Source organism: Podarcis erhardii (genome assembly GCF_964252035.2).
Source record: "Podarcis erhardii genome assembly, chromosome: 5".
Classification (NCBI taxonomy): domain Eukaryota; kingdom Metazoa; phylum Chordata; class Lepidosauria; order Squamata; family Lacertidae; genus Podarcis; species Podarcis erhardii.
This window is the reverse complement of record NC_138509.1, coordinates 21197767-21341945: the sequence shown is the minus strand read 5'-3', so window position 1 is coordinate 21341945 and position 144179 is coordinate 21197767. Positions and strand designations below refer to the sequence as shown.

The 144179-nt window shown below is 41.9% G+C and overlaps 2 long non-coding RNA genes across 4 annotated transcripts; one reads left to right on the top strand and one right to left on the bottom strand.

The window, feature by feature from the left end:
* The first annotated feature begins 87106 nt into the window (after positions 1–87106).
* Positions 87107–133876, top strand: LOC309341644. 3 transcript variants are annotated; one of them, XR_014156489.1, is made up of 7 exons: positions 87107–87299; positions 88253–88353; positions 96413–96441; positions 130363–130741; positions 131219–131306; positions 132994–133203; positions 133683–133876. It is a non-coding gene; the product is annotated as an uncharacterized lncRNA (long non-coding RNA). The 3 variants fall into 3 exon arrangements; XR_014156490.1 differs by having other exon boundaries at positions 132960–133203; XR_014156488.1 differs by lacking the exon at positions 132994–133203.
* On the bottom strand, positions 132931–142636 carry LOC309341662. The gene is made up of 2 exons (XR_014156511.1): positions 141801–142636; positions 132931–133079 (listed from the first exon to the last, which is right to left on the bottom strand). It is a non-coding gene; the product is annotated as an uncharacterized lncRNA (long non-coding RNA).
* Between the last annotated feature and the right edge of the window lie 1543 nt (positions 142637–144179).

The window sequence follows — 144179 nt, the reverse complement described above, 5'->3', positions numbered from 1 at the left end:
TGCTGCATAAAGGCTTCATGAATTAAATTATAATGGGGGGGGGAGGGAAAAATCTAAGGACTGAGAAACAGAATGAAATGAATGCTTAGCTGCATTGATTGCCAATGTTCCTAACACCTTTGGATCACTATGTTTTCCTTTATAGCTTGATACTATGTGGGGAGCAGAGAAAATGTGCCAAGTGAGAGTTCAGTTTAGACTTATGTCATATAGATGTCATCAGGCAGTGCTTTTTTTCTGGCGAGACACAGGGGTACGTAGACCCCTAAACATTTTGTGAATCTAAGTTTGGCCTCATTGAGGTGCAGTATTTCAATATGAGGAGGAAAATGAAGTACCCCTATACATTTTTTTTTAGAAAAAAAGCACTGCATCGGGGCATATATATTTTTCCACACTGAGGCACATCTGACTCAAAACACATTTGAGCAGAGACTCCACCCCACCCGGAATATAATATTTATTTATTTATTTGTTTATTTATTTATTTATTTATACGCTGGGTGGCTTCCAATATTAAAAACATGATAAAACATCAAACATTAAAAACTTCCCTAAATAGGGTTGCCTTCAGATGCCTTCTAAAAGTTTATTTCTTTGACATCTGATGGGAGGGCATTCAACAAGGAGGGCGCCACTACCGAGAAGGCCCTCTGCCCTAATTGCCCCTGCCTGTCAGCAGTTGCCACCACATTTGCCATTTTTTGCATCAAAAGTCAAATAACCAGAGAGTTTGTATGCTAAAGTTCTAGCAGAAAAATCAGGCATGGGAGGAGCGCCAGTCAGTCAAGACTGACCTAGTGCAATCCTTATGCCTACATGACATAGATGTGTAATGCATAAATGGCATGGATTTTCCCCAAAACTTGTTAAGCAGCTAGTCAAGTAATGAAGGGTTGGAATCTCATTCTGTGGATACAGACTGAGAAATGGAGGCCTTGCAGATGTGATTGGACTACAGCTCTTATCATTCCTGATCACTGGCTATGTTTCTGGGGGTTGATGGGAGTTGAAGTCCAACAACCAGGGAGCTACAGATCTGCTACCCTGCCACAGAGTGATAGAGGAATATGTAAGGAAGAAGGAAGACGATACTATGAGGCAGTTGTCTGGGAGCCAAGATTGTTCCAGTTCCTTTCCACTCTGTGACCATCCTGGGCTTCCTTCTCTATAGGTGTGTCCAATAATTTCTCATATGTTACGCTCCATATGCAACTGGTAGTCAAAATCTGATCAGATACATCACATGAACTTCAAACGAGCCAACAGGAAATGCCTTCATTATTGAATATAAGGGTGAGGAAAAAGATAGCGGGTGAGTGGGTGTCAAGTTGCATTATTTTTACATTTTACAATTCACCCATTTTCTGGCAATATAATCATTTATGCTAATGAACGTCAACTATCAAGTGTGCTAAAGAAGCATAATTTTAAAGTCCAAAATTCATTTGTGCTTTGCTTTGTCATATTTTTAATAACCAGATCCATCAAGTTCTTTGCAGAATTAATTATGAAACAGAACTTAAGCCTGATTAACAAACACCAATTTTAATAATGAAAGGCTTGTTTGTAATTGTTAAACTGCAAACTATTAAAATGAAAACATGCCGAGCAGGAAGTGTAATCTCTTTTAATTTTCCATCTCATTCATTTGTTGTGTTAATATTAAAGCAATGCTTCTGTACTGCAGCACTGAGGATTACTTTAAAAATATATATATGAAGAACCCGAAGGTTGTTGTTTTTTCCATGTTGACTGAACTTTTAAGGGCAACAAAATTCATACTAGTGAGTTCAGTAGTTTACTTACATGGTGTCACTTCTCTCTTTTCTTATTTGCTCAGAGTTTTCCTATTTTTTAAAAAAATCCTACACTTGGAAAAGCATTTCCGTAACCTTGCATAGGGGTCAAACAGAGCCCAATTAAAGTCTCAGTGTGAACAGAGTGACTGCAGCCAAAAACAGAAGCTGCCCATTAAATCCCCACTTCTATCGCCATAAGGTTGAGGACAGTTCCCCCATATCCTGGTAAAGTATGTTTTTCCTTACCCCCACCAGTGAGAACCAGGAAGGTTCAAACCAATGTTACTTTCATTGTGTGGTTCACAGTCACGTATTATTGCTGTTGTTAATGCAATACTCCACTGAGTAGAGGTGATTCTCACCAGGGCTGCAATGTAAGGAGAGGGGAGGTTAAACCCTTCCCTTCCCAGCTGTGATCCTGACAAAAAACACCCCTGTGCTGCAATTGACCTTAGAGGGGAAAAGCTTCTAATACAGTGCTTTCCAATTAGCTAAGCACAGCAGACCCTGTTTTTCAAAAGCTAAGCCATGGACACCCTATTTTTGAAAATGTTGATATCTCTATGGTAGCTTTGGTCTTCTGAATGGTGCCACAGACCCCATGGGTGGGTTCTGCAGACCACTACCATGGGACTACTGATCTAATAGATCTTTGTTTGGATAACAATGCATCCCACCACACTGTAGTGCTGATGAGACCTGTCCCCCATGAGCTTTCTTTTGCCCTTCCTTTCCAATCACTGTTGGATATGTATAAGATATTTTGAAAGGTTATTAAATGTACTTTGATTGAATACCACACCCAGTGAATGGAGCTCAGTGGGTTCCAAAATGGTTGCCTGCTCTGGGCAGGAAGCACTGAGGAAAGGGATCGGAGACAAAGGACTGGGCCTGGAGAAAGGCGGGGAAGGCAACAGGACAGCTGTGGGAGGGCTGTTGTGTTACAGATGTCGTCTCAGGACCCTGCCAATTGGTGGTGCCTATGACAGCGGGGGACATAAAGGTTGAGAGAAGGGAAAATAGCGGGAGAGGAGAGACAGGGAGGAAGGAGGAGTGGAAGCCAAGAGAAAGGGCTCACACTTTCACATGTAGAAAACCTGGAGAAGCACTGATGACAACCCAGCTGAGCTTACATCATGATGAAAAGCAGCAGCGTCAAACAGGGCCAGATTTAGGTTTGATGAGGCCCTAAGCTTTGTCCTTGAGGCCCTTTATATGTCCAGCTGTCCTTTGTCAACAACAAATTGTCACTGTTTTTTGTGTTGAATATATGCTATATGGAAATTTATGGCCCTAATAGGTATCTAACCAGTGATATTTTAGGGAGGAGGCTAGCAGGCAGGGCCCATTACTTCAACTTTGAATCATTAGGTCAACTTTGAAGATGATCAGTACTGAACTCATGATAATTGTATTTGCAGTGGAATGAATATTTTCAAATGTATTTTCTCTCAAAAGGCACATTTCAAATCTTCCCTTGAAAAATGCATTTTATTACATTTCTTCAGCTGAAAACCACTCCCCAACATTTGGGGGGTAATGTGACATTTGATGGGTAACTATGTTCTAATCCACAGCTTAGTTCAGGAGATGCCGATCAGGGTCAGTTCATATTGCAATTCACGAATACTGAACTCAGGCATACCTATCTATATATGAGAGCACTTTTTTCATGGAAATGCTCACCTGTGTTAGTGTTAGATAGTCATAGCAGTTGCTGATAACAATGGTGGTCATGTCAACAATGCCAACATTACAATATAGCTAGCACTAGTGTTACAACTATCACATTTTTTAAAAAAGATAGAAACTAAATATTTGCTGTAGTGGGTGATATGTCCTTTATTGAGACTTATCTCCAGTACTTTCACAGTATAAAATGGATGCTCTAATAGCTTTTATCTTTCTCCAATATTTATGAAGTGCAATTGCTTTTATTTTAATTTATCACAAATGCAAAACCTAGTCATTATTCTGAGCGCTATTTTGTGCGTTTCAAAAATAGATTGGGGAGCATCAGGGTGCCATTTGTATTTGTTAAAATGAAAAATATCTCCTGGTTATTCCTTTTGATGAATCCAGCCTTTGGAGAAATTAGCATGAAAGGAGACCAGACAATGAGAAACACAGACATGAGCAATGAATTATGCAACAAACAACACAAAGCACAACATTACTATTTATTAGGAGTCAGGATCTGGCTCTTTTGCATACAGAAGTTTGGATTCTGGAAAGTAAGAATCATCAGCACAGGAATTGCTTTTTAAAGTGTCTCAAAACCCACACCATAAAGGTGGGACTCTAATTTGAGTTTGGATCCAATAGAGTTTCATGTGGAAGAGACAGTTCCCTGGCTACAAAACAAGTCACATGTCACTTCCCCCCATAAAATGCGGTAAATATAAAAATGTTTCCAACTGTATTAGAAGCAATGAACCATCATTTTCCATGCTGGGTCCTAAATTCAGAGACTTGTGCTTGTCTTCATGCAAATTGCTTTGATGCAAATTATCTGTATTAGAATCATAGAATCATAGAGTTGGAAAGGACCACAATGGTCATCTAGTCCAACCCCCTGTGGTGCAGGAATCTTTTGCTCAACATGGGGCTCGAACCCACAACCCTGAGATGCCTCATGCTCTACCAACTGAGTTATTATCCAAAGTTAATTGGTATTAGTGTTCTTCCTGTGCAAGCATTTCTCAACCCATAAAGAAGTTGTTGTGGGGTTGTTTGTTGTTGCTATTGTTCTTCAGAATCACCTTGACAAACATTTGATATGGGTTGGCATCCCTAGGAGGCTTTTGATTCTACTTCCTGCAACACAGAGAGGGGGGAGGGGGAGGGGGCAGGAGGTGTGGGTTGGAACTGCAAAGCCCCAGAACTCTGAAACTCTAATAATAGTCTCCAAATACCGTATTTTTTGCTCTATAAGACTCACCTTTTCCCTCCTAAAAAGTAAGGGGAAATGTGTGTGCGTCTTATGGAGTGAATGCAGGCTGTGCAGCTATCCCAGAAGCCAGAACAGCAAGAGGGAATGCTGCTTTTACTGCACAGCGATCCCTCTTGCTGTTCTGGCTTCTGAGATTCAGATTTTTTTTTTCTTGTTTTCCTCCTCCAAAAACTAGGTGCGTCTTATGGTCTGGTGCGTCTTATAGAGCGAAAAATACGGTACTTTATTCTCTAAGACGGTCTAGCAGCTTTTGAGAGAAAGGGACTGCTGCCCTGCTCACTGTGGCAGTTCACTGCTAGCACTGCTAATATCCAAAGAGTAAAAAGGTAAAGGGACCCCTGACCATTAGGTCCAATCGCGGACAACTCTGGGGTTGCAGCGCTCATCTTGCTTTATTGGCCGAGGGAGCCGGCGTACAGCTTCCGGATCATGTGGCCAGCATGACTAAGCCACTTCTGGCGAACCAGAGCAGTGCATGGAAATGCTGTTTACCTTCCCGCCTGAGCGGTACCTATTTATCTACTTGCACTTTGACATGCTTTTGAACTGCTAGGTTGGCAAGAGCAGGGACCGAGCAACGGGAGCTCATCCCATCACTGGCATTTGAACCGCTGACCTTCTGACCGGCAAGCCCTAGGCTCTGTGTTTTAACCCACAGCGCCACCCACGTCCCATCCAAAGAGTAGCATGGCAATAATTAACCAACTTAACAGAGGTCAGAAGACAGAAGGGACCTATAGGGTTCATATTGATCCTATAAAGTTGTTGGATCTTCAGGCTGAACTGATCTTTGACTGCCCCTCCTTGCTTGATTTTCCAAGCACCCAGACTCTTAGTCTTGTCTGACATTACTCAAAGAATCTGTTGAATTGCTCTTCACATCTAAAGCAGGTTTAGTGTTCAAAGGCTGTAAGCACCACCACACTGAACTACCACCACCCTTAAAGGAAAGATTCCAGAATATGCATTCATTCCACCATTATGACCTCGTACCATCTCAGAGCATGTGACCTTAGTGTCATGTGACATCAATGTTGTTATCAAACTTGGACATCTGTGACAGGGCACAGGTTTGACTAATCATACACTGGCACCCTGAAAACAGAGAGATAAGTCATCCCTGATTTTAAAATATAAAATATTGTTTTCTTCCCACAGCATGTCTTCCCATCCCACAAACACAGTCGCTCAAGTGTTGACTGAAGACAAATGGTATTGAAAGAAACGAGTCATTTCTTAATTATTTCATGTATGATAGAGGTGTATAGATTCAATTTATGGGCTTCCGGAGCTGATGTCGCAAATGTTTGTAATGTGGGGTACAGTATGTGTGCTAAGCTTCCTCACAGGAGTAAACTCCAAAGCATGCCTTTCTGACAGCAGGCAGCAGATAAACTGATAAGAACCTCTGTTGTCTTGGCAACCCAACACTGTCTAAAACTCAGGGGGCAGCCCTACGACAAGCTCTGGGATAAGCAGCTTAGGATTCAGTGAGACTTTGGCTCAGCCGGCATTAGGCCTCCAACCCTGGCTCAGCCAAAGCTACACCAGCATAACATGCTCATCCTGCCTCAGTCGGCTGAGACATTGCTGGCGGAGCCTTGTCTGGTGCAAGTCCCCCAATAGGGGCATGGTGGGGCAGGATCACAAATCCCACTCAGAATAGTCACATGACCTGACAAGCCCCACAATTGAATTGGGTTTGGATCTGGTATAACATAATGCCAGCTTAATTTACACCAGCTTGTTTTACGCCAGCTTCTTGTGCATAGCATTGCTCTCTAAGTCAGGTCTGGGTAATGACGATGAAACATTCCCTTGCAAAATGGTGGTGCCCTTGCGTCACCACAGAATTCAACCCATACATTTTTATCTCACAAAATGGTTCGTCTTCAAAAGAATCTGATTTCTTTTTTTTTTTTTGTTTTTTTTTTTATTTTCTTTTTTTTTTTTATTATTATTTTTTATTGACACACAAAAAGAATGAAAAGCACAAACAAAACATAGACAAAGAAAACCTACACCCAACACCAACACACACAAAAAAAACAAAGTACACAAAACCACTGTTCTTACAATACTTCTATAACATAGCTATTTCTTTCAGGACTTCCTTCAGCTTGGCCGCAAATCATTCGAAGCAATAAAAAGGAGGTTACACGTTCCATCATTTATATTGTCATTGTTTCTAATTTTGTTTTCTATTTACTTTAAACAATAACCCATATTCTTTCACAGTGCATCTTTGAAACCCTTTAGCGTTATTTGACCTTCACTAATACATTCCAGATAATCTACATACTTTCCCCAATCTTTGATAAACACTTGGTCTTTCCTATATCTAATTTTCCCCGTTAATTTATCAAGCTCTGCATATTCCGATAGTTTGAATCTCCACTCTTCCACTGTTGGAATTTCTTGCTGTTTCCACCTCTGGGCTATTAACACCCTTGCCGCAGTTACCGCATAGTATACCAATTTGTTATCTTCTTTCTTAATCTCTTGTTGTAATATTCCTAATAGAAAGATTTCGGGTTTCTTTAAAAACGTGTATTTTAGTATCTTTTTTAATTCCGTATAGACTTTCTCCCAGAACTGCTTGACCCTTCCACACTCCCACCACATGTGGTAAAAGGAGCCCTCAACATCTTTACACCTCCAACATTTGTTGTTTACCTTATACATTTTTGCAAGTTTCATGGGTGTCAAGTGCCATCTGTAGAACATTTTCATAACATTCTCCCTTATCGTAATGCACGCCGTGAAATTCAACCCGTCCTTCCAAAATCTTTCCCAATCCTCAAATTGTATATTATGTCCTATATCCTTTGCCCAGCGGATCATCACAGATTTGACCTCCTCATCTCCTAAATTCCAATTTAACAACATCTTATACATCTTTGATATAGTTTTCGTTTTGCTATTTATTATCTCCGTCTGAAAGTTAGAGTCTTTATCCGCATAACCTCTTTCTCTAATATCTTTATTGAACATCTGATTCACTTGTTGATGGTGAAGCCAATCATAAACATGTTCTTTTATTTGTTCATAAGATTTGGTTCTCCATTTCCCATCTACCTTCGTTACTAGCTGATTGTATGTCGCCCAGTTTTTCCTCATGTTAGTAGTTTTTATACTTGTTATTTCAAGAGGTGATAGCCAGTGTGGTGTTTTCGGCTCTAACACGTTTTTATATCTTTCCCACACTTCAATTAGCGGCCCTCTGAAGATATGATTACCAAACCCCTTGTGTGCTTTCATCTTATCCTTCCATAAGTAGGCGTGCCAACCGAAAAAGTTGTCGAAGCCCTCGAGGTCGAGTAGCTCCGTATTCTCCAACTTAACCCAGTCTTTTAGCCAACTTAGGCATGATGCCTCGTAATATAATCTCAGATCCGGCAGGGCAAAGCCCCCCCTTTCCTTTACATCTGTCAATAGTTTAAATTGTATTCTGGGTCTTTTGCCCTGCCATATATATCTCGAGACTGTCCTCTGCCACTCCTTAAAGATCTTATTCCCCTTTATTATAGGGATGGTCTGAAATAAAAACATTAGTCTTGGGAGTACATTCATCTTAATTATATTAATTCTTCCCCACAATGACAGATTCAACCGTCCCCATTTTTCTAAATCTCTCTTTATTTCCCTCCATATCGGCTCGTAGTTATTTTTGTATAAGTCTATATTTTTGGGTGTTAGCCAGATACCGAGGTATTTAACTTTTTTGGCGATCTCTATCTGTGATTGCTGTTGAATTAATTCTATTGTTCTTGAATCTATATTTTTACCTATCATCTTTGTTTTCGTTTTATTTAGTTTAAACCCTGCAACCTCTCCGAATGCTTCTATTTCTTTCAATATCTCTCTCATTGAAGTTACTGGATCTTCTGTCAATACTACTAGATCATCTGCGAATGCTTTTGTTTTGTAGGTATTCTGACCTAAGATCACTCCCTTTATGTTCTCGTTTTGCCTTATTGAATTAAGGAGCACTTCTAACACTGTTATAAATAACAGCGGGGAGAGCGGACATCCCTGTCTCGTTCCTTTCTGTATTTTTATCTCTTCTGTTAGCATATTATTCACGATCAGTTTGGCCCTCTGTTCTGTGTATATTGCCCTTACCCCATTGAAGAAGTCGTAGCCTACATCCATATGTTCTAGATTTTTTAACATAAACTTCCAAATCACATTATCAAACGCCTTTTCGGCATCAATGAACATCATTATAACTTGTTTATCAATCCTGACAGACAAGAATTCTAGCATGTCGACAATAATTCTTGTATTATCCCTCATCAACCGGCCTGGCAGGAATCCTGCCTGGTCCTTATGTATAATATCTACTAACACCTTTTTTAGCCTTCTTGCCAGAATCCCTGCAAAGATCTTATAGTCCGTGTTTAATAATGAGATTGGTCTATAATTTTTAACTTGGGTTAAGTCCGCATTCTGTTTTGGAATGAACGTGATGTACGCCTCTTTCCAAGTTTCTGGGACTTCTCCTTCCTTTAAAATGTTGTTCATGGTTTTTTTCAGAGGTCCCGCCAAAATAGTTTTCATTTCCTTGTAGTATCCAGCAGTGAATCCATCAGGGCCTGGTGCTTTGCCCCTCTTTAAATCTCTAATTGCCTCCTCTATTTCCTCATATTCAATTGGAGTGTTCAGTTTTTGTTTTCCCTCTTTTGGGATTTTTTGTCCCCCTTTATCCTTTATAAATCTCTCTATCTTTCTTGGACCAACTCTCTCTTGGTCTTTATACAAATTTCTGTAGTAGTTAAGGAATTCGCTCCTAATTCCTTTGGGGTCAGTTCTCTCTTCTCCCTCTCTTGTTATTTTGTTAATTGTACCTTGCTCTTTCCTTCTTTTTGTTTGCCAGGCAAGCCATTTGCCTGGTTTGTTCGCGAATTCAAAATACTTTTGCTTAAGTCTTTTAATATTCCACTCTATCTCTCTATTTATTATTATAGCAAACTGGGTTTGTAAAATTTTTATTTTTTCCTTTGTTTTTAAACAATTAGGGTTCTGGGATAGTTTCTGTTCGTTTTCCATTATCTGTCTTAGGATCTCCTCTTTGCTTTTCTCTCTGTTCTTATTCTTGATTGCATTCTGTTGGATGAAGAACCCTCTCATTACCGCCTTTCCTGCATCCCAAACTACATTATCCTTTGTTCCCTTACCACAATTATCTTTGAAATAATCTGACAGTTTTTCTTTTGCCATTTCCACTACCTTCTGATCTTCCAGGAGGTAGTCTTTTAATCTCCATCTAAAGGTTCTTGCCTCTAAATTTTCTAATTCTAATTCTATTGGGTTGTGGTCTGATATTATTTTTGGTCTTATTTCTATTAGTTTAACTCTTGGGCATAATTCATTTGAGATCCAGATCTGGTCTATTCTTGAAAGTGATTGGTTAGGTTCGGAGTAAAATGTAAATTGTTTTTCAAGAGGGTGCCTAAGCCGCCATATATCCACCAAGTTGCAATTCTCTACTATGGAGAAGAAGGATTTTGGTAGCTTTCCTTCTTTATTTGCTCCTTCTCTAAGCCTGTCTATCCCCAACGAAACAACAGCGTTCATATCTCCCATCAAGATTATTTTTTGATCTGCATGTTCCATTAGTATTTCTTCTAGTCTTTTAAAAAAACTCAGTTTTGCTGCCGTTCGGGGCATAAATCCCCACAATCATCAGCTTTTCCCCTTGCCAGTTGATGTTAACCCCTATCATCCTCCCCTCCTCATCCTTGAACACTGTCTTGGCTTCTATTTTATTTCTAATATACAATACTACCCCTCTTTTCTTCACCTTATCCAAGGCTTCAAATTCATTTCCCAACCGTTTATTAATTAATATCTTTCTGTGTTTTCTAGCGACGTGCGTCTCCTGCAGACAGATAATGTCTAGATTTTTCTTTTTTAAGCATTGTTCGATTTTATTTCTCTTATTTTTGTTGTTCATTCCATTAATGTTCCAGCTCCAAATTTTTAACCCCATAGTGCTTGATTTTTCTTTTAGTTATTTTGTGGTCTTTCCGTCTATTGTATGTTCTCTGTATCTTCTGTTTCCTCTTCCTCCTCTTCTCCTGACCCACTCCCGCCCTCCTCCTCCCCCTCTACCGCTCTTGATTCTCCTGGTGAGGATCCCTCTACTCTTCCTGCTCCATATACCTCCACTTTAAGCTCTTTATATTTTCTAAGGAATTTCCCGGTTTCCTCTTGGTTTGTCAGTTTATGTCTTTTACCCCTGTAAGCAAAGGAAATCCCTTCAGGAAATTCCCACCTGAACTCAATCTTATTTTTCTTTAGTGTCTGCGTCAAAGATTTGTAAGAATCTCTCCTTTTGAGTAATCTGATTGGGATGTCTTTGAAAATAATTATATAATTACCATCTATGTTCAGTCTCTTTTCTCTATTCCTCTGGAGTATCCTGTCTCTCATTTGTTTATCTTTGAAGGTAACCAAACAGTCACCTATAAGTTTCTTTGCTTTTATTGCATTAGTCCGCATTCTAAATGCGTTCAGGATACTGTTATCCATTTCCTCTACTGTTAGGCCCATCCAATCCGCCAGCTCTCTCGTCAATCTTTCTCTAATATTTTCATTTTGTATCTCTGCTATCGCTCTGAACCTCAGATTCACCTGCCTCTGTCTTAGTTCATTCATCGCTATAATATCTTTCATTTCTTCCTGTGCCTTATTTAACTCCAACACTTCTGATTTAATCTTTTCTTTGTCTCTTTTCATATCCCTTAGTTCTATCTTTGTCTTTTTAAGTCCTTCCTCTGTGAGCTGTGTCCTTCTAAATATTTCTTTTATTTGGCCCTTTAGTTCGTTCACTGTTTCCTCCATTTTTTTGTCTATTTTCCCAATCCTATTATCCACCAATTCAAGCTTGTGTTCTACATTCGCTTGGCTTTGTTTTATCTCCGCAAACATCTTCAGAATATCTGACTTAAAATCAATCTCCTGTTTGGAGCCTCTCCTATCTCCAGGGGTCCCCCCATTCGTTCCCTTCTTGCCTGTATACGACATCACGTTTGATTTTTTTTTTTTTGTTGTTGTTGTTTTTTCACTCCTTCTCCCCAATAGTTCCTTTTACCCCTTCTTTGTATTCACTTATATTCACTTACTCCTTGTCAATGTTTACAGTCTTTAAATTCACTTATTCCTTATCAGTATTTACATTTCCTACCTCTGTTTACTTCCCTTGAGTGCTCTAACCAATAATGTTCTAAACAATCGTTTCTCCCAACCCTTTAACAATTTCCAGTTGTAGGACGGAGTTCAAAGAATTTGGTAGAGTAGGAGGGTTAAACAGGAAAGAGGGATTACACACAAAAACAAGCTAAGAGGGGAGGAGGGAGGGGCAGGAGCGGATATCGGTCTGTTTCACACCCACTCCATTTTGTCCTCGGCGTTCATCCAATCAACTCTCTCACACTCCCGCTGGATCTTTGGAATGTTCTCAAAGTTCTTCACAAATTCAGAGTTTTTAGTCCCCCGTCTCCACGTATATGAAGGAGGAGACGGTCTCTCATATACAGTTCTCAGTGTGATATTAGTGGAGATCACAAAACCTTTTCTCGCTGCCTCTGCACTCCTTATTCAGTCTCTAAATGGCGGCGGAGGGGGGGGGGTTTCTCTTCCGGGTTTTCTAACTCGTCGAAATTCTGACTCGTCCCTTCCTTACTCCACACTCCGTGCTCAAATTGTAAATGACGGCGGGAGTCTCCCCTCCAGATTTTAAAAAAAAACAACAGCAAAGCGTCCCTTCTTTACACCTCCTGTTCACCAAAGAGGTTCCAGTTGTCACTCAGCCCTGGACCCTGTCCGAGCCCCTCCACCTCTCAAGGCTCACTTTATTCTATGTTTCTCCGGGAGGGATATTCTTGAAAGGGAACCGCGTTACCGCCCGGGCAAACTACTCACTTTCTCCTGCACTGGTTTCTCACCGCGTCTTATTTGATTCCGACTATCCGCTGAACTCCGTTGACTTCTCTCTGCTGCTCCGAGGCATTATTTTCTACTCTTTGCTACTAAGTTGCAAGCGTCGGAGTCCTTTTTTTGAAAGCGAGCCGCTCTTCCTGCAAGCACAGGGCTTCGCTATCTGAAGGTGAGAAATGGCTCCCCTCGACCCTCTAGACCTCTCCGCCGCGCTCTTCGCCTCTTACGAGGTTACCTGGCGGCCGGTTCGGTCTTTTTTTCGGTCAAGCCGGGACTAGACTCCTTGAATATCCTTCACAGGAGTTTTGGGGGGTCTCCGCGCCCTGGAGTTGCCCCTATCCTTCAGAATAGCTCGGGTTCTCACCGTGCGGTGAAAACCCTGCTTGCGCTGGGATCGCGGCTCACCGGAAGTCTCATCCAAAAGAATCTGATTTCATCCACAAATCCACTCCAGTGGCAAAATGTCTTCCCCGTTAAGGCAAAATTTATTGATTTTGTTAATAATACTTGTGGAAACTGTTGCTACTTTTAATAGTCTTGTTCTTTAAGCTTTGCTGGGCCAGCATACACCCCATACTTTTCACAAGCATGTTTCAAACACTTGACTTAGCCCCCAACAAATCCTGGCAACTGTAGTTTGCTAATGGTGCTGGGAATTGTAGCTGTGTGAGAGGTAAATTAGAGTTCTCGGGATTCTTTGAGGAAAGTAATGTCCTTGAAATGTCCTTGAAATGTATGTTTTGTAGGCAGCCAGGTCACTTCTTCCGGTTTCTTTCTTTTAAGGAGAAGCAGTTTGGGATGAAAGTGCTGGACAGCAGAACAACTGCAGGGGAACTGTTACCTTTTCCCACTCCTGCTGTTTGTTCCCAAGCTGTTCCCCTGCCCCTTCCCATGTAGGAAAAGATACAGGATTATTATGCTCTAGCAACACAACAACACCTTGAACTGCTGGCCTAAACATCTCAACATAAGGCTGCGGAACATTTTGAAGATTTCAAAATGTTACTTTCTCATTATAGCTTGAACTGCTCTGAAACCCTTCAGCTCTAAATAGCATCTAAAACTCTAAAGTGAAGCTGGCAATAAATTACTGCATTGATATCCTATCCTTCTTCAGGGCAACACACATGGGTCTCTGTCCCCAATGCACATATATTGGATCCAGCAGACTCTTCTTAGTTTCTTATTAAATTTGTATCCCACCCTTCCTCTCTGAAAGGAGCCCAGGCTAGCTATCACCAAAGTGATAAAACAACAGATAAAACAATACGTGTATGTGTGTGTGTGTGTTTAAAAACACACACACATTTAAACCAATTAAAAACATATATGGAAACATTAGGATCACTTCCTCCAAAAACCATATTTCTTGTACACAATACTCCCCCCTCCACATTAGTGTGTTCCAGATTTGTGCTTCAGCCTTGGAAATGTTCTTTGAAATGCAGTCAACTTGCCATCATTTCCTTTCTTTCACGCTCACCTATTCTATACGGTGATTAAAGCTTCCAGGCTCAAGTAGATTTCTTGGGAGAAGCTTCGCTAAAGTCAATGGGGCCGCTCCAGTGTAAGTGGTTGAAAGACTGTTGTTTTAATGAGGTTCGATACAGCTGCAACCTGCTGAAAGCAGGCAATAATAAAGAGGGGATATTTCAGAGATATGCAAACATCTCCCCATCAAAAGGTCAAATATACCAGAAATGAAGGGAGTTTTTTAGGCAGGCAGGAGGTTTGGTCTGACATCATGCAATGATTTATTTATGTGTTCGCTCTATGCTTTCACTGTTTTGCAGTTATTTTCGGTGATTAGTATTTATGGAAAAACACACAGTGGAGTCTTACTTTTTGAGGTATGGACTACAGAGAACAACAACAAAAAACCTCTTCTACTCCTCAAATATTCTCCTCTTAAAAGAAAATCTCCTACAGTCCTATGGGAGTTTATATACACATACCATGTAGCATTTTGTATGAGGAGAAAGACACATTTTGTACAATGAACACCCACACTCAGCCCTCAGCTACAGCTTCCTGCTAGGTTTGAGAGAGAGCACTTTCACTCCTATGAAAATGGAGTGTCACCTAGTTGTACAATCTCCAGAAGTACATCAGGGGTAGTAGCCCATATGGTGTTCTCCATATGTTGCTAGCTGACAGGAGCAGTCAGGAGCAGGTCAGCAAGAAAACACCTGTTGTCAGTGAAGTTAGCTCTATTCAAACAAACCAAAACAGCCTAGGCCTAGTGATCACAGCAACTCTTCCCAGTAGGTCTTACAACAATGAGGCAGTTCCCACCACTCTCTAAGGCTCCTTTCCCAGTTCCTTCCCCAGCAACCTGAGGCTCCTTCGTCTTGTCCAGGCACCTCTCCAGGGAGGAGAGCTGATCACAGCAGGATGGGGAGACTCCCTAGCTTCTTCTGCAGCCTGCCTCATCTCTGTCTCTTGCCCCCCCCCCTTGCCTCTAGCCTCCGATTCTGGATTGCTCTCTGCCACAACCTCTTCCTGCTCACTAAACCCTGTTCCCTCTCCAGCTTCCAACACCTCCTCCCAGTCTGCTTCCTCTTCTCCCTCTGAACACTCACTGCCGCCCCACCACCAATCCACTCTCTGTAAGATTTCATCCCCTTGGGTGTTCGCCAGCTGCTGCCTCCCACCTCTCCTCTGCATTCAGCCGTCCATGATGCTTGACTCCAACTCCCATCATCCCATGCTGACTGGAGCTGATTATCAACTCGGGCCAAGCAACATATGGAGCACATCTCATTAGCTACACCTGCATCTTGATGTGGTGCTATTTTCCCTGTGGTGAAGTGGCAGGTCTTTCCTCCCACCACTCTGATGATCTCAAGTTGAACCATTGATAGTCCATTACTTAGGCATCCAGGGCCTCATCCAACAGTACAGCTGTTCCGGTGCACATATATCTCTGTATGTAAATAATCACAGTCATAGAACTGCAGAGCTGGAAGGGACCACAAGGGTCATCTAGTCCAAGTTCCTGCAATGCAGGAATCTCAGCTAAATCATCCATGACAGATGGCCATCCAACCCCTGCTTTAAAACTTCCAAGGATGGAGAGTCCATCACCTTCCAAGGGAGACTGTTCCACTGTCGAACAGCTCTTGCCGTCACAAAGCACTTCCAGGTGAATCTGTGACAGACAGATTTTTAAATTGTAAGTTTTTTAAGCATCCTCCCACAAGGTAACTGTAGGGTAGGAAAATACGGTGGCAATAGATATAGATAGATAGATAGATAGATAGATAGATAGATAGATAGATGATATAGATACCCAGCTAGAATAGTGGTCCCCTGTAAAACCACATTAAAAAATCACTGGAATACCTAAATGCTTCTGACATGAATGCAAATGAACTCTGAATTATGCATGGTGATGCGTCGCAATTGTGGATTTACCCAAAATGCATTGGTGCATCCTTCTATTTGTGCATGACCTTTTGGTGGTCAGGGTGGTCATATATATTCTGTCAGGGATAAAAGAAATAGGTATTGCATGCATACTAATCCAGGGAAATCAGGAAACAGGCACCACTGCCAAGGGGAATGCACCAAACCTATGCAGACAGTACCTTAATGATGAATGAAGTCCCAAGGATTGAAAAGGGAACAGGGGACCAAATGAGAGTCATACCAGGTAATAAGGTGACTTTCACCCAGCATGTAGAATAGAAACAGAATTTTCTATACCAAGTACCAAAATGAACCTGCAAGAATGTTTAAGACCATCGATGTGCAGAAGACATCCAGCCACACTCTTTTAGAAGTTACCAGAAAATCCACAGTTTCATTTTAAAAAAAAAATTCTTTGCTTGACTGCAGCTCTTAAATCTAGTTGTAACAAAGCAGTCCTTCTGAGATCTGGAGCAAATGTCTGAGTGCTACATATTATCACACCCACAACACTCTTTTTCCACTTTAACAGTCATGGCTTCCCCCAAAGATTCCCGTGAACCTTACCTGTACAGGGCTGCCTTCATATATCTTCTAAAGGTTGCATAGCTAGTCATCTCCTTGGATTGAGGATCACACAACTCCATCCTCACCAACATTTCTCCAATGAAAATAGGGATGTCCTACCATACCTTCCGACATTTCTCTGATGAAAATAAGGACGTCCTAAGGAAAAGTGAGACATTTCAGGATCAAATCACAAACCGGGATGCTTTCTGTAAATCTGGGACTGTCCCTGGAAAATAGGGACACTTGGAGGGTCTATAGTTTGTAAAGGGTGCTAAGACTTGTTAGAGCATGAATAAACTACAGCTCTCACAATTCTTTGAGGGAAGCCATGACTGTTAAAGGGGTACAAGCGTGCTTTCTATGTATACTGTGGATTTCCTTCCTAACCCCTTTTCCATTCAAACCTGTCTTTAAACATTCGTTAACAACCAGTGTTCTACAACTCTGAAGTCTTAAGGGTAAAGTAAAGAGCAATATCTTTATATAAAGGAAAAGAACAATTGCAGCTAGGTGTTCACTGGAGATGAGCCAAACCTTAATTAGCTGTAACAGATTGAAAGAACCGTGACAAATTTGAAACAGTGGCTTACTTCTGCTAACTCAAATTACTTCTTGACCTGAGGACGTTAACTTAAGCTGAGCTCTCCTAGGTGTCATAATGACAATTTAATATATATTTGTGCCATCAGACAAAGACTGATTAGAAGGGAGAACTGCTCTGATAGCACCCTTAGAGGACCAGGTGGAATAGCTTAATGTGGCTTATTAAAAAAAGGGAAGACTACTGATATTATCCTTAAATAGGGGGAACAAAGAACACCCAGCAGGAAGCTAGACCCAGGTTCCAAGAACAGGAAAAAAGAAAGAAAGAGGAAACTCAGCAAGAGCAATGTGTTAGTAATTGAAAATTTCCCTCTCTGGAAAAGAACGTCACACTGAGATCTAAATGACATAACCTCGAGGATACATTGAACTCTCAATTAGCATACTTTCTCTGACCCCCATTCACTTTTTTTAAAAAAGGTAAAATAAAATATATTCACTGCAATTCAAAAGTGTCAGGGACATGGACAATCAATGCAGCCAAGCCCTTATTTCAGCCTAGGTCTCAAGCCTTAGGTTCACCTTAGGTTTAATTTGTTTCATTAAGCATTTATGCACCATTCATAAAAGTGTTAAGTACTTTACAATCTGTATTTCATTCTTCCCAACTAAAAATTTGCATGATAGGTGGTGATGGTGGTGGTTAGGATCCGGATAATCAGTATCTTATCCAACCCCACCCACTGGGTTGACGGGTTAACTGATATTTGAACCCAGGACTCCTGGGTTTGATATCTTGTGCCTCAGACAGGGCAGGGAAGTGCAGGAAACTTCCTTTCCATCAATTTTCTTAACTTAGGATCCAAGACACATTCCCAGTATTCCCAAAACAGTCAATGAAGAGGGACAAAAATGATAGTAATGGAATGATCATGCCCATGCATATCAGTGGGACTCCAAATACAAATAACTTTATTGTACAGTGGTACCTCGGGTTAAGAACTTAATTCGTTCTGGAGGTCCATTCTTAACCTGAAACTGTTCTTAACGTGAGGTACCACTTTAGCTAATGGGGCCTCCTGCTGCCGTCGTGCCGCCTCCACACAATTTCTGTTTTCATCCTGAGGCAAAGTTCTTAACCAGAGGAACTATTTCTGGGTTAGCAGAGTCTGTAACCTGAAGTGTCTGTAACCTGAAGCGTCTGTAACCTGAGTTACCACTAGTCATTGGCTATGATGAATCAAAAATAAATACAAGCAAAAGGGGTGTCACACCACAAATAATGGTCTCTATTAAGATCTCTGTGTCTCCCTTTCAGTACACTGCTATATTGTCCAGGGACTTCTTTCTGATCTTTTTGGCTAACAAAGCAAAAAGGGTGAGTTTATGAGTCACTGAAGCATTTACATCGCTCAGAAGCTATAGGACCTTCTGCCGGGGGAGACATATTTCCTGTAAGGTGAGAAATCGCCTCCTGGGTCCAATGTATAGTATAAACAATGCAAGATGTCTTCCATATCAGTGGGAACTGGGGTGAACTTTGGTCTTTCTAATTTCAGCAGCACTCTTTGCAAGGCCAGAATTCCCCTCCCCGACCTCTTGCCTTCTGTTCTGCTCAATTCACTAGGTCATAATTGCTCCGCCCAGTAGTGCCCCCTAGCGTTGGTGCCCAGTGCGGCAGAACCGTTCGTGCTGCCCTAAATCCACCTGTTTTCCTGAACCTTCCCTAGATTTCTGATCAAAACATGCATGCTTCTCAAGGGTTGCATAAGGTAGGGTTAAGGCAATTTCAGATCATTAAGCACATCTATTATAAAGGAACTGCTATGAAACTGCTAGGAGTTAGAGTCCAACAACAAGTGGAGGGCCACAGAGTCTATAGCCATGCTTTTATCATTTAGGGATCAGAACATGGCCCCCAAAGAAGCTTAAGTGAGGGACATGATGCTGGCAATCATTTCTTGTGCAACAGCTTATGCATCGTCACTTGTTTCTTTTCTTTTTGGTAAGGTAAATGCAGTCAGTATATTATCTTTTTGGTAAGGTATATGCAGTCAGAATGCTTTTGAATTATGGTGCTGGAGGAGACTCTTGAGAGTCCCATGGACTGCAAGAAGATCAAACCTCTCCATTCTTAAGGAAATCAGCTCTGAGTGCTCACTGGAAGGACAGATCCTGAAGCTGAGACTCCAATACTTTGGCCACCTCATGAGAAGAGAAGACTCCCTGGAAAAGACCCTGTTGTTGGGAAAGATGGAGGGCACAAGGAGAAGGGGACGACAGAGGACAAGATGGTTGGATAGTGTTCTCGAAGTTACCAGCATGAGTTTGGCCAAACTGCGGGAGGCAGTGGAAGACAGGAGTGCCTGGCGTGCTCTGGTCCATGGGGTCACGAAGAGTCGGACACGACTAAACGACTAAACAACAACAACAACATGCAGTCAGAATCTGGATCTTCACTAAGTCTAATACTAACAACAACAACAATTTATTTGCACCCCGCCCATCTGGCTTGGTTGCCCCAGCCCCTCTGAGTGGCTTCCAGCATAGGTGAAAAACATAGTAAAGCATTAACCTTATAAAACCTCCCTATACAGGGCTGCCTTCAGATGTTTCCTAAATGTTATATAATTACTCATATGCTTGATATCTGCTGGGAGGGTGTTCTACAGGGTGGGCACCACTACCGAGAAGACTCTCTGCCTGGTTCCCTGTAGCTTCACTTCTCACAGTGTGGGAACTACCAGAAGGCCCTCAGTCCTGGATCTCCATGTCTGAGCTGAATGATGGGGGTGGAGATGCTCCTTCAAGTATTTAGGGCTGATGCCATTTAGGTCTTTAAAGGTCAGCACCACAGACAGCTGTGAGTCCAAAATGACCCCAAGCTGTACACCTGGTCCTTCACACGGATCATTATTTTTTTGTATGTATAAATTAAAAATGCAGACCATATTTGTTAATGGGGTAGGTATTTTATTTCTCAGTGTGAAATCTTGGCTGTTGTCTTATACAATGGGAAATCACTATTATTATTTTTAAGGGGGAGGAGAATTCTAGAAATAAATTTCAGGGCAAGTTTTGTGAGCCCATCTGGATTTTTTAAATCTTTTACAAGACTTAGCTCTGTATCAAATTGTCTTATAAAGTATACACTCCTGAATGGAGCGGTGCAATTGAAATGGCAACTACTGTTGGTAATTTGTACAAGTTGAGGGCCCAATGGCCCAGTGAAAAGTCCATCTATGGCACCTTACTTGTGTAGATTTCTTCTTATGATATGTTCTACCTTAGTACATATATACCTTGTTTCAATAGATACTGAGACTTTTCTCACAAGGGCAATAAATACATTGTTAGAATAACCATGTACTTTTATATTCTGTTGCCTTTCAGCAGGGTGGCACCTGAGGTGAAATGCCCCACCGACACAGACCCTCCAAATCTCTCTATTCTCTAGGAACATTCCCAGATTTACGGAAGCCATCCCAGTTTCTGATTTGATGGCTGGAATGTCCTGCTTTTCCTTAGGACGTACCTATTTTGATTGGAGAAATGTTGGAGGGTTTGAAATTATGCAACCCTCGAACCAAGGAGATAAATAACTATACAACCTTTAGAAGACATCTGAAGGCAGCCCTGTATAGAGATGGGTTTTTTTTAACATTTGATGTTTTATTATGTTTTTATATTCAGTGGTACCTTGGGTAACAGACGCTTCAGGTTACAGATGCTTCAGGTTACAGACTCTGCTAACCCAGAAATAGTACTTTGGGTTAAGAACTTTGCTTCAGGATGAGAACAGAAATCATGCGGCAATGGGAGGCCCCGTTAGCTAAAGTGGTACCTCAGGTTAAAAACAGTTTCAGATTAAGAGCGGACCTCCGGAATGAATTAAGTTCTTAACCCGAGGTACCACTGTATATTGGAAGTTGCTCAGAATTGCTGGGACAACCCAGTCAGATGGGTTGTATGTATGCATGTATGTATGTATGTGTACAGTAAGTAAGTAAGTAAGTAAGTAAGTAAGTAAGTAATAAAAAGTAAATAGGATGGTATTTCAGTGGTATGCTGACACCCCTGCAATGGGGTGTGAACTGCATAAGGAGTCTCCTGTGCTGGATGAGGGGAGAGATGCTTTGTGGGTCCCCCCCCTCCTGCCTAGTAGTGGGACTGTGCATCATCTCCTCCCTTCAGGAGAAGCTGATACCCCTGAAGCTGATACCCCAGGCGGAGAGGAGATTCCTGACCTGCCGGCCCAGAGGCAAAGCTATGTGGCAGAATGCCTCCCCTCTCACTGACTTGGCAAGATGGGAGGCATTCAACAGAGCTTTCCCCCCAGTCCCTCTCAGTCCCTTGAGACCAAGAGGAAAACTGGGCAGTGGAAGGGGTTTACACTCCTTTGGGGTGCCCCCTGAGGCAGCCCCCTCACCCAGCCTCATGAGTGAGCCAGATGGGCCTTTCAGCGGCTTTCTTGAGTTTTCTTTCAGCCTCAGACTGCATATATACCCCGCCACCATTTCTTTGATAGCTTTCCTGCATCCATTCTATTTTTGAAACATGTGGGGTGCCGGCATATGTTGGCACGCAGCAACTACTTCAGCTAAGAGTGGGCTAATTACAGAAAATGCATCTATCATCCTTGGGCTGGTACAAAAATAGCAAGAAAACAAAGGAAACTGTCTATTTCGCTGCCCTTTCTCGGTTCATAAAGAGACGGCAGTTAACCACGGAAGTCTTTTGCTTCATGCAGCTACAATTGTGGCTGTTTCAAAATCACATTAAGAATGCAGTTCAGTACATTTCATTGTAAAGACAAATGTTCCGGAGATTTCTGAAGCAGGTGAGTGTGAGAGAGGGGAGACAAGATTATTGTAGTTGTGGGCTCAGCAGAATGGGCTGGATCTAGACTTAATTGTGCTTAGAGCAAACCCATGGAAATCAGTAAGATATTACGGTAATTAGTCATAACTAACTTAAGTTCAATTTATTTCCATGGGTCCCCTATAAAATAAGCCTGGCTCCAACCCTAAGGTTTGAAGGTCTACTTTTGGATATATTCAATATTAAACTGAAAAGACAGCAGTGGTTTCTACATGCATTTGCAGTAGTTATTTTCCTTTTTATAATTCATAATATAGATAGTAAGGCTATGGATGTAGAAAGTGCCTTTTCCCCCCAAGAAAATTGGTGCCAGAACTCACCATGAAATTGTTACAGTAAGTCGCTGGGTGACTTGGGGCAGCCCTGAGCAGATGTTGTTTGGACAACAGCCATGTTCACCACCTGCAGAGATGCTAAAAACTACAGCAAGCTGTCTCCCTAGCTGGTTTGGGAGTTATCCCTAGTTGTGGTGCAGGTCAAATAAATGTGTCCCCGCTTCCCTTGTTCTCTTAGGTTCAGGCACATGACTAGGGCAGTTCGGAAGGGCCCTCATGCAAACTCATGCAGATGCAATGGTAGAGGTCTGGCTGGAAAGATTAAAGTCTGCTGCCGCTACCTGGGAGATGGATTCAAGAAAAAGAAATACGAATTGGCCTCATCCCGAAGCTTGCGGCTAGCAGCAGCTAGGAGCACTTAGGAGGTAGGTGGAGTCATAGACCTTTTTCTTTTTCTTTTTTAAAGTAGACTTGCACATGCTGGCCAGCTTCTGTTTTGAACTGAAAGGTTCATTTGGAGCTTCTCAGAAGTTGTTGTTGTTTAGTCGTTTAGTCGTGTCCGACTCTTCATTACCCTATGGACCAGAGCACGCCAGGCACTCTAGTCTTCCACTGCCTCCTGCCGTTAGGTCAAACTTATGCTGGTAGTTTCGAGAACACTACCCAACCATCTCGTCCTCTGTCGTCCCCTTCTCCTTGTGCCTTCCATCTTTCCCAACATCAGGGTCTTTTCCAGGGCGTCTTCTCTTCTCATGAGGTGGCCAAAGTATTGGAGCCTCAGCTTCAGGATCTGTCCTTCCAGTGAGCACTCAGGGCTGATTTCCTTAAGAATGGATAGGTTTGATCTTCTTGCAGTCCATGGGACTCTCAAGAGTCTCCTCCAGCACCATAATTCAAAAGCATCAATTCTTCGGCGATCAGCCTTCTTTATGGTCCAGCTCTCACTTCCATACATCACTACTGGGAAAACAATAGCTTCTCAGAAGTACATAAAGCCAAGAAGCAGCTGGGAAGACAGCCGGCCTGCAATGGGGCCTACCTGAGAGGTGTCAAAACTGCACTCCGGAGTGCTCTGGATGAAAAAAAAAAGCACTAAATGTAAGTTAAACCAACAATCACTGTTAAAATAAAGGGTTTTGAGTCTTTGGCATTGCCTAAGCCTATTTAACTGAGCAAAATCGACCCAGGATGACTCAGCATTCTGAGCAAAAGTGACTCAGTATGTGAAGGCAATGAGTCAGTCAGTAAGAAATACAGGTGCTCTTCAGTCATAATCACATATAATCTGATACACGATAGGCAGAGGGTTGCTTTGTTTGCTTGATCACATTGGCTGCCCTTTTTGGAACCTTTTCTAGCTCTAGTATTACTACTAATAATATTTATATTTATCAAATTTCTATACCAACCTTCATCCGAAGATCACAGTATAACCAGGCAGGGGGCCTTCTCGGTAGTGGCGCCCACCCTGTGGAACGCCCTCCCGTCAGAAGTCAAAGACATAAACAACTATCTGACATTTAGAAGACATCTGAAGGCAGCCTTGTTTAGGGAAGTTTTGAATGATTGATGTTTTATCCTGATTCTAATATTCAAATAAATAAATAAATAAATAAACACAGAAAAGTGTATACCATGTTAACAACCCCCTATTATTATTATTATCTGCCCCCCTATTATTTTTATTTTTATTATTATTATTATTATTATTATTAATTAATTAAATTTCCTTTTCTGAGGTGAGGCAGACAGAACTGTGTACTGTATTCCAAATGTGGATATACCATAGGCTGTTATAACAGCATTATGATATTAACATTTTATTTTACTTTCCAACCCTTTCCTAATGTTCCCTAGTGTGGATTTTACCTTTTTCCACAGCTGCCGTGTCCCCTAATCGCTATTGGTTCAGCAAGTCACATGGCATTTTTTATATACTCAAAATGGATTAGCAAAGTATATAAATCCATTCTGAAAATGGAAGCCCAGGTTGTAGCTCTACAGCCTCACATTGTCCTGGTTTTATCACCCCAATGCCTATATTTAAATTTTAAGTTGTGCCTTTTATAAATTGCCAGTGTTAGTTGCAAATTGTCGGTATTGGATGGACACTAACTGTCAGGGAACTGCCATCAGAGCCAGAGGTGGAGGGAAGGCTCCAGAGCGATGCCGGAGAGGGTCCTAGCAGGGAGAGAGGCAGCCCATCTGCTGGAGAAGGAAATCAACGTAACACCAGGAGAGAAGGGGGGCAGATGGGGGAATTGGAGAAAAGGCTCCAGGACTCTTCACCGGAGACTAGTGGGGAGAGCACGGGTATTCTGCTGCCCACACCCTCCCTGCGCAGAAGACTTCCGCACAGGGAGAGTAGGAGGAGACTTGGCGTCAAAGAACTTCTTTGCTGGAAGAAGTTTAAGAAACGCCCACTGACGGATTCTGCCAGCGACTGAGTCAGCCACGCGTGCAAGGCTGTCCAGAGAGAAAGGGTTCAACCAGGCAACCTAGCCAGGAGTGGCAGCAACTTACGCACGAGCAACCCCCTTAGAACCATTACACTAACCAAGTTTAGAATATCTCTACACAAATTCTGATCACCAAGGCCCGGTTCTCAATCTAATTTATACATCACGACTAGGTGTTTGTTAAGCCAAAACAGCAGGACTAGAGTCTGCTTAAGTAAATATGCTACGTAAAAATAAAATAAAAAGCTCTATTGCGTTAACATCAGCCTATAAACTATCTTGCTTTATTTGAATTCTTGGTTGCACATTTTAGAACATGGTCCAACCTCCGTTGACCTCTGTGAGATGATGTTTTGTTACACTGCCTTTTATAACTCAGTGTTGGATGTAATGAGGCTTCACAGCAAAGTCAGCAATATTGAGATCGCTACAGCATTCACCAGAACGCTGCTTCGTAGTGGCTTTGTGAGTGTTTGGTCAATGCACTACTTAAAATTCTGCGGAAGTCCACAGTTGTCCTAGGGAGAGTATGGGTTTCTGTAGGCATTCCACATTTGGTAGAAGATCTTTTTTTTTTTTTAAGGAATGGGAGAGTCAGTGAGGAAATAGATGAAATGGAAAATTAAACTTCAGCGAGGCTTCTCAGTGTGAAGCTAATGGTAGGCCAAATGCATGCTCTACAGAAGACAAAAATGCTGGAAAATTTGAATTCTTCGAACAGGACAACCTCTGTAGGGGAAATTAGTGGCCTTAGGGAATACTTTACAGGGGCACATTGGTGAAGGGATAGAAAGTTTATCTCTACTGCCAGCTTCCCAGTGAATAGACAAAGAAGGCGTTTTGTAAGACTCTACTCTTCCTGAGAGAGACACGGTTTTTAATTAAAAGCAAATTCCTAAAAGCATTGAGCTTCAAGTGCATTCAATTTCTGCCTCTTTCACAGGAAAATCAAACAGTTTCAGATGTAGCACTCTCCTCCTCCCAGATGAATCTTTTTAAGATATACTTTTCCAATCATGGCAAAGTGAATTGAAATGAAGTATCTTCCCCACTGCCCCATGAGTTCCTTTTGAAATGAAATATCCTAACTGAGTGTATATTATCTTTTGCCAATCTGCAGGAAGTCAAGAATTCTGCCTCAGCCGCAAACCTAATCTGAATTGAAAGGGATTTACTCCCTAGTAAATAACTCCTTGGGATTGAAGCATTGAAGCATTCAAAATGTGCAAAGAGACAGGGTGGTAGTCAATTAAGATTTACTCAGAGTAGATGCATTCAAATTAACAACCATGAATACGTTAGGTCTATTACCCTCAATAGGTCTACTGTGAGTAAAACTTAGTTGAGTAATACTCATGGACTTTTAAAAGCACTTATTTTCAATCCCCCTCTCTTGCTAGTACCATACCAATTCTTTCTCTCCCACATTTTATGTTACCTTTATTCCGTCAATAAATGAGAAAAGAAATTGCATTTATCAAAGGGGAGAGGAAATTTCAGTGAAATTCTCATGGCCAGAGTGCATAATTGTTGCTATAGTGGGGGACTTATAATTCTGACAGTTTCAGTTTCTCTCTACTTCTCAAATCTTAAACTGTGTTCTCCATATTTCCACAGCCATTTGATTTAAAAATTAAAAATCCTCATGAAAATTCATCAGCATATTAGTGAGAATTTTTCCAAACAAACACATTTTTGAATACAGTTTGGAGTAACACAAATATTTTTGCAAGCAATTTTCCCTAGCATAATAAACAACAACAACAAAAATAATCCTGAAGCCAGTCCTCTCTTGCTCCAGACACTCTCTGAATATACAGATATTTACTAAATATTAACACAGTATTGTATTTTGGCATCCTGTAAAAGAGGCATGATCTCATTTGATCTATTACGATTAAAATGGAATGGTATGGGGCTTGGGGGTGCATATTTTATGTTAACAAAGAATCCAAACTCTGTATCGGATATCTGGTTATATGTAAAAATGAATACAAAATGGCCAAAATAATCTGGTCCTGATTTCTAACAGTTTGTATAAATGTAACCTTATACTTAAGAAAAAAGGTGTTATTGGTATCGCAGTGAATGATGCAGAAGGAAAACTTTAAGAAATGTGTTGTTTGCTGGACCTCAGTGTTATGTACTGAGTTGAATAGGATCCAAAATGCAGCAGTCTGATTGGTCCTAGAACAATAGGATTCAGAATGCAGCAGTCTGATTGGTCCTAGAACAATGCAGCAGTATGACTGGTCCGCAGGAGCCACCCAATCCAGCTCCAGATGGAAGTGAATCCACAACCTGATTGGCCTTCAGGAGAATCCAGGAATTAGCCAAACACGTGGAGCCCATTGTGTAAATAATGTATATAAAGCAGATATTTTGGGGGAACTTTCATTCCTCCTCACCACTATGAGCTGAATAAAGAGCATGAAATCCACTCTCAACTCTGAGTATATTTCACTCAGTATCAAGCCAATCTCATCTTTCCATTAAGGGGATGTTTAAAGTTTGTGACTTTTCATCAGTAAGTAGGGGCTAATGGTTGCATTGCCCTGGGAGCAAAAGAAAGGACGATTGATTTATAAATTTTGTTCCTGTTTCCCAACATGCCCCACAGAGAAAATGGACCTCATTCCCTCCTACTTTCCCCTTCACCTCCCTCCTCTTTTCCACTGTGCACACCAGCAGGCCAGTTAATGATGAGCCTTTTGATTCATCAATTATCCAAGGACATTGATCCACTAGTCATTTTCAGAAGGTGAGCTGATGCCCCTTGAAGCTGCAATTCCAAAACCAATTGCTTTATAGCAGTATTATTTTCAGACCTAGGAAGCACATTTAGCACCAACTTACAACACTGGCCCCAGAAGATATCTGAAGGCAGCCCTGTTCAGGGAAGTTTTTAATATGTGACATTTTAGTGTATTTTTCATCTTTGTTGGACGCCACCCAGAGTGGCTGGGGAAACCCAGCCAGATGGGCGGGCTACAAATAATAAATTATTATTATTATTATTATTATTATTATTATTATTATTATTATTAAAAAGTAAAATAAAATCCTATGGCACCATATCAAAGTCCATTTCAATTGGATTTAATGCTGAGGTTTTGGGGAAGAAAGTTGTGGTGGGGAAACTAACAGCAAATGCATATAAACAAATATGCTTGATGCCAGCTTAAAGGTTGATTTGCCAGCTTTGAGGAGCCTTATGTTCAAGGGTCCTGGGCAACCCTCCATCTTATGGCAGTTCCTTTACCCTTCCCTAGTCAATGTGACTGTAGGTGGGAAGAGGGCATGGGGTTGCATCTAATGTTAGTCATAATCAGAGTAGACCTATTGCCATTAATAGACAAGACCAACTGAGGTCCATTGATTTCAGTGAGTCTACTCAGAGTACAACCTAGTTGAAGACAACCCTTAGTGTTATCAGAATATTTTTAGGATGGGCAGCGCTTGGACTGCCTTGTAAGTCAAACCTCGGTTTCCAAACGTCTCGGCTGCTGAATGTTTTGGAAGCTGAATGCCGAAAACCTGGAAGTGAATGTTCCCTTTTTGAACGCGCCTCGGAAGTCGAATGGCTTCTGAAGCGGGTTTCTCAATTTTCCCCATTGAACTTGCTGACAGCCCTTTGGTCCTTGGTTTTTGAACATTTCGGAAGTTGAAAAGACTTCCAGAACGGATTACGTTCGAAAACCGAGGTTCCACTGTAATGGGATCAGCAGGAATACAGATTCTAAAGCAGACTGTAACAGACTCATGGTCTGATCCAGCACATGATCTGCCTGGATCAAACCAGGTGAGTCTGAGTTTTGTGGTGTTTTGCTAAATTCCTGTTTGTGACATGCCAGCGACAGCTTCCATTAAAAAAATGACAGCTTGTTTTAAGAAAAGGAACCATTCTAGTTAAATAAAAATAAAAAGAGCAATACGGCAGGTGATGCTGGTGCTCCAAAAGCATAGCAGGATTCCAAGGGTGGCAAGTCAACTAAGTTTTGGTCAGAGGAGAACCAATAAAATGAATGAATGTAACTAAAGTTAGGTCTGTTAATTTCACTGGGTCTACTGTATCATCCCACAAATTTGCTCATTCAAGATTTCCCTTTGTCCAGAATAGATTTTCCATGCTAATAATTTATACGATTACTTTAAGTGATGGGGGGGGGACAGATTGTGCAGTAACATGAACACCAAAATGTTAAATATTATAATTTTTACTATTAAGAGACTCCTCTTGGTCTTCACTTTGCTCTGCTTTTTTAGTTTTAGTTGTGTTGTGTATCCAGCTTTACACTCTAAAAGACATGACACAAAGGGAAAAGGGATTTGGAGAAAGAAGAAAAGGAGCACTAATTCTTAGTTACAAAATTATTCTAAGTATACACACACACACACACACACTGCTGTATCATAAAAAATTATCATAACAATATAATAACATAAACATAAAAAGTATTCTTTCTGGCAAACAATGGCGGACTTAGGGGTCCACAACCAGTGGGCTTTGCGGTGATGCAACCATGATTTACAATGAATCACAAGAAGTGGAGGGGTGCTGAATTTTGGTATCGTGCAGGGCACCACTGAAATTTGAGATCCCAGGGTCCACCACTATAGCAGCTACTCCCTCTCTGGCTAAGGTTTGTCTTTCCTTTGCCATGCCATTCTTCCTTAGAAGTTTGGGTAGCAGAGCCCAAATTCCCCTTGGTCCCTTGACCAATGGGAGAGTCCAGAGTATACTGTCCTGCAGTTGGGCCTGCATACTTGAAACACTGAGCTGTTGTCTCAGATTCCATGGATTTGATATATGCTTTAAAACACACACACACAGTTGCAAGAAAGGAGATGGGACTACAGGCTAACTATCGGCTAGAGGATGCAGATCTTTTGGGTAAGTGCAGAAGAAAAGGAACGTGCAATAAGAAGCAGAGAAGGGAACGGGCTTCAGCAGAGAGCCCAGAGCAAGAAACAGGCAAGGAGAAAGAGACACAAACACCACTGAGAAGAATAAGCAGCCGACCAAACAGCCAGAGGGGAGAAGAAGAAATTGATAAAAGGCGGAGGACCACAGCTGAGAATCAAAGTGACGGATGTGAGGAGGTTGAAAGAGGATGCAGAAAATCAGGAAATGGTAACTTAAGAGAAAAATAAGGACTCCCTTCCAGGGGCTTAGATTCAAGCCCAGCATCTCTCTCTCCCCCACCTTTTTTTTTTTTTTTTTTTTTTTTTTTGCATGAAGTTTGTTGCCAGAATTGGGAAAGGGTCAGGGCAGAGAGGATGAGCAATGGCAATGCTGTGGTTTTGAGCTGCTGGAAACTATCACACTTTGAAAAATATTTTACAGATCTTTGATTCCTTATAGCTTTAGGGAAGCAGTGAAATGATCTACTTGGGGGGGGGGGAGGGAATCCTGCTGCTCATTTCAGAGCAACGTAAGATGCTCAGTGGAGTTACAGCAATACCCTCTATGGCTTTGCTTCCCAGTTTATGCTTCCCCACTTCCCACTTGCTTGGGAAGTTTAATTTAGACAGCAGGAAGTACTTGGGGACGACAACTGGGAAGTGCTGGGCACCCCACAGTGCCTTCCTCCTTGTTGTGTTCTAGCACAATATATATATTGCTCAATGAGGGCATGGACCAATGTTGAATGCAGAACTCAATATTAGGGCTCAGCCAAGTTAAACCATCCAGTTTTGCAGCCATGTTTGTCAACCATGAACCAATTGTTTTGGCCCAGCTTCAGCAGGAGATGTGATGTTTGGCCCTAACACTGAACTGCTGCCCCCTCCTTATGCCCTTCATGTGTTTTGTGATTGTTTGCAGACTTATTTATTTTTGCCATTTTGACTTTTCTAGCTCTGTGTTCTGTAGTGCACTGCTGGAAAGAACAAAATGGATGCGATCATTACAGCTACAAACAGCCACAGCAGAAAGGAACTTTAAGCTAAATTGGGATGAAGAAGGATTTCCATCCCACAACTCCCACACACACAAAACTAAAAATAAAAATAATAAAGCCCTGAATTTTCTGTTGAATGATACTTTATTTCAGTTAGGGATGAGTGAATCTGACCTTTTTGGTTCCTCTCCATTTCTCAGTGTTTTAGTCTCCAGTTCTACACATTTCCAAATTAGCCTGTGATTTTTCTTTAAGTCCTCATGAATATTCATCAGAATATTCAGAATATCCATTGGTGCCAGTTTCTCCTAACGCACACATTTATGTATGCTATTTTGCCTCACACAAATTCTCCAAAGCCATTTCCCCTGATATAATGCCTTTTAAAATGTTATTCCCAAAATGCATGTGTGCTTCTAAGCACACTTTACCCTGGTGTGCACATTTTTGTACTTATTACTAGGCTGGAAAACTGCATTTCAAAATTCAGAGAAATGTATCTTTCAAACGATGTCAATATTTCAGTTTGTCCATTGTTTCAGAAGATGCAAATGAGGTAGGAACGTCTTTGAATGTGATCTGAATGAGATTTGTCCTGCATCCCTAGTTTCATCACTCCTCAATGTGTGGGTCAGGCAACCTGGCAGGAGGTGGAGAGGATGCTCTTTGCAACAGTGACACTGGCTGAAATCAAAGTGATATGAGTCTTTTTAAAAATTATACAGCTGCCAGCAGAGGGGCTTAACTGTCATGAAAAGGTTTATATTTCCCTCTTATCATCGTCCATGACTTTGATTAGAGAGCTTTGTTTTACAATCTGGCTGGTTATGTGAACTTATCAAAAGGGGACATGACTAATGCTTATGAAAAGAAAACTCCTTGGATATTTTTGCCCAACTATGAACTTCCAAGTTTACTTCAAATTGATCTTTAGGTGAAATTCAGTAGCAACCATAGGAGAGATAAACAGTAGTGAGAGACTACATGGTTGTACAAAACAGGAATGGGAGTAAATCATTGTGGTCCCCTCCAGACTTGTGGTTGTTTTCATGGGTGTTTTCTGAGACAGGTCACTGACGCAATAACAGTGGTGGATGTATACTGGACTGAAGTGAAGGCCCAAGACAGGTGTTGATCATCATGTGAGCTGCGTACAGGTGGGCTGAAGTGAGCTGCTGCCATTCCTGTGGAGCCTCCTTTTATTGAGACAAGTATGCAAGCTAGGCAGATACATTTTTGGGCTGTGACCTTTACACATCTTCCGTCCCGAGATCGTGGGGTGGTACAAGCTATTTTGGCACCTGTTTCCACAGCGCCATTCTACCCTAGCACAGTGTATGACGAAGGAGGCAAAAGGTCTCAGGGACAAAGGTTACAGACAGGACACCGCTGACTGCTGAGACCGCAAAAGGTCAGACATAGGGAACGATGTTCCAGACAGCTTGTGGCTTGTCTGGGGGGGGGGGAGTGGTCTCCTGCACCCCAGGGTCACGCATGCAGGCAGACTGTGGCTGCCTGCTGGTGGAGAGTGTGCTCCTTCCGGACCTCACTGTCCACTCCGCGATATCCCTACACTGGACCATCCATCCATTGTTCCATAGTATGAGTGATTCAGTGACGCTTCCCCAAGGTTATTGTATTATTGCCATCTGGAGGAGCACCCTTGCACTATAATGCAATGAAAGCCAGACAAAAACAGAACAGTGGAACATTTGTGGTACAGTGGTACCTCGGGTTACAGATGCTTCAGGTTACAGACGTTTCAGACTCAGAAATAGTACCTTTGAACTGAAATAGAACTTTGCTTCAGGATAAGAACAGAAATCGTGTGGCGGCAGTGGGAGGCCCCATTAGCTAAAGTGGTACCTCAGGTTAAGAACAGTTTCAGGTTAAGAACGGACCTCCGGAACAAATTAAGTTCTTAACCTGAGGTACCACTGTATAAATATTGCAGGATTTCAGCAGGAAGCTACAGGGCATGTACTAATTGGAAATGAAGCAGTATGACCATCACAAATCTTTTGACAATAGTATTCTGAGTGGGATCCCATATGGTTCCATGGGAAGGAAATGCTATTTTGTGATAATTTCAGCTTTCATTTGTGGGAGAGATGCAGCAGTTTTCACCCTGATATATGTGCACAAATCATAATGAATGAACACACACACACACACACACACACACACAATAGATGCCTGGAAGGAACCTGTAACAGAGGGGGGAAATTGTTGCAGATGTTTAGCTATAAGTGTGCTATAATAATATAGAGGTAGCCTTTCTCCAACTTCACGCAACAAGTGCCACACAGCAACTTGTGGCACATTTCCATCAGTATCCAAAGATGCAGCAAAGTAGTTCAATGGAGCGTGGATGCAGGCTCCTCTATCCATCCACATTGACTTCAGGTAGGTATGCTTTCTTCCGTATTTAGATACCTTTTGCTTTCCTTGGGCCATTGTGTTTAAGCTGAAGCCTCTCATTCATCAATAACTCTGACCCTTTTGAGACAGCAGCTCTCATTGCTCTTGCCTCTCTTCATATCCTTCAAATCCCTTCTCAAAGCCCACTGGCTTTTCAATGATGTCGGAGGCTTAACCCTTTAGTCTTTATCCTATACTGAAACTAAGCCTTAGTTTGAGTAATGAATGAACTGGGTACATCTCCTTTCCCCATTGCAGTTTCCCATAGCTTCCTCTCAATGCTAAATGTTACATTGCCAGCTCTTAGCATTGCAATCGTAGACAAGTTTGCTCCAAAAGTAAGACCCATTAAATTCAGCAGGGCTTACTCCGTGGAGAGTGGATATATGATTGCAGTTGTGGCGTCAGTCTTCATGACAGCTGTTTTGTGATGCACCCCACCGTAAACACACACATACACCCACATTGATGGTATTATATAAATTATTACTATTACTATTACAACTTTGAACGCATGCAGATTGCATGTTACAATAGTTCTGTCTGAATGCGCAATTTGTTGTTTACTTTTTCCTCAACCCTACAGTTTCTTTTCCTCTGTTTAGTTTCTTTTGGGGGGGGGCGTTTTGTTTATGGTGTTGGACTATTGTTTAATGTGATAGTTCATTCCTTGTTCAAATATTGTCTTTCTGTACTGGAAATGATTTTAGGAATGAACAAAACGTTGCAGTCTGAAGTGCTCCTGCCCAGCCACCTCACCCGCCTCCTTCATTTTCCTTCCAAGTAGCAAGAGATCAGGTAAAGCCCTTCTCCTGTCACCAGCAGAACATTGGGGCTATTGATATTCATCACATTTGTATCCCCGCTTTCCTCCAGAAAGCTCAGTGCAATACCCAAGGTGCTCAATAAACTACAACTGATATAGACAAGTAAAGAAATATCCTAGTTATTGTATTTTTAGGAAGGGAAATGAGCTTCATCCACCAGTTCTGCCTGTGTTTGCTGTCTTCTAATTGCTGTCTTCTAATCTAGCTGATGTTGGAAGTTACCTGTCCGTATTGGCAAAGAAGTGTCAGACCAAATTGTCTTCATGACCCACAAATTGAAGAAGACGAGGGGAAATGCCCTTTCTTCAGCACTTGCTGATTTATGACCTGCCACATTTTGTAGGCAAATGCTAGCTGTGCAAGAGAATGCCTTCTTGAAAATGAGAGAGGATGATCAGCAGGGACAAACTTCTAGCGAGGTGAAGTCTTCGCAGTGTCTTCGAGGAAGTCAAGGACCCTCCATCTGTCCTTTGCTTGAGGCTTTCTGTTGACATTTCCCGTATGCGCTGCTTTCCAACATATTAGCATCACCAAGTCAACATTTTCCATGTCTGCTTGAATCGCGGTGGCAAAGAATATTTCACTTCAAAGGCATTTCACAGTCCAAACAAAGTATTCTGCCTTGCAATGATAACAAATTGTAATATGTTGCTACAGAACTGCCTACTTGTTGACAAAATTCACTGCTACCTGAAGAAAATGAAACGTGAAGAGGGAAATCCTACAATGCCTGTTGAGAAGCTCCATTGGTTTCAGTGAGGCTTACTCCCAGGTCAGAGAGCATAGGATTGTACCCCAATACACTAATTCAGCAGCAAAATGTATTCATCTAGTTTCTCATTCAAAGCCTTGGCTGGCTGACTTTGTTCCTGGTGCTTATCTAGTTCTCCATTCGATCTGTCCTGCTTTTTCATAGATTGTCTGCATTAGCTCAGTAGGCTTAAAAATGTATCCTCTTGTATAAGACGTTTCCACCTCCCCCATCCCTGTTGCTGTTGCTGATCTTCCATAACTTCAGAAAATTGCTGCTATATTCATGACTCATAGTAGACACCACAAAAGTTAGTTTTTTGCTTCCTTTGTGGGGGAGGAAGGGAAAGGAGAATGTTAGCCGCTTTGATACTCCTTTGGGTAGTGATAAAGCAGGATATCAAATCCAAACTCCTCCTCCTCCTCCTCCTCCTCCTCCTCCTCCTCCTCCTCTTCTTCTTCTTCTTCTTCTTCTTCTTCTTCTTCTTCTTCTTCTTCCTCCTCCTCCTCCTCCTCCTCCTCCTCCTCCTCCTCCAATGAAATGTCATTTGATTTCCCAGGACAAGGGTAGGGGTGAAGTGGGTCAAGGTCAGGGGTGGATCCAAGGTTTAGACAAAAGACCTACATGTTCAGAAGAAGATGAGTAATCAAATGATGTTGATGTGAAATTATACTACAGATTTAAGCTGTCATTGCCACACCCAATGGAACTCTATTCTGCTGGTGGAATGAGACAATCCTCCCCGCAAAATAGCAATACAGTGGTACCTAGGATTAAGAACTTAATTAGTTCCGGAGTCCGTTCTTAAACTGAAACTGTTCTTAACCTGAAGCACCACTTTAGCTAATGGGGCTTCCTGCTGCCGCTGTGCCGCCGCTGCACGATTTCTGTTCTTATCCTGAAGCAAAGTTCTTAACCCGAGGTAATATTTCTGGGTTAGCGGAGTCTGTAACCTGAAGCGTATGTAACCCGAGGTACCACTGTAATGATCATCATCATCTCATCATAATACAGCTCCTAGAATTCTGGGGCGAAAGGGAATCCATGACAGTTAAACTGGCATAAAACTGATAATATGCTTGCTGACTAGATAAGCCCCACCATGTTTTTCTGTGGACTCGGGTCCTTTTGCAGACCATTCCCTGTCTTGCTTTTGTTTTTAATCATGTGTGTGTGGAGATCTTGAACGCGAAAAGAAGAGAGCCTGAGTCAAAACAGGCTTGCATACAACCACAGTTCATATACTGCTCTTCCTAGAGTGACTTTTCTGTTCTGTTCATTGCCATTTAATCAAAATTGATCATTAAGCATATGATAAGCAATACATTTTAATTACATCCACATACCAGTTCACAGAAAACGGAATTTCATGCTTCCCTAGGTGCACATAAAAGTATGATTTTCCAATCCATTAAGGAAGCAAAGGAAGGAAAGGTGAACTGCACAGGGACTCAGTTTAACACTCTGCCACATAAGCCAATGCACAGAGAGCGGGCGAAATATCCCGAAAGTCACCACGCAGTTGATGGAGTGCAGCAGCTGGTAAAAGATTATAAGGCAATTTTCATGAGATTTACTGTAAGCTAGTAAACTACAAAATGGCAGAGGGCTGAAAATGAAATTAAACTAGGTTGTACATCAATGGTGATTTTGTTTTCGGCAGCCATGAACTTTAGAATGAATTAAGCAGAGAGCAAGTGGAGATGGCGAAAGCTCTTAGGGATAGCTGTTAGGAGTAGCCCCTGGGGAGGTATGAAGAGAAGGTGGCAGAAGCAGGAGGAGGTGATTTGGGGGGGAATATGTGGCATGGTTCATTTATAAGAGCTAATGAAATAAAAAAGAGAGGAGCTATTCACTGTGTGGGGGTGGAATGGTGTGCTTGATTTATCTGTGAAAAGTTCTCCAGGGTTCTTGAAGGGACACTTCCTATGGCTAACAGTCCTTTCTCTCTTCAAATCTATTGTTATTTATGAGAATTACAAATGTCTAGGGTTGCCATATTTCAAAAAGTAAACCAGGACACCCAATTTGTTGAGCTTTTCTTAGAAAAACTTTTTTTTTACAAAAAAAAAACACCCCACAATTTTTCAATTTCAGAAATTCCCCCCAGACATCAATTCCACCTTTGAAATCCTGGTAATGTCTGAGAAAATCCAGATATATGGAAGCCCTACAAATGTCCCATTAAGCACATTGGTGCTCATCATTGTGTCAAGATGGAAGAACTAATAACGAGGCCTATGGTAACATCTCAGTCTTTGTCCATTTCTTAGCCTTGTGGTGGAGTAGACTTTGCTTGAAGAAAATTCCAGATATAATCACTTACACCACCAATTCAAATAATCTCAGGCAGCAAGGATATAAAGACCTCAGTAAGATCTTGAAAAGCTGTTGCCAGAAATAATAGGATGATTATTAGCTGTGCACATAATCATTATATAGGAAAGTTCTTTAATTTCAGAACATTTCACAATCATACTGTATCTTTAGAAGGAAGGTCCTTCTAAAGGCAAATTTCCAAATGTTGCCTATCCATTCATTAATAGTGAGTGTGGCTTGGGAACTTTGTCTCTTTGCAAGCAAAATCCTTGCCACATCTGCCATACATAGGAAAATAATTTGACATCTTCTGTTACTAGCTAGGCTTCTAAGTTTTACAATTCTTCCCCACATTCAAAGAAAGGGCCTCTTCAAAGCAAAAGGCTTGAAAAATTACTTCCCTCAATGATACTGCTGCCTCAAACAAACCAGTCTATTCCAATAGCCAATCATTCTTTGAGCTGGCAGTCCTATGATTTCTGACTTTTCCCTTTGCAACCGATAAAATTAGCAGGTCAAAAAGGAGAAATATTTTGAGGGCAGGTTGCTCTGATGGAAGGGACCCTTGCTTTTGGTCTCGTATATCTTCTTGTTGTGCAGGTACTAGTAAAAGAAAAACCCCACCAAATCTCCATCTCTTGGAATGGTGCCCTCTGGCTGCTACCTGTCCTCCTTACCTCAAAGCCCTCACTGTGCCTTCTTCCTTTCACTTCAATGCCTCTGTGACCTCAGCAGCCAGTGCACTGATCTCCATATTTCATCTCAAGAGCTCTTTCCCCTTTTCCGTGGCTGTGCTTGTTGCAAGGCATGCAAAATGGTCTTGAGTTGATGGCACGAGGGCTGTTCATGTCACAATGGCATTGCCCCAGAGAAGCAAAACTACTCATTTCCTGCATGCAGTTCCTGAACAGGAATGGCCATTGAGTGGGGGCCTCTCCCAGCTGAAAGACTATGGGTTCCTCAAATGCCGTCTACCTCTCAAACTTTTAGATGGTGCTTCTCTGGTCTATGAGGGGATGGATGGATTCAACTGCAGAGTCTGTGCATCTTTTGACCCCAAACAATTGGGACACCTTTGACATCCTTCAGTCGACAACTGAATCCCAGCTGCTGTAGAAACTATTAGCACTAAATCTATACAAGCATGTGGGATTGAGCATTGGGCATAATGTTATAAGAGGCAGTATAACTAGCAGAGACAAAAGGCTCTTTGAAAACGTTTAGCGCGGCTGTCAAATATATGAGAAATAAAATATGCTTCTTCCCCAGCAGTTTTCAGTGAGTTGGGATGCCTTTGAACTGCACGGTTTCCTTTTGGAATAGAAGCTATTTAAAATTGAGAAATGCATGGGTGGGGAAAAAAAGAGAGTGTGTGTTCTTGTGTGATAGGATAAAGAACTTTCTAAAGAATGATGCTCATTGCTAGTTGAAGTCACTTAGTTTCAGAAGTGACTTCCCAGTGGCGTAGCAATGTAAATATTGTATCATGGGGAATCCATGCTCCTCCAGTAATGTAACTTTATGCCCCACGACAGTATCCTCAGGAGGCAGCTCTGATTCTTGTGCTGTAATCCATAAAGCTTCAATGTTTAATGTACACTATCAAAACTTCTTCTATGTTTCAGTCAGATGTGAAGCAGCCTATGTGAATTCCTTGAAGACCAGAAGCTGGGAAGTAAGTTGGTCTGAACTGAATCTTTACAATTTAGGCTTGGGTTTGAGGAGCTTCAAACATTCTGTTAAATAAAACAAGTATGCTAGAAGAGGCACTAATCTTTATTTCACTTCTGTCTAATCTCTTTCTTTAATTAGAAACTCAGACAGACTTCCAATGGTCTCCCATCTAGGCACCAATCAGGAATATGACTACTTAGGGATATGTTCCCAAACCACTCAGCAGGGTCAGAACTTATCAAATAAAATGTGTATTGTTACAGTTTTCCCTATGTTACAATGTGGTCCGATATGGACGTAGGGTTGGAGCAGGGAAGATTTAGAATCAAATTCTGGGTTAGCTATGTAGTCAGCTGCAGCCACTCTATGAATTATTCCCATGGTTGTCTGAGATAGTTTGGATGTCGGAACACTAAGGGCAGGGCCAATTGCACCTGGAGGAGGATGAACCAAGTCATTGGCTCACTCATGTCATTCTTGTATGCAAATGGTCCTAAAGTGGAATGGGAAGAAGCAGTGGGAAAGTGGTTCCCATGTTGGCGCCAGATTAGTGCATAGTAGCCTTCCGTGAGACACCTCTGAAAAGGTATACTCTTATTTTGTTTACAATCAGTAATTTGTGATGGCCAACATCACAGGATTATTGCAAGGAGGACTAAAATGAGGATTATAAATTACCAGGCACATTTCAGATCAGCTAAATAAAACTTTGCAACAACAGAAGCCCAGCATCTCTTTGCAGTGTTCCTCTGTAACAAAAATGCTGGCTTTTAGTATGCGGTAAGGGACGCGGGTGGCGCTGTGGGTTAAACTACAGAGCCTAGGACTTGCTGATCAGAAGGTCGGTAGTTCAAATCCCCGTGATGGGGTGAGCTCCCATTGCTCGGTCCCTGCTCCTGCCAACCTAGCAGTTCGAAAGCACGTCAAAGTGCAAGTAGATAAATAGGTATGGCTCTGGTGGGAAGGTAAACGGTGTTTCCGTGCGCTGCTCTGGTTCACCAGAAGCAGCTTAGTCATGCTGGCCACATGACCCGGAAGCTGTACACCCGGTCCCTTAGCTACTAAAGCGAGATGAGCGCCGTAACCCCAGAGTTGTCTGTGACTGGACCTTTACCAGACAGATCCTATGGCCGTTTAGACAAAGATTCTGTATTTCTACAGCAGCATTATGCTAGTTGGAATCCTAGATGTGGCCCCTATACAAACCACTGATGCATCCCTGTTTGTTTGTTTGTTTGTTTGTTTGTTTGTTTGTTTCCCACCTTTCCCCCTGATGTGCTCAGAACCCATGTGCTCCTCACTTTTCACATCTCTTAAATGGAAACCTAGAACTGAACTTATGTATTATTTTTCATCGTCCACTCAAATAAGGCATGCCATGCAGCATACAATAAATAACATAAACAATGAATAACAACAGAGCAAGGATGGCACAGACTGTAGGTAAGCATCCATTTGACTGTAAGGTAAAAATAAGGACAATAACAGCCCCATCGTAGCTGAAGGTACTTGTTCATCTTCTTTACATGAAATCTACTTTTATTTTCCATCTCTTTGGCTCTGTTGTTTTAGTTTACTGCCCTATGATAAGAAGATGAGGAGAGCCATCCACAAATATTTACTGTTTATTAATTTGAAATGCATTCTGTGGACCATGTTTTATGGGAAGCTCATAAAGAGCTCACAGTTAATCATAAATTATATGCCCACTACGTGGTGGACCAGTACAGTGAGAAGAAAATAAATTGGAAGAGAAATTGTGATCATATTACCTTTGAAGTGAGAGACTTTTACTGGAATAATTTGAGAGGGTGGCAGAATTTGTATAAGTTATAGTCACAGTGATGTGATCAGACACCAGGCATCTCACATGGACGTTTTAAGCCTATTCCATGAAATACCTCTTTAGCCTTTGCATGTATAGAGTAATAGGGTGTTTGGCTTGCTGAACCAACTATCTATCTGTATGCAGAGTTAACCAACCCTGGAAAACAGGCAACATCAAAGCTACTGAAGGTGTACCTTTGACTGAGCTTGGTTAATCAGTTGGGCACATGGTTCACGTCATGTTGCACTAATGGGGAAAGACTGAAGGAAGTGGTCAAGACAAGGCAAGACAAATTACAGAATGGTGTTTCTGTCAATAGAGGAACATCTTGACGTCAATACACGGGGCCAGCCTATCCACTGGATAAATGAGGCAATTGTTGGAAGAGCAAGCTGCGGGTGGAAAGAGGATTACCTGGATTATCGTCTAATGGCAGGATGATGGTGGAAAATCAAGGCGTGCAGAATCTACGGCTACCCATAGAATGGTTGAACGAGAGTAATTGCTCCTAAAAGTTGGCTTCTCTAGACATATCTAATTTAGGATGACATGCAGCCAATAGTATATGGTCAGTGCACCCTCCTTAACATTGGTGCAGTGTGATGTAGTAATTAAAGTGTCTGACAAGGACCTGGTGACCAGGGTTCAAATCCACATTTGGTCAAGAAACTCATTGGGTGGCCTTGGGCCAGTCACAGTCTCTCAGCTTATCGTACCTCACAGGGTTGTTGTAGGGTTCAGATAGGAAGGCGAGAACCACGTGTGCTACCTTGAGTGTCAGGTTGGGTGTCTCTCCCACACAAGACACAACCTCAGACAGGTAATTATTCTAGATTTATTGGTCAATTACAGAGAGCTCCAGTCAAAGCTAAGTTAACTCATTCCTCACTTGATGATCCAGTTGCCGAAACTGGGCTCTTCCTCTTCCGGCCCCAATAGGAAAGCCCCCACCTTCTCTTTCTCCCAGGCATACGCTTTTCTGCTAGCCGTGTTAATCCATGAGTCCTCGGAGATTCTACCCCCCACCCCCTAATTCGCTCCTCTCCTTCCGTTGTGTCATTATCAGAGCTTGCATTTCTGCACCCTGTGACTCCCTCCCATTCTCTCTGTGTACAGGGGTCAAATTACTGCTGTAGGAGTTCTCTCCCTTTTTCATCTGTCTCTGCCCCTTCACCGCTTGTCAGGAAGGGAATGTCTCTGACATTGAGCAACTTAGAGAAATGTGGGATATAAAAACAATAAATAAAATAAAGGAAAATAGCCCTACATAGGGTAATTGATATTATAGGACATATGGGGCAGCTGTCCTGTGTTGAATTCAACCTCCCTCTCCATAAGAGGCACAGAATAATACCAGTTGTATTTGTGAAGTCATTCCACACATGACTGGGAAGGCCGCAGGGTCCCAGATTTGCAAGAATAGAACCCACACACACCAATTTTGAGTATGCAGACACTGTACTGTGTTCAAGCACTTGAAGGGTTAAAATAGAGATGGGCGCAAGTGTGCACACATGGACCCCACCTCACAACATCCCCAGGCAGCATACAGGCTTCTCTCTAGATTTCTGTGTGATTAGCATGAGGTGTGAAGGGTTTTTAAAAATGTTTTCAATTGAATGCACTTAGAAACGGTCCCCCAGATTGGACACTGTAATAAATCAGGGTTCACTCTCAAGGGAAGGTTTCCATGTGCACCCAATCAAATGTTTTTTATTTTTAAAAAACTTGCTTCAGACGCCTTTGTGTTAAATGTGCAAGGATCTAAAGAGGGGAAGTTGTGACAGGAGACTAAAGCATCAAGTCTGAGGGCAAAGACAGGAACATAACACAAATACCCTTACATGTGAAGGGCATGAAATTCCTGAATATCTGAACTGCACTGCATTCTTCCTTTGTTTTTAAGACAACTTCCGTCTGCTCCAAAAATTTGTGGATAATTAATGTATTGGATAGATGTGCTGAATTATCTATTCTGCCCAGCTCTGCTTAAAGGGAACAGCTTTTACCCATTTTAACTACTTTGACTCTGAAAGACAGATTAACCTTTAATTTCATTGTTATTGTACAGCCCTTTGGGATGCTTCCCAACGAAACTGCACTGTGAGGCACACCGTTGTGATTTTTAAGACCACCAAAGGGGGCTGAAAAGGCCCAATTCCCATTAATTTTAATCACGCAGCAAAATCCCCTTTGGCTTTTTTCTTTAATAATCTCAGTCTGGAAGTTCAACATTTACTTCAGGACACAAGTCCAAAAGGAAAAGAAAAGAAAATCTGTTAATATCCTGAAACACAAGGCACACATACACATACACATACACATACACAAACACAAACGCATACACACACATATATATTGTTTGACATGAAAATATTCCCTAGGTTGTACAGGACCTCTGGAGAGTGCTGAGTGTGTTATGGGGATTGGCAAAAAGACTGGAGAGGCTTTTCTTTCCATTTAGGAGAGAAAAACAGCATCTTTCTGGTTAAAGCACAGTATGTTCCTACAGATAAGAGAGACTGCTGTTAAAAGAGATTTCAGTGGTCCCATGGTATTACCCGTTAGAAAGAGAGTTTGCTTTAATCATAGTTCATCATCCTTTAACTTGGCTATAACTTTATGGGAGGGAAAGCAAATCTTCCAAGGATTCAGCTGGACCCTCTTACATCCCTAGAAATTGGGGGTTCTGATGCAATGTAGTGAATAGGTCAGTCAGGGTTGGCTTGCGGGGAACTTGGCCTTCCCTACTTCACTCTAAATCTCACTGCTGCACCTTGGCGCACAAACCTTTCTTATTTGGGTCAAATCCACACCATGCAATTAAAGTGCCTTTAAATCACATGCTTTCCCCTCAAGGAATCCTGGGTGCCGTAGTTTAGGAAGGGAGCTGATAATTGTAGCTCTGAGGGAGGATAAACTACAGTTTCCAGGATTCTTTGGGGAAAACCTTGACTTCTAAAGTGGTATAAATGTGCTTTTGATGTATTGTGGGGATGTATGGTGTGGTTGCTGTGAGGATAACACACCACTCTGATTACCTTAGATAAAGAGTAGGATACAAACATAGAAAGCTTAGTTAAAAGCGGTCCTTCAGTTTCCAGGACACTCAGTTCAGTTTCCAAGGCAGTCAGTTACAATGGATGTCCGACAATAGATGTCACAAAGGAAACTATAAAATGGGCTAGCACACAGCAATGGTCTGTAGTGGATGTGCCGTGTCTAAGTCCTGCTTACACTTCAGTAAGAATAGCTTCTTCAGTTATCCAATCAACCAGCTTACTTTAAAGATGCTTTACATCTAATTTGCTAATTACAGGTACAGCTTTTTTTGGAGAGTGGGGAACAACTTCCGGCCCAAGTTGTTGAGCTACAGAGGTATGCACAAAAGAGGTTCTGGAACTCAGTTCCAGTGAGCTTTTGCTGAAGGAAAAAAAAAACCCCTGCATGAATACAACATAAGTGCATCCTTCAATTACACTGTTGTGCCCCATGTATGAGAGTTTCCTTCCCAATGCAAATAGCAGCCAGGGGGGAGGCACACACCCCAACTGCTGCAGAGGAAAAGTGTAAAACTCTTTCACCCATCCATTGAAAACCTGATCCTAATCGCCTCCACTTCCCACAACTGCTTATTGCTCAAAACTGTCTTATGCTGCATTAATTATTGTACAACAGTCTGACCCACACGGTCTTTTGAATCAGAGTTTAACATTCTTTTTAACCTTAAGAATGTTCAATAGAATTTTTAACCTCATAATGGATCTGGTTCATCTTATGAAATAATACCAACTTCCAAGACATTCAACATTGTTTGCTATCTACACAGACAATTATGGAGGGAACGGTTAGAAGGCAGGAAACATATCAACGTTTCGTGTCTCTCTCTGTGTGTGTTTATATGTCTGCCAAATAGGATCAAGATACTTCCACCCAAAGGGGTGGCAACTATCTTACCTCTCCTCTCCATCTTTGGCTCACAGCAATTGCCCCGGAAAATCCTTTCCTCCAGAAAGGAGAGGAGGAGTTTACATCATAGCCAACTGGAGTTGAAAGTCCTTCCAACTCTAGCAAGTGTTTTGTGATGCAAAGCCAGAGGCGGCATTACACTTGTCCCTCTGCCTATTTCTTTCTTTATTAAAATAAATAAAAGGAAAGGAAAATAGCAGCAAGCAAACTCTGAAAAGTTTGACTATTTCTGAACTTCTCTCATTCTAACTTTTGAATACAATCATCAGACACATGAGGAGGTGACTGCATTTTCCCTTAACAGGACTGGAGAAAATAGAGCAGCAGATTATCTTGCCGCTGTAGAGACCCTTGTCATCAGTACCACAGAAAGCCTGTCAGCAGGAGGATGCAAAATGCTAAATAATAAGCACATAACGCAGATGGATTTTTATTTCTGAAAATCTAAAATGTAGATTAAAAGAATATCCCCCAATCACTTGTTTTGTTTCTTTTGTTTTGTTTTTAAAAAGCAGTTAACTTAAGATTTACATCCAAAGATTTCTATTGAAGGGAAATTCCTTGTAGGGCCCTGAAGTTTCACACAATACAGTCATCAGTGTGCATCTGAAATGACTAATTGAGCCCTGGAGAACAGTCCCTGCACACTCTCCCAGAATGCAAAGTTCATTAGTCAAGGACATGCACTTTCCGAAAAGCAAATCAATTGTCAACACTGAAATGTCTGAAGCTGGAGAGTGGGTAGCTCTGAGAAGACAAACAGGCAGCGGCATACAGATGGAAAAATATAGATTAGGGATAAATCCTGCCCCAAAGCATTCCTATCTAGCCACCAAATATCCCTTTATCTCAAGGACTACCCCCCCCAGCCATCTGCCCCTCACACCATTAGGCCTTTCAGCTACTTTCTTCCCAAGCCGCAGTCATGGGCAAAGTGTGAAGAGCAAAAGAAGTCACTCAACTGGTTGCTCCGGCATACAAACCATGAGGGCAGTAAGTTGTGCTTTGCCAAAACATCTATTGCATGGAGAGAAACAGGGTCTTAAAAGAGACCTCTGCCTGTTTCTTGGATTGTGTTTGAGCATGTTTGCTATTGCTTGCTCCCCCCCCCCATTCAAAATGCCTCTGGTTAACATTTAGTTACTGCCCGGGAGCCTGGGGTGGTATCCAAAAAAAGTGTTTCCACCAGAGGAAGGATGCTGAAATTTGGACATCAAATCCTGCTTGAAAGGTGGAGAAGCACGTTTGCCAGAAATTTCATATACTTTAATACCAGGGGTCCCAAACACTTTTCTCCACAGGCCGCTTGAAAATTGTTCAGGGTTTTGATTTTTCTACCTCCTTTAGCAATTGTAATGCCTTGTGCTAGATGCTACATGGCATAGGTTTTCAAGCTTTTTGGGTCCACAGCTCCCTTGACCAACTACATTTTTTCTGTGGCACCCCTGTGGGACTCAGGAGCCCAGCTATGTCACCCCTTGCCTGCAGAGATGGCAGTACGTCACCACGTTTTGAACACCTTGCCTTGAGTGTTCCCTCAGCCTCCTCTCTTTCTCCTCTCCTTAGGAGTCCTCTGGGCAGCTGTAGCTGCCAGCCCTGGTATCTGAGCTGCCAGCCCCAAAGAGAGGTGCCTCCTCACACTGCCCCACAGGGGCCTGGGGAGCACCCCTGGCCAGCCCCAGAGGCACCATTCACCTGAGGAGCTTGCAGTCAGGGCTGCTGAAACAAACAATTCTGCAAGCCTTTGGGAGGCAGAGACATAAGAGGGCATCAGAGGAGGGAGGGAAGGAAAGAGGGACAGAGGCCAGTATTGCCCGTGACACCCCTGACCATCATTCAAGGCACCCCAGGGTGCCACGGCACACTGGTTGAAAACCACAGCTGTATGGTTTTCAATGGTCTTCTTGTTGCTTCCTTTATTGCTTATATGTTGCATTTCATTGTATTACAATTAAGAGTTCCATCAAATACAATACAGGGACTATTCAAAAACAAGTTTGTCCACCTACAGTCTTACCAGTTGATTCGCCACATTAGCCAAATTCTTATATATTTGGATCACAATTTTGTCCTGCTTTTCAAACAAATATTGTCTCCCAGGATTTTTTCCTTTTAAATATATATATATATATATATATATATATATATATATATATATAAAAAGAAGAGCCATAGCTCCCACCCTCAAGCTTACAACCAAGCAACATCATGCAGATGTAGATGTGTGGCTTCAGTTTAAATATATTTCCTGGAGACAAATGGTGCCAATGACAAAAACCAAATCAACATCATTCCAATCTCAGAATATAGGTCTTCACATGATGGATTTTTTAAATTATTTAATGCGGTATGCTAGACCTTCCTTTTTTCCTCTTCAAACATCACCTACTTCAAATATATGAGCAGTTCCCTGTTTTATAGAATTTAACCATACTACACACACAGGAACACACACACACGCACACAGAGAGAGCTCTTCTTTTGAAGTCGAATCTTTTAAAGCAGGGCTTCTGCTCTCACCTTAGCATATACATAATCATTTCACTGCCTTTCCTGAGCTATTTGCAGTTCTACTGTACCGTTATTAAGATAAGGAAGCCAGAACTGCACAGCTCCCTAGGACTGAGCACATGAATAATTGTATTAAAAGTGGAACAGGAACAAAATTCAGATAAAAAGTATGAATCAATCATGCCCAAATATTCAAATGAGGATCCACCCAAATGCTGGAATTCCTCTGTGCTTGGGAAAGGGGTGCTTCTGTATACGTAGCAGTTGGTGGAAAAAATAGCCTCTGCCCTCAAATTCGAGGGGTGGGGAAGTGGACTTTGTGAAGTCCACAAAGTCTAACAATTTCAGTTAAACCTGGATTTGCATTTTTTTTAATGCATCTTATTTCTTTATTACATTTTTATCCCAGTTTCCCTGGCCTAGGAACACCTGGTGAGCTTTGTGGATGAAACAAGATTGTCTGTAGGCTGACAGAGAACAATATCCTTGAGGATCAAGATCTGGCAACTCATACATGCTTTAGTGAATTCTTTAGCTCAATTATTGCGAATTGCTCTATGCAGAGCTATCCCTGATTTTTTTTTTTCCGAAGCTCCAACCAGTACAAAATGCAGCTTGCAAGGATTCTAATGGGGGTTAAATACACCTGTGCTTATAAACCTCCACCAGCTCCCAGCTGACTTCCAGGCACAATTCAGAGCGCTGGTTTTGATCTTCCGTGCTCCAAATGGCTTGACTCCTGGGTGCCTCAGGAACAGTACTTATTTCTGTGTGATCTCTCCACTTCCTAAAATATTTGCAAAAACTGTGCTGTAAAAACTCAGGCTGGGCACTGGATGTGTCTGAGGTCTGAATTAAATCAGGCTGATATGATGAAATCTGGACTGCAGTCAAGTTGGCTTGAGACAGGCCCGGGTTGCTTTTGGTTGGGTGACCAAGAGTGGTCCAGGGGGCATGACAGGAAAAAGGAGAAACCACAAAAAAGGAAGGACTTGCCCGTACCTTCCAAGTTCCTCAGGGGAAAAGGGACGTCCTGGTTCTTTGTGCAAGATTTTGGTGGCCATTTTGGGTGCCACACACATGTGCTGCGCTCTCATCCAGAAAACATGCTTTTTCTGGGACAAGGGTGAGGCACAGGCCATGTGACTCACCTGGGAGTGCGTCCCAGAAGACACACATCCCAGTTTGGGGCTTGAAAAAGTAGGGTGGTATGCCACTTCAGTTTCAGAGCAAGTGATGCAATATGTAGGTCAAATGCCACCATGAGTTAGTCACACCGATCCACTTTCTGTAAATTGTTTTGAAATCTATGGCTGAGAAAGCACAATGTGAAGGCATGCTCTTTACTCTTGGCTATGTCCCCCCCCCTCCTCAGGGAGGGATGGCTAAGGTGCAGAGATGGGGAAAGTTACCACAACCTAGTTAGAAAGAAAAGATGGGCAGTCGTCATGTGGTTATATGGACTATGGAGGAGGAGAACTGTGATGGTAGTGGTGACTCTCACTAGAGCTTCTGTCAAGGACTGCAGAAAGATGTCAATATGTACGTTCTCCAGCCTGCTTTCCTCCTTCCCCTTTATGGTAATGCCAGCACATTAGTGAGTCTGCACAGTGTCCCACAGAAAGGCAGCAAAGCAGGAAAGGGAAATAGAGAAATGCATTTATTAATTTTTTTTAAAAAAAGGTCCATTTGAATTGCTTCAATAAGCTGCTTGCTTCAGCCAAAGGTGCCTGTTGGTTGCATTTATATGGTGGGGGGGAAAGGGTGGGAACCGTTTTAAAAACACAATGCAAAATCCTGAAATGCTGCAAGGCTTGTATAATAACTCAGATTGGTGGTTCTTGTAATTAATTTTCTCATTAGTCTTTTATTTGAAATTCAGTGTTGTCCCAAATAAATTAAATCCCAATGAAGGAGAAGAAAAAGCATCTATAATTCCATAAGGGTTTGCTCAGAAGACTAGGGCAATAACCTTGGGCTTCAGGTTTCCCCAGATATCAGCCTTTTAAAAAAAACAAAAACCACACAAGGATAGACCAAAAAGACCAGCTGAATGCCCCAATAGAAAAAGAAGAAGTAAAAGAAGTGATAAAGGAATTGAAAAGAGGAAAAGCCCCAGGTCCTGACGGGTTCACATCTAGTTATTATAAAGAAATGAAAGAGGTGCTGACGACCCCACTGACCGCCGTTATGAACAATATCTTAAAAGAAAGAGACATTCCAGAAACGTGGAAAGAAGCATATATAACATTAATCCCAAAACAAGACTCTGATTTAACACAAGTTAAAAACTACAGGCCTATCTCACTTCTGAATACAGACTATAAGATCTTTGCAGGAATCCTAGCGAAGAGATTGAAAAAGATATTAATAAAGATTATTCACAAAGACCAAGCAGGTTTCCTACCAGGCAGACAACTGAGAGATAATATAAGAAATATAATTAATGTTATAGAATATCTGTCTGATAGGTGTGATAAACCAGCGACTCTGATGTTCATGGATGCAGAAAAGGCCTTTGACAACATAATTTGGGAATTTATGTTGAAAAACTTAGAACATATGGAGGTTGGTCAAGAATTTTTCAATGGCATAAAGGCAATCTATACAGAACAAAGAGCAAAGTTAATAGTGAATAATGTCATTACTGAAGATATAAAAATATCTAAAGGAACAAGACAAGGTTGTCCACTATCGCCATTGTTATTTATAACGGTTCTGGAAGTCTTTTTAAATGCAATTAGACAAAACAAGCAAATAAAGGGGGTAACAGTAGGTCAAAATGAGTATAAAGTTAAAGCTTTTGCCGATGATTTGGTACTGACTATGGAAGAATCAATAGAAAGCATCGAGGAGGTACTGGATGAGATGGACAAATTTGGTATGGTGGCAGGATTCAGACTGAACAAAAGAAAGACAAAAATGATTGTAAAAAATATGGATCAAAGTACGATTGAATTAATGCAACAACGAACAGAGATAGAGGTGGTGAAAAAGGTTAAGTACTTGGGAATTTGGGTAACAGCCAAGAATATTGATTTATACCAAAATAATTATATCCCGGTTTGGAAGGGAATAAAGAAGGACCTGGAGGTGTGGGCCAGAATGAAACTATCATTTTGGGGAAGAATTTCTACTATAAAAATGACGGTGCTACCAAAGATGTTATTTTTATTTCAGACCATACCCATACTAAAGGGTATAGGAATTTTCAAAGAATGGCAAAAGGTGATTTCAAGGTATATCTGGCAGGGGAAGAAGCCCAGAATAAAATTTAAATTATTGACGGATGTAAAAGAAAGAGGAGGCTTCGCCCTGCCAGATATGAGACTGTATTATGAAGCAGCCTGTCTATGTTGGTTAAAAGAATGGATAAAGCTAGAAAATAATGAATTATTAGATCTTGAAGGATTTGATAACAGATTTGGGTGGCACGCGTACCTCTGGTGTGACAAAAAGAGGGTTCATAAAGGATTTGGAAACCACATCTTCAGGGGTTCATTAATAGAGGTTTGGGAGAGATACAAAAATATATTGGAACCAAAAGTTCCACACTGGCTGTCCCCGTTAGAGGTAATAAGTGTGAAGAAGACTAATATGAGAAATAAATGGGCCACCTATGGGGAATTGATAATTAATGAGGGAGGAAAATGGAAAGTAAGGCCATATGAACAAGTTAAAGATTTAGTTTATGATTGGTTGCATCATTATCAAGTAAATGAAATATTTAAAAAAGATTTGAAGGAAAAGGGTTATGCGGAAAAAGAATCAAGTTTCCAAAAGGACATTATAAATAATGAGTATAAAACTCTGTCAAAAATGTATAAGATATTGCTGGAATGGAATACGAAAGATGAAGAGGTTAAATCGGTAATGATACAATGGGCAAAGGATTTTGGGTACAATATTCAATTTGAAGATTGGGAAAAACTGTGGAAAGAGCATTTAAAATTCACGGCATGTACCACACTGAAGGAGAATGTGATGAAAATGTTTTATAGATGGTATATGACACCTGTAAAATTAGCAAAGATGTATAAGGTTGATAACAAATGTTGGAAGTGTAAAGATAAGGAAGGGACATTCTTCCATCAGTGGTGGGAATGTAAGAAAATAAAAAGTTTTTGGGAAATGATATATAATGAGTTGAAAAAAATGTTAAGATATACTTTTGTGAAAAAACCCGAAGCTTTTCTCCTAGGTATGGTAGGAAAGGACATCAGAAGAAAGGACTGTAAGCTTTTCCAGTATGCGGTAACGGCAGCCAGAATCCTGTTGGCCCAGAAATGGAAACAAGAGGAAATACCGACGATAGAAGAATGGAGACTAAAAATGATAGACTATGCAGAACTGGATAAATTAACTGGGAAAATTAGATATACTAAAGATCAAAAGTTCATCGAAGACTGGGGGAAATTTGTGGATTATCTGAAAAATATATGTGGTGTGAATACAACGCTAGTGGGATTTAAAGAGGCACTGTAAAAAAAGAAAATAAGTATTGTTTATTTGAAATAATGGGACTAAGGAGAAAAAATGGCAATACGATAAAAGGGAATGTGTATCAATGGTATTACTACGGATGATTGTCAGAGACGCTGAAGGAAGTCAAAAAATAACTTTGATTTGTTGTATGCGGGTCTAAATGAAAAATTGGATGGAAATTTATAAAATGTATAAAATAAAAATTATTATTAAAAAAAGGATAGAATGTCATATATATATATAGTGGGCTGCAGCAGAAAAACAGGAGGGGGGATGGGTTAAACATCTCCTGCCTCACCCCTGAAAACTGACCCTTCCTGAAGTTGCTGTTCCATAACAGAATCGGGGGGAAATTCCCCACACACATTTGCATGTAGCATGTATCTGTAGTTGGTCCCTGAAATAAGGTTGTCCTTTTTTATTTAACTGAATGTGCTAAGAATTCTTCCCATGAGTGAGGTTCTTGACTGTGGAGATGATTCTGTGGTCTCCTAAATACTCATGGAATCTCCATCAGAATTTACCACCTCAACACGGGAAGGTCTGAAGTGAAATCAGCCTGTGCAGGGATATTTGGGCCAAGACTTTTGTATGCATCCTAATCCCTGTCTTTTTTGCCTTGAATGCCTAGCAAGGGCTCAAGTCTACTAACATTTATGTCAAATGGGCACTCTTATGAATACTAGATCTGGGAAGGAGAAGAAGTGAAAGCGTTGGAGACAATGAGTCAAATCATATAATGTTCAATGTTTAAAATAATACGCACATTATTTGCCTTATGTTTCAGATAAGCACAAGCTAATAATGACATGCAAACCCAAAGTACAGGGGAAAGGGGGCAGAATCTGGAGATGGGTGGAAGAAAGACCAAGAATTGCAGGGACTTTGGAAGACCTTCACTTAGAGTCAAACTGGCGGCAAAGTGCCAGAGATCCATATAAGATGCAAAGACAATAAAACCCTACAGCTTCCCAGTGCTGGCTGAGTTCATTTAGTTTTCAGAGAGAGAAATTCTATAATATTATACAGGATCATGCAAAACCAATCTATATGTTCTCTTACTGGGGAGCATCACTGTGTATAGCAAGCAGTGGTGGCACATATTTCACAGCTTGTGGTGAAACACAAAGTGGTACCCTGCCGCTCTTACCACCACGATACCTGTTGCTGCCACCACTACACACCCTGCCAGGCGGTGCCAATTTCAAGCAAGATCATGTATGTTTTGGGTGAGATCTCACCCCAAATGGATGCAATTTTGCCCAAAATCTCTGGTGGAAGTGCTATCTGTGGGGCTTCTGCCACCTGAGGTAGCGACCTCACCCCACATATTATTATTATTATTAGTAGTAGTAGTAGTAGTATACCACCCTTCACCCATAAATTTCAGGGCAGTTCACAACTTCATGGCTGGGCGGGCTCCGATCATGAAAGAGACAGCTCCAAACAGCAGAAAAATAAATATTAAATGTAAGTGAGAACAAAATAGGTCAGTTGCATTGGATGAATAGATCATTTGGCTTATTCTCTGCATATCGTGCAGAACAAAACTAGCCGTCAAATGGCAGGAAAGCCAAAGGTGTGTCAGTCTTTCTCTCTGAAAGTGATCAAGGCTACAAAATCGGAAATCACTTTCTACAGGGCTGTGCCTTGGACTCGTGACAATTAAAATTTCACACCAAGAAAAGCTGGATTCTGTGACCTTTATCAATTATGCACATAGAGCAAATTTACATAACATTTGGCACAGGGCTGCCATTTTCCTGGCTTTGTTCATCGTGGAGAAGGGTGAGGAGTTCTGCACCAAAGCTACACAACTTTTATTATTGGAAGCCTTATTCATCCACCACCCTGGATTTGAGATTTCGACAGACATTGCTCATACACACTCCTTGTACTGTTTGAATGATCTGTAAGATAGTTGGGAAGCTGAATTCTACACAACGCATTTAATGCTCCCCCCACAAACTCGCAGCCTTGTGGAATGCAATGAGCAAAGTTAAATCTCTGCTTACATGGGAGCAGGGGTGTATTTCCACATATATACACACACTGTTATTTTGCCTTCTCCTATAACGTGTGGCTTGGCGGGCTTCTTTGAATCATCTGGAGCTCTTGCTCCTCAGGCTTCTTTGCAGATGGTATCTGTTCTCTGCTTGTCGCATAACCTGACCTCGATTGCACTGTTGATCTGTGGGTAGCAGGTGGATGGATCATCCCGCTTCACAGCTAGGAGATAGGTTACAGGGCTTTTTCATCTCTTCCAGTATCACAGGAATTAGTTATCTGAAGCTTGTTGGGGAAGGTGTGTGATATCTAATAAAAATGCAATAAAACTAAAGCAGTGAATATTTTAAAATGTTACACTGAGTTTCCACCTTTTTTAATTTAAAAAAGTCAGTTGCTATACATGGAAAATACATCCTGCACTGGGCGTAGCGTGATGACAGCCTTGCATTTTTATGTATATAGGAAGATACAGGATTTGAGAAAGGACAGTATGGCTATTATCCTGTAACTTTTAGCACTCACAGAAGCGTAGAGTTGGAAGGGACCTTGAGGATCATCAACAGGGTGATGCAGCTGTCCCATATGGGGATCAAATCTGCAACCCTGGCATTATCAGCACCATGCTCTAGCCAACTGGGAATAAGTGCTGTTGAAGCTATTATTTTTATTATTTGAATTTATATATTACCCTATACCTACAGGTCTCATGGTGGTTCACAGGATAAAAGCAAAATGTGACTTAGGGCACCATCTGAACTCACATCCTCCACCAGCCAAACTGCAGAGCAGCAGAACCACATCCACAATCCTGCTTCTCACAAGAGCTGTGGAGGAAGAGGGAGACAGTGATACAGTCTGGCACAGCAATCAGGTCTGGATTGGGCTGGATGCAATCACACAAGAGCAATTTTCCCCACTCAGGATCTAGAGGAACCCACCCCCCTCCCTGCCCTCAGAACACCTCATTTCTAGGCTTTCTGCTGGATCCTACAGGCAGGGAACCCACCAGTGTGCCTCCTGCCCACTCTTTCATGGCTGATAGGAATCCCTCTTAGTCAAGAGAGCCAAGGAGAGAAACACCCCTCCTCTTAATCCAGCCAGATGTAGGGAGGGGGTTATATTGCTCCACTACTTCTGAGTAGACATGCATAGGATTGAACTATAAAGTCTACTGTTTAGTACACAGCTGTGACCAGGGAATGCTGTGACCAAAAAGTCAGAACTGCTCAGACATATCTAAAGCACAGAAAAGATGAATTCTTTTTGAAACTTCTGATGCTGATCTCTTGCTCCTGAGTACCTCAGATTGTCTCCTTCTCTCTAACCCCCCCCTCCCAAATCTCCTCTGGTTCATCAATAAAGAACATATAACAGTGCCACAAATTTGCTCCAATTTCCCTGTTCTAATATGGCTAACTGCAAATTAGCTATCAAGGAGGGCACCTAAAAGATAGGTTCTGAAGAATTAGATTAGCTTTCTGCTGTTTCAGAATATCCTCTTCAGAAATGTTGAGGTGCCCTATTGTCACCTCAACAAAAGGCCATATTAATCAGTATCTATGAATAGGAAACATTTTATGCTGAAATTATAGTTACAAAATATGCCGACAATGAAGAAGTAATATAAGCCACTGAATGAAATAAAAGTCTGAGTCTTGCAACTGGTTGGCAAGATACAGTATTATGTGTGGAGTGACCCTGGTGCATATGTGTGGGTGACCCTGGTGCATACTGTTTCCTTTTGATGAAACCAACACACCTTTCAAAACTAGCACTGCCTGGGAGCTCACCTCTTCAACTTGTCTACTTGCAAATAAATTGATACTACAGAAACATTACAAGTCAGCAATACTGCAGTTACCAAATAACAATAAAAATCTGATCGAGAGAAAGGCTGAACTGAAGTTTCCTACCCCACAGAGTAGTGAGGAGCACACAACACTTTCCTAATCCTGATTGGAGGAAACAGTCATGTTGGAATCATTCTCAAAAACATCAAAGTGAGCATGTGTCTAGCAGTGCTGCTAACCAACATATGCACACTTGCCCATGCCAATCGCACAGATAGCTGTCATAAATTGGCAGCACACAAGCACCAACATGACTTGTTTGAATGTATTTACAGCTCACTGATCCACCGCAAACCCACAGAGGTTTGTTTCTGGCATCCCAACCCAACCACTTATTCAGTATGAGAAATGGGTTTTGGTGACCTTTACAAAAGTTTCCCATCTCGTTAAATGTGTGTCTCCTGCATGCTATTTTTATGTGTGATGTATGCTCTTCCTGATGCGAACTGCTGCTTCATAGCATCTCCCCTTGAACAAACTTGTTTTAAATGTCTCTAAACCTACTAGTAAAACAAATTAGGCTAGAGACTTTAATGCACCTTGGCATGTGTGCATTAACCACACGGAAGACACGGCATATTCCACCACCCCCCTTCCCGTGTTTTTTAAGGGACAAGCAGGAGACAGGACTCCTGGAACTTCTGTAGGAGGAAACTGATATGTTCAATACTGGATGAGGCTCTGTAGGTCAAGAGACTAAGGGCTGTTAACAAGAAGGCTGGTTGAACTAGAACTCTGCATATGCCTCAAGACTGTGTGTCTGTTTGGGATGCTGCTCTGAACAGAGCATGGCATTTGTGCCAGTAATCAAAGGATGCTCAAGCCATGGATAAGTTAAGCCAGGGGTAGGCAACCTAGGGCCTGGGGGCCAGATGCGGCCCATTCACCTTCTCAATCCGGCCCGTGGACGGTCTGGGAATCAGTGTGTTTTTACATAAGTAGAATGTGTCCTTTTATTTTAAATGCATCTCTGGATTATTTGTGGGGCCTGCCTGGTGTTTTTACATGAGTAGAATGTGTGCTTTTATTTAAAATGCATCTGTGGATTATTTGTGGGGCATAGGAATTTGTTCATTTTTTTTTTTTTTTCAAAATATAGTCCGGCCCACCACATGGACTGGGGGATGGTGGACCAACCCATGGCTGAAAAAGGTTGCTGACCCCTGAGTTAAGCTGAAGCCTATATCAGTTGTTTAGAGGAAGCCCATGAGAGGGCCTCCCCAGAATGGCTGCTATAGTGAGAAATTCTCCGCAGTAACCAACATGCTTTATTAACCATGTATGCACATGCCTAATTAATCCCCCAGAATCAATGCCATATCTAATGCAGGTAGCACTTCTAATTTGACCATTAATTATCCCTTGTGGGTATTGGATTTCCTCCAGCTGGCATATTATGCCTTATTAAATTAAGCACCCTTGTTTGCATTTCCTCTGAAGTACATGCTCAATTCCTGCAAGGGACACAGCAAATCATCTTATAACATGCTCTGATTGGCTAAGAGGCCCAGGTGTGACTCCCTTGCCACCCTGTGGCAGGAGAATCATATTCTGAGGTGTCCTTTCTTGTGCAATTTTCTCCTATCCAGTCCAGTCCTTAGCAAGATTACCTTCAACTTCAGAGCTCATGCGCATCAGGAAGTGCTTTCCCTAAACCTGGAAATCTCTCAGTCCCCAGTTCAGTTCAGTCTTCCTCACTCACACTGTCCCATGGTTTAAGTTTCTCATAACACTCCTGGAGGGGTGTTTCATTCTACTGTTCTTCAAGACATGCTGAGCTCACAGATTGCTACGGGAGCTGGGCTTCTTAAGGAATTGCAGTCCCAGTCCCAGTGCCTCCCCTCCCTGGCCTAATACTATGGCCTTTTAAAACCTCGCTGGTAGGCCAGTCAGGGCAACAGCCAATGCCCAGCCTGCCAGCAACGCATTGCCTTCCAATCAGGGCCTCCGATGCAGTGGCATAGAAAAGGGGGGCAGAGGGGTTGTTGCCTCAAGGATAAAATTGAGGGGGGCACGCAAAATTCAAATTCAAAAATTCAAAAGAAAAATAAACTACTTTGAGGGTTTTTTAAAAAGCAATCAAACGGTGTAAAAATTTCATGAAATAGATAATAATAATCAAATGTCCCCTCCTCAGCTCCCCTCTCCCTTCCAGGAAGACCCTTCCCCCACCCACCACCATTGCAACCTCCTCTCGACCCTGACAGGAACCACTTCCTCTCTTTCCCTCTACACCACATTTGTTGTTTTTCTTTGGGAATAGTCAGGACCCAGACTGGAATCAGGTGTTGCTGAGTTAAGTCTGAACCTCACCAGCTCAAGAGTGGAAGCATCTTAGAATGACATGGTTGCAGTTCTGCCAGAGGTGCCATGAAGAAAGATATTTTAGGCATTTCCCTGCCCCTTCCCTCCATGTTTCAGATTCCACTTTGCTATTCATCAAGGGCATCTATCTCTTTGGCCAGCTGATATTAGTTGTTCTACACCAAACAACTATAACCACTAGGTGGTCTTTATATATTATGTGGGCATATCAAAGACACAAAGCTGTTTGCAGAAATATTTGTGGAGGTGTGAGTGACCATGCTATAGCTATTCCACAATATGTATAAAAAGAAATCAGAAGCAATTTTAAAATGCACTGCTAGTGCTGGTAGAAGAATGCTTTTTGCAATTCAGTATGAAATATATCCAAAGGAGGCTCTGGAACCTTGCTGTGAGTTTGGGCTTGACTTCTGCCACAATAATCTGAAATGGTCCCCTGTTTTATGAAACCACAACAATAACATTTCAGCCTCTAATATATCATTGTGTGCCTCATCTCTGAAGCAACTTATAGATACGGCTGCTATGCTTTTGATTTCTGGCTGAACAGAACACCAGCTTCTCTCTCAAAGGGTCCTTTTCCATTCCATCATCTCTCAACGTTCTCTTGGTGCTACGGAATTTCTCATAACAGCACTCATCATTGAGCAAATACCTAATGCTGACATAATGGTGTCAGAGTGGCGAGGCAATGGTACATCGCTTGGTTGTATCCTGAAGGTATTTTCAGCAGTGCCTCAGGCTTACCATATGCAGTGCCAGAATGTCAAAATAGATACAAAAGGGTTTCACTGGGGCAGGGAGGGGGCTGTTATGCTGCACAACATAACATAAAAGCAGTTTTGGCGTTAATATCTGCCACAATTGCATTTTACACCTATTCTCACAATTAATGCTACAAGCATCCTATAATTTTGACAAGTGATTGTTAGCACAACTGAAGGATCATCATCAAGTGTCAGGCCAATATGACAAAAATCAAAGAGGCACAGAAGGTCAGGAGTAGAGAAATGAACTACTACTACTACTACTACTACTATTATTATTATTATTATTATTATTATTATTATTATTATTATTTATAGGCCACCCATCTGGCTGGGTTTCCCCAGCCACTGCTGCAGGAGCATCTGAAGTTGATAAGTGGCTTTGGAAAGAAAATTTTGGACACATACACCCCTTCTATAATTCAGGTGGTGGTGGTGGCTGTTAATACTATTTAATATTATTAATATTATTTCTGAATTTGCTTATTCACATGTTATATAACAACAACTACATACTGTTTCCACTCTTCAAAATAATAATTGCAATAACAATTGTAATTGTAATAGTCAGTGCTATTTTTCTAGGGGGGAAAGTGCTGGAACTTCTTCCCTTGTTCTCTTAGAATGACAATGGCACCTACTTGAGAGGTGCCGGAACTGAGTTCAGGTGAGTTCTGGTTGGGGAAAAACACCCTGATAATAATAATAATAATAGCAATAATAACTTGAAACATTATGCTGTCGAATCATCACAGCGTAGCTAGCACAGTGGGCAAGAAAACAACAAAAATAGCTTAAACTGGAGTCTGCCACACATCTTGCTCTGCTCTCCCTCCAGCAGATCACCCCTTGCTTAAATATAGGGTTGTTCAAGTGCTGTCATCACTAAGTGAAGTGGCCATAACACTAAGAGGGAACAGGAAAGGCAGGCTAAACGAGAATAGGAAGATAATTAAGCCTAAAGGGATCCTTGCTTTGTTATGTCTTCAAACTTCAGCCTCCCCTTGGAAAATATAATATTGTACATCAGCAAAGAGAAAGAGAGGGCGGGGGAGGGAGGGAGGGAAAGAGAGGCCGAGGGGAAAAACAAACCCCATCACCGTTGCTGTTGGTGTTTTATTTGCAGAATCTCCCAGCTTGCATGCATTCTATTGACTTGGTTAAAATTTTATAAAACCTCTGTGCTGAAAATTTCCCTAGCAGCCCTACTTTCAACACATATTAAAGTTGGTTGGCCTGCTTCTTAAAAAACTGCCACTAAAATTTCACGCCACAACCAATTCCCTGCATAAGGGCTGTTTGCAGGCACAGCAACCCAGGAATGACAAGATAAGTGTCATTTGCAATTCAAGCTTACAGAGGGCTGACAGAATTCCCCAACTGTTCATTATGTCACTGTGAGGACAAGCAAGCAGAATCAGGAGGACCATGAGGGACATCTCGATCCCCAAAGGGGAATCTATATACAGATTCAAGCTAGCACCCAGTGTTCTGTCCCATTCCAGTGAAATCCCAAGAACTGGAGCCTAGGACAAGGATATACAAATCAAAAGGCCTTAGCTTTGTGGTGCAGCATCTGCTTTACAGTATATGCAGAAGGTCTCAGGTTCAAGGTGTGGCATCACCCCTTTCTGAAACCCTAGAAAACCACTTCTGGGATTCAGCTAGATTGGTAAAGAAAAAGTGTTGTATATGCGTTGTATCTGCATTATAACACTGTGACACCAGATGGCGCTGTGGAGTTTCATTTTTGCCAACGCAATTTCTCATACAGTGGAACCTTGGTTCTCAAAATAAATTTGTTCTGGAAGTCCATTTGACTCCCAAAGCCGTTCGAAAACCAAGGCGCAGTTTCCAATTGGCCGCATCCGAAAAACGTTCGAAAACCAGAACACTTACTTCTGGGTTTTCAGTGTTCAGGAGTCCCTTTTTTCGTCAGCTAAGCCGTTTGAGAACCAAGGTTTCACTGTATAATGTTTACAATGTGCTTTCCAAAAACACTTCTTTGATGTGTCTAGATCCCGCCCTGGTCAGCGAAGATGATACTAGCTAGACAATCCAATAATCCAACTCTGTAGAAAGCAGCTTCCTACGTTTCTAAAGAGGTGGACTTTCGACTCTCCAATTTCAGTGGCGCCTTGTGCAACACTTAAATTTGGCACCCCAAATTTGATCCCACTGCATCCTCCCTCCCCCCCCAAAGGACACTAACATCACTTTCACTTTTCTCCTCTATCATGTCGGGTCTCTTCCTTGAGATTTCATGTCCTCATACAGCTATTTACAATGCAACTACAGAAGAAGGCTGGCTTTCCAAAAGGTACATCAGCCTTATGGAAAGTATGTGAATGCTTCAGGCTTTAATGTTTGCAGCTTTGATACGATCTTTGATCGTGAGCAACTTTCACAGAGAATCTATGTGAAGATTAAATATTAGTGCTGAGTCGTGCTTTCTGTGACCAGATATTAAGAAACATAGAAATTCCAGGTAACTCACACCTTGCCTTCTATTTGTGTGTGCGTGCGCATATGCTCAAGCACACGCAACCCTCTCAAGTCCACTCATACACATAATCTATTTGATCTCCCTTCCTTTATCCCTGCTGAGATTTTTTCCCCTGCCTTTAAAATAACATATCACCAAGCTATGAGGACTCTTGCATTTCCCCCCTCATGCTTCTAAATTCATTCTGTGTAGCTGCTGGGCAAACTTTCTGTGGTTAATTACTGATTGTTCTCTTTGTTGTATTATTGATATGCTCAACCCTGCAATGCTGTAATTCCATTATTTCTAAATTAGACCTTTGTGGGTCATTGGTGAATGAGCTTAACTGAACATTTCAGACCAAAGATCAGAAATTAAATTATGGAACTCACTTTCTAATTCGAGCCATAAAATCTCAGAAGGGAGGGGAGATGTTGTTTTTAACCTCACTAGGTAGCCTGCATCAAGTAATTTGTTGGGGGAGAACGATTCAAAATTAACTGTTCTTAACATACTGTAGTCATCTTGAAATTGTCCTGGGGCTCTTCAATTATTATGTATCTCCCCTGGATGTGGCAGCAACTGCTTCCCCCTCATATTTCCCATAATTATGTTAACCTCAGTGAACATTGATTCAGACAATGCTTTCGTATGTTTGGCACTTGAAGCTAACAATTAGCTTCCCACCGGATTTTTAAATATCCATTGCTAGTTAAGGCAGACACATTCAGGCTTCGGTCCTATGGTGCTGGGGTGATGGAGCAGCCCAGAGGCCACAGGGTGTTTCAGATCAAACTTCACAAGTGCCCCCTCCCACTCCCAAAACCTCCTCAAGCCATTGCCTTACCAACATCAGAGCAGAAAGGGAGCAAGCTGGGTTGGATTGGAAAAGCAGTATGAATCTGAAAGATGCATTGCCTTCCAATTATCTTGACATACACTAGTATCATCCTGGAGCTGAAATTATATCTATCTATCTCAAAAGCCCAGGGGGGAAAGCAAAATATCCACTCCACCCTCTTTTTTTCTTTGCTGGTGTGTGCCAAGGAGAACCTAGGAAAAGGTAGTTCATCTGCATCTAGTCTTCCCTCTTCCTTTCAATATTATAAACAGTGTAAAATCACTTACAATCACAGAAATAAGGTGGATCCTAAAAATAGTAACTGCCATAGAGAACGCCCTGTGCTAGGTCACCATGCCCCAGGCTTCTGGGGATGGAGGAGTCAGCTAGAAGCCTCCCTCAGCCAATCTTGGCACCCGAGAAGGTTGGCAGGGAATGAGGTGATCATTTGGGTATTAAGGGCCTGAGTTATTTAGGGTTTTAAAAGCCAATGTGAGCATCTTGAAATGGGCCCGGAAACTGACAACTAGAGTAGCCTTTTTAAAATAGGAGTTATACGAGATCTAAATGGACACCCAGCCCGTAAGCAATCTGGCTGATGAACTTTGGACCAATTGAAGTTTCTGAGTCTTTTTCAAAAATAAAATGCTGATAACATTCAAGAGAACCTGGTTAAACTGGAGTTCCGACAATTCCTTAAAGAAACTCATCTATGACTGCTCTCTCTGTTCAATATCCCCCCCCCCCACCGCCCAATTTCCTTAAAGCAGGGTGAATACAAACAATCATTTACCAAGCTGTAAATTATCTCAGTATGTGTTTGGCTATCACTTGGTAAGCTAGCCATTGATATTATTCCACCAGCTAGTCAGAAAGATTCAATTTTACTACAGTTCTGCCCTGTACATTTGGGGAAGCAAACAAAAGGACTGTAAAATTCTGTAAAAATCAGCTGGAAGTGAGCTCTCTCACCCTGGGGTAACCAAGGGTACTGTCAGCCAATGACTGAGATCCCCAAACATCAGGTGCATGTTGTGGGGAAATGGTAGTCTATCAAACAGTCACCTCAGTGACCAACTTCCTAAGTGTCTATAGACCTGCCCTGGGAATTTACCACTTGCTGGGTCCTCTAAAGGGCAGATACCATTGCCAAGGCCAGGAGATTTGTTTTCTAATGTACCTTTCAGACCTAATTCTGAGATGGAGGACTGTGAGCTGGAACAAGTTCTGAACGGGTTATATTTATTCATAGCTGCCCATCCCAACTCAGCTCTTCATCATCGTATGTCAACTGCAATGTATTAGTGAGAAACAAATTTCCTCATTCTGCAAAGCACATTGTTCCCATCACATGGGTTTTCTTACCTTTTTCTTTTAAGTGTTTAAATAAATTTTAATACAGTCTATGCAAAAATAAATATACACAGCATCGAGTTTATGGCTTCTCTTATCTGAAAATTTCCATTGTGCCCAAGTTTGGCATTATAAGGGCACACAAAGCACTATTTCTACACATGGGCTCAATTCATGTGAGGAAATGGAATCGCTATGCTGGCATTAGGGATGGGGAAGAAATTCGGGTCAATTTGCATTTAAAGGCAAACCCGAAATCTTCACTTTCTGAACCAATAGGTGAATTGAAGCAGGTGAATTCGCACATCTCTGAATTTTGCAATGCAGTTCTCCAGCCAAGTAATGCATACAAAAAGGCATATACTGGGGGGGGGGTATGTATTCATGAAAATAACATAGGGAAATGCATTATATTTGGGGAAATTGCTTTGCAAAATTGTGTTTATTAGGCAAAATTGCATATAAACATGTGCATAGTAGGACAAGCTTCCTCTAAAATGCTGGTGAATCTTCATGAGGACTTTAAAAATATTTTTAATTATCATGACTACTATTATTATTATTGCAAACTGATGTGGAAATGCGGAGAACTGGACAAGAATGGGAAAATGAGGAACTGGAAGAGATTCCGCTATCGCTAGCTTGCATACTTGAGAACATAAGAAGAGCCTACTGGTTCAGGCCAATGGCCCAACTAGTCCAGCATCCTGTTCTCACAGAGGCCACCCAGATGCCTGGGGAAAACCCAGAAGCAGGATTCGTACAATAGATCATCCTCCCTTCCTGCAGTTTCTAGCAACTGGTATTCAGAAGCATCATGCCTCCAGCCATGCAAGCAGAGCATAGCAATCATGGCTGGTAGCCACAGATAGTCTTACCTTCCACAAATTTGCCCAGTCCTCTTTTAAAGCCATCTATATTGGTGGTCGCGACGCGGGTGGCGCTGTGGGTTAAACCACAGAGCCTAGGACTTGCCGATCAGAAGGTCGGCGGTTTGAATCCCCGCAGCAGGGTGAACTCCCGCTGCTCGGTCCCAGCTCCTGCCAACCTAGCAGTTCGAAAGCACGTCAAAGTGCAAGTAGATAAATAGGTACCACTCCAGCAGGGCGGTAAACAGCATTTCCGTGCGCTGCTCTGGTTTGCCAGAAGCAGCTTAGTCATGCTGGCCACATGACCCGGAAGCTGTACACCGGTTCCCTCGGCCAGTAAAGCGAGATGAGCGCCGCAACCCCAGAGTCATCCGTGACTGGACCTAACAGTCAAGGGTCCCTTTACCTTTACCTATATTGGTGGTCATCACAGCCCTCCTGTGGGAATGATTTCTGTAGTTGAACTACGTACTGCAGGAAGAAATTATTTTGTTTGCCCTAAATCTGCCAACAAGCACAATCATGCAGTATCTGGGCCTTGGAATGAAGTTCTGACTCCAGAGGAAATTATTCGCAGAACTCCCACTGTTTTAAACAGGTTGAATTTCACTTCCTTCCTTCGAGGAAGGCCTCGGGTCATTCAAAGCATCGAAAGCTATGCGGGGGGGGGGGGGACAAATTACCAGCCGCCACAAAAAGGCCTTCCACGTCTGCTATCACACAGTTGCGATAGGCTCAAACAAGATTCTCATTCTCTCCCATGCGACAATTGCTTTCATTGAAATAGAGTTGGGCCGGGCTACCAAAACAAAGCCATTGGGCCGGGTTCTAAAACAAAAATAAAAATCCAGCTTTGTATCATCTTACAAAAATAGCAAGGATTAAAATCTTGCTCCAGCTCTGGAGGATTTGGGAAATGGTTGGGTTTGTGGTTTGGTTTTTTTTGTTCCATGCCGCTTGGCTTTTGTTACCTCCAGATTGGATTATGGAAATTCTTTGTTTGCGGCTTTGCCAGCAGTGTGTTTACAGATATCGCAAGAGCTCCAAAAATGCAGCAGCAAGGAATTAATTCTCCCACCTGTGCAAATGGGTCCCTTTAACCTCGTCACTAATCGCTGCATTGTCCCCCTGCTGTAAGTCTGCACAGATTGGAACACTCATTTGGATGTCTGGCATGGAAGGCCAAGGTAGCAGTGCTTAGAAGATTTGTGTTCAGGCTTATAATCTTTATAATTGTATGAGAACAGGGTTTTTCATATACATCCCAATGTGTTCTTTGTGATCCTCTCTCTCAAGAGCTTTTTAGGTAATTTAGCCTTTTATAGACATTATGTGTTGGGGCAAATTTTGGCATGTTTATTGGAAAATTCCTCACTTGGTAGTAAAGAGATAATTTACACAGAATAAATAGATCTTTATTTCTGAGTCTCCTAACTCAAGCGAACTCCCTCAATTTCAATCTTGATTTACACAAACCGACACAAGTAGTTGTGGAGGCACAGTTAATACAGAGGGAAGAAATAGTTATTTTACCAAAAGTGCTGCAGATATTGTCGTTAATCCTCAAAACAGCCCTATAAAATGGGCTTGTGCTGTTACACATGCATTGCAGATGGGAGTGAAACCGAAAGAGATATAGACCGGCTCAGCCAAGAGCTTAGCGAAAAACCCCAAACAAATTGCAATGAAAGCAGACCTTACACTAAATGCTTGGGTTGATGTGCTCTATTAAATACAAGAAGGCTTGCAAAGTTGCCTCCCGGGAAATTCCCCCATCCTTTTTTAAGTTTCCCCTTTTGCTTTTTGACTGGCTTCTCTATAAAACTCAACACCTCTTGATATCCTTAAGATAGAATAATGACTCAAAACTCATCTGAAACAAGATTGAGATTGATACAAAATACTGTGGCAGGGTTTTAATGTACCACTAAGAAGATCACTCCATCAAGCATTTCAGTTTGCCAGATGGAACAATCTCCTTTCCCCTCATCCTGTGCTTTCTTTTGGGGTTCCTCCAACCTCCTTCCAAGCCAATTTGGGGTGGGGGCTCACAGGAGGATGGGGGGAAGCTCTGCTAGACTAGCAGAAGACCTTGTATTGGCTTCCACTACAGAACTTGTATTGGCTTCCATTAGCTGAATCTGGCCTTTTGAATGCACCAACCATTCAAGATTCATTGAACATTATGGGACAGTGGGGTAGGAGCTGTTGGGAGAAGGAAGCATGGGTGAAAAATGCTCCCTTTTCTCTTCCAAAGACTGTTCCACAAACAGGAGGACTCCTGCCATTCATGTAAGTACCACATTTAATAATGGCTATAAATGTGTGAAACAAACTATTCTAATATCGCAATTAACTACAAAAAAAAATATATAGCAAAGGTTTTTTAGATTAGATAATTTATTACAGTCGGAGACCAGCTTATAAAACACACTTGGGGGTACAGTCACAGAAGTAAAACAGGCAATTAAAACAATGTACAACAATAAATTTAAAAACAATGTACAACAATAAACTATCCCAGGGAGTTGACTCAGAGTCACCCATGGAACCGAGTTTGGGGATTTTCATGACGGACTATTTTGAGTTGGGAGATGGTCTGCACCTACAGATGTGTACAGAGAATCTGGTGGCCATCCAGGTCATCGCCTGATCTTTGCCTAACAGGAAAAGTCAATTTTTTAGGAAAGGTTTGATTATTCCTGCTGTGGCATAAAACACCAATTACCTTTACATTTAAAAATTGTTGCAAATACAGATATCTATTCCTGCAGAAGAATAAAACAAGTCTTGGTTGACCACAAACTTGACATGAGCCAACAGTGTGACGCGGCAGCTAAAAAAGCCAATGCAATTCTGGGCTGCATCAATAGGAGTATTACATCTAGATCAAGGGAAGTAATAGTGCCACTGTATTCTGCTCTGGTCAGACCTCACCTGGAGTACTGTGTCCAGTTCTGGGCACCACAGTTCAAGAAGGACACTGACAAACTGGAACGTGTCCAGAGGAGGGCAACCAAAATGGTCAAAGGCCTGGAAACGATGCCTTATGAGGAACGGCTAAGGGAGCTGGGCATGTTTAGCCTGGAGAAGAGGAGGTTAAGGGGTGATATGATAGCCATGTTCAAATATATAAAAGGATGTCACATAGAAGAGGGAGAAAGGTTGTTTTTTGCTGCTCCAGATAAGCGGACACGGAGCAATGGTTCCAAACTACAAGAAAAAAGATTCCACCTAAACATTAGGAAGAAATACCTGACAGTAAGAGCTGTTCGACAGTGGAATTTGCTGCCAAGGAGTGTGGTGGAGTCTCCTTCTTTGGAGGTCTTTAAGCAGAGGCTTGACGACCATATGTCAGGAGTGCTCTGATGGTGTTTCCTGCTTGGCAGGGGGTTGGACTTGATGGCCCTTGTGGTCTCTTCCAACTCTATGATTCTATGAAAGTCACCATAACCCAGCCCAAGTTAAGCTGGTTGGAATCCTATTGATTTGAGTGGGAGAGTTAAACAAGTTCTACACAATCCTTCTCAAAAGTAAGTCCTGTTTGGTGGTGAGAGAGATTGAGGGTGGCTGAGGTGTGGCTGGTTGTCTTTCATTGGCTGTAGTGAGAATTGTTTTTGTGTGTGAGTGGAGTGTGAGTGTGTATTTTTGAATCAGGTGTGAATAGTAAGAGAACCCGTTCAAGTAACGCTGACACAACACCCACCCACCCACACACTAAGTTGAAGCATAACCACCCCACCCCGCTCGCCATTCCCCCTCCCTCTCTCCCCCCTTTTTTCCTTCTTCTTCCTAATTGTTTAAACCAATTCATGAACCAGGAACTTATACATTGACCACTAATAATGAAACATATGTTGTAGATATTTTTCCACATTTATTATGCTAGTTTTGTGATATACAAACAACATGAGAAAACTTGGCATACTTATTTGTATAACATTATTCTTGTTTATAAAACCCAATAAAACCACCACCACCACCACCAACAACAACAGACTGTGATTAATATTGAAATACAACTGGAATAAATAAGACTTTGGAAGTGGCGGGGGTGGGGAGAGAATTGCTGAACCTGTAATCCAGCAAACGGGAGGTCATCCAAATTATAAAATTGGATATTTGATTAATTGCTATTTGATTTGGTATTATGATTTGATATGCATATAATGAGGTTTGTTTTGGATTTTTGTAATTGAAAACTAATAAAAATTATTATATATAAAAAGTAAGTCCTGCTGATGTCAATGATATTTACTCCGAAGTAAGTGTGCATAGGTTTTCAACTCAAACTTGTCTCATTGGGAATCTCGGAACTCTTCCATTTACCAGGCTTGTGCCCATATTTGTTTTAGATGATTATTTAGATGTACTGAATTTCCCTCCCAAACTAAATCTGTATTTATCTGCTTTATAAATTGCTTAAATTTTGACCAAAGGATTCAATACAGTTCCTATCATTCATATTTCTTTCTAGTGCCACATTTGTCTTCTTCAACATCAGGACCATTACTTCTCCCTGAACATTTTATCCTCACAAGTCCATTCACCTTTTATCTGGTGTACGGTGCTGCAGGCAGTCAGCCGAGCCGCAACAGTTTTCTGGCGTAGGGCTCCCCTGCCCCCTGCGTCACAGTCGGCTGCGTCATCTGTGCTGGGAACAGCCCCAGCCAATCTGCTGTCAAGGAGGGTGTGGCCACAGGCCATTTAATTTTGGTGCAGCCAGCCGGTTCACTCTTCTTTGGGTAAGCCTTTGGTTGGTTGGAGGAGAGGTTGTTGCCTCGCCTGCCCCTCCTCAGTAAGGGTGTCCTGTTAAAGGAATCCGGGTTGTGAATACTGTCCGAAGCCTGGGCATGGGCTATGGCCATGTCACAGACCCTACGGGGACCCCATGGGGTGCCATCTGATGCCGCTATCGGTGGTTTACACTTCCATGGACTCCCTGAAGATGGGCAGGAGTCAAAATATAGCCTGGCTTCACCCCAATGCCTAAGCCAAATCATTCACTCCTGTAACCAACAAAGTTGTGGCTTATTTGAACCCATAAACAAAATATTCTGTGTCAGTGTGAATTATTGTTCTCCTGGGAACTTTGGGGCTCAGGTGCCTTTGCATGCAACAACTCTGTGAAGTAAATAAAACTGTGTGTTGGTGACTGGCCCAGCATCAGCCAGGGAGCTTAATGGCTGAGTGAGGGTTTGAGCCTCCTAGATTCTAGTTCGCCACACTGGTTTCAGGTTAGGACTGGATCATAGTGATCTTTATCATTTTCAGATTGGCAGGAAGTAATAATCACCCTCAAGTTTCTGCCCATTCAAGCCAGAGAATGAATGCTTAGTTTATTCAGGGCCTTTTAAAAGTGATGCATATTGAGAGCTAAGTGCAAAGTAAGAAAAAACAAATTATTTTAGCAGGGGGAAACTCTATTAATTAAGAGGCTAGCCTTTGGTGCAGTGTAATATCCAGTAAAAGGCTGCCAGGATCATATAACTTTATGTATGCATAGCTAGGGATAAGGAGGAATAAGTACTTGCAGCTCCAAAGATCTCTTAAAAGCAAATGAGAAGACCCATGTAGCAATTAGCAAGGAAGGTAAATTGCTCCAAACAGGGCTGATTGAACTTCTGCAAATATCCAAAATTGTGTTGTTGTTTTTAGAGGCAGGCCTTTAAAAGTACTTGGCATATCAGAGAAATACCCCCCCCCCATTCCAATAAAACACACACTCGTTCTCCCTAGGCTTTATTAGAATTATTAATTTTGCCCAGAGCTCACAAAAATTTAACTGCCTCAGTGAGCGAGTAATCCATTCCTCATAAGCATTATTGATCCTGCAAAAAAATAAAAAATGTATTAACGATCTTTTCTTCGCACAATATGTGCGGAGCAGAATATGTGTGTAGAAGCCCTATCCCAGAATTCCAGTAGTGCAGAAATAACCAAAACCAATTAGCAGGCATCTGAAAATGGCCCTATGGTTCAGACTGGGCTGATTCATGTATTAGCCTTTTGAGGCAACAAGTGTAGAGAAGCCTCCCTGTGCCTGCAGTGGTCACCAGTTTCAACAACCACTACAGGTGCTGATAGTTAAAGGGCCTCCATCCTTCTGCTGCCCTGAGTAGATGATTGATAAGGAGTGCCAACTTGGCCCCACAATCATGGGCACTCGGGGCCATGGGTGCCATGCAGCATGTATGGCCCTGGCACTGGGTGCCCAGCCCCTTCATGGGGAATTTTGTGGGGGCTCAGGCACCCAGGGCCCCAGAGAGTTGGCACCTATGTGACTTACTTTTTCTTACTGCATGGGTCATTCCCTCCATTGTTGTCATCGCCCATCCGTACCCCATCCTCCCATTAATCCTGTCCCATAACAGTTGCATCCCAATGTCCTGTTTCTAAATGAACTGCACAAGGAAACAAACAGGTCTTGCAGCATAAACCTTTGGTGGTAAGGCAACCCCACACTGTATCATGTTACTGCCACTCCAATGGCAACTTTCAGTTCAGAACCAGAAATTCAGGAATGTGTCTCATTCCATACTTTTCCTATGGCCAAATTGCATATGGTCTTAGTCTCGTAGTTCTGCCCTTCAGTGCAATATGGGATCTTTAACCCTTTGCTCCTACTATAGGCTTGGTTCAGGTTTTTTTGCAACAACACACATATATTTCCATATGAAAATGTTATGCACAGATGTGCCTTTTTCCCAGTGATGCATGACTGACTGTCATACACTAGGTACTTCCTATTCATTGTTATTGTGATTAAATGTTGGAGTTGGAAAAGCAGGATGCAGGTGGTCCTCATAACTCCTTCATATCCTACATAGCAATGTTATGCTTTATAGAACTGGTACTTGCATTTACTTGCTTCTCTTTTCTCTCTTTCCTCCCCATTCCTTTCTTCTCTTGTGTCATGCCTATTTGATTGTGAGCTTGCAGGCAGGGTCTACCTTGTTTCTTTATATCCATACAGAATTCAAAATGTTTTAGGTGCTTTGTAAATTGATAGTGATGTATTTCCATACAAGTTCCCCTATTTTTTTTCCTTATTTTTTTTAAAAAAAGCACACTGCCCCCCCCTTTTCTTCTTCCATTCCTTCTCCCTCGGCCCCCACATTTTTTAACCTGACGACACAGCTGATTGAATTTTGTTCACCCAGACAACTCTGCTTTTGCAAGAGAGATGAATGAACTCTTATTTCCAGTTTTCAGCCAGAAAACTATGCCCAAGCAGCCACCCCTTCATACACACACACACAAGCATATATAATATATATATTAGAAAGAATGCTGCAGCAACCAATTTCAGGACTGGTCAAGCTGGGCATGGTCAGGTTGACTGAAATGCTGATCTTGGGCTTTGTTGCCATGGGCCACTTAAATGAGCTGCTCTTTGGGTGTCCGTTTGGGGTGTAAAGGTGCACCGGCAAAGTCAGCATTGGTATTTATAGTCTTTATTACATGTATACAAGAAACAGCTACAGTTCAGAATTATGCGTCCAAACCCGTTGAGTCAGATTCTGGGAGTGGCTTCCTACGATTCCTGTGCCAACAAAGCAGGCGTGGGAATCGCGCAAGACGTCTTTGATCCTTACGTTTCATTTCTCTCCTTGCTGTGCTGATTTGAAAGCCCCCTCCCTTCCTGAGTCTGAGGCTCTTCAGCATCCCTGAGCCCCTGCTCTCCCTGGCTACTCTCCGCCCTCTCTTCCTCTTCCTCTGTCTCTGGGCAGCTGAAGGGCTCTTCAGCATCCTTGAGCCCCTGTTCCGCCTCTTCTGTCCATTGTTTCTCCAAATCCTCCCTGACAGGGGGGCTCTGGGCTCTTGGACTTGAAAGTCCAGTCCTACCTGCACCACAGTAACCAAAGCCCATTCCCTATTATGCTCATGTGGGCCAGCTCATCACCCAGCTGACATACATACTGCGTAGTCAGCGTCAGCTAACCAAAAATTGCATTATCAAAATGTAGGGTTGCATCCAACAGTGTATGGGTGGCATTCTGTTCATGCAATGGGACTGCCTCTTCCTCTCTCCATGTGCCCCCCAAATCTGCTCCAGAGGGTCCCCCAACCCTCTGGCATAGAGTTTTAGGATGTGTTGGAGTTGGAGAGGAAGGGGAAGTTCCATTGTGCAAGCAGAACTGTGGCATGAGCAGATCGGCAGTGTTGGCTAGAACCCATAGTCTTTCTTCCTTCACCCACAAAGTTTGACTAAATCTCGAGAAGTTATTGTGTTTTTTAAAAGCTATTTTAAAAGCACTTCTCTGGGGACACGTCATCCTACATGAGAAGTGAAAAACAATCATTTGCCTTCAGCTATATGGTTCCATGGTAGAAAAAAATAATAATATTATGTTCCCTATAGTTTTAAAAATAAACATAAAATATACATAATCACACACTGAGAGTGGCTTCTGTTGCTGCTAAGTACACTACACAGGAATTGCATTAGAGAATTCCACTCAGAATACGACTGAGCACATTGCACGAAGCTATTATCTCCTGTTTGTGCTTCCTTTACTTTTTTCTTGGGGGTGGAATGTTTATGGACCTTAGAAAGAGCATTTAATTGGTTCTGATGGCACAAAACACTCCATTTGATAAATGACAATTAAATTATGGCAGATGAACAGGGGAGACATGAGGAAGGGCAGGCAGCATGGACGGTTTTTGCTTTTTAATTCATGGGTTTCATGAAGGAATTTATTGCACGTCATGGAGCTGGATGGCTGGAAAGGATCTCAATATCTCTCCAGAGATATATGACCTACAGAATCTGCACGTTTTCAAACAACCTTCCCCAGCCTAGTGCTCTCCAAATATTGTAGACTATGACTCCCATCCTCCTTGACCAACGGCCATGCTGGCTGGTGCTGATGGGAGTTCATGGAATAGTAGAGTTGGGACAGATCCTGAGGGTCTCGAGTCCTACTCCCTGTGATGTAGGAATCTCAACTAAAGCACCTCTAACAGATGGTCATCCAACCTCTGCTTAAAAACCTCCAAGGAAGGAGAGTCCACCACCTCCCGAGGGAGACCTTTCCACTGTTAAACAGCTCCTACTGTCCTCCCCTACAGTTTTTACACACATACTCTCAATCTGCCTTCCATGTTCCAAATCATGGATCTCCTCACAATCATTCACATCCTTTATATATATTGCTGCTACTACTTCCTTCCTGTTCGGTCCATTTCTTTAGAATAGGTTATACCCCTCAATTTCTACATTCACATACCTTCCAACATTTCTCCGATGAAAATAGGGATGTCCCATTCCATAACGATAAATTTACTATGTATACCCTCCCCATCTGACTGGGTTGCCCCAGCCATTCTAGGCAGCTTCCCACATATGTAAGAACACAATAAAATACTAGTCATTAAAATAACTTCCCTATACCGGATTTCCTTCAGATGGCTCAGGGTTTGGATAACTCCAGACCCTCCAACATTTCTCCAGTGAAATGAGGGACATCCTAAGGAAAAGTGGGACATTCCGGGATCAAATCAAAAACTGGGACAGCTTCTCTAAATTAGAGACGTCCCTGGAAAATAGGGACACTTGGAAGGTCTGCATTTGAGTCATGAATCTCATCCCACCAGATTTCAGTAATGCCTGTTAGGCCACATTTGCCAACGTGTTGTAGTCCAAAACAGCTGGAAGGGGCCAGGAGGTGCTATTGAGGTAACATTCTATAGTTTAACCTATAAACCACCAGTAGGCTGTTTACGTATGCCACAACCAGGCAGCTAGACCAATACCTGAGATACCTGATGCAAGAAACAGTTGAGGGGGGTGGAATTCTGGACCTTTAAATTAGTGCTGAACTTAAAGTGTGGGGGGGGGAATGTTCATGAATATTCTTGTTAGCATCAAAAGACACTTGACATTTCCTTTGGTGCCTCCTTCTATTGTCTAACTTTTCCAGAGTTTGGACATTCTTCCTAACACCTAACCTGTTTCGCTCCCATCCAGCAATTTAAACTTATTAACATCATCACATTCCTACTTCCTCTGACACGTCAGCTGGTTTGACATTTTCATCACCATCACTTGTATTCAGCATCATCAACATCCCTCAAATATGTAACATGCAAAAGCAGCACAATTCAGAGAGGCAATTGGATGTAGTCTTGCAGGGCAATCATTCTGATTGGTTTGTAATTTTTAATCCCTTCTGAATTGATACAGGCTCAAAGTCATTTAGGTTCTAGGAGGAAAAGGTAATCGAAGTTCTGATCATCATGCAGAAGGCTCAGCTTTTTCTTTTTATTTCAAAAACAAAAACAAAAACAAAAAAGGTTTTTTAAAAAACAAAAACCTTTTCCCTGAAGTCAGTTCAGGACAGAAAAGATGATTCACTTCAGCAAGCAAATAATCCTGACGTAATCGATGATAGAGAAGATTCTGTACTAAACGTTAGATAAGTGCCCACTCCTGCCTCATGCCATAATTTGCTCAGTTTTTCTGAGCTTCCTCAGACAATTCTCAGGAAAAGCTTCCGTTGCCAACATAGACTTGCAATCGTTTCCTGCCCCAGCTCAAATTTATTATCCTGAAGCAAAGCTATCCCTGCCATTAGATGACAAGAAAGAAGTAAAGGGCTTGGGACCCTCTGGGTTTTGTTGGCCTACTAATAGCCTTGGGCAGAATTACCAATGGTTAAGGTGATAGGAGTTAGAGGCTCACAACATCTGGAGGGTAACAGGTTCCCCATCTCTTCAAGCAAGCAAAAACCATTACAGTTGAGCTACTGCTGAGACCCAGCTTAGGTCAACATTCCAACCCAAATAGCTTAACTGAAATTTGCAAACATTTCTCTCTTTAGGAAAGCTTTTCCACCTTGAGATATCTGCTGTAGAACTCCTAAGCATCTGCCGTGGAATCCCTTCATGCTGGGGCATGTTTTAAGGTGCACAAGTCAGTGTGTGCAGGGCACAGCCAAGACTCTTGGGGGTCTCACTCAATGTCACCCTGCATCAGCTAATAAGATGCTTTAGAACACCCTCAAAACTACCCTGAAAATATGTGGGGAAATCTCAGTAGTGTGGACAAGCTGTCCCTCTAGAAAGGTTATCTACCATTGGTGAGCTAATCAGTGAGAGATCCGTAAATAGCTTATTTATTTTACAAGCAGGGCCTAGAACATGGGTAGGCAAACTAAGGCCCAGGGGCCGGATCCGGCCCAATCGCCTTCTAAATCTGGCCCGCAGACGGTCTGGGAATCAGCGTGTTTTTACATGAGTAGAATGTGCCCTTTTATTTAAAATGCATCTCTGAGTTATTTGTGGGGCCTGCCTGGTGTTTTTACATGAGTAGAATGTGTGCTTTTATTTAAAACACATCTCTGGGTTATTTGTGGGGCTTGGGAATTCGTTCATATATTTTTTTCAAAACAGTGGACCCCTGCTGGAAAACTTTGCTGACCCCTGGCCTAGAACTAAACATTGAAAACAAAACAACAACAATCTTTATTACGGTCCAGAGACCAACAAAACATTACAAATCAATACAGAGTTCATACAGCCTACCTTCAGGTTAATCAAGCACTTTGTTTGGAAACTAAACATTGAAATGTGGAATGTTCTTGTTCAGCATATTCCATTCCATTCTCCCACCAGCTCTCCATTTCTACACACAATCAGCACAATCCACGGTTCCTGACCACTCAGTCCTTATTGCCTTATTGGGTTGCTTTTTTTTCTCCCTCTCTCCCACCCCCCTCCCTCTCTCACGCACAAAAAACATTCTTGCATTTCTGGAAAACTTTGTATTTCCTTGAGTTTCCTGATACCTCTCTCCTGTATGAGAATGGTACTCTTCCAACTCTATGATTCTATTCTATGTTTTGACTATATAAGCAGCAGCACTCAACACTGAACATCAGATCCAAAGGGAGCACTTCATCTTTATAAAGCCTATACCCCATTTGAGAGAGCGGGACATCCAGCAACAAAAACATTCAGCTGCAGAATGTGATAAATTATCCCAACCCAGTTGATCAGCTGGTTAGAATTATGTACCTAGAGGAGAAACTTGGAGTCCAGTGAAAGTCATGGACTGCCGAAGGAGATGAAATGTTTAAATTTGACTTTGACTCCATGTAAACTCTCCCCCCCCCTTCCTTTTATTTTTTTTAAAAAGAGTCTCTTGATATTTCTTTCTCCACCATACCTTTTAAAATACTCAATCAGGAAACGTGAGACAAATACATAGGTAAAACTGAGATTCAAGAGGATATATCAAATTTAAAAAGTTAAATTCTTTTCTCCCTTCTGCCCCTGCAGCTCACTTTTAAATAATGAGCCTCATTTGCTTCATCTGATAAGCAGGGAGTACTCTTAGATAATGAAAAATATGGAAAGTACTCAGGAGGCGGAAGAAACATAATGTGACAATGTAGTGCTCTCAACAACTTTATAGAAAAGCGATTATACACCTTCCGACTTGGCATTTCAAAAACCCATTCCTGGACACAGTTCCCCAAAGGTGAGAATTACATTTGGCAGGTTGACTTGGAGAAACATGGGAGCTTAAACTTTATCTCCCTGTGTTTGTTGCATTGTTTGACGACGTTGCAAAGCAGCCTGACTCAGCAGTTTCTCCTACTTATCGAGCCAGTGCCAAAGCAGAGGAGTGCAGTTATCAAATGAATTCCCACATCAAAATTCACCGGCACACCATGTTTTGTTCCCTTCCTCATCCAGCCCCAAATAAGTTCAGCTTCCAGCCTGCATTGTGAATGTCTGACTCACTGGACACTTTTTACAGCAGAGGGACAGCTCAGATAGGTTTGCCAGCTTCTGAAAATAAACAGTGTGTTAGTGGGCAAGAGCTGGAGAAAGAGCCTAGGATCCAGTATTGGGGGGACAGCAGGGAGAAATGGAACCCAGCATTTTGGGATGGGTTGGATGGAGAGATGCATTTGGGCCCTGTGCCTAAGGTTTCACACCCTAGGGAAAGGGCATGCTATTACAGCCTTATATCCAAGAGGTATTTTTCTATGTGCATTCAAATTCCATATATCTACACCACTTGGGTTTTATTAAAACCTAATAATCTTTCCAGAAGCCTGCTTCCCTGCTTTAAGCTCAGCCTCCCTACATACTCAGTGGCAGAGACCTTTGTCCATGGGTGGGCAAACTAAGGCCCGGGGGCTGGATCTGGCCCAATCACCTTTTAAATCTGGCCCTCGGACGGTCCAGGAATCAGCATGTTTTTACATGAGTAGAATGTGTCCCTTTATTTAAAATGCATCTCTGGGTTATTTGTGGGGCATAGGAATTTGTTCATTTTCCCCTTCCCCAAAAAATATAGTCCAGGCCCCCCCCCAAGGTCTGAGGGACAGTGGACCGGCCCCCTGCTGAAAAAGTTTGCTGACCCCTGCCTTTGTCTAATGTTAGGTAAGGAGATAAGGATGGAGACAGGGGGCATATATCAGGGTAGTATGGCCAGCTGAGAGGTTTAGGGGAGCCTTCATTACAGAGGTGTTTATAAAATGTTTAAATTCCAAAACATAAGTCACATTTCAATGATTGGATAAAACCAAATGATCATGATCATTTGGGGGTTTTCCTTGGTAGGGTAGGGGGAACACCTGCTGCCCAATGACAGTTATGCTAAAACTGGATCTCTCCGTTCATCTATATATGTGCAGCTCTGACTTCTAAAGCAGGGTGTGGTCAACTTTTTGGAGGTTGAGGAACACATGATCTCAAGATGGTGGATGGGGTGTGGCACTACTCTTCTCTACTATCTATCTATTCATTTTCTCTTCCAATCATTCTCTTTCTCTGAGATCCTTTCTTTTTTTTCTCTCACTCTCTTTCACATACATCTTCAAACCCTATATCTGCACTTTCCTGTAACCCCATTCACACAGTTCCCCTCGTTCATATCTCTGCTGAAACAGCTTTCACTGCAAGACTGCTAACCACTGTCCTGAGCCACAGTCTTGGCCTTGTCCAAGGTCCTGAACTTTCCTTCCAGAATCCCTGGCCTGCTGCTCTCCATTTTGCTTGAACCATAACCTTCTCTTAATGGTGGACATTACTACAACTTAAATTGAATTGTATTTAACAGGATCCATTAACATTACTTTCAAATAGGACATATGGCCACCATCTACTAAATATATCTAAGCCAATGTTCAGAGGGGCCTCCAGGTGATATCAGGATGTCGTGCCCAGCCCCCTAAATCCTCTGGAGAAGGTAGCATCTATGATCTAAGCTGTGTGGGGATTACATAGTTTATACTTGTTAACAAGCCACTGTCAGGAACTGCAGTTGGGTCCTGGCTTGTTTGAACAAACCAGCTTGGATGTAGTGAGGAAGTTTGGTTAGTTTCAAAGCAGAAGCTTCAGAGTGCCTCTTCATAGTTGAGATTTGCTACTTCTAGGGCACAGTGCTAAACTGTTACTTAGCGTTACATATGAAAAAGGCCACTCAATAAGCTAGACACGGCTAGCAGTTATGGGGAGAGGAAGCAGGATTGCCAGCTCCTGCCCCTCTAACAGCAGCTTGAACTGCAAATATCAGCAAGTGAGATTTCCATGGCAGTATTATCACTTGCTACCAATCAAACTGCTGTTGAAAGCACAGAATTGAAGGATCATTATAAAGGTTTTCAACACCCAAGGACGACAGTGCCCTGGCATTCAAAATTAACAGTTGCTACAGTGTGTGAGATGGTAGGCTGTGCCTGACTTCATGGCTTTGCCTCCATGGGCATAAACACATCTAGTGGAGGCTGGTCCATTAGGCAAATAGGGCACACACCCCATCAACCTCAGTCTGCTCTCAGCCTCTCAGCTGCCTGTCATCTTACTTGCAACCAGTCCAAGTGGAGGTACCACTTCTCAGCTCCCTTCTCCATAGTCTCAATGTTGTCCTTGAGGAGCACAGCAAAGAGATTAGTGACAGAACCAGAATTAGTTGGCTCTGCTTTTCATTGGCAATGGTTTCCCTTACTGTTGGTCTCCTTGCCTGGTGCCCTACCAGTCCCAATGGACACCAACTATCACTGGATGCAGTAATATGCCCATAATTTTTTGGATAAACAATCTAGCCTCAACAAACACTTAGAACAGGGGTGGAGAATCTGTGTGTCCCCCCCCCCGAGGTTGTAGGACTCTCATTCCCATCAGTACCTAGTCCAGCAACAGTGGGGGGAATATGGGTTCCCCAACTTTGTCTTGGAAATTTACAACAAAATCCTGTACAGTTCTACTCAGAAGTAAGGAATGTTGTTTTCAATAAGGCTTCCTCCCAGGTAAATGCTCAGTCCAAAAGACTGAGCGGGGACTATGCTATCTAGGGGCATGCCCTCAAAATTAGGGAGTGCCCCTAAGCAAATAGGGATCATTGAAACACAAGTCATTTGTGTTGCATTATCCAATTCTAAAAGTGAATCAGCCGCAGGACTTTGGGTTGAAAGAAGGGTTAAAACTGAGCAGACAACAAGAAACCATTTTACATAAAAATAGGACATCTTTTATTCAACTATACAGAGACCTAACCTTACTCCCGTCTGAGGGGGAAAGAAACAGGTAATGGATTAGTCATCCCATGATGGGAAAAAGGAAATCAAACTGATTCTATGCAGAACAACAATGATATGCATCATGGCAAAATATTTTGTTAAAATTGGATTAAGGCTCCAAACCAGTTTCAAATCAGAATTTCACTCTTTAATGTTATTTCTCTTGAAAGTTCCTGGGGCTTCTTACACTGTTTCCTGTGTCTGTGACTTCCCTTTTTCCCTCACCTGTTTCACCTGAGTCACCAGAAAGCTCAGCTAATCCAGCCTTTCCAGTCATTAGTAGCCTGGCAACCAACTTTTTCCCTTATAGAAGAGTTATGTGCTTGTCCTACCTGTTCTTTACAGAATTTCAAACAGAGCAAGCCAGAGTGAAAGATGCTGTGTTCAATGAGAAAACAAATGACCTAGAACCAAAATAGGGTTAGCTTCCTTGGCTGTCATATTGGTTCATGGATTTTAACAAAAGAATGAGAAAACTCAAAGGCATGTGCAATGCAGGGTGGGACAGGCACAATTAAAGAGGCCAAAGAAATGGTAGAAAAGAAGGAAGAAGAGATGCAAGTGGAGTGTAGCCTGGGGTAAAGTCTAGAGGATCAGACAGAGAGGATGGAGGACTGTATTCATCCTGCAGGCCAAAAGATGCCACCTTTGATATAAAGAGAAACCAAACAGCATAGAAGATATCGGGCTTGGCCAAATCTCTGCTGCACTGAGCCTCTTTAGGAGAGATAGTTGCTATATATGAGAGAACTGGTCTTTTAACTCACGTTGCTCTGGTATCTTCCTACCAGGCAATTTCTATACATTCAGCAACCAAGAGCTATATAATTGGTTCTTTGTGCAGGACACCCTTATGAGGACACAGCTGTTGATTGGAGTAAAAGCTTAAGCTCCAGGTTAAAGGTTTAATTCCAGAGACTGCTTGCAAATTGTGCCACATCATCACTGCTCCACCAAATGGGCAGTTGTGTGCCCTGTATCACAACAGCACACCAAAACAATATTTAGAAGGAGCTGCTCATATAATGGAGCCAAATGGAAGGAAAGTACCAGTGGTGTAGGAGCTTCAGGGACAATACCCTTCGCCTGTTTGATGCTGAATGCAAGAACTTCTTTAACTACAAACATGAACTCTGATTTTGATTAAGCCAGATAGTGGCTATGGGTGGAAAGGGCCACAAGGGTCTCCTGGTTCAACTCCTTGACATACAGAAACCTTTTGCCCAACGTGGGACTTGAACTCATTACTCTGAGATTAAGAGTCTCGTGCTCTACTGACTGAGCTATTTCAAAGTGGACTGAAGTAGCACAGAACTGATGTGCATACTGCAGCAGTTCCTCTTAATTGCATTTTTGAGCAACCTCATCCAAAGTGATGTCCTTTGAAAATAGAGGAAATACATACTTAGTGCTGCAGTCTTGTGTACACTAACCTGGGAGTATGTTCCACCAAGCCCAATGGTGCATGCTTCCGAGTAGACACACGTACAAGATTACTCTGTAAATCTATCAACTAGGAATCAACAGAGACTCTTGCAACCGAAGAGTGTGGGAGTGCTTGAAGATTGTGTTTCTTTGGAGCCCTACAGTTTACTAACATCACAAATAATTATTCTCATCTGGTCACAGACAATTTCTGATAATAGGCTCTCAGCAGGAGCCGTTTTCTGAATCCCTAATTGCTCCATGGAACAGAAGAGACCAGATTTACTACAATTACATTAAAAAAACACACACAGGGCAAACATTTTGCGGTACCATCTACCTTTCAAAAAGAAGATCAAACGGGAAAAGAACTGCCAATAATGAATTTGATTTGCAATTTAACCATCACATTAACTCTTTTAATTAACACTTGTAAACCATACTGCATTCAGATTAGAGTTATAGTCAGAACACTCCACCACCACCAATATTTGCTGCTCAATTGGCCCACTGAATACAAGAGAAATGGTCACCACCTATTGTTCTACACATTCTCAGGTCTTTCAAAGCAATGTTTTTGTCCTTGTAATGAATAATGTCTGCTAGTTTTTTAAATGCTGCAATGCTGCTTGTCTTGATTTTTAAGCAAGAAATTGCACTGATTGGCTTTTAAAGTTCTACTTCATGTTTTGATGTTTTAATTGCATTTTGTTTGTGTTGACCACCCAGAGGACTTTGTTGATTGAATGGTCAACAAATGTAAATAGGCAAAATAGAAATGCACACATTGATTTCATTAAATCCATGTCCCCAAATTCTACCCTCCATGGAAGGGTTCTTTGTCAGTCATCATTTTCACCTTGGAAGACAGAACCTTCCCTGATAAAGAAAAAAGGGGATTTCTTGTCAAAGGTAGTTTTTGTAAATATTGATGTGACTTTATTTAAAGTCATTGTCTGAATTTTAATTGAACCGAATTTGATTCAGTTTACATCTGTATACCAACTCTGAGTGCTCAAGACATGGAAAGTGGTATATAAAATGTTTAAATACATAAACCCATAGAGAGTATGCATGCCTGCAATTGAATGGTGGAGGGCAAAATGAAGACGGAAGGAAGGTTGCTTTGTCAGTTCAGGCAACAAGAGGATGTGGTCTTCGATATTAGACTTGCAGAATATCTTCTGGTAGCATATGGTGCTAAGGTACCGTATTTTTCCGTGTATAACATGCCCCTGTGTATAAGACGTCCCCTATTTTGGGGAACCCTTTTCGGGGTGGCCCAGAGTTGTCAAGCTTTTTTAGGGGGGATTATCAAAAATCGCTCAGCCACCAGACCTACAATGCCACTCGCACACATCGCAAATGCCTCCTATCCACTCCTATCCACTGTCCCCTCACCAGCAGAAGCCACCAAGTGCCCGCCCAACTACCACAGCGACAGCCAATCAAGCCCAGCCCTTGCCGCATCCAACAATAACATGCCCAATAGCCACAGACACTCTCCGGCTTCCAGAAGCAACATATAACATGCCCCCCCCCAATGCACTACCCGTGTATAAGACAAGCCCCAAATTTCAACATGATATTTTAATAACAAAACCTTGTCTTATACACAGAAAAATACGGTACATGTCTTTCTTGGCACTATTCTTCTCCTTTTTAAAGTCTTTTAAAAATACTTTTTCTTAAGCCTTTTCTAAGTCTTTAGTGGCAATATGTTTATGCGGCTTGAGGGAAATCCCAAGTTCAAGTCTTGCCTCAAAGATGCATTCACTGTATCTTTGAAATCCTCTCTTTCTCTTTCACTGACTAGCTCTGCCTCAGTTTTCCATCTGTCATGCTCCAATGATAGTACTGATCCAGGGTCAGCCCAAGATATTTTGCTGCCTGAGGCAAGGAAGAAAATGGAAAACTGAGTAGACTAGCAGATGAATCTTCCTTCAGCAAGAGCAACAGGACAACATCCTCCACCGTACTTGAGGGCACCAGGCTTGCTTAGGAGATGTACAGTAGGCCACATGTGGCATTGTACTATCTGCCAATACCTTGCAATGACACCACTTCCCTCAGAATTTGCCACCTGAGGTGGTCACCTCACTCTGTCTAATGGGAGGTTTGGCCCTCTGCTCAACTACCTTATAAATTTGTTGTATGGATTGCTGAGATAATGTATGTGCAGAGGCTTACCTAGGGTTGGTGAAACTGGCCTCCGCTGTGGGCACAAGTCCAGTTTGTGTGTGCGCATGCATGCACATGCGCAAAAATCACCAGTCAGACTATGGAGTGTATGGTGTATTTATGTGTGTTGTGATATGCCAGCATTGTCACAGTGAGATCGAATGTGGGAGAAGCTCCCTGCCCTTCTAGCATCATGACACAAAAGCAAAAGATTCCTGTATTGCAAGGGGACTAGATGGCTGTCGTGGTTTTTTGATCCTTCGATGTCGGCTCTTCCTATCATTGTGAAGCAGAATTCACCAAGCATTGGATTGTTCACCCACTTTAAAAAAAAAGAAAGAAAAGATGGCTGTCGTGGTCCCTTCCATCTACACTTCTGTGAATGGTCACAATGACAGCCTAAAGGCTTTCACTGTTTGTGTCTCAGTAGAAAAGACGGGCAAGAGGGCTCCCTTGAGAAGTGAGACAAAAACTCAAAGGGGGTGTGGCATTTTGTTAAAATCCATCTTTAGAAGTAGAAAAACCCAAAGCCTATTACTTTTTCATAAACATCTGGGATTTTTAACAGAAATCCACAAGTGTCTGGGAAGGTAATAATGCTCTTGTGCATTTCATAAAATTGCTGTAATTACAAACGAATCCGCCCACACATGTAGTTTTGGAGTTTAGAAATGTTTCTGTCATGTGCCTCGTTGAGAGGCTTCTTTCTTTTAAACTTATGAAAGGCATTTTCCTTTGTAGGGTCTGCAGATGGGGTTCGTGGCTCACAGGGCTTCACTCATTGCTACAAAACGTGTTCTCCATCACATGTGCTTTGTCATTCTTTTCTGAAAGGTTTGATCCAGTAAACCAGATCTGTGCAGCTAGGCTGTGTGACAGAATAGATTTAAGATAGCCACTGTCTAGAAGCATTTTTAAAAAAATAATTCTGTCCAAGTGCCTGGGTATGAAATCTTTATTTTGGGGGGAAACACATGAAAAGAGCCATTCTGAGTAGAAGCCTTAATCATAAAAAGCCAACTATAAAGGAAAGAATTGTAATGCAAATGTAATCAAATTCTAACAAGTGTGCCTGAAGATACCTGTTGAAAGAGAGGGGAGGCAGGAATGATTAAAGAACATAATCTCAGAATCAAACTGTGCATAAAATCGCAGTGAGTCGCATTAAATAAATACACGTAAGAGAAATAAGCCCATTAAAGGCATTACTATGTGTAACAGTATCACACACTTAGCAATGCTTGCCAAAGTTTGATTCACAGAAAATTGGGGAACTAGGGGCTGGGAAATCAAAATGCTGAGCCAGGTATTGTTTTACAGTTTGTAAATTTACTTGTTTACAGTGTGCCATTACAAATTTGCAAAAAGGGATAAGGCCACATCCATAAAATGTTATTATGGTATCAAAAGGTAGATATAACAGACACCAAAGCAATTTTGTAATCCTAATAAATTATTCCTCTTGCTCTGCCAGCTGTCATTCAATACTACAGTATAATGAAATAGCATTTGCATTGCTCTGTTTTGAGTTCCTCTTTCATAAAGTATCCTGCTTTTTCATATCTTGGAGAGGATGAGAAAGAAAAACCAAGGGCTGGCAATATTCAGACAGGCAATATTCATCACTTGTTGACTATAGCATCAAATGATGTATTGTTTGGGTGAATGAACCACCACAGATCAAGCTACACATATCAATGTGAATTATATTTCATTACTAAAAGCAAAATGTAAAAGGCTGTAAATTTCAGCTAAGACAATAAAGGCAATCTGAAATCTCTGCTCAAAATCATGTCACGATAGCTAAAAGGCTCTGCGGCATAAAAGAAGCAGTTTTCCATTTGAATGGTAGGAGTTAAGGCTAATGAATGTTCACTGTGAATTTTCCACAGTGTCAGTGCCACCACAGAAAAGGACCTGCTCCATGGGCCTAAACAATCTAAATTCATTGTGTGAAAGAATATGTAGCAAGGCCTCATTCATAGGTTTCAAATAGCAGGGAGGAATATAGAATCACAGAATTATAGAGATGCGTGATGTGAAAATAAGAAGGCTGGGCCTCTGGTTAAGATGGCAACTGGTCAGATAGCTGGCTCCGGGGCTCCGCAGATCATATGGTTTTAATTTAGTTTTAATTGGTTTAAACTTGTTTTAAAATCAATTATTTTATCAACTATTTTTAATTTGTGGAGTTGGTAGGGTTCCAGAGGGTCATCAAGTCCAACTCCTCGCAATGCAAGAATCCTGCCCACAGCCGTTCTTGGGTGGACTTGGACCACCAACCTTCTAGTTAACAGCCAAACACATCGACCCATTGTGCCACCTGAGGATACAGGAGAAGATGCTCCTGAGTTCAAGATCACATGAACAGTGAGTAGAGATGGTTATGCCTGGCAAAATCAGTTATCAGGAGTAGAAAACAGATAATAAGTATTTAGGGATGCCCTTGATATCATTTGTGAAATGTACATTGTGGCACCGACAAAATCGTGTGGCTCATCACAGTCAATACGATCAAAAAACGATGTGGGCAAATGAAGTCAAGTAGAATGATGGCAAAGAAGAGAGAAAACAAAAAATGTGCTAAGGAGTTCAGGAAACTCCAAAGCAAGCAGGGCATTTCAGCATTTATTAAACAAGCTAAGCAGTTTCATTTCAGCTCTATATTTTACCATCGAATGCTCAGCTACCGTCTTTGGCTCATTCTTGCCTATTTATACACAGATCAGGCTTGCAATACGCCAGGCCTAATCACTGTATATATGCTGTTCGACATTTTGCCTGCCCCAATAAAATGTGCCCAATTTTTCAATGCATAATAGCCTAGGGGGGTTGTGAAAAAAAGCTCTGAAGTTATTTTCCAGGTTATGATGTTCTTTGATGTTACGGTAACACTTCTGAATAAGTAAATATTTGCACGAGAACCAAGTTACAGTGAAAACCTCACTCTCCAAAAGATAAATCCAGAGTTGGTTTCAAGGCAGCCAGTATCGCTGCCATCATTTATCCATCAAAATTAAATCGACGTGTGGGTGAAAAACCAAGCTTTACGGGAAAGATTTTACCTCCTCCAGATACATTTTATGGATATGCTAAATGTTCAATGTAGCTCGTATACCCAGGACGTAGCCTCACGGAATGATCTTAATTCCACATGGCAGATGGCTCTGCTCTACAGTTTCATAGGCCCCTTTGGAGACTTCTAACAAACCATCAAATACCTTTCTAGACCTCTGCCTGATAGAAGCCACATCCATATTACTCAAAGTGGATGATGCGACAGAAGCAATGGAAGCACTGGCTTTCTGCAGCCACCCAGAACAAGAAGAGGGCTCCTACAGAAGCAGCCAGAGGAGCCACCTTCCCAGAGGTGGGTTGCTGTTGCTTACTGGGAGGTACCAAGGAGGTTGGTGAGCTGCAAATGAACCAGCAGGAGTGCTAAATAAGCTCTGCCAATGCATTCCCAGTGCACTGAACTCCCTGCCACCAACCTCTCCACTTCCAGGTAAGCAACAGTGACCCACCTGCTGGGAAGCTAATGGAGCAGGTCATTACCCAGCCAGCCTCTTCTAGAAGTGATAGTACTGCTGCCCAGTCAGTTCTTACCATTGTTCTCAGTTACTCTCTTGGCAAATGCCAAGAGAAATGGAACCAGAATGGGACCACAAAGGAAGATATGCACCTGCGCCCTTGGGGAATCCTGTAGTAAAAACAGTGTTGGGGAAAAACCCCTATGTTATGACCTTCCCCTGAATCAGGCTCCTCCAACTCCCTCATCTCCTCCCACCTTCTCTTCTGACCACCCACTACATTCCATCTCCATGGGACTCATGTGGAGCCTCTGTGCTCTGTGACATCACTTCAGATCAGCCAATCAGTGCCAGATTCTTCAACAAGTGCAGAGTGTGATACAGATTGCCTTTCAGCTTATATCACAGGGACCCAACACCTTCCCCCGAGAGTAGCTCTTCAGCCCCCTTATTGTGAAACCAGTTGAGAAGCTCCACTTTCCTTAACTATCAGGATTTTGTAACCGGCAATTCACAGGTGTCCTGTGCTTTGGGGGCTGCCACCGGGAGAGGAGTAGGATTTGGTACAACCCACTTGTTTATGTCTCTCCTAAAGGTAAAGGTAAAGGGACCCCTGACCATTAGGTCCAATCGTGACCGACTCTGGGGTTGCAGTGCTCATCTCGCTTTATTGGCCGAGGGAGCCGGCGTACAGCTTCCGGGTCATGTGGCCAGCATGACGAAGCTGCTTCTGACAAACCAGAGCAGCGCACGGAAATGCCGTTTACCTTCCCGCCGGAGCGCTACCTATTTATCTACTTGCACTTTGAAGTGCTTTTGAACTTCTAGGTTGGCAGGAGCAGGTACTGAGCAACAGGAGCTCACCCCGTTGCGGGGATTCAAACCGCCAACCTTCTGATCAGCAAGTCCAAGGCTCTGTGGTTTAACTCACAGCGCCACCCGTGTCCCTTGCTATGTCTCTCCTAAGGCCACATCTATTTCCAGCCACATCCTTTGTTCCGGGATTAATGATTTTTTTTTCTTTAAAAAATATTTTTATACAGTCGTACCTTGGATCCCGAACTCCTTGGTACTCAGACATTTTGGCTCCCGAATGCTGCATACCCGGAAGTGATTGTTCCAGTTTGTGAACGTTTTTTGGAAGCTGCACATCTGACGGGGCTTTTGCGGCTTCTGATTGGCTGCAGGAGCTTCCTGCAGCCAATCAGAAGCTGCGCTTTGGTTTCCCAATGTTTTGGAAGTCCAACGGACTTCCGGAGGTGATTCCGTTCGACTTCCAAAGTACAGCTGTATACTGCTATTCATTTAAAAAGTCAAAATGGTTTATGATAGCACATAAAACTATACAATTCAAACCATATAAGAAGTTAAAAAGAGAGATCAGTGAACTGTTGTGAAAATACGTATTCTTAATTGCCTGCATAGGCCTGAAGGAAGAGAGAAGTTTTCAACAAGCATTTAAAAGCTGAAACAGAGAGCAGCTGCTGAATCTCTATTGGCAGATATTGGACAAATGAAACTAAAGTCTCTGCTTCCTGTTGTTATCAGATGAGTCTCACCAAGTTGGGGAATGACCAGTGCTACTCCTGCAGATGTTATCAGTGATTGAGCTGGGATAAAAGGCTTCAGGTTGCTAGGGTACCTTGGACGTAAGTTGCTCAGGGCTTTGTAAATTAACTCTGTAAGATGTAATTCGCTAGCACCTGAATGGTGACAGGTTCCTTGTCCCTCATTTAGAAAGCATCTAAGTTTCCCATTGCTTCAGCCTCAAAGGACCTGGACAGTTGTAGTTCTCCAATGAAGTTAAGGTTCTCACATGGACCATTTTTAGAGACCCCCTGTCCTACCCACCTGCCCCATACACCGAAGAATCCCAGGGTTGGTTATGGGAAGCATTACTCAAACCCAGTTTAAAATTTGTGCTGTAGGTGTTTCAAAGGGGATTAATAAAAAATAAAAAAACTTGCCAGCAAACAGCTCGCAAAAGATTTACAATGGAAATTGAAGCACCTGAATCCTTGACCCCTGGATTATTTATATTACTATGTTCTCTATGATCAAGACCTGCTGATTATTGCTATCTATATCAAAATGACATCATAAAACCTTTTCTGATTCAAATGAGATTTGGGTGGATTTAAATCAAAGCTCCTCACTTCAAACCCTTCTCAAGTGCAAAAAGGAGTTATTGATTCCCATAAACCAGGGCATCACTTCTACATCCCTTAAATTCTGGTGGCATAGGGAGACTGTGCGCTGGCTGCTTCTCCAGTCTGAGTCACTGCCAGGAAATCTTTGAAATAACACTGTTTTCGCAAAGGGGGAAATCTATTTCAAAATAATAGCAAGACAAAATATTAGTGATCCACTCCTTGGAGTTTTGGAGATTAGAAAACCTCTTGCCCTTTAAATTCCAGCTTTCAAAGAACACTATGGAGAATTGCTTGAGCTCTTAGCTCCTCTATCTGTTTGGCTTTGCTCTAGTGGCGAGAGCATCGAGTGCACGGCTGAGTGCCAAGCTGAATGCCTTTAAATAGAAGAAGCCAGACAGACATTTTGGGCTGGCTCCAAGATTTTGAAGGCCCACAAGCAAGACCCAACAGCAAGTGGGCAGGACATGTCAAGCAGAGGACTGCTTTTATGACTGTCCACTGTCTCCTCCTCCCGCCCTCCCTCATACATTAACCCAATTTTCTTCAGCCCCTGCACCCTTCCCTAGGGATGGGCAGAGCCTCAAAGTACAGCTTGGAGACAGGAGCTATTTCTGATACTGGGTTACTGATTAAATGTTGAACAAAATGGTTCCTTTGGTGGTAGCAGCTAGAAGCTGAACGTTACTAGGATGTTTGCTTTAACTTCTTTTAGGTTACTCCTCTTCTAAGATGTTGAGTAGTTTCCCCTGGGGAAGAACAGAAAATGTACTCGGAATGTGTCAGTAAATCTGACAACTTTGTAAACAAATCCTCTTGCAGAAATTGGTTTGGCCGTTTGTTTGTTTTTCTTCCACGTGGTACAGCCCTCCTTCTGTGTGCACCAAAACACAATAGACACAAGCCCATCTCAAGTCAGCACACACAAAAATGCCAGGCTGCCTTAATAGCATTGCTTCCACAAACCCTTTCAGTTCACATATGTATGCTAAATAGGACTGGGGGAATTTAATGATAGAAAATGCTGCCCAGAACAGCACAGGAACATATGGAACTGCCTTCTGATAGGCTAATTCATTGGCCCGCCCACCCAAGAATTGTCTATAATTAGCATTTGGTCTCCATTTTTTGTGTGCAGGAATCTCTTAACTGGAGGGGTCAGGGGGGTGAGCCTGGGATCTTATGCATGCAAATAATGTGCTCTGCTCCTGAGCTATGGTCCCCTTTCCTTCTTGAACATGGGGAATGTTCTTCTGATATTCAGGAAGAGGAAAGGACAGACCCTATAACCTGAGTTATAGGGTGACATAGAGGGTGAAGCTTCTAGCAAAGGGTTTAGGCTTGAATGTGGGATGGATGAACTGGAAACAACAGCTGATTGGGATGTGGGGATTGCAGTCCATATAAAGGCATTGATGCCCCATCCAACAGGTAAGGTAAAGGTAAAGGACCCCTGACCATTAGGTCCAGTTGTGGCCGACTCTGGGCTTGTGGCGCTCATCTTGCTTTATTGGCTGAGGGAGCCGGCGTACAGCTTCCGGGTCATGTTGCCAGCATGACTAAGCCTCTTCTGGCAAACCAGAGCAGCGCACGGAAACGCTGTTTACCTTCCCGCCAGAGTGGTACCTATTTACTTGCACTTTGACATGCTTTTGAACTGCTAGGTTGGCAGGAGCAGGGACCGAGCAATGGGAGCTCACCCCGTCACAGGGATTCGAACCACCGACCTTCTGGTGTGTTTTTTTAAATTAATTTTTATTCAAATTTCCAATAACCAATCCATTAAAAATTTAACATCCAATTTAACTTATACATTCTTTTTGACTTCCATCAGCCTATCTGACAATTTTCATATTTCTCACAACTTCTCACATTTCATACATTTATGTTGCACTTTAACATTCCCTATTTTATCTTCTCTTTTAAGCGACATTCCAGTTTATTTTTTCACAAAGCTTCTTAAAATCCTACAAGCGTTATTTCCTGATCACACACTGTTTTCATATACTCTGTAAATTTGTTCCAGTCCTCGGTGAATCTCTGATCGCGTTGGTTTCGAATTTTCCCAGTTAATTTGTCCATTTCTGCGTACTCCATCAATTTCATTCTCCATTCTTCCCTCGTTGGCATTTCTTCCTGTTTCCACCTTTGGGCCAACAAAATTCTGGCTGCTGTTACTGCATATCTAAATAACTTCACATCTTTCTTTCCAACATCATTCCCTACTATACCAAGTAAAAATGCTTCCGGTTTCTTTACAAAGGTGTATCTCAACATTTTTTTCATCTCATTATAAATCATTTCCCAAAAGCATTTCACTTTCTTACATTCCCACCACATGTGATAAAATGTCCCTTCTTTCTCTTGACACTTCCAACATTTATTACTAACTTTAAACATCTTTCCAAGTTTCACAGGAGTTATATACCATCTGTATATCATTTTCATGACATTTTCCTTTATCGTAGTACATGCGGTGAATTTCATTCCCTCTTTCCAAAGTTTAATCCACTCTTCTAATTGTATATTGTAACCAAAATCTTTGGCCCATTGAATCATAACCGTTTTTACTTCTTCATCTTTTGTGTGCCATTCAAGTAATAATTTATACATTTTTGACAGTGTTTTTACATCACTATTCAAGATTTCTTGCTGAAACCTCGATTTTTCCCCTAAGAAACCTTTTTCTCGCATATCTTTTTTAAACATTGCATTCAATTGGAAATATTGCAACCAAACATTCACCTTTTCTTTAACCTCTTCATATGGTTTCAGATTCCACTTATCTCCTTCTTTGGTTATCAAATTTTCATATGTGGCCCAATTCCCTGTCATATTGACCCCTTTCGTACTCATTATTTCCAATGGCGATAGCCACATTGGGGTTTTAGGCTCTAATAAATTTTTGTACCTATTCCACACTTCAATTAACGTTCCTCTAAAAATATGATTTCCAAAACCTTTGTGCACTCTGTTCTTATCACACCATAAATACGCATGCCACCCAAATCTATTATCATATCCTTCTAAGTCCAACAATTCTGTGTTCTCTAATTTTATCCATTCTTTTAACCAGCAAAGACAAGAAGCTTCATAATATAACTTTAAGTCTGGCAGGGCAAAGCCTCCTCTTTCTTTTACATCTGTCAATATCTTAAATTTAATTCTGGGCTTTTTGCCCTGCCAGATATATCTTGACACTGTCCTTTGCCATTCTTTAAATATTTTCACACCTTTGATTATTGGTATTGTTTGAAACAAAAACAACATTTTCGGTAGCACGCTCATTTTTATCGTTGCGATTCTTTCCCATAACGATAGTCTCATCCTTGTCCATACATCTAAATCACATTTAATTTTATTCCAAATAGGTACATAGTTGTTTTGAAATAGGTCAATATTCCTGGGAGTTAGCGTGATCCCTAAATATTTTACTTTTTTAACCACTTTCATTTCTGTTTGTTGCTGTATTTCTTCTATCACTTCTTGATCTAGGTTTTTAGCCATTATCTTGGTTTTATTCCTATTTAATTTAAAACCTGACACCTGACCAAAGTACTCAATTTCTTCTAACACCTCTTGAACACTCTGTATGGGATCTTCTATAGTTATGACTAAGTCATCAGCAAAGGCCTTAACCTTATATTGATTACCACCTACTGTTACACCCTTTATCTTTTCGTTGTTTCTTATTGTTCTTAGAAAAACCTCCAGAACCGATATGAATAACAGCGGTGACAACAGACATCCTTGTCTTGTACCCTTCGTGATGGCAATATTTTCTGTTATAACATTGTTTATAATTAATTTGGCTCTCTGTTCTGAATATATCGCCTGTATACCACTCAAAAAAGATTGCCCCACATCCATATGTTCTAAATTCTTTAACATAAATTCCCAAAAGACATTATCAAAGGCCTTCTCGGCGTCCACAAAAATTAGCATAGCTTGTTTTTCCTTCCCGCTACACAAATATTCAATTATGTTAATTATATTTCTTATGTTGTCTTTCATTTGTCTGCCAGGAAGGAATCCTGCTTGGTCCTTATGTATCATTTCATTTAATACCTTTTTCAATCTGTTTGCTAAGATATTTGCGAACATTTTATAATCATTATTCAATAGTGAGATTGGCCTGTAATTTTTGACTTGCATTAGATCTGAATCTTGTTTGGGAATTAACGTTATATATGCTTCTTTCCATGTTTCAGGTATTTCTCCTTTTTCCAATATCTTATTCATTACTTCTTTCAGCGGTACAAGTAGGATGCGTTTCATTTCTTTATAATATCTTGCACTGAATCCATCCGGTCCTGGTGCCTTTCCACTTTTTAGATCCTTTATTGCCCTTGAAATCTCTTCCAGTCCTATTGGTTCATTCAATTTGTTTTTATTACTTTCTGATATTTTTTGCACCTTTTTTCTTCTTCAAATATTCTTCTATTGTCTTGATATTAAGCTTCTCTTTTCTTTTATATAGATCTTTGTAAAAATCCACAAATCCTTTCCTTATTCCCTTCGGATTCTCTATCTCTTGTTCTTCTATTTTGATTTTGTTAATTGTACTTTGCTCCTTCCTTTTTTTAATTTGCCACGCAAGCCATTTTCCAGATTTATTTGCGAATTCAAAATTCTTTTGCTTCATCCTTTTTATGTTCCATTCCACTTCTTTATTGATTATCATTGCAAATTGTGTCTGAAGCATTTTTATACTCTGTTTAGCCCTCTCGTCGTTTGGTCTTATAGTCAGTTTCTTTTCATTTTCCATTATTTGTTTTAAGATTTCATTCTTCCCTTTTTCTCTCATTCTATTTTTGATTGAATTTTGTTGAATAAAAAATCCCCTCATTACAGCTTTGCTGGCGTCCCAAACCGTACTCGTTTTCGTTCCTTTGTTAGAATTATTCACAAAATAGTCCGTCAAACATTTCTTAGCCCTATCCACAATTTTTTGATCATCCAAAAGGTTTTCGTTTAGTCTCCACCTGAAAGATCTTTCTTCATTCCCTTTTAAAATGGCTTTAACCGCGTTGTGGTCTGATAATACTTTGGGTTGAATCTCAATCTTCAATATTCTTGTAGTTAGTTCACCAGAAACCCAAATCTGGTCAATTCGGGACATCGCTTGATTTACATCTGAATAGAAAGTAAATTGTTTTTCTAGCGGATGCCTCAGTCTCCAAATGTCCACCAAATTGCAGTTTTCCGCCATATCAAAAAAGGTTTTTGGTAGTTTCCCTTCTTTCGATTTGCCTTTAGCCCGCAGTCTGTCCATTTCCATTGAAACCACCCCATTCAGATCTCCCATTATTATTATTTTTTGGTCCAGGTATTCAAATAGCTTCTCCTCCAGTCCTTTAAAGAATTCCGCTTTGCTTCCATTTGGTGCATAAACTCCAATGATTATTAATTTTTCTCCTTGCCAATTGACTTGAACTGCTATCATCCTTCCTTCTTCGTCTTTGAATAGTTGTTGTGCCTCTAATTTGCTTTTAATATACAATACCACCCCTCTCTTCTTACTTTTATCCGATGAAATAAATTCATTTCCCAATTTCTTATTAACCAAAATTTTCCTATGTGCTCTTTTGACGTGGGTCTCTTGTAAACAAATAATATCCAAATTTTTCTGTTTTAAATATTGTACCACTTTATTCCTTTTTTTCCTTTCATTCAATCCATTTGTATTCCATGTCCATAATTTTAAAGCCATGATGTCTGCCTATTAAATTATGTATTTTCCCCTTCTTATGACTTCTCCTCCTCTTCTTTATCTTCTTCACTTTCCTCGTCTTCGTCCTTTTTCTCTCCTCTTCCTCTTCTTTTTTCCTTTCTACTTCGTTCTTCCTCCTCCTCCAATTCCAATGAATCTCCCTCATCACCTCGTGCTACCACCGACCTTCTGATCGGCAAGTCCTAGGCTCTGTGGTTTAACCCACAGCACCATCTACAGAGGTAAATGCTAATACAACAGATGATCTATACATGTCCCCAGAGCTGAAAAGGCTTGAGCCTGGATATAATAATGCCTCGATAGCTCAGTTGGTTAGCGTGTGGCACTGATAATACCAAGATTGTAGGTTCAATCCCCATATGGGACAGCTACATATTCCTGCATTGCTGGGGGTTGGACAGATGATCCTCAGGATCCCTTCCAACTCCACAATTCTATGATTCTATGAGCCAAGGCTAGACTAGACTTCTGGGTCCATGACACAGATACACAGCATGTGTGTACCTATTTGCACATGTATTTATTTCTATTGGGTTGGAACCCATGTTTGTGGTTAGAAGGCTTCTGAATGACTTATCAAGCTACCATGTGAGATGACTGGCTAGACATCACGCACTAGGGAACCAAAAGTTCCAAGACAGAATTATTCAGGGAGCCAAGACACATGGGCCATTCTAGACTACTGAGCCCCAAATTACATATTACAGTTATTCATTCATGGCTATATTTCTTTAGAAGAAAAAGCACCTGTGGGACCTCAATAAAGATGAAGGCCCACACCAGCATGTATTAATGCAAACAGCACCTTCAGATTCAAACAGCAGACAGGGAAGAAGTGATTTTCAGCAGTAAATTGGTGCAGAGCCCTGATCCATATTGGAAACCCATTCTGGATTAGGACCCAGCCCATATGCCAGCCAGGGTGGATGGGAGTTGTGATCCAAAACATCTGGAGGGGACAAGTTTGGCAAAAACTGATAGCGAATCAAACTTTAAAAGGTGGGTTCTGTTTCAGTTCAGGCTCATGAGTATATAACTCTCCAGTCTGGTTCTACTTTAGACATATGTACCACCTTTAAGAAACTGGACTTGTGTGGATGGTGTCTTTATGTAGCTTGGTTGCTAGTTGGCATTGGACTTATTTTATGTGGCTGGAGGCACAAGATTTCTATTCCATTCCATTCTGCTAAGGGAAACAATGAAATTTCCATCTAGCTTCCTGACTAGTGTGTCCTCTAAGCCTTCCGTGACAAATTTGGAACCAATTTGAACTGTAAATAGAATCATTAAATAAATAAAAAACTGTTAGAGTCACAGTGTAACCCTAGAAAATGAATGTGTGGTAAATATTTAATTTGAGAAATACAGTGGTACCTCAGGTTAAGAACTTAATTCGTTCTGTAGATCCGTTCTTAACCTGAAAATGTTCTTAACCTGAGGTACCACTTTAGCTAATGGAGCCTCCCGCTGCCGTCACTGCACCGCTGCAGAGCGATTTCTGTTCTCATCCTGAAGCAAAGTTCTTAACCCAAGGTACTCTTTCTGAGTTAGTGGAGTTTGTAACCTGAAGCGTCTGTAACCTGAAGCGTCTGTAACCCGAGGTACCACTGTAGGTATTTTTATTTTTATTTACCTGCAATTTACATGCACTACTGCTATATCCTCCTGAACCTTCTCAGTTGTATTTGACAACTTAGTAGATTGAATGAATTTCAATCCCAAATTGTTCCTTTCTATATCAACTAGCAACACAGTTTTAGCTCATAAATGCCATTATATAAATCTGTGCAGGCAATTCTTATGTTCTTATTTTCACTTTTACAGACATGAAGCTCATTGATAAAGTAATCCAGGTAAGGACCAATACATTTATGGGCCTCTCTTTGTTATTCTCTGCCCTCTGGGGATTAGTTTGAAGTAGTAATCTGAAAAATCAATCGCACCCCATACATCATTTGAAATATAAGCTTCGAGAATTTTCAAACTATAGTTTCGTTAGATTAGCTTATTCTTTGTCTTCAGGTGAGCAAAGCAATTTGTATTTGGGATCAAAGTAAATGCCAGAGTCATGAAAATTACCAAGCTCTCTGGCTCCTGTCTGACTCTGCTGCTGCAATGATTACCTATGAAATACAGCATCTTTTGCCTGCCTTTCTACAACTGAAGTATTTGGGGGGAGGGGACAAGCTCCTTCTACTCACGCTTAAAATAATCTCTTGGATTTCTGCTCAGAGAAAGTGGTTATATTGTTTGATATTTATGGGTTCGGATCAGTTTCAAGGCAGTCAAGAAATTTTACAACTGGGGTTGTCCTGTTCTGATGATTTTGGTCAAGTCCCCTCCCCCACCCCAATTCCCCCCAAAATGTGAAATTTCTGAAAATTGGGGACAGGCAGGAGAGCTTTGGTTCAGGAATATATTGGCAGCTTACATCACATTCAGAACAGCAAAATTCATTGCAGTACCTTTGAAAAAGCTCTCAACATTGAATGGATCTAGGTAAGGGTGTTCATATCCAACTAGTGATGTTCATTCTGCACCATCTGAGCTTGAGCAGACTGATACATCTATATTTTACTTATTCCCTGAATTAATGCTTCATGTGGAACTAAATTGTTACAGCTGGGGGGGGCAATGTGGTGCCCTCCAGTGGTACTACGTTGCTGGATTACAACTCCCATCATTCTTGATCTTGGCTGGGGCTGATGAGAGTTGGAATCCAACATCCAACTGGACAGGGGGGACAATACATGGGCTACCCTTGAGGTAGAGAACTTCCTTCACTGAAACTGCATACCACAAAATAGTCCCACTTAAAAAAAATAATCTGTTTGGCTACTTCAGTTTTACTGTGCCAGGATGGAGGTCTGACCTTTGTAACTAGTTTTTGGATTTCAGTTCAGTTTTGGTTACCCACACCCACCCCAACCCACAGATTTGATCAGCACAAGACAGGAAGTTGTCTTCAATAGCCTCTGTTAGGCAGCATTCTGAATGGTTAGATTTTACAGTGGTTCTCAACCTGTGGGTCCCCAGATGTTGTTGGACTACAACTCCCATCATCCCTGAGCTCTAGCCTTGCTAGCTAGGGGTGATGGGAGTTGTAGTTCAACAACATCTGGGGACCCACAGGTTGAGAAAGACTGGGTTAGAAGTACTAACAGAAGAGCTAAACTAGCAAGATTCAATCCGTTCTTGTGAGTTTTGCTGTAATTTTATTGCCGTTTTGATAGCAGCCTTGAGTTTGATTTCAGAACGAAAGGTGGGTTGTAAATTGAATGAATAAATAATGAAAACTAAGCAAGGCAGACATCACGTCGTCTCAAATATATCAGTAAATAATCATCACCTTAAACACTGCACCAGACCTTATTCTCAAAAGAAAGCTGAACTAAATATCTGTGCCACTTGACAAGGTGGTGCCTGAGCTTCAGGTCAAAAAAACTGTACCTCAACCAGGAATAAAGAGTAAGGGCACAGGTACTGGGTTAACTGAGGGCCACAACTTTTATTTCACATTTATAGCCATCAATCTGCAGCAAGAGCCTGAAAGTTGTGATACAACAGGATAGTCTTTCTATCTCCTTGCAACCAGAATATTCTGGATAAGGCATCCTGACCCAAACACAAGCATTAGACATCTCTGCTTGTGCCTGCCTGGCCACTTCTTGGTTGAGGAAGGCTCTTGCCCTGACATCATTGCATTTACTAGATTGTTGTTGTTTAGTCGTTTAGTCATGTCTGACTCTTCATGACCCCATGGACCAGAGCACTCCTGTCTTCCACTGCCTCCCAGAGTTTCGTCAAATTCATGTTGGTCGCTTCTATAACACTGTCCAACCATCTTGTCCTCTGTCGTCCCCTTCTCCTCGTGCCCTCAATCTTTCCCAACACCAGAGGTTTTTTTTCCAGAGAGTCTTCTCTTCTCATTAGGTGGCCAAACTATTTGAGCCTTAGCTTCAGGGTTTGTCCTTCCAGTCAGCACTCAGGGTTGATTTCCTTCAGAATGGATAGGTTTGGTCTTTTTGCAATCCATGGGACTCTCAAGAGTCTCCTCCAGCACCACAATTCAAAAGCATCAATTCTTCAGAGATCAGCCTTCTTTATGGTCCACTTCTCACTTCCATACATCACTACTGGGAGAACCATAGCTTTAACTATATGGACCTTTGTCAGCAAGGTGATGTCTGCTTTTTGAGATGTTATCTAGGTTTATCATCACTTTTCTGCCAAGAAGCAGGCGTCTTTTAAATTCATGACTGCTGTCACCATCTACAGTGATCATGGAGCCCAGGAAGGTAACATCTATTTACTAGATAGGAAAAGGGTATTTGTGCAAGATATCAGCACCCCTTCTTGATGTAATGTCATTGGCTAGAGTAACCAACCAGTCAGCACTTTGCTGGTCTATCCAACAGGTTTGGAGAACTGGATCCTTATCTTTCTCATCCTCCCTTCCCGAACCAAGTTTGACATGGGTGGGGCAGCCACCTGTCAATCACCTGACATCACAATGATGCCATTTTTGCCTATGCAGTTTGAAATCAAGTTGTGTAGGTAATGGCACAGTACTTTGCAAGCCCTGATGATCAGCTGATAGTCACTGCTTTTAAAGCGCCCTGCAGAGGGCTTTTTGGGTGCTGGTGATTGGCAGCGACATAAACCACTTTTTGGCCCAGCCATTTTTACCTGCCCTACATCTGATGCCATATAGGATGTTTGGTGTAGGGCAGATTGGCCCAAACAGCCTCATGGGACAAACGGAGAGGCTGGCAGGCCTAATTAGCACTCTGGCATAGCTAAGATTGTGTTCTGACATATATCCACAATTGAGGTCTGAAAAACCAGTAAGCTCAATCATCTGACAAACCAGATTCATCTGGCTCCCCTGACCTGCCAGATCTGCTCTGGTTCTGACAGGTTCTGACATGGCTTCAGTGCCCTGGACTCCACTTCCTTGTTCCTCCTGGCAGGAGAAGGTAAGTTTTGAAATCACAAGTTGACAAATGTTTAAAAATGCCTTATGAATTTGTAATCCACCACGGCATGATGTGACTTCACTCATGAACTGATTCCTCTGTGGAAGTCAGTTGCCTCCAAACTGTCACACCGACTTCATGTAAAGGATATAAAAAGGAAGTTACTGTCCTAGCCTTCTGCACAATAGCCGCACTCAGCAGAATTAGAGCACATTAAGGTTTCATTAATAACATGGCTTGCTGAAGTCAAGAAGCTGGCTGCATTAAAGAAATATAATTAGCTCTAAAAGCATAATAGCATAAAGTCATCAGTAGGCTCCTTGGCCCTCAGTGTACAAACAAATGTGTTGTTTTCTTAAAGAGCTATTTAAGAGGCTATTGGCTCTACAAATGATACCATTAGTTGGGAGTGTCTGCAAGATGCCAAACCAAAACACAACTGCAAGAACAGCCAGAAAAGTTATTTATCGTTCTTTGGTTACTTAGTGGAAACATGGTCTTGCATACAAAGAGCTGCATTAAAAGCTCATTGGGGGGTCCCAACAAAAGTGCTGAAAGCTGGCCTCAGTTCTTCCCTCATGATGTACCTCCATGGCCTTCTCTTGCAGTGCTGAGGAAAAAGATCCATGCCACAAGACATGTGCGGCCCCAGTCTTGTGACCCTATATTAGAACAAAGATGACTACCATGATTGTAACAACTATTGTGAAATCTCTCTGTTGACTACAGTGGGGAAAATCTTTGCCTGTGTATCTCTCAAAAGATTACAGTTCCTCATTAGCAGAGTCTCTCCCAAGCTTTAGAGCTCAGAGGTCAGCATGACATGATTTTCTTTAATATGATATTTTATTTGCCACTCCCGGCTTGCTGGTAGCTCTCCCTGGCCTGTGGTTCAAGTGGAGGTGGCCAACCTCTATATATCTGGTGTCATTATGGAACATGTGTCACATTTGTTCTCTTTTGAAAGAGGGAAAAAACTCAGCAACTGTGGCAGGAAGTTGGCTATATGTTAAAGCACTAATAATAAGCCAGGTGTAATGTTCTGGAAGTCAGTTCACTGAAGGATAAATGAAACTTGGAGGACACCAGAGAAAGCTTTGGGGCTTTTGAGCAAAAGTGAGGTCTTCTAATGTTCTCAATGGTATTTGTGGGTGGTAAAATGGGGCAGGGTGAAGGTGGGATGATGTAAAATCCACTATAATTGTTCCTCAGAAATGTCTCCACTGATAAAATTTTGGCTCACTTGATGTTGAATGAAACGATTATTTAGTGGAGGGAGGAAGCTACAGGCTAAGAGAGAAGAACTGGGTTGGAAAGGAGCCAAGTTTCCTTCAACAACACTGAAATAAAATCCAAACAATATTAGAATTGGATCCACTGTTGCATCCGAAACATATAGATGGTGAAACTGGGGTGGCCATTTGCTGAATATTCTTCAGGAATGACTCAAGATCTCCAAGAGTTCAGGAACAGCTCAAAAGAGAGCTATTTTTCTGCTATTGTTCAAACTGTGGTTGCACATGGGGACTAGTGGTATGCTATGCCTGCATCTTGTCTTGCAGGCCACCTATGTTCTTCTGGCACACAGGCCCTGTGGGTTCTGCTTGGAGCATGCCTCCAATGTGTCCAAAAAGGTCAATCCAAGAGTGACAAAAGTTGAGAGTAAGGAAGGGTCCTGTAATAGGATCTCTGCTGAGGTTTAGCTGATGTTGGAATCAGCTCCAGTGGAAGCTAATGTTATCTAAGCAGGTTATCTATCAGTAAAAGAAGCACCTAGCAGAACCATCAGAAGCTCAGGCATTCAGAACCATTAGAAGGGTGGCATCACAGACCCATAAATCCATTGGGTGAAAATCGTCATAAATAAAACTTCCACTGCTTCCATTGCCATGGGTGGGAGGAGGTGGGCTTGGTGGAGTAGAAGCTAACCCTCTAAGCTGCTGTAATGACAGCTTTCTGCCTCCAGCCACACCTTTCCATTTTTGAATTGGTCTGAAATTCTTCACAGTGTAACATTTAAAAAGCAATAATAATCGCATCATCAGAGAATGTTTTTGATTATTATTATTTTTTGCCAAGCCTGGGCAAAAGAAATGGTAGTTTAAGTAGACAGTAAAGACACAGTATGCTCTAGCAGAAGTGACAAAAATATCATAAAGACAATTTATTCCTCTTCTGCAGTTTGCACTACAGTTTTTACAAAGAGTGCCAAAGGTAATTAGCAGCAGAATTCAGATAAAGTATTCAAACTTTGGGATCTAAACAGCCTAATCTCTGGGCCCCAACTATGTTGAATAGCTCATTCAGATCTCTATCTGTACCATATAAGACACACGTCTCCTCTTACCTTGTAAATACCTCCCTGAAAACTTTGCTCGGGCATTTGGAACAGCAGGTGATCTCCAATACATGCTGTTCATCTGAAACAGGAATCTTTTCCCTTTATGTGCTATCTCAAGAGAGGCAAATGAGAAAGCCCATTGGAAAAGTATTCTCACTAATAAAATGTTATCTCAAAAAGCACCGTCAAATAATGCAGACAGAGCATTAATGCATAAACAAAGCTGTCACCCTTGGTGGATCGGCTGTGATTTAGCATTGCAAAAACAGAACAATCACAGCTGAGTGATGGGGTGGGGAGGGAGGAAATGAATTTGTATTTTATCACAGCAATTTCCTACAGATATTATCAAGCCAATTCAGCAAAAGGAGTGAATAGGTAGATATTGCTGGATTAGGGGAGCTCATTTGCAAACCTTCTGATCAAATCAACAGCTGTGGAAAAGTTTGTTCAAAGTCAATATGCTACACACCATAGAAATGTTACACACCATAGTTTAGGCCATGAACGGCCACTTAACAGCCTGGGGTTCAAATCAATACCCCAAAACAACATGGCTTCTCTTCGGGAACCTCCCCTGTTTTAAGTGAGGTGTGGTCAAACTCCCCCCCCCCACATACAATTAGGACATCTTTCAAAAAGTTTGTTACTGTTTCAGCCCATCTCTGATGATGACCTTATACCACTTGGGCATATCATGAGGACATTTTCTGAAGATGTTAAACCAATTGTGTAAAGGAACCTGCAGATTTTAAATTTTATTTTCCCTAAAGGGGGGAGGCAACTGGTGGAATCTGCCCTTTAAAAAAAGCAATAAAAATATTGTTGAGCAGATCTGTTACAGATCTGAAATTCGGGAAGATGGCAATATAGCTTTACTGGAAGTCCTCCAGAATAGATTTTCAAATGAAAATGCTAACACTATGCACCAGGATTTCTGCTAAGATCAGAAACAAGCCTATCTGCTACTGAAAGGATGGGGAATCTGTATCCCTCCAGATGTTGTTAGATTCCAACTCGCGTCAGTCCCAGCAAGCAGGACCTGTGGTTAGGTATGGTTGGAGCTGCAATTCAACAACATAACAGAGGGGTGCAGATTCACACACCCCTTGCTTTGCTGAATCCATTTTAACAGTGTCAACACAAGCAGATGAGCTGATGAAACACTCTGGTCACACATCACATCTGTGCAACAGCAAAGGCTATGCTTGGGCACAGCAGTTTTCCTGAAAAACCAAATTCAATTTTGAATAGACAGGCTTCTAGCCCACACTGCTGCCAGCTCAATACAACTTGAAAACATGAATGAAATGTGTTTTGAGCGATCAAAATTCAAAGGAGAGAGAGCCCCCCCCCCCCATTTTTCCAAGATCAGTCAGTGATCAGCTTTCCTGTACTAGGCATTGACCTCGATATCATTCAGACAATATAATATTTCAATCACACAGATCGCAATAAAACGAGAGAGAGAGAAATTCAGTACAATTAATCTCCAGTTTAGACTAAACTAAGTTCTATTATCTGCTTAGGAGTCCCCTACATTAACTATCCTGATTTTTTTTTCTATTTCCTTCACCCTGAGTTTTCTTACAGCTAAAGCATAGTGTGCTGTTCTATAGGTCAGGGTGTTTCCAAGACAGCCACTGAATGAATAACTGAAACCTAACAAATCAATTAAATCCCTCAAACTGATGTCACATTAATTCAATATTTGAGAAGGAATCAACTTCCAGAATTAAATAATATATGTCTCTGTGAGTAAATACTGGGTGGGGGGGGGATCACATTAATTTCTCAGTCTCAGCAGTAAATACGGTTACTGCAGAATACAATTTATGACTTATTCATGTAGCTAGCAATATTTTATAGACTGAATTCCTTTTGCTCTTAAAAGTTCAAGTCAATATGTCTGCAGACGCTGCTGTGATTTACATATTGTTGTAAACGTGCTCCTTGAGAATGAAGGATTGCATTTTCCTCTAGGGATTTTCTTTAGCCTAGCACTTGATGGAGGGTGATAGGAAGGGCCTCATTTGTGATGTCTGAGGGTACATCAACTGCTGGACATTGTGTTCTCCCTCACCTGCTTGGATGGGGGTGGGTGGGAGCAGAACCATTTTTGGTTGTCTGACATCTGTCAACATTTAATATGAGTTTTGAGCTTGCTGCAGTGGCTGGGTGCATCTGTAAGCCACTACACCATGTGACTTAATCTTGTTTATGCATGTATGTATAGTGGTACCTCAGGTTAAGTATTTAATTCATTCCGGAGGTCTGTTCTTAACCTGAAACTGTTCTTAACCTGAAGTACCACTTTAGCTAATGGGGCCTACTGCTGCTACCGTGCCGCTGGAGCACGATTTCTGTTCTCATCCTGAAGCAAAGTTCTGAACCTGAAGCACTATTTCTGGGTTAGCAGAGTCTGTAACCTGAAGCGTATGTAACCCAAGGTAACACTGTTGTGGCCTAGGAAGCTGATGGGCACCCAGAGTGGTAAGCATTATGTGCACCTGGGGGTGGGCCAATCTGCCCAGGGGCGGGTCAGTCAGCGCACTGGGGTGCGCTGATCTTCCCGGGGCTGCCATCGGCACCTTGCTGATCTGCCCACGGGGGTTGCGCCAAATGTCATCCCCTTCACTGGAATGACACCTGTCCTTTCCCCTGCCTGTCTCCTCTAGCCAGGAGCATGGGCGGCGGGGCAACCACACGCCCCCCTGCCCATGACTCCCAAGCCTACAGCTACAGTGAGCTGGGAGAAGCAGTGTAGCATCGGCTTTGCCGGTGGCCCCAACGGACCACCACTCACTGTAGCCTTGGGAGTCACAGGGGGGCATGCCAAATGTCACCCCCCTTCAGGATGACACCCAGGGCGTGCCGCGCCCCCCTTCCTACACTCCTCCATGTATGGCATATCTGATTTTAAAATAGTTTACTATTTCAGAACAGTTTCCTCCCCAGGCCTGAAACAGAGTGAATACATGTATCTAGTATTTGCCCTGCACACTCCACACATCTGATCAAGTAGACTTTCACCTACAAGAATACAGGCCTCAATAAAGTTGTTAGGTTGAAAGGTGCAAGTTTTTGCATTCCTATTCTTATTTGGATGCTTTGGGGGCATCCCTTAACACTCCCTTGAAGTACCCCTCCCTTCCTTTGTAATGTCAACAAGAGAAATCTGCCTGAAAGAATCCACCAATCACATTGCTATTTAGATCTTTGAGAACTAATCTCAGTAAATTATCTTTATTACTTACAATATGTAGTTATATGGGCTTTAGGTTTCATTTTTTTAAAAAAAAAAAATCACTCCCCTTCAGCACCCCTCACTGATAAGAGTATTTTGATTCAGAAAAACCCACATATCTGAAACATTGCAGAAGTTACTGTCCCTGTGAGGATACCAATAAACTACCACTCTAAGCACTCCTGGCCGTCTGTGGTGTGACCTTCTCCACCACACTTTACTTTTAAAACAAAAAGGTCCCAAGATTTATTTTACAATCAGCTTCTTTCAGGTCACACAATAGACAGGATCGTTCAGTTACTACCACCCAGGCTAGCTGCTAGCTGGAGACGACAAGATGAATATCTGTAAGATTGCATTACCAGTTCTTGGAACCATTGTGCAGCTCATCTGAATGGTGCTATCAAATGATGCCCTAGATAAACTCTCTTCATTGCATATTAAATTGGACACATAGAGAGAATGATTTCCCCTATTATTGCTTGCCAAGCCATTTTACTTAACACAACATTAGTCCCATCCATGCATTTCCTTAATAAACTGATTACTCTTAGCATTAGAGGGAATAAGGTTATTTCCCCCTTTATTTTTATAGCTTGATTCCACTCCTACACAGAACAATGCTTTCCCTCCCCCCCCCCTCTCTCTCACACACATTTGGGATTACTAAAATCTCTGATAGACAGATTAACCTCTTGTGCTCATCTATCTCATCCTTATTCAATGATACATGACTACAATGACTTTTGCAGAAGAAAGTGTTACTATTAAAGTGTCCCAGACTGCTAGTATAATTCTAAAGCAGAAGACGCATTCCGCATTCTAGAAGCTCCATAATGTCATTCTGGGCTGGGTATCCTGTGGCCCTGCAGATTATCTCAACATCTGGAAGACATTGTTTATTGCCAGCTTCAGAGGTTCTGCTGTTGAGATTTGTTCAGGATGTCATGGGGAATTTGGACCGGGATCTTACTAGTGTTTCTTAAGCTTCTTGTTGCTAAAGTATTCCAGAGGTTAAAAACTGGTTTCTTGTACCTGTCACGCTGATGGGGGCATGTCACTTTTTTATATCAAGTTATCTGCAGTTGAATTTCTCTTATAATTCATGGTGCAGAGTTATAGTATTTGGGGGAAACTACAGACAAGTCTATGTATTTGAAAACGCTTCTGCAGATATTGACATTTTTGATACTGTATAAATATAATAGTTTGTGTTGAATGGATAATGGATTTTCTTTTTGATTCAACTCAGTGTGCAGTGGCTGCGAAATAAGGCAAATTCCATGTCTTAAAATGTAAAAGTTTCATTTAACAAAAAAGCGCAGAGATGTTATTAAGCTGGTCAATGTGAAGCACCTGCATGTATCTCTTTTAAACAGTGCATGCAAGACCACGCACCCCATGACTGCACTTCAATATTGGAAGGCAAGAGCAAGAGACAAACCCCCCCCATCCCCACTCAAAAATTGCTCCATAGTTCTCACATCAACCTCTTCTTTCATCAGGTGGTTTCTTTCTGCCCGTCACCCACCCCCACCCCCCAAAAATGTTGAAAATATTGGCACAGCTCTCAGAAAGACGCTGCTTCCCTGGGAAATATGTGACTCCAGCCTCAGAAACATAAAGCGATGTCTCACATCAACAGCAGGCCTCCACTGAAAGATTTGGGAAGGAACCCTGAATAGCAGAACAGCTGGAACTATCTGACTTTGGATGTGCCGCTGGGACAATTTTAGAGATGTCTGAGTGTTCACTCTGACATGTCGCCAGCCCAAGACTTAAAGCTGCCCTCGAAAGTCTTCAGAAGCAGTAGCAGCTGGCAGGGCTCGGCATGGTGAGGAGACATGGCTTGCCCGGCTTCCTAACATGGTTGCTGTCACTGATAGAGAGGAGGAGGGGCAAGGTTGCAGGGCGGTTGGCACAGAATGGGCAGAGCAGTGGGAGAGTAAGATGTTGTGCCCACACTACACTGACCTCTCCACTGCCTCGTCCTTCCCTCTTTCAGTTATTGGCAGAAACCTTCATGTTGGAAAGTCAGGTGAGCAACACTTCCCCACCTCACTCTGCCCTTCTGGCCACTAAACCAAGATTCAAAACTAGTTTTTCTCAATAAACCACGGGTAAAATTAACCACAGTTCCATTGGTAAGTATAACATGGCTAATTGAAAGCAGTGTGGCAGCGTCTGATGGGGAAAGAGAGTGCATGGACCCTAGGTTCATTAATGTAATGTTAAACCAAGTCAATCACAACACTTCAACACAGCCATTGTAAATCATTTGGTTTCCCGTGATGAAAAAATGCCAAACTTCATTTTTTTAAAAATGAAATTTCAGTAGCATTCTAGTCTCCATTTAAAAGGGAGAGATATGTTTGGAGAGAGCCACTTCCGGCCTGCCCCAGGAGGTGGGGTTGCGGGCTTCACATCCACCCCACGTGAGCGGGGGCTGGTCCCAGCCCCCGTGAGAGCAGGGGAATCCCGGTCAGGTCTGCCCCCCCCAGCCAGCCAATCAGCTGGCTGGCTGGGGGGCATGGCCTGCCCTATTTAGGGCCGGCACGGAGGGGGCTCGCCCTCTTTTCGCCGGCTCGCCCCCACGTATAGTCGTTAGGACCAATGCCTAAGCCAATGCCTCTCATTCCTGAATTCAATAAAGTTGTGGCCTAATTCGCCCAATTAACCTTAAATTATGGTGTCTCGTGTCTTTATTTACCCTGGTGGGGGGCGGGAACTCACCACGCAACAGATACAGCCCATCATAATTTTCCACCCGTTTTAACAATGTCCTACTGCAATGTGTAGCTATCAAATTGTCATCATAGATTTGTAGTGATGCTAAAGTTTGGGATTTTGGCATTTGTAATGGCAAATGTAAGGATCCCCTCGCACCCCTGAGATCATTGTGAGCGAGAGCCAATACTACAACAAGTTCCCAGCACCACAAACAACCCCCTTCTCTTTTCACAGAAAAAAAAAATGGGAAACAAAAATGTCCACAAAACTCCCCTCCCCCAAGTTTAGTTCTATTTTTTTTCCCTTTGGGGACAGGGAGAGATGAATAATTCTAGCTTTCAGATAGCATTTGTGTGTTGTTTTGTTTTAGTTGTTGAGCAGATAGAACATCGATTCTTACTTTCATAAGCTCTTAACATTTCTTGAATTATCCACTGCAGTTGCTCACCTGGGAAACCAATAAAAGGGAGGTAATACCATTTTAATTGCCTTTTAATACTATTTATCCCTTTGGTTAGAAAGGCGCAAAGTACCACATCACCCCAGAGCTCACTTTGCCAGAAGCGAGTGCTAGTTCATGGATCAATGTCAGACAGGGAAGAGATAAAGAGTGGTGCTCCACTCCAGTGATCCTCAACATCCTCATAAATGATGTGGATCGTTGATGTGTCCATCAAAATGTGCGGATGATACAGATTTTGAAAGAAATGCATGGATTCTGGAGATGAAATGCCAGTGTTAATCTGGAGCACTGAACGGTAGTCAAACTATATCTAACAAATATAAATTAGAATATATGTGGGAAAGAATCTAAAGAACAGGTTCCAGGGTTTCCAGGTTAAAATCTGAATATGAAACAGCAATATGACTGTTTCAGAAAAAGATTATGCAAACTTTGTGTCTTGCTGGGTATGTTGAAATTTCCTTCTTGTCCCCTATACTCAACTGCCTGTATCAGGCACAGTCTCTGTTTTCTTGTACCTGCTAATTTATTGGCTCTATTTGTATTTTGGATGGATTGGGGATTTAAAAATAAAATAAAATATGACACTAGTCTAAACTGGTGGAGTTGCTAGTCTTTGGGATTCTAATCTCCCTGAGAAATCTCCAGAACCTCAATCTCTACATTGGATCCATTTTGATTCTAGTGTGTATGTGTATGTAAATGCGTGCTCATGAACACAAATCCCAGAGCACTGCTTCACTTCCATCCAAGAATAACTGCCTTTCCAGATAGTAAATGCTGCTAAATGTTTTGAGCTGAATCTGTTCCATACAGCCACATCCATTGTGAGATTAAACATTCTTCGGGTTGTTGCCACTCTTGTTTTGGAGTGAATTGGGTTGCAAAAAAATAAAAATCTGCAGAACATACTGGCTCACGAAAAAGTTCTGCTCATGCATAACAGTGTATATATACTGTGTTAGTTTTATGATGTTAGCTGCCCTGTGTTAGTTTTATGATGTTAGCTGTCCAGCTCTGGCCAGGCAGGGCGGGGTACAAATAAAATTATTTATTATTATTATTATTATTATTACAATGGACACTCGGGTTGTGAACGTGATCCGTGCAGGAGGCACGTTCACAACCCGCAGCGTTCTCAACCCACAGCATCGCGTCTGCGCACACATGGGTTGCGATTCAGAGCTTCTGCATATGCGCGACCACTGAAACCCGGAAGTAACCCATTCTGGTACTTCCAGGTATCGGCGCGTCGGTGACCTGAAAAAACGCAACCTGAAGCATATGTAACCCGAGGTATGACTGTATTATTATTATATATCATTTTGGGCACTTCCTGAAATGAATGAATAAATCCACTTCCTTGGTTTTAGAGACTAGCTGATTGCTGGAGGCAGTTACTCTCCAAAGATGACTAGGTGAGTGCTTAGAATCATAGAATCAAAGAATTGCAGAGCTGGAAGGGACCCCAATGGTCATCTCTTCCAACCCCCTGCAATACAAAAATCTGAACTAAAGATTGCAAGACGGTTGTTGTGCTTAATTGCAAACCGATTGCTGTAGTTTTCAAAATGGAGCTCAAGTTGCTTCAGAAGCCTATGGAAGACAAGCCACTGGATAATAAATGCATATAGATTACATCCTGTGGATAGCTCAGTTGGTAGAGCATGAGACTCTTAGTCTCGGAGTCATGGGTTCAAGCCCCATGTTGAGCAAAAGATTTCTGCATGGCTGGGAGTTGGACTAGATCAGGCTTCCTCAACCTCGGCCCTCCAGATGTTTTGGGACTACAATTCCCATCATCCCTGACCACTGGTCCTGCTAGCTAGGGATCATGGGAGTTGTAGGCCAAAAACATCTGGAGTTTGAGGAAGCCTGGCCTAGATGATCCTCAGGGTCCCTTTCAACTCTACAATTCAATTATTTTATTATCTGTGAATGTAATGTCTAATCATGGAATATGTGGCTTGAGTAGTGATCGTTGGCATGGCAGCCAAGTGTATTAGCAGTCCACAAGAGCGTCCTATTTTGGCTGCTGTTGTTTCTTGCTGCTGCTGATGTTGTGTTACTTTTATGCATTGATTGCACAAAACAAATAGCATAAGACATGCATTTTATACTTGTATTTGTGAACCATTCTGTGATATGTAAACAGAAATAATAAATAATATTTTCATGTTTGACATTTGAAGGGCATGTTAGCTGAAATAGATTTACTAGAAGCGAGCCCCATCAATTTCAATGGGAGCTTAATCTCAAGAAAGCATTCTTAGGCTCACAACCCAATTTTGCTTTATTCCCCTTTCCAAAACATTGTACCTCTAAAAGTAATTTATGAAATGCCTAGCGATCTCTTCCCTGGGATGACCTAGGAAAGGTGTCTTATTTCACAGTCTAATAGAATTCATTTAAGGTACCGGGTGAGTTACTGTTAGTGCTCCTTCCACTTCTAATACCTTGTGAGAGTGAATTCCCCACTTATCAGAGACTTCTATCTTGACTTTTATACAATGGCTTTCTATAGGAGCTGACAGAACGGTGCATTGAGCTGTGTGCTTTTCCTTTTTTAATTAGATTAAAATTTATGTTTTATTGTTTGGAAGTTCTCTGTCCCAGTTATGTAAAGAAGAAAGGGGGGGGGATAAATGTGCCAATAGTATATGTACATAGCTTCAAATCACACTTCCTGTTGGTTAAGGAAGTGTGGTCTATTGTGACAACAACATTTTGAAAGAGTCCTTTCCAGAAATGCTGGCAATATCTCTAGGACTCAGGTGAAAATGGTGGTGGTGCTGGGACTCCTAATGCTTGCTCAAACAAGCTAGCATTAGGAACCCTGAATTCAGATTAGAATATGAGCTATTGAATAATAGGGTTTTTTTATTAATTGAAGAATCATGGCTCTAAATCGCACTGGAGCCACTCTAATTTGCCTTTCAACTCACAGAGCACTCCCAACAAGGGTGTGATGGCCTGGGACTCGGGCTGAGACTTGGAACCAGAGGAGACTCAGTCTGCACCGGATCCTTTGCCTCAGGCATCATCTGAACCAAGTCTGGGGCCTGATCCTGAAGAGTCCCAGTCTGCACAGGTTCTCCTGCAACAAACACCAGCTGAGCCGAGTCAGGGGCCTGAGCCTGCCCTGGCTCCAGATGCGGGGATTACCTTGTTGCCTTCAGCTGGGCCATCACTTACATCTGCTCCACTACCAATTTGGTCAGGGGAGGCTGAGGCAGCCCCTGGGTCCAGTAACCCACCAACGTCTCCCGAGCTACAGAGACTAAGGTATGAGAGAAGGAGAGACCCGAGTACTCGCAGGAGGAGTGCTCGACTTCGGGCAAAACAGGGAGGTGATTTCCTGGGGGATCAGGACTGGCTGCTACACCGACAAAGATAAAAGGCTGTTGGACCCCACCCCAGGTTGCGGGAGCAACATTGCTGTATGCTAGAACCTGCCTGAGATTCTGTACCTGTCCTTTCCTGGTTTCCTGCCTTGGCCCCGTTGGACTGACTCTTAGCAGAACCTTCGGATTCTGGACCTGTCCTGGACTGCATTTCACGGGTTACCCCTGGGCCCAGCACAAAGGGGAAGATGGCACATTTGGCTGGGAGCAGGGCTTGCCAACATGCCCCACTTTCTCTCATATGATTTTTCATGTTGCAATTTTCCTAAAGGCATGACAATCGTAGACCAATCAAATTTAGCTCTATTTGCCGGGGAAATAAAATGATACTTTTATTGGGGGTGCGCCAGGAAAACTCACGTTTAAAATTTTTAATTATGCCTTAATAGCAAAGTTGTGAATCAAAGAAACTTCAAAAACATCCAGGAAGATGACATTTCACTGGTGAGACATTACATGTAAGGTAATGTAATGCTGTGCTGTCACCTTAAAAGATGTACACTCCTCTTTCAAAATTCCATTGGTATAGGAGCCTAGAGATTATAGGAAACTAAACTCACCCACTGCTTCCAAACTGTGCAATATTTGAGGCTAATACTATTTTAAAGACCCTGGATGCCACATTTGATCCCCCCCCCAAAAAAAACCTCACCTGATGTCAGCCAAGTATATTTTAAATTGTTCCTGGGTACCATACTCAATACTTCAAAGCAGATTCTTATGACTGGCTAATATATAAACCCTGCCTTCAATCTGCTTGTGCACACTAAACACACACACACACCAAAAAAGAGAGTCAAAATTGAGTTCTTTGCATGATGTACTACAACACTGATTGCATTTGCTTTGATCAAAGATGATTTTGACAAGAGTTATATTGCATTTGTTAATCAGCAAAATGCTCTTAAAACATTATTAAAACAAGGTTATTGAATCTGATGGAGGAAGACTGATTTCTCTTTACTTAAAAAGCCAAACAAAACATCCAATCCGACATGGTCAAATGCAGCTTTTGGAAAGAGCATGTCATCTCCATGTGTTCTTTTGCTTTGTTCATGGCATGCCCTTTCGGGAGTACACAAGTTAGCCCTACTTCCACCATCTCACAGGAAGAAACTTCAGACCTCCATGCACAGAGATCTGTCTTAGTCAGGCTCCCTGTTGCAGGGAAGATTCTAAGCATTGTCAGCTGAACATTCTTAGAATCCCACTTCAGCCCTTCAAAGAACATGTGAACATCAGAACTGGAGCATTGGGCACAGGGTACAAATAACCACCCTCTCCTCCCCAGTTAGCCCTCACAGTTCTATGAAATGCCTGAATAACGCTTGAATATCCTCCCGTTTTGATCTTTCAAAGTAGTGCTTTCAGACAGAAATACTTCCCAAAACCCTGTTAATTTTTAAAAGCCAATTAACGGTGAGGAGGTTTCATCTTTTTACAATCCTGCTCGCTACCGTTATTTCATCTGTCTTCAGCTGCAAGGATGCCCCCCCTTTTTTTTTTTGCCACGTTCTGAATTATCTAAATTGCTGAAATCACACATGTGACTATCACATAGTGAATATTATTGATTGATTGATTGATTGATTGATTGAATGTATACTGCCCTACACCCGCAGGTCATAGGATATGACAAAATGTCATATATATTTCACATATTTGGCTATGTGATTATATCATTAAAGGCAAATGAAGTCAATTAAGAGTGAAGACAATACAAACACTTTCAGAAGAACAATCACTGAAAAGTCGCCAAAATAAAGTTGATGTTTGAGTCTGCCCAGTGATTATTAAACACACACAGAGAGAGAGGGGGGGGGGAGAGAGAGAGAGAGAGAGAGAGAGAGAGAGAGAGAGAGAGAATACTACCATGCTTACCCAAGTTTTATTCTATTTATAAATTTGAAACCTGTGGTTATCACAAAAGAGATATAATGTGTCTTACAGGGGTTAATTCAATGGCTGGATACAAATGTTTCTCAAATTTTCCAAGCTTCACTGACATACAGAGCAACACTGTGTGTCAGAAACATATCCTTATTCAGTCAGTAGCAGTAACGCCTGGTTACAAGCCCGTCAAGAACTGGCATGTGAAGTTTTCTCTGGAAACTTCACAGTGCGCAATTACCTACTTATAAATCCTTTGTAAATATCCCTTTCAAGTAAGCCTATGGCTGCATACACACTATACTTTGAAAGCACATTCTTTCCTTCAAAGAATTCTGGGCAGTGTAGTTTATCCCTTCCAGATTTACAATCCCCGGCAACCCTTAAACTACAGTGCCCAAGATTCTTTGAGGGGGAAATGTTTGTTCTTTGAGTGAGCTTTAAAGGTACAGTGTCTATGCAGCCAAAGATATTGTCTAAAAGGCCAGTGGAGCAAATTGTAATAGCAAAACAGAGCAGCTTTCTGAACATGATTTGCAATTTTAGAAAACAAAGACAGTACCGCAACACCCTCAGTATCTCCTTTCTTGTAATTTGAATCCACTGGTTCAAGTCCTGGCCTCCAGAGTGGGAGGAAACAAGCTTGCTACATCTTCCATGTGACAGCCCATTAGATATCTGAAGTTGGGTATCATATCTTCTCTCAGTCTCCTCTTATCCAAGATAAGAGAATGGGAAAGCAATAAATGGAGTGGCTTGAAAAGAGTCATAAAGAGCCATGCCAACTATCTTGTGGTCCCTGTGGCAAAACTATGCCATTCTCGATTCAAACATCAGTTTTATTTCTAACCATACTAACCCTGATATACCATACCCAACATTTCATTGCAATCAAATCATGCAAGCAGCAATTCCACAACGTGCTGTCAAGCAAAACAGTCTGCAAACCCACAGGATAATTTGTTTTAATGAGCAGATCCTTAACATTCAAATGCAAATTGCTGATCAAAACAAACTTGCCAAAGGAAGGCAGGGGTAAATTCGCACAACAAGAAACCTAAAGCTAAGCTCTCTAGCAGGTGTTGGGAACTTGTAGTCCTCTAGTTGTGGATGAACTACAACTGCCATCATCCCCGGCCACTGGCCATTCTTGCTGGAGCTGATGGGACTTGCAATTCAACAACATCTGGAAGGCCAAAGGTTCTACGGTATGTGTAGTATGACTGGTAACAATAAAATCTCATCACTCACTAAGAGAAAATAAAATGCTAAATAATAATAAAATAATACTTATTATTATCCAAAGAAAAGCTCAACAAATCTGGGCAATCCTCCCCCCCCAAAAAAAAGCTTCACAACTTTGGCAATCCTCCCCCCAAAAATCTCAACAACTCTGGGCCATCTCCCCCCAATTTTCTTAAATTGGAGTCTCCAAAAGTAGGGGGCATCTTATACACTGAAAAATATAGTAATTCATTGATCAACAGAAATTTCTTTCATTAAAGTAGGGGTAAAAGAATTTTGTGGAAATAGGAGCATGGGGCGGGATTGTTGTTGGTCATAGGTAGTAAGAATTTATATACATTATATCTGTGTCTTTCTGACAATATCCAGAAGAAAACTCCCAGTGATATTTTTCAATCTCAAGCTGATTTGCAAATGTAAAGAACTGAATTTAAGATTGGTAAAAACTGAGAAACTGAGAGGAACCAAAATTTACAGATTCACTCATACCTAGTCTTGACAATGACTTCAAAGTACAACAGCCCTGGTTATGCATTCATTGTCTAGAGCAATATTTGAAGGGATAATAGGAAGGCATTGCATCACACCCAAGAGTTTGGACCAATTAGATCAATCCCAAATAGCACTAGACAAGCAGTTTAGCTACATTTAATGGGTTGGAGACACTTGAATTCTTTCAAAGGGTTGTTTTGGCCCTGAAGCAATCAGAGAAAGGTGTAGAAAAAGACTCTGGCTGTTCCAATCTGTATGATACTAACTGACAACAGCATACAACCAAAATAGCTGAAAGCAAGGCAGAAAGAAGCCTTTAACAATTCCAAGAGTTTGGAACCAATTGCTGCTGCTTTTAATGGCAAAAGCTCTCTGGTTAGAACAGCTGCATGGTGGGATGAAATTAAACAGGTGCTGCTTTCATCAGGAAAAAGATGCTCACTGTGAGCATTGCACCTACTGAATCCCTACCACCAACTGCAATGTATGTGTTAAAAACACAGAGCAACTGTCCAAAAAGAAAGGACTGCAAGTCTAATAATCATATCCTTTTCAGGCTAAGGGGATGAGGTGGAAATCACCATTTACTTGTGCTGTATTGATTTTTCTATTACAATGGGAAGTGTGACCATAAATCGAACAGGGGATCTTTGACAAGCAGGGTCTTTCTTTATAGGCTCCAGAAAGTAACTAATTCTGGTTTCCCAAGTAGGTGGCATTATTGTCACTGGTCTGAAATAATTCACACCCTGAAGCGATCAGCTTCATTTAATGGGATTTAATCTGAGGCAGGATGGCCAGCTTCCACATTCTTGGGGGAGCATCCTCCTCTAGCCAGTGGTCCCTGAGCCAAAAATGTGTTTTGCCACTGAATCTGACCTCATTGTTGGTCAAGTCCCGTAGCATGAGTGGTCAAATGCTAAATAACCTGAAAGATCATCTCACCCTCTATATACTCATCAATCCCTTGCTCTGCAGGTGAGCCTCTACTACAGAAACCATCTGATGAGAAAGTCCATTCTGCACAATGTAGCAATCAGCCCTTTAGCACTGTGGCACCTCTCCATATAATTGCCTCTCTTAAAATATTAGACAGGCATCATCTCTGTTGTCTTTTTACAGTGGTACCTCTGGTTAAGAACTTAATTTGTTCCGGAGGTCCATTCTTAACCTGAAACTGTTCTTAACCTGAGGTACCGCTTTAGCTAATGGGGCCTCCCACTGCCCCCACACCGCCGCTGCACGATTTCTCTTCTCATCCTGAAGCAAAGTTCTTAACCCAAGGTACTATTCCTGGGTTGGTGGAGTCTGTAACCTGAAGTGTCTGTAACCTGAAGCGTCTGTAACCCAAGGTACCACTGTACTGCCTACTGAAAATCTCCCTCTTCCAACAAGTTGAGATTCTTCCCAGTTTGCATTGGTACTGGAACTGTTTCTAAGAACTTTTTATTTCTTTATCACTTGTTGCATGCTGCCCTGGGCTTCTTTGAGGGGAAGGGTGGGATATAATTTATTATTATTATTAAAAGAAGGATGCTGAACCTGTGGCCATCCAGGCGATTGACTCACCAATGACCACTGGTCATTCTGCCTAGGCCTGAAGGCTGTTGAACAACATATGGACAGCCATCTAGAGAACATGCTCTATAGTAAAGTTGGTGATGCCATTCAGGACTTTGGAATTATGAAGTAGCTCATGTTGTGTCTTTCCATAGAAAAACTAAATGGTGATATCCAGCCAAGCCATATAGCAGGCCCATTCAAACCAATGGATTTAAATATCCCAAGTCCATTTATTTCAGTAGATCAACTCTGAATATGATTAGTGTTGAATATCACCCAAAGAGAAACATTGCATTGTGTGTGTCGGACTTGCTCCTCTCTCACAACCTGCAGGTTCTTGTAGAATTACAACACAGGCTATAGTTTAGGCATAAGTAAACATATATACAAGAATAAACTATTATTTCCCATAATGCTGATGATTTATAACAAATTAAATACCTGATGAACATTAGTTGATGCATGTGCATCGCTACGCCAGTAATCAATTCCAAAAAATGCCAATTTTCATTAAAGAGATTACACTTTTGTCTCCCTTCCTTAGACATGATGAAGGGTGTTCATTTAATCATAATGGCACATTGCTGCAATCTTGTCTCCCATTCTTCAAGTGTGGGAGTTCAATAGTCCCTCTAATGTTTAACAAAAAGAACTCTAACTGCAGTGATCACACAGCCTGTTATTTATAGGTTTGGTACAAAATTATTTTTGTATAAAGAGGGTTTTCTTCCAGTAGTTATTTCTGATAGCTTTCTTAATATTTCGCCTTTGCATATAGACAAATTACCATCGATAAAACAAAACAACAATCCCAGGTGAATGTATTTTTCCAGCTATGCTCCATTGTTCTTCTGCCATTCTGACATCCTTTGGGGGATATCCCTTGTATATTTTCTGGCAGGAGCTGCCGGTTTTTAAATGAAGGTAAGGAATTACATGCAACAGCCCCCAGCATGTTTCTTCAAACAAATTTATGGCTTTCCTTGGTTCTTACTACAGAAGCTCATTTGTGATCCTGCAGGAGAATAAAATAAAATATCCAAATCCAAGGGATCAGAACTTCAAGCAGAATATTGTGGGAGGAGTGATTTAAAATGGCAGCATTTGTTTGAATTAAAATGCTTTCTAGAAGCAGCCATTTCCTCACCAAGAGCTGCAGCACGTTCATCCTTTTAATAAAAGAAACATCATTTTCCTTCTTTAATTGCTGATATCCAAGTCTTTAATCTAAAATGTTGTTATTATTTTTCTCCAAATAGGTGACTTTCTCTTTCCTTGATGTCTGTATTTTTCCTTTGATTGCCAACACACTAGATTTTAATTACTTATATATTTAATTCTCATGTGCATAATTGCACTCCCGCAGTTGGCTGTTGTTGTTTTAATTCAAACAGATTGGGGGGGGGGGAGATTGAGCAGAGTAATGTTAATTCACCATTAAGGCATTAAGATGAGAGGAAAGTCAGCAAGCAGAGTGACTGCTGCACCGGGTCCTGCCATTTTGCAATAGCCATGGTAGGTGGGTGGGAGAGAGGGAGCAAAATACCTACTTCAGCCCCAGGGATGGTATATTGTCAGGTTGGTTCTTTGAGCATGTGGGGGGAATGCAAGAGCTTTGGATCCGGCAGATACACATTCACCCCAACATTCACTCTGGAGCCAACTGATGATTCCCAGGTAAGATTGAATTGAAATGGAAATTGAAATACTTTATTGTCACTTGTACAACTTGTATGCAGTGAGATTACATGAGCACCCCCCACTCGGCTCTCTTAGTCTTAATTCCCCTCGTTTACTGACGCACACCCACCAAACCCGAAAGTCAGTTGCCCTGTTGTTATCTTTTCATTCAGCAGCCTAACAGCCCACAGATAGAAGCTGTTCTTTACCCTGTTGGTGTGACTAATCATGCTTCTATATCTTCTGCCTGAGGGCAGGAGATCAAGAAAGTGCCAGCCAGGGTGTGAATCATCCCTGAGAAATTTCCTCACTCTCCTGAGGCAACGTTGTTCCGCTATTTCATCCAGCGGATTCATGGGACAGCCCATAATATCTTGTGCTGTATTCACCACCCTCTGTAGGCACTTCCTATCAGTTGATGTCAAACCAGCGTACCACACCGTGATGCAGTATGAAAGGACACTTTCTATTGTGGACCAGTAGAAGGAGATCCACCCTCTATTGTGTGGGCAGGGCCTACCTCATCCAATCCCCTGGCAAAGCCTTCCCAGGTGGGATTGGGCAATTGGCTGAGGTAGGCGGAGACCTCCAGGTATCCAGCCTGGGGAGGGCAAAGCCAGACTGTACTGCCAGGAGCAGCATAGGGTCTGGGGGGCTGTGAACAACCATGCAAAAGACACCCCCCATTTGATGTGGGGAGTGGTCATTCACCCCAACCAGTGCCCAAACACTAGCCAGAGGGAAAAATATATATTTTATGCTTACAGGGGCCACGAGAACATTAATTGCCAAAAACTGGAAAAAAGAAATAACACCAACAAAAAAAGAATGGCAAGATAAATTGTTGGATTATATTGAATTGGCCAGATTGACAGAAGCTATCAGAAGCCAAACAAAAATTTCAAAAAGACTGGGGGAAATATAGAGAATATCTTTAAAAGCAGTGCCCTCAAATTAATACTTGGACTTGTTTCGATTAACTTCCGCTAAAAAAAATGAAGGTATGTAAGTTAAAAACAGAAAGAAAAAGAGGTAGTAAGGAATTAAGAAGGAAACAGTTTATCAAAAATGAAAAGAGAACCGTGTTGAGGGTGAAGAAAATCAATTGGAAAAAAAGAAAAAATGAAGTATGGTATATATATATTGATGTTCATTTTTTTGCATAAATTTTTGTAAGTAACAATGTTTTAGCTGTATTTCTCTGTTTTTTTGTTTTTGTTTTTTGTAAGTTTTAGTGTTGATTATGTGTTATTATTATTATTATTATTATTATTATGTTTAATGTGTGTATGTGTGTCATAAAATAAATTGGGGGGGGGGAGAGAGAGAGAGAGAGAGAGAGAGAGAGAGAAGAAGAAGAAGAAGAAGAAACAACAAACACTACCTGAGGCCTCCAGCTGGCCAACTCTGACATAACTGGAAACTAAAAATTACACACAGATCAAAATCTGTGTTGGTTCAGGGGGGAGAAATCCAAAAGCCACAATTACTTCCAAAGTTCAGGGTTATTTTTCTTGGCTTTTGTGGTTCTAAACTAGACCTTTCCTATTAGGTACATAATGTTGACTTACAGCTGCAACACTCAATAATAATCTGCTTGTATGTCAGTCAGTGCAATAATAGATTTTTAGCTACCTTTGTTACTTTCCGGTATGTTTCTGAATGACAAATCCATTTGTCGCTGTCAAATAAATCCAGTATTCCTATTGAAGTATTTAAAGCCACTCAACGAGGAAGGCAAAGAAATCACATGCAATTGTGGTTTTTAAAATTACATTTTAGGGGAATTATGCTAACAACCCCAAAATCCATCAGCTAACGGTATGATATTATAGGGCTATAAGGAGCTTCTTCATAGTGTCTTTCCACCTTCTGCCACTTTTAGAACTAGGCATCTTCTATTGGTGTAGATGGCCAGTTGAAACAATAGTTTATACTATGATGCAATGAGTGAGGGGGATGGTGATGATAAAGCCCCTGTAAATGTTTGGTTAAGCTCCCCTGCTAAGGTGAGCCATCCATAGAAATTCTATTTTAATAAGGTGATGGAATTTTATTTGCAGAGGATGGGATAGCTCATCTCTGTTGTGAACAATTTTTGTTTGAAGTGAATGTTTGATTATGCATTTGGATTCATTGTAAAGTGTTTCTCTATCTAAGATGCTGAAGTTTGGTCAACAAACAAATGTTTGCTTTGGCATATCAGAAAAAAATTAATGATAAAAACTGTTTTCTTGGTGGGAAGACTTAATTGGAAACTGGTAACTGATGGTTGAGTGATAGGGGGAAACCTCATTTTGTCTAAAATTGCTGCTTTGTGTCAAGTGTGTGTGTGTGTGTGTGTGTGTGTGTGTGTGTGTGTGTGTGTGTATTCCTCTCAACATCAGTTTTGTAATGTTTATTTTTTGCCACTGCTGCTGGCTTTTGTCATGCAAATACTAATCTTGTAGGGAAATGTCAGCCTGTGCATCTTTTATACAGGCTTGATTTATTTCATGTAATAGAGAGTAACGTGTCATTCTGTTAAAAATTAAATGTGTTTTTAAGGCAATGCTCAGGCTTATGCAATATTCTTAAAGGAACACATTCCCAATGCAATCCTTTATGCGTCTACTCTACTTAGAAGTCAGCCCAAGCCATTGAACTAGTTAGAATTTCTTCTCATGAAATTGTATACAAGATTTCACAATCACTTTTATTAGATATCTTTCTCCCGCAATGCATTTTTCCAAAGCCAAGTCCTGTTCTGCACCCCTTAATATGTAAGACTCCAGGTCAAACTGGATAAAGCTCTTGAGAGACTTCTGAGAAAATAACCTCCATCAACGAAGGCTGAATGGGCGTGAATAGGATAACAGAGACACACCCCATTCATTATTCTTTGTTTTTCTTTTGTAACCAGTCTCACTCGTTGATTCAAATTTTCATTTCTTTCTCATTACCAAAACAAAATACTTATTTATATTGTGAAATTGAAAAAACAGGAAAGGTGAAATGGTCTGGCAATTTTCTCCACCCAAAAAAGAGGAAACCTCTTTAGTCTCCATCTCAGTCCTCTAGGGGAGTGTGTATTAATCAATAAATAACCATGTGTGCAAGGTGAATTACATGTGACTTCCCCATCCAATCAGCATCACCCATCCCTTGGTAGGGTGCTAATTAGGCAAGAATGACCCAGGTGATTTGCCTTACCTATAGGATTAATTCATGCACAATTCCAAAAAGCTCGACCATGAGGAAGGGGTCCCATGTCAGTGTGTGGAGGGAAAGGCAATGGGGTCTTCATAGAGTTCCTTGTAGAATGATATTATGATAAAAATGTGCTAACTTGTATTTAGTAAGCCTCAGGTTTTCATAACTCATGTACGTCCACTCTTATGAACCTACTTTTATGTGGAAGTCTAGCCACAAGGTCACTTCCTGGTGGAAAATTCTCCGTTAGTTCATCTTTAATAGTAGCCAGATGGGTGTGAATCTTTCCTGTTTCATCTTGCAGTGCTACATACTGCTGGGCAGAGTAAAATAATGAGCACGAAAAATTATTCACCTTCATGAGTGAATAAGGATTCCATATTCACTTTCAGTCGCGTACCATGGACACATATGATCTTGTGCAAGGTTGTTGAGAATAAGCATTCCCTTGCATTTCAAAAACCTGGTCAAGCAATTAGCACAGCAGCAAGGCTCACTTTCCAGAATCCAGATTTAACCCTCTCCACCGGAGAGATCTATTCCTCACCCACACCTCAATTGCTGTGCACCTTCTGTAGCTGTTCACGCCAAGAGGTGCTGAACTGCAAATAAGGCTTCTAATTCTTCAGAATCAAAGGCTGCCTCGGTAATGACAAAGCAAACACAGGGTAATTTTAGTGGCTGCCAGTCTTGTTAGATGATTTTATACATCGCTTGAAGCCCCTGCATTAGTCTGTTTAGAATGACATGGCAACTTGTGATTAGATAGTAAATTTACTGTTTGAATAGGACGAGAGTCAGGAGGGGAAAAGGGGGGAAAAAGAAAAAAAGGAAAGAGGCCAACAGCCGAGTTCCAATTTCCAATATAGTCTGGCACGCTCCATTGCTCCTGAACATCTCTGAAGCAAAGCACTATAGTTAAGCTCTTGCCTGGTATGAAGGGCTAAAATTCACAAGAAGAATTGGAAGCGAATTATCACCAGAGGCCCAACTATTCACATTATTTTCAGCTTCGTCCCTTGATGACAAAATATGCTTTTGGTACTTCCTGATAATGGAAGGAAAGGCAGAAATAGAGAAACAATTATTCCTACCTCCTAACTGTAAAAATATTTACATTTCCAAGAATGTGTGGGGGTTTTTTAAAAAATGTGAATTTTTCAATTTATGTGTTACCTTGTTAGTTTTATCCTGCAGCATACTTGATGTCTATCCCCAGACTCCTGTTTATCTCACACACAACTCGAGAGAGATGGTGATTTGCTCAAAGTCAACCAGTGAGATTTATGGCTAACCTACCATTTTAACCTTGTTCTCACCAATTCAAGTCACTGTGCTACTCTGGCTGCTTAATACTTAGGGCCAGGTTCAACCAGCTGGTGCCTCAGCAGAAACCAGTGCAAGGACTCCCATTAGCACAACAGGGCTTCCCCTCTGGAAGGGAAAGAGCTTGGGGAGATTTGAGGGCTTATTTGGTAGGTTATTCAGAGTGCATGAGGAGAGGGGAGTGTGGCCTTTTCATTTCAATGGGACAAGATGGAATAGGAAGGCAGAATCTTGACTGGAAAGTTGCTTTTATTTTATATTTTACATAACACATTTATTTTTAAGCTGTCAGCATTAAGGGGTGTAAGAAAGTGGTAGGAGAAGCCAAAGAGAAGGAAAGGATAATTGTTTGTGTTGTTTTAATATTATTCTATGCTACTTTGCAAAATAAGCATCAAGGCAGCTTATGCAATAAAAGAATAGAACAAATTTCATAACAGAAAACATTAGCAACTCTAAAAACAATAAAAAAGAGGAGATTAAAAGCTAGCAGCAATGAGTTTAAACATTTAAAAAGCCTGGGAGAATAAATGGTATTCAGCTGTCACTGAATAGATAGTAATGTAGGTGTCAGGTGAGAATTTCATAAGCAGGGACCACCACAGAGATGAACCTGTTCCGTTTATTCACCAGCCATGTTACCACCCACCCTGTTCAACAGAGATGTAGCTTGGGCTTTATTTTCAGCCTCTGTCTCCTGTGTTCCTCACAATCAACCTTTCAACAAGCAATGTTGCATCTTCCTCCAAAGCATTGAAAAGAATATGGCCTTGCATCTCTGCCCCATCAGGAAGAGCTCCGCTCTCATTAGTCTACTGCATGTTTCTCCTCCCTTGACTTCCATTCTCTTGCCTTGCTTCCCTTTTGATTATCCAGGCCTCTCATGCTAAAATCATCCCTCTGGCCCTGAATAAATCCCTGCACTGGTTTCCTGAGTGCTTCTGGATCCAAGTACAACAGAAATCACCAATGAGGGCCTCTAGATATTGTTGGACTATGACTCCATAGACCATGCTGGCTATCCCTGTGGTACAGTGTTTACTAAACATGGGTCTCCTGCTGTTTTTGGACTACAACTCCCATCATCCCTAGCTAGCAGGACCAATTGCCAGGGATCATGGGAACTGTAGTTCAAAAACAGCTGGAGACCCAAGTTTGAGAAATGCTGCTATAGTACAAGCTCCTTGTCCTTGCTTTCAAAGTCGTCCATACCCTTGTTCCTCATCTCCCCAGTCTTATTCTCAATACACCCCTCCTCTGACCTTCACTCCTTGATCTCTACTACCACCAGTTGCTAAAAGGTCTCCTGCCTCTTCAAAACTCTGTTATTTCTCCCCGCTACCATTCCACACTTCAAAATGATGGACGTTTTACTAGCAAATGTAAAAATACCACCCATCAGGGTGTCTCTCCCCCCCCCCCATATTTTTTAGACATTTTTCTTCTGTGTTATTTTTGATGATTGGAAATAGCAGTAAGCCCCAGCTACCCTTTCTCTGCCACAAAGGAGGTCAGGAAGCCTCGGAGAATTCCTTGCCCTGCTATTTCCGCTACAGGAAGCTGCCAGGCTGGCCCGTTGCTTTGTAGTTTTTGACCTAGGTTCTGCATTGAGCTGAGCATTTTTACAACCTGAGCCTTCACTTAAGCTCATGAGTGGGGTAGCCTCTCTTCAGTAGCCCAGTCATAAATGAGCCAGAAGCTATGGGAAAGGAAAGGTACACAGAAGTTTTTACAACCATATAATTAGGAAATCATTAATGAGAGTATGGGAGAGATACAAAGACTTGCTAGATCAAAAGACTCCTTGTTGGCTTTCACCACATGAAGCGTTACTGCTCAAACCACTTGGAAAGAAAGGAAAATGGCTTACATATGCTGACTTGTTAAAGGACCAAGATGGAAAATGGAAATTAAGAGATTATGATGAAATAAAAGATCATTTTCAGAGTTGGTTGCTTTATAGACAATTACATGAAACATACAAAGAAGACAGCAAGAAAGGATTCAGTTATACAATATCCAAGTTTCAAAGGGAAGTGGTAGAAGGGAAAGTTAAATTATTGAAGGGTACATATAGCATCCTGCTAGAATGGGAGACAAAAGACGAAGAGGTGAAATCAGTTATGATTAAATGGGCACAAGATATAGGGCATAATATTATGTTGGAAGACTGGGAAAGGTTATGGAAAACTGACTTAAAATTTACAGATTGTTCCTTGTTGAAAGAAAATTATTTGAAGGTGATGTATAGATGGTATATAACACCAGTGCAGCTAGGAAGAATGTATAAAACCAGTTCAAATGTGTGTTGGAAGTGTAAAGAAAAGGAAGGGACCTTTTACCTTATGTGGTAGGATTGTAATGAAATTTAAAAGTTTTGGGAAATGATATACAATGAATTGAAGAAAATGTTCCATCTAACATTTGTTTAAAAACCTGAAGCATTTATCTTAGAGATTGTAGGGAAAAACCTGCCAAGGAAATTGAAAAATATCTTCATGTATGCGACAACGGCGGCAAGAGTCTTAATAGCACAAAGATGGAAGAACGAGGAAATCCCGACAAAAGAACTATGGCAAGAGAAACTGATGAACTATGCAGAATTGGAAAAATTGACACATAAGCTACAGGACAAGGATAACTGTAACTTTAAAGATGAATGGGAACCTTTTACAAAGTACTTAAAGAAACAACAAAATGAACTGGACTCCTTGGCAGGTTTTGAATAAACACTCACTAACTTTTTATTGACAATAGCTAATTAGATAAATTAAGGATCTATACAATTTTGTAACATGCAGAGAATAACATTTGTTGATAAACCAGAGAGGAGCTGAGGGAAGTCTGGGGGGGGGGAGTGGAGGGGGGGTTACTTTATGGGGAGGGGGAAAAAAACAGGGGAGATTAAGGATGATATATTTTTTGATAAAATGTCTTGACAGTGGGGCTTCCAGAGGTCCCACAATGCCTGACAACATCAAATGTACATATTTGCTAGCTGTTCAGAAGCACTGTTTTGCTTCTATGCACAGTTTGTCTTCTTTGTGTGATCTCAGCCAATAAGGGAACACATTGTGAACAAAGCCCTCTCTTTGAATAAGAGGGGATAAGAGGGAACATATTCATCTATTGCTGAAACCACCTGGCTGAAGTGCCTGTATTTCTGCAGTGGTTACAAGGAGTACCAGCCTTGTTTTATTTGGCAGTGAGCCAATGCATTTCCTTCCCTTCCACCATGAACAATTTTGCACACTGTTCCACGCTCCCTCCCAGAAGGAAGGTGCAAAAGGGAGCACCTTTCCAGAGGTCATGCTAACTTTTGCAAAGTTGAGTTCTCCTTTGCATTAGCATTTTTCCCCAAAAAGGAAACTATCATGGGGGCTACACAAGCACTGCCATAAACCTTGGTTGTTCTATTAAGGTGCCACTAAAATATCAAAGGGACAGCTTTGAAGTCATGGCATCTGTGGCCCATGTCATGGCCCACGTTATCTCACTTGCTCTGTTACAAGGGAATTACGAAGCTCCTAGACAAGGTATGAGAAACCTGGGGCCCTTTAGATGTGATTGAACTCCAGCTTGCATTAGCCCCAGCTAGTATACCCAATGGCCTGGGATGATGGGAGTTTTAGTCCAGCAGTGTCTGTAGAGCCACAGATGCTGCACCCTTGTCCTAGACAAACCAGGCCCTCTCATTAAATAGAGTGCAATTTTCCTGAGAAATCCTTCCCTGGCTTAGAATGGAAACCAAATTCTAAACATGTGCAAAGAGCTCTGGAAGATGTTTTCCTGGGTACCTAAGTTTTTAAATAGGGATATTGGGCATCCTGGAAGTGCATGTTCCTGGAAACCTTGCATCCAAGACACTTATGAGCATGCTCAGCAGTGTTCCATACAAACAGAGTCTTTGGATGTATGGTTTCCAGAGTATCTCAGATTCTTACCAGTACTCAGATGTCCTGGAAAACTACATGACCTGGGATTTCCAGCACCTAGCACCCTGCCATTTCATTTAACCAGGTACCAAAGGGAAAGAGAAGCCTCACAGGGAGGCCTCCTGGTTGTCTTCACTGCTAGGTATGTTCTGGGTGAAGGGAAGGTGGCACTGTGAGGATAGAGGCTCAATGGGGTTGAGAGACGCATAAAGGACTGCCAGTGTTTTAAGACCATGTAAAATGACATTTGCCTAGCACCAGCTTCATATAATATAGGGTTTTAATCAACACACTGTGGATGGTTTTTTGAGCTGCTTTGGAACTCCTATCATTATACTATGTATACTATGTATAGCAGTGTGTTGTATTCTCTGCTTTATTGAATGTGTACGTAGTGATTTTACAGCATTTATAATTAAGAATGAATACAAAAGAGAGACACATAAAGGTCCCCTCATGCTACCAATAATTTTGTTGAGAATGCAATAGAGTTTCTGGATTTTGGAACTGTGCTTTGGGAGGAAACCAGAAACATTTCTCTGGAAGAAAAAAAAACTTGCATTGCTAAACAATCCCTATACTTTTTTGCTTGGATAACTGTCCCATTGAGCTCAATGCAGTTTGCTGCCTAGTAAGTACACTCCAGATCAGAGCTTTAAACACCCTTCACACATGAGGGGAAGACCACATGATGAAGGGGAAACAGAGCCACACCACTGCTCCTGCCACTCAAATCATACAACTTTCCTGGTGCTGCCTCCAATGTCTCTGTGTTGTGAATGTCTGCAGGAGTGAAGATTAGTGTAATCTTCACATGAAGGGCCCCACCTCATGTGGAAAGTCTATGAGCATAGGCTTCACCACTGTTCAATGTGTGTCCAAAGGAGCTGCATGACATTGTGTGCCCTTGGAGGCAGGGGCAGTGGTACAGCCTAGATGCCCAATAATCACTTGAAGCAGCCTTTGCGTATTTAACATGTAAAAAGAGCTTTAGCTGAGCCCAATTCTGAATCAAACTGAGAGTTTGGCCTTCTGTACCCATTTCAGCTGCAGCCTGATAGTGAAGAGTGAGTGGCAACATAGTCCGGGCGATTCTTTTCTTTCTTTGCGCAAACTGGTTTGCTTAGCTGTGGCAGAGACTTAATGTGTGCAAAATGCCTGGAAGACACAGGCTGTGATTGTCACAGCCATCTTTGGAAATCTCATCTTGCAAGGATCACATCCCTGCTAAGTGCATGATTATTTTTCACCCGCTCGAGAAATCAAGAAATGCTTTAGGCAAAATGACCTTTCATGGGAAACAGAGCTTGCTGGTGTGTATGTGTAGACAGAGAGGTAAAAGCATAGCTATGGATATTTCCACCTATGTGGTTTTCACAGCGCAGTGATCAAAACGATTGTTGCAGTTTGTATAAGCATCATTATCTGCAGCTGGCTTAATGGCTCATCATCATGCTCCCCTTTCACAAGCACAGACGCTTCCCGCCTAAGAGCTAACACAAATGAGTGGAAGACCCGTGGATTGTATTTGGTGCTGGGCTGGGCTATTTCTTATACTCAGACCATATTAGTATGGAGGAGAAAAACCAGACAAATACCTTTTCCTCTCAAAGGGAAAAACAGAGATATCTGTCAATTGACTTTTCCTTAAGTAAGATGCTCCCTCCACACCCTAAACTAAGAAGGAAAAGCCTCTAAGGCTACAATCCTATACATTTGACTCAAAGTAGTATACCATGACAATCAGCGTTATTGTTCTTTATTCAAAAGCACACATCAATCCTTTGGGAGATCAAGCATTACTGGGAAGCATGATCCTGATGGTGTACATCAGGTGTGTATGGAGTGTTAGGGGAGAGGACAGGGAACATGTCCTCCTTCTGAGGAAGTTTGTCCACCTTTGGTCTCTACCCTGCATTTAGCTCTCACCTGTGGCTTCCAGAAGCTGTCAGCGTATGACAGCGGTCACAGTCCAGGAATGGCTTTGATTGGCTGGCTAAACCAGGTGTGGGTAGCCAATGGTCTCAAACCCTTGGTGAGTCAGGGATTTCCCCTGCATGTGAAGACAGGCTCTGATGGATTGAGTGGACAAGGCCTATAGTGGGTCCAATGGTCAAGAAGGCAGTTTCTGCACATGATACAGAGGGTAGTGGGAAGCAGATGGGGCTCGTCAACCTGGGAAGGTAGCCCACCTTGGAGAAGGAATACTCTGCTCCTAAACCTCCGCTGTCTTGTGGGATATCTTCTGGAGAAGAAAAAGCTAAGGAGTAAACCCTACACAAATCTGGAGTAGAGTGCCTAAGACAGTTGGATGATGCCTTGTACACCTCCTTCCAGCAACTCCTGTGGCCAAGCTGGTGCTAAACTACACGAGCGAGATTGAGAACAGGGCCTTGTCATCTAGGCAGCTCAGGACCTCCATAAATACTGCATGGGCTTGTGCTCCAGAGAGATCATTTCAGTGCTGCAAACACAGCAGTTTTGATTTCACTTCCGGGGTTGCACCCCATTGTTTCTCAAGACAGATGAATGGTTGCAACAACAACAACAACAACAACAACAACAACAACAACAACAATATCCGGCCGCCACCACTGGTCATTTACAGCATCTCTGTACCTAGCAATAAGAATGCTCAGTGCTTCTGCTGACTATCTGTAGGGACATCTACAAACCTGGCAGGTGAGGACAGCAATAAGACAGTACGGCCCAAGTTCTGCAGCTCATCCTCAAAAGCAGAGGGCTAGCCCAATGCCCATGTGGCATGATTAGCTCTCTCCTTTCGATGGATAGAAGGGAATATATCCCCACTTGAAGAGAAAAATCTGTGACAGCAGAGATAGATTGCTGGCCAGGAAAGGAAACCAAGCAGGGAGATTTGCCTCCAGCCTGTCAGCTCCCCTCTTTTGGATCTCATGCCCAGCAGATCTCCTTACCCAAAAGACATGGGGGAGCCCCAGCCCCTATGACAGGGAAACAACTGTAGGGCAAGGCTGATCTGGAGGGACAGTAGAAACCATGTACTAACTTTTTCATGATAAAAGTTACCTGCACCCATTTTTTCTAAGTCAACCTAATTTACTGAGCCTCTGTTCCATAGCCCCTTCCTCACTCCTAAAGGAAAAGGGGGGGGGACTGATCTAGGCAGCCTCTGTATGTTGTAACAGGACATTACATCATAAGATCTGAAAAGAAGCAGATGGAACTGCCATCATTTTACATAATCTGATCAAGATATATTGTGGGCACTCTGTTTTTCTATTTCTTCCTCTCTCTTTCACATACAGACACACAGGCAATGGTGAGGCCGACTACTTTTACGGGAACAAGATAATGCCACTATCGTGTAGGAGATTCTCCGGAGCAAGGAGTACCCAAGAGGGCAGGAGATAACAGAGTCATCCAGTGTAACTCTACAGATGCTATTTTGTGTGGAGCATAGATTTCAATCTCACAGAACATATTTGTTGTCCCACAGATACCTCCTGCACAATTCATGTTGGTCTCTGAGGTTTGCTATCAGTTTGCGCCACACCATCAATGGAATCCTGTTGCTTAATCAGATAGGAGCATCACTCTACCATCCTCTAATGTTAAGATTTCTGGAGGCATGTACTCTTTCCATCCATTCACATTAACTACCCATTTAGCATACATGCAGAGTAGGTAAAAAGAGTACTCTCCCCACTTTCTATCTATTAACACAGAAATCCTCTAGTGTTGCATCAAGTGAAGAGATGGCTGCCTTTTGGATCACTTGCTTTCTCCCTAGGGAATACTGATAGTGTTTCTAGAGCTGACTGAAGATGCTTTCTCAACAGCAATTGATGGTTAGGAGATGTTTATTTAGAAAGCAGGCCACCCCTGGCCAGGGAATTGTGGGTGGAAGCTGTCATAGGAAGCTATCAGGTGACTGGTCCATCTAGGCTAGTGTCTCTGCACTAACCAGCAACAACTCAGAGAGGGTCTCTCCAAGCCGTACCTGGAGATTGAACCTAGAAGTCTCTGCATGCAAAACAGATGCTCTACCATTGAGTTTCAACCCTACAACCAGGCTACCCCTACTGCAAGAAATGTGTGCGCATAGCCCCTCAGCATCACCCCACAATTTAATGGGGGGTTTTCTTCTTTTGACTTGTTCAGGTCTGTAGAGACATGAGGCTCACAGTGGACGCAGGCACTTTCCCTATCAAGCATTCAGTACCTTGGACAGCTCCTGTGAAACTTCCTGGTAAGTTATCTCTGCAAGGAACTAGAGACAGTGGAAGCCTTACGCTGATCAGACCTGGACTGTGGTAGAGTGCCTTTCCTTCTCAAAGCTTAACAACAACCCCACATAACTTGATGGGCACTATTACTATGTAATACAGTTCATAAGTCTGTTTACATCAGTAGCTAATACCAATTCTGCAGCATTTCAGCTGTCATAAGCCACAATAGCACCACACATATAAAGCTCTCATCAGAGGTGGATTTAGGGGAGCACAACTGGTTCAGTCACACTGGGCACAGAGAGTTGGGGGCACCACAACTGTGATGCAGAAGCAAATGCGGGAGGGGGGAGAGAGACCAAATTTTGGTGTTGCACAGGGTGCTGCTGAAATTTGAGACCCCAAGGTCTGCCACTGCTCTCATATACCACTTTAACAGTCGCTGCTTCCTTAAAGGAATCCTGGGAATTGTAGCTTGTGGGGTTTTTTTTAAAAAATGAGAATATTACAATTGAACAAACTAAAAGTAAAAGTGAATAAACAAAACAAAACCCTGTAATTTGTTGAGTGCCAAGTGTTGGTGGGAGACCCCTGTGCCCCTCACTGAGCCACAGTTTCCAGAGTGGTTTAATAACCAGTCCCACTTCATGGGGAACTCTGCAAGGTGCATATGTGGTCCTAGAGTCCCACAAAGAAAGAAGCAAACTGAAATTTAAGCATGCTGAGAATCCTCTGTTGGATATCCTTAACCCTCCCCTGAACTACAATTCCCAGAGTTCACTGGGGGGAGAGAATGATTATGAAACCAGCTTTTATGCAGATAAAGTTCCAGAATTTCAATGGACCCATCCAAACACATCGATGAACCCCAAGCTCAAAATCCATACCTGCTTTGGGAATCAAAAAGAAGTGCTGGGGTGAGGGCTTGTTTTTGATAGTAAAGAAAACATTACACGTACTGCAGCCGAGTACAAAAACTGTGATCTCTATTAAAAAAAAAAACGTTAATCATAGAAAATCCAGGCATAATTCATGTTTGTAAAAGGAGGGGGCAAAACCCGAGAGCTAATGAGAAGCAAATTGGCCAGAGCAAGTTTAGCAGTGGCATTCCCTTTTAATGTTCCAGCTGCCATCCTTTCTTAAAGCCGTGCAGCTGTATCAAATAATGACCTGCAATTTGTAATATGGGTGTTTATTATTATTATTTTCTTTCTATGTTTCTCCCCTTAAATTAATAAGGTATCTCTTGTAATGAAACTGGTCTGCTGGGAAGGTTAGCTCAATTGCACCACCCACTGGGACAAAAGCACACAGCGTTACTTGTGCAACCTCAATGCAATCAGGAAGACATTCATTCTGTGTTAGAATGTCTCTCTTTACACTGCCTGTGCAGTTTGCTGCCGTCGTTCCTCTTTCCTTATCCCCACTTTGCATAAGACACAAAGGAAAATGTCTCAAGCCACCGTCATCTGTATTCTTCTATAGCTGCAAAAGGCAGGTTAAGACACAGCGTGAGAGACTGCCTCCTGGATGTATTTGGATTGAGGAATGAAAAATGAGAGCATTTCTGCTTTTATGGGAGGGTATATACCCTCCCCCCTTTTCTTCCTCACATTACAATGAAGGGCTTAAGTGATCTAACTACAGATCATTTTTTATTTATTGGCAAGAAGGCTTCCCTTTCTGGCTTCTGTCATCTCCAATTAGTAAACACCAACGGCTCCAGGAATATGTTGTCTGTTCCGTCACCGCAACCCACAGAATCGAGCCATTTGAGAGACAGAGCGAGTGAGCTGTGGCATGAAGAGAGCAGAAGAGAGGAAGGGAAGCAGACACGGAAGTTTACCCTGTCAAACTTGGAAAACTGAAAGGACCACAAGGCATGCCTAATGAAAAAATCCTGCTCACTCTACACAGGTGGGATGCTTTCATGTCAAAACAGCTTGCCTCTCCCAATATGTCTTGCTTTTGGACCATTTTAACACAAGTATATGTAGCATGCAGCTGTAATATTACCCTCTCCCCCCAGAAAAAAACCCCAATGAAAGGCAAGATTTCAAGGTCACAAAGCAGGGGAGAGAGGTGAGCTTTGAAATTAAATCCTGCAGTAAGGGGAATGGTTAAAGGGCTCCTTTTTATCATCCATGCATTGCTCTCTGGGTTAGGGATAGGGGATTCAGTTTGCATTTAAATGCAAATTGATCTAATATGTGGACCCAAACACAGCTGCCCTTCAAAATTCATGCTTCTCCGCATTTGGCAATGCAGTTCTCCCATGAAGTAATGTGTACAAAATGTGTTATAAAGGCAATTGCCCTTTTTCATGGAGTTTGTGTCAAAGCATGCATTGGCCAAGTGTGCATAAGCCCATCCTGTCCCATTTCTCCCTCTTCCAGGTCCAAAAGGAGCCATACATTGGCAGCTAGATGTCAATCGGACACACCTAAAATGGTTGCCACTCGTATTGCGTGGCCAGGCGCTACAGCCCCAACTCCCAGGGAACATAGGAAAGGAAATAAAGACTCTGACAACGTTATGGAATTAAAATTAGGCCACAACTTTATTAAACTTCTGAATGTAGGAAGACCTTGGCTTAGGTCTTGGGCTTGTATCCCTCCCAGCCCCCCAGCTGGGGGGAACTGGGGCTCATAGGGTAAATGGTATATGGGGGTGCTCTGTGAGACGTAATTGTAGGCAGGCCAGCCCAGCCCATATCCCCACACACAGGGTAGTTCATTGACAACCTTTCAGTCTATGGTCAGTGACAGCTATTTATGTAACCCCTTTAAGAGGGGGACCCTGGAATCGCTGCCGCAGGGGGGTGAGTCACCACTTCAACCCCCACCCCCATTATAGGGAAGAAAAGCATAAAGGATTCCACCCATCTCAGATACATCACAATAGAAGCCCACTCATCTTCTCAAGAGCTGCATGCACAAGCCCCAGCTAATTTTTTGTACTTTTCTTTTTATATATCTTTTGCTTGGGAGGGACCATGGGAAGCACTGGATCTTCCTCTCTGAGCTTTGAGAGGCAGACCTAATGCTGGATGCTGCATCTCGGCCACTGCAAAAAATATCTGTGGACCCTGCCCTGCTAATGTCAGAGCTCTGATGTCAGTAAGGCAGAAAAGGGGACATGTTCAGGGCTGGCTAGGGAAAAATATTGGATCCTAAACTAGGGCCCAAACTATGCCAGTTTAGATAGATAGATTCTTTATTGTCATTACACAAGTGCAACATTGCACAGTGCAACGAAATTGGATGAGCTGGCATAGTTTATTTCCTTCCCATTGAGAACAATGGGAATTATAACATATATATATATATATATATATATAGAATATGGAAAAAGAGAAAGGGACACACAAGTGCTCCTGTGCTCCTACTTCTACAAAAGCCTGGCAGAGCGTTGGATGAGGTGGCTCAATGGCTTTGGTTTCCTCCACCATGCCCTTTAGGATTGCATCCATACTCACTATTATGAAAAACAAGTTACAGTACAGGAAGGGAGCATAACACTGACCAGGCGAACATCAACAGGTCAACATACCACCTACAGTGATACAATGAAGCTGCCTTTCAAATCAGGCTCTAAATAAGAGTTTTCCAAAATGATTTGTCAATTGTTATTTTTAAAGGATTTTACCTTCTGGGGGTGGGATTGTCTTTTATGACCGCTGGGTGCTGACCCCACTGGGCATGATAACCCAGTCAGGGGGGAGGCAGACTATGTTTAGGGCAGCTTTTCTAGCACCTCCCCCTTTTGGGGGTGAGCAGCGTGGATCCTAAATAGGGCTGCTCAATCGTGGATACCAAGACCCATCTTTCAAGAGAATGAATCACTTAGGATAAGCACCAAATCAACACAATCATCGATCCTGATCTTAATTCGCAAAGATGGCGATCAGAGAAGCCATGTTTGGTGGCAGATTTCATGTGCCCTCCTCAATCCCATGTAGGGGCATGTTGAAGCTAATCTGTAATTAACAGAATCTACGGAAGGTATGAAATGAAATGGCCCAGGCATAATCATCACCCTGCAGTAAGCCAGTAAGATCACCAGTGTATGTCATGGGATATGCAAGCCTCTGAAAAGTCTGTATTTATTTTTTAATTATTTCGTGTTCGATTGTGTCTTGCCCATCAATCTTGTGAGCCCTGCAGAACAATCTGGGGTAGGGAGTGTGGCAAAAATGATATACCTGCTGCTTGGAAGCTCAGACTACTTGCCAGAACAGGGGAACAATGTTTTCCACAATGCAGAGAGAGTCACATGTGTACAATGGAATTCATAGAATCTGAGTAGCCTGCACAATGCACATTGGTGTTGGTTTGTCCAGCCAGCTAGAACTGAAATGCTATGCATGTAACCCCATTGTGTCTGATGTGTGTACAGGTTTGCAACCTAAATGATCTGATGGTAAGGGAAAGACAGATATAGGACCTAACTGACCATCAATGCCTACAAGCAGCCACAGACTGGTGTGCAAATTAATTACAAATCTCAAATGATTGCTGCTGTCCCAATTTATACATTGGATGTATTCTTATGGGTTTGAATATAATCCCTCCCTGATTCCCTGGGGAGTGTGTGAAGCAGGAAACTAGAGTAATCTCTAAGAAGAAGGATGCTCTTTCTTCAATTAATACAGCAAACCATTTCTACAGAACTTTGGCAAACTCCTGCCACGCTGTTGCTCTGATCATAAACACTGAGTGACCTAATGGGGACAGGAAGTATCAGGAAATGCTGTGCAAGTCACAGATTTTAGGAGCTTATGCTGATCTCCTGGATTCTAGTATCTGGGGGGGAAATTGCAGCGGAGTATTTCTTTTTCTTTTTCGAGTGGTTCAGAACACTCTCAAATGAGCCAAAGAGCATTCTTCCCTGATCTGATCATATCCTGCCCCTCACATCCCCTTTTTCTCCCACCCAAATAAACAATCCATAGTATTAAATAAATATAAAAAAGATTGCTAATCTTCTGGCAGCAGAAACACTGAAATACCAATGGAATTGCAAAAGCGATTCTTTCTGTACAAATCCCAACTTGAGCGATTATTAAATTCTGCTTACCTATCATTCCTCCTTTAGCTTCAAGGGGAAAACATTATGTTTTTAAATTCTTGGCCTGAAATCTGTTGTGTGGCATTATGGATGCTGAAGCTTACATGTTCAGCATTCTAAGTAGGAAGACAAGTCACTCACAAAACATAAGTTGCTAGCCTTTTCTTCCCCCTCCTGTTTTGTGCAACACTTTTATCCCAAAATACATTACAGAGCCTGTGTTCTTGGTGGGGGGGGGGGTAAACACTCATAGGGTCTTGCTTTAAACATTGCATGTCTAGGCTGTTCACGCACATTGTCTCTTTCGTGTTCCAAGTGGTGTGTTGTAATGCTGGAGTTAAGCTACAACTACCATCTCTTCATGGATCACTGCCTTGCCGTTGTGAAGGGGCTTGAATAACTCAGAGAAGCTATGAGCTATGCCATGCAGGGCCACCCAAGTTGGACAGGTCATAGTGGAGAGTTTTGACCAAACGTGATCCACCTGGAGCAGGAACCGGCAAGCCACTCCAGTATCCCTGCCAAGAAAACTCAATGGACAAAGACAACAGGCATATAAAAATTATGACACTAGAAGATGAGCCCCTCAGGTCAGAAGGCGTCCAACATGCTACTGAGGAAGAGCGGAGGACAAGTAGATTCAGAGCTGATGAAGCAGCTGGGCCAAAGCCGAAAGGTTGCTCAGTTGTGAATATAGATGGAAGCGAAAGGAAAGTCCAATGCTGTAAAGAAAAATATTGCATAGGAACCTAAGAACCATGTAAGAACCATGAACCTTGGTAAGTTGGATGTGGTCAAAAATGAGATGGCAAGAATAAATATTGACAACAAACCATCATCTCTGCCCATTGGTCATGATGGCTGGGGCTGATGAGAGTTGGAATCCAAAAACATCCAGGGGACACATCTCTTGCTTCAACATTTAGAGGTCATTTCTAGCTGCCATAGAAAATTTGTGGCAGTGCCAGTGTTCTTCTGGGCCACCTTGCCTAGAATGTTTTGCTCTGAGGGAAGACGCTCTCAGAACATCATTATCAGTGGAGGCAAAACTCTTTAAAAGTAAGCAGGAGCAGCAATGGGGTGGTGGCAGTACCATGTATTGCGCCCATTCTGCTCTTTTCGGTGCCGGCCTTCCCAGAGAAAGCCCACCTTCCTGACATCAAAGACCATTTTCTTTTCCCCAAGCCTTTCAAACCTGACCTGTTCTCAGCCTTGTCTTCTCCATGTGTTTTCAAGCTGCATTATTTTTTATTGCTACCTTTTATTTTATTGCTAATCATTCTTAATTTGCCTTAGTATGGTGTTATAAGCTGCCCAGATAACTTTTTTAATTATATGACAGGAGTAAATAAAAAGAGGAAAATCCCTAAACAAAACCCACCTTTTCTATGAAAAGTCTGACTTAACGATTAGTCCTCACCCCCATGGTGCAATCCTCTGCATGTTTACTCATAAGTAAATCCAAGTGACTTCAGTTGGCTTGCTCCCAAGCATTGTGCAACTGCATTCATTTGTATCCCCCCCTTGTCCTCCCTTTTCATGAAAACTCCTCAGGGCAGAGACTTCTTCCCCACCCACCAAAACTAAACTAATATATTTCAGTGCAGAGTCCAAATACCCATTGCTCCATGGTAAGGTCTATACTAGTCATTTGCAAACTGTCTGGCTTTGGGAAATCTTTTCTATCTCAACTTATCTGCTGTGGAATACCTGCCAGGAACCCCCTGCTTGTTGCAGAGGACTCTGGGGAACGTTCTAGCAGCATGGTTCATACAGCGAGCATTGCCCAAACCCATGCTACAGTGAACAACGGCAAGGGAAGATCGACAGCCGTGGCCCACCTATCCTTGCCTACCATTCTGATCTTCTCATTTAGGAAGCCTATGGAAGACAGATTGAAAGCCGTTCCTCTGTGTATTACAAGGTTTTACCAGCAACCAAGTCTAGGATAATTTACTGCTTAGCAATGTTTTCATGGTGTACCTCCACAATTTCCCAACTCACTAACCACAAAATTAACCAGAGGTCTGTTGAGCATTATTAGTCTATAGGTATCATTCTGAATGATTACTCATATTGAATGGGTGCTTAGCCAGGTGTAAGAAACAAAATCTAAGGGGCTGCAGCATGCTAAAGCAGAGAACTGCCACTTTTTATATTAATTCAACACCAGGGATTTTATACACACACCATTTCCCATCTGTATTAAACACTAACATTATCTGCTAGGTTATACATTTCTAACCACCACCACCACCCCCCAGTTAATTTTAAGAATATGAGATACCATTTTCAGCTCAGTTCTCTGGGAATACATTTTCCTGTTCACTACAGGAAAACAATTAATGAGATTCAAGGAATTTATCTATGCACTCACAGACAAGCCAAATTAACTGTATCTCTAATAATTCATTCTGCTTTTTTTTTTTAATTGACTGAAGCTGTATCAACAGACTAGACCACTTTTTTGCCAATACTCATATAAGCAGCACTAAAGCAGAGAATTGCATCTGATTTACAGCCTCCTGCTAGGCATATCTCCAAGGTGGCAAGTTCTGGAATAATTCACCACTGGTAAGCATGCAAAGAGGCGGTGTGATTCGCACTAGATGCTATAACGGGTTTCATGTTATGCTTCTAACACATGAGATCTTATACCTGTTTCAAAAGAAATATCTTTCTGGAGATGTAACACTGCCAATTGCTTAACATGGTTCAACAATGATCTTTCCAATACCTCTCGCAGAGCATAAATTCTCTGCAGTTGATCATTATGTCAGCACTTAGTTCGAACTAAACTGGGTTACTACTTAGTCAGGGTTTGAAACCATATTCAAATTTATGAGATTTCATATTCCAGGAGGGATGGCATAATCCCATGACCCATTTTCTGGTTTAGGAACATAGGAACCAAGTCAGAGTACTTGTCGATTTAGTGTGATCTTCTACACCAGTGATGGCCAAACTTGGCCCTCCAGCTGTTTTGGGACTACAATTCCCATCATCCTTAGCTAACAGGACCAGTGGTCAGGGACGATGGGAATTGTAGTCCCAAAACAGCTGGAGGGCCAAGTTTGGCAATCAATGCTCTACACCAACTGAAACTTCCCAGAGTTTCAGCTAGAAGACTTTCTCATCCCTACCTGACAATGCCAGGAATCAAACCACATAATGCATAGTCTCTACCACTGAGCTACAACCTCTCCTGTTAGCGGTGATTAAGCAATCAAGAGTTGAATTTTCACCATCTCCTGTGTCCTGAACCCCTGGCCTACCTGGCAACAAGTCAGTATGTTAAGTCCCCAGTCCAGGATCAATCCATATGTCCAAAGTCCATACAGAAACAGAGTCTCACAAGCTGGGCAGTTCAACTGAAACAGAACCTTCGCTCTGCTGCCCTTCTGCACTTTGCATGCCTGTTGCAGCATCTGGGCCTGATGAGACATGTGACCCTCATCTGTTCTAAGCCTACTCCACCTGAGTTATCACACACCTCCTTCCAGAGCTAGCGAGCCCCACCTGGCCAGTTAGGGAGCTGGGCTGTGGGCCCTTGCTTGCCTCAGATTCCTAGAGCACCCCACCCTCTGCTCCCTACACCGCAGAGTCCACAAGTAAAGTAGGAGATAGCAGTTGCTAGCATTCTATTTATTTATGTGAGGTTTCTTTTTTTTCATTCATGTTAATCAAGCCTGAGGATGCTGATCTTGAAAGCTTTCTGTGCAAGTACAACTTTCTCAATTCTATCGTCATTTTATTCTTTCTGGTTAGTTATCACTGCAATATTTTATCTATTTTTGATGGCAAATTACCGTTTGGGGTGAATATGCTTTCTTACAAACAGCCCAGAGAAGTTAAAAAATATACCAATAATGGGATTGGTTAACAAGACCTCCAAGCAACATGAATCAATCTCTGCTTGGAACTGATGAGCCTTGTCAATTAAAAAAAAAAAAAGGAATTTGCACCAAAATTACCATTTTTAATGTAATTGTCTAATTGCAATAAATCATGATTTTTAGTGGGAAATGGTTCAATGTTCTTTATCCTTCAGGCTTGTGAGTCTGAATTAATTAAGCAAAACCGTAAATGCTGATTAATCCCTTCATGGTTGACAGGAATATCAGACCAGGCTTGGGAATCTCAGACCCACAGGTCAAATGTGGCCCTCCAGGCCTCTCTCTGTGGCTTTTGGGGACTCTCTGCAGACCAAATTTCTTCCTCAGCCTCTCGCCCTCTTCTCAGGCCACACCCAGCTCCTTAGCAGTGGTCACTCAGGAAACAGCCATAAAAAACCAAGCACCTTCAGCTAAGTCTGGAAAGCATCAGATGACCATCCATGCTCATTAGTAAGCAATTGACTTGAACAGAAGACAGCTGTCTTTTCACTTGATGCCACAAGATAGCATTTATGTTACAATAGGTGATCAGAGTAGCATTAGACCAGATTGTGCATGAGCTCAAATGGCACAAAGGTTACATCTGATTTAGTCCACAGAGGTTGAGGTCAATAACCTGCCTGTGTTTCACTACGAGACACTTTTCACTTCATGGGAAACCTAAGGTGGAAGCTGTTTATTCCTTCCTAATGAAGACTCATTTCCCAAAAAGGGGTTTTAATCTCTTTTGTGATGTTTAGACATAAGGAAAGCAAGGAACACCCCAGGCACATTTTCATAGAACTCAATTAAAATCAAGTTCATTTGTGCAAGAGGAGTCCCTGTAACTTAATCATTAATAAAACCCAAGATCCCACCTGTATTAGACCTGTGTTTCGCTTGGGTCTGAGGGATTGCTACTGACTAAAATGTTTGATGCGATATGGATTTGCAAGTATCATATATGCCTTTGTGCTGTATATCAATGCCATGATATTGATAATAAGGGATTTGCTGGCTATTTACCACTGACATTTTCAGAAGCTGCTTTGTAATCCACAATGATCTCCCCCTGTATTACATTCCTTTTTGTAAACTAGGCTTCCAGGGTTTTACAAAGAAAGGCACTGTATTGTACAATCTGACATTTGGATGCTTTCTCAAGAGATATTAAGAACTTAACATCTTTATTCCACACTTCTGCCAGAGTAGATTAAAAACTATAGAAGGACATCTTTTATTAGAGTCTAGTTAATCTCCAAAAGTTCATGAGTTCATTTATTCAAAAAACCATACAGATGCTTCTTGGAAACTTCTCCAAAAACTACAAGCCACTTGAATCTAGCAAAATTGCTATAAAGACCTACAGAAGAAGCAGGTATTCAAATGACATTTTCTGCTTTTGCCGTTTCTTGTTCAGTCATAAATGCATCTTGAACAACACAACCAAAAGTGTTTGATTGAACTTGAGCAAATTCAATGGATGGCATCCCGCAGCTGCAGAGCTTTCAAATTGAAAATAGAGATTTCACTGGGGTAGAAAATGACTAAATTACGTAAAAAACGCACCTGCTTTTCATCCAGGTCATTGTCACTGTTTCCTATGGCTAGTGCTATGACACCATTTCTCCCTGGCTGCTGTTGATGCTTTGTCCTTCCTGACTCTGTCACATGAACCCATATTCCAATCAGGATTCACATAGTGAATGTGATGACCTCATGGTGAACTGTATCCAGTCAGATTTGGGCTACATTATGATGTCATTGAGAGCAACAGGGTGGCAACTGAGAGACAATATTCTTGTTTTTATCAGTCACATAGGCAAGTCCAATTAGCTAAAAAAGGGGGGGGTGTGAAAAATTAAAGCATTTCTTGATAATGGCAATAATTTTCATGAGCAACTTTATCCAAGCCCTGCTTGTATTGAATCAGTGCAGCCTAATTTAAATTTTCCATGCTTCCTTTCATGGTTTTCTTTTGCTCATGAAATGTTAAAATGGAATGGAGGGAGAGAATGGTGTGGGAATTAAAACTTAAAGAGAGAGTTTGATTTGAAGGATACATGAATATAATATTCTTGGCCCGATCTCATTTTTATTGCTAACACACTTCTACCTGTCTATTAGCCCATTAGCAATATTAAAAGCTTACAAAAAACCTATTCAATGCAACATTTAAATGGCCTTGGAAGACATCGAGAATGTGTTGAATTTAGATGTTTGAAGAGAAGCAGAGCATCTAAGGAGTTGGATTTAATTCATAAGAGCATCAGTGCTGGATCAAACCAAAGTTTCATCCAGTCCGACAAGATTCCCTGTGTATTGGCAATGCAGTTTTTACACCAGAACTAGACTGGACACAGAGGTGATTTGAAAATTATTGTATTGGCCATTGCCCTGTTTGCATCGCTGTGATGGCCTTATAGTGTTCAATGCACAATCACATACCACCACCATAAGTATATGGGCTGGGCAGTACAATTCAGATGAGAACATGGAACTATATCTCTCCAACCGGACGTGGGTGGTGCTGTGGACACCTCCTCCTCCCAGTCTGCTCCCTCTTCTCCTTCTGATCACTCATTGTCATCCCACCACCAATCCCCTGGCTCTGAGCTTTCCTCCCCTGGAAGTTCCCTTGGGGCTTCCCCAGCTGGTGCCTGCCACCACTCCTCTGCATCCAGCTAGTCCATAATATCATCTGAGTTCAGGGACACATTCCAGCCAGTCAAAAGAACTCAAGGAAGATGCAAAGCAGGACAGGTGAATGGTGTGGCCTGTGGAGAGTCATGAGGATCAGAGAGTGGTCTCCAGGGATATTTGGTCTCCAGGCCTGAGGTTCCCCATCCCTGGCCTAGAACCTTAGCAGGAAGTCCAACCGCACTGCTACCATCTGAAGACAAGTATGTGAAGGTTCTTCTGCTCCCAGGCTTGGAAGTGTGGGCTTCACACTGATACAGAGAAAAGGGCATTAATCCAGACTGAAGCTTCACTTGCATTAAAGTTCCATCGATTCACTGTTGATATAAAATGAAACATGCAGGAAATTGATTTCTTAAAAAAAATATAAAAGACAATGCAAGTGATCATCAATTACAAAAGAGAGAGAGAAAAGAATGAAGTGAAAAGTTCCTCAGGCAGGCAGGCAAAGACAGTATTACATTTACAAACTGTATATTAGCCAGCAGGCAAGTTTCTCCTTTATTGTTGTGAACCTCTTTCATTATTAATAGATTGGGAGAGAGGGATAGAAAGTATGTCTCTTAATTCATCTGTAAATCGTAACCTACAGATCATGCAGCCAAGTCTTTCCAATCCACCTTGACTGTCTCCTTGATGACTAGAATATTTTTAGGCTATTAGACTCTCAACAAGTTCTGCAAACTGCAGGCTTATGCCCTCAAGTACTTGACCAAATATATATTCCACATCTCCATCAGCTTGGAAAAGTTCCCCCCAAAAATCTAATCATAGTTAAATACATACGTTGTTTAATATTTTAAAAAAATTGAATCACATCATTAAGCTGCATTACAACCATCACTACAATATGAAATCCCGGTCTGCAGGCCAGAAACCTTTCTTGACAAATGTGTTTTTCTGCCTTTCCTAAAAACAGCAGGAAAGGCTCTATTTTTTGCTGGTGATGATATCCAAATTAGGGCCTTTGCCAAAGAGTGCTGTAGCAGAGGGTGGGGGTCCAAGACATCTTTGTGCCTGTAACAGAGGCCTCTCCTCGTTAAAACATATTTTGATGCAATTCAGACATACATGCCAGCCTTCATCTTTTCCTTCACCTTTGTTGTGCCATCCAAAACAAATGACTTCAACATGGTATGGCTAACCCTGATGTCTATAAAGATGAAGGGCCACAGCCTTGTGATACAGCACACACTTTGCATGTCCAGGAACCTTTGAGAGCTGTTGCCTATTAGTGTCAACAATACT